Below are 107,512 nucleotides of genomic sequence, written 5' to 3' on the forward strand. Positions count from 1 at the left end.
GCTGTAAATGGCCCCAAGCCTATTACCAAAGCAAGGTGCCCCCATACCAATTGTCCCAGGAATTGTGGGCATCCACTGAGCCAAAGCACATACAGTTCCTTAGTCAGTGACTGGTGCACAGTGAACATCCCAATCATTTTTAGCACCTTTTCTTATTTGAATTGATTCTTACTAGTATTTCTGTGTTAAACTAATATCAAACCCATTAATTGCAATTAAATCAGTTAATGTTGTTGAGAGCTTAGGTCATTTGCTCTTTCCTGGCACACAATAAGTATTCAGTAAATATTCGTTGAATTGAGTAAATAACTTAGAACAACTCAACAATATATTATTTTTTATGGCACACCATGGACAAATAATTATTAAGTGCCTATCTTGTGCCATGCCTTGAGTTTCGAACTGTATAGCCTATAGAGAAGTTTTTTAATGACTCTGATTCTCAAGGAGGTGATCTAGTTAAATAGATGAAATATAAAATATATAAATGAAAAATTAGTTTAATTCAGCAATATAAGAAATATTGCAAAAAACTAGATCACTCATTACTAATTGCATAGTTACTGGAAGAAACTGAACAAAGGCAAGGAGAAAAAGAAGGCATGGAAATATTGGTAGAACTTTTAGATTGGAGACAAGAATTTCTGTAGAAAAACAGATTGTTTATATTTTATAGGTTCAGGAAGATCACATTTGTGATTATACCAAGGCTTTTCTTATTCTTGGTTGAAATTCGCACAATATTTCAGGCCAGTGGACTGTATAAATAGGCTTAGCTCCAGCTCAGTTTACACTGTAGTAAATGTTTGTGTTAAGCTTATCTGTGACATTACCTGTTTATTTATTCCTTTTATTGACACTGTCACCTACATTTTCAGTTAAAGCTTATTGTCTAGGTTGGCAGATGAAAGGAGAGGATATCTGAAATATTAACAGGAGACTGGTTAGAATAGGTTTTAACTAATCCATTCTCAGTTTGAAATAGAGAACAATTGCATGATAAGCAAAATGAATAAAGAGGCAAAACAAAAATGGGTTTCAAAAAAAAATAAGGAAGAAACAATAAAAAAAAAGAGGGGGATAAAAGGGGTTTCCAGGTCTTCCTACATTAAGGTATGCTGCCTTTCTTTGGTAGGAAGTTTGCTAAAGCTAAAAAACACCAAGTGAATAAATTCATAGGCAAATAAAAATGTGAACTTGGTTAAGGATATGAAATACAAATTCATTTGAAATTTCCATGGCTTATATTCTCCAACATGTTCCGCTATACTCTTCTCTCCTTGACAAGTTGCTTTCATTCAACATTTACTAATTTCATGAGAGGTTTCATGTAATAAGATGATAACTTCTCAGAAATGTGTATCAGCACTTACTATTTCAATTTTTATTCATCTTCATGGTGAAAATAGCCCTACACTTAGTCATATGCTATTTTTCTGTTCTCTTGCTGGTTTCTGTTAAATAAACAACAAGTCCCTAAGATCAAATTAATAGCTTTAATAACCCTTTGCTCATCCATACATATGAAAACAATGGCAAGTTTCCTCCTTTGGATAATTTTTTAGTTTTTGAACTAACCTGCATCTTTATTCTTTACGAGAAGGCAGTAGGGGACAATGAAAAGAGAATCTGTTTTAAACTAAAAGGCCTAGGTTTGAATTCACCAGCTCACTGTGCAGCTCACTGGTTGAGTGACTTTGAGAAAGCTAAACTTCTTTAAGCCTCAGTGTCCTCCTTGTCATATGCAGCTAACAATACCTTGCAGAGTTGCTATGAATAGTAAATAAGAGATCACTGAGGAGGCTGCTCCGAGCTTAGAGTATACTCGGAGGAAATGTTAATTCCCATTTCCCTTCCTTCGCTTTATTCATGTTAGTGTGGTTATTTGGGTCATGCTTAAGAACAGTGAACTTTGTTTTCAGCTTTCTGAAATGTCGGTGCTGCCCAAAAATAGAATCTGAGTGGAATCACCCAGAGGCTGGCATACTGGTATTTAAGATATTTAGTGCTAAGGTTATGAAGAGAGAGTATGCCAACTGTTACTTTTCTACCCCTAACTTGCAAAAATTGTACTGACCCCTGTTGATGTGCTGAGTAATAACACCAAAGCATTTACATTTATTTTCGAAACAACACAGCTCCTAAACTGTCTCTGCATAATGACAATCATAGAAAGAAACAAAAACTAGGCCTGTCAAAGCATTCCGACTGCCCTCCAATGCCCTACCCTTCAGCATTCATGCCTAATGCATATCAATTCATGTCCTCAGCTAAAATATTGCAGCTAGAGTGTATCGGAAAGCATTGGTGTTTTCCCTCTCTATTTGCTCTTCTATTTGTTTGTTTAGTTGTACTAAAGAATTTCAAGGTTGGTTTTCAGTCAGAAAAATTATAAACTTGTAATTCTCCATAGCATTCCTTTAAAATACTTACTAAAAGAGAGAGTATGTTTACGTTCATTTTTGCCCTTCCTTTTTCCCCCCACAAAAACCTTAAAAATGTGAACATTTAAATATTTGTAGTGGTTTAAGAGCATAGGTTTAGAGTTAGCCTTGGATTTAATCCTGGCTCAGTTGCTTGGTTGTTGTGTGACCTTGGGCAAATTTTTAACTTCTTTCTAAGCCCCAGATTCTCATTTGTAAAATTAGAATTATAACATTACCTACTTCATAGATTGTGGAAGGAATGCATAAAATAAAGCACAATGTCTCTAAAGAGCTTAATATAGTGCCTGGTACATAGCTAAGGAATGTTACCTCATTTCTACCTACATGATATATTCATGTGTGTTAATAAAATCATTTATTAATGTGGTAAAAAGTGTGAATCAATTGTACACCTTCAGGACTACACACTTAATACTAATTGTTCTGGATTTCTTCAGTGACATAATCGTAATCACAGGGTGCTCTTTTAAAAAAATTCTGGGAACAAATTTTCTTTTTGAAAATAATACTTTTCTACAAATTGTAAACTTTGGTATGTGTTACATATCAAAACCACAAGTAACAGAAACCTTATTGGGTTTTCATAGAAACCACATAGTAAAGTTTTTATCTCATTAATATTATAATAATTGGTTGTTTTCCATAGGTAATTTGATAAATATGTTTACCATAATCTAAGTTTTGTATATAAAAAAAGGTGTATACACATTTGCAACCTATATGTGGATATTTTGTGCACTCTTTATGCTTTTTTTTAAAAAATGTTATTCTTATTACCCTTCTCATCTAGTCTAAAGAGAGATCCAGAAAGTCTGTTTCCTTAGTCATTATCCACCCCCACCATCCCTTCAGGCTAAGAACATCGTGCAGACTCGAGTTATTAAAGTTGATCTGAAAGAGCAATCTGTTCTAAATGACTGTCCCTGGATCTGCCTGTAAATACCCTTCGTTACTCTGTCGGGGCAGTATCACATTTCTCTATGCTACTTTTGTGGCTGACACAAGTTAGGCCGTGAGAGTTAGACTTTGGATGATCCTCGTTGAGTGATGTAGGAATGGTGCTTCTTCTGAGACAGGTAACCCAACATTTATTTTTCAGTATAATGTTTGAAAATAGGTATTCTGTTTATAGTTGTTGTTTTTTTAATCCTCACCCAAGGATATGTTTATGGATCTTTTGGCAGGGGGGTGGGGGGCATTGAAAGAGAGAGAGAGAGAAGAAGAGAGAGAAACATCAATGTGAGAGGGAAACATCGATTGATTGCCTCTGGTACGCACTCCAGCTGGGACCGAAACCACAGCCTAGGTATGTGCCCTGACTGGGAATCAAACCTGAGATCTTTCGGTGTACGGGACAATACTCCCACCAACTGAGCCACACTGGTCAGGGCTGTTTATAGTTTTTAAAAATGTTTTTATTTTTTTAAAGTAAGTAGGTTTTGAACTCATGTTTTAAAAATTTTTTTAGTTTTAGTTTTAGACAAGCATTTTCAATACCATTTAGATAAAAAATAATATTTTTAAGGATTTAATTGTATTTTTCAATTACATTGTACCATGGAGTTTGCATAAGACCCTTTATAACCTACCATACATACATCTTTTCGGATAGTAAAAAACTAGTCTCTGGTATGACTATTTTTATCATTAACAAAAGTTAAAAATATATATATATACATGCTTCTGTTCTTTGAAATAAGACATAGAGGTTTTGTTTTTTATTTATCTGATATTGGAGAGGGGTACCTCAATATAAATCTACAAAGTTTTTTTAATCCTCACCTGAGGATATGTTTTTTATTGATTTTTAACATTTTAAAAAATTGATTTTAGAGGAGAGGAAGGGGAGAGAGAGAAAGAGCAATATTAATGTGAGAAAGAAACATCCATTGGCTGGCTGCCTCCCATTCGAGCTCCAAATAGGATTGAACACAAAACCTAGGTATGTGCCCTGACCTGGAATCAAACCTGCAATCTTTTGGTGTACTGGACGATGCTCCAATCAACTGAGCTATCGGCCAGTTTGTAAACCTACAAACTTTAAACAAAACATATTGAACTTTGGTGTATGTGAGCAATTTCTTTTAAAGAATTATAACCCATTGCAATATGGAAAGAGAGCAAATACAAAATTTTTTTATGAATCCACTAGCACAGAAATTCTCGCATGCTTTATCCTCTAGGTAGACTTCCTCTGTCAGAGGTCTTCCAGATTCCTTGACATTCTGTGGATCATCCCAATGTGAATGAATTGTTTCTGTAGCTGAGTGACTGTATTAAGAAAACAGCTGAAGGCAAGCACAGGATCATGTTCAAACCATAATAAACGCATGTGTTGGATGGGCTACTTAACTTTATGGGGAAGGCTTAAGACATGTAACCTTTTGCTTGTTTGTCACTTATAAAATTTGTTTTTATCTATGTTAGATTGTTCTTAAGTTTTAAAAATTATTCTTTGTGCTAATGAGCTCTGGTAAAACCTGAACTAGTAAGTTTCTGGTATAATGTTTATACGGTTAGTACTGAGGATACACAGGATAGTGACTGCATTATCTGGGAGCAGAAACTAATTTTTAAAATATAGAATCTACAATATGAGTTTGATGTAAGCAAGGTATCCACAGTTTCTGAGTATTATTTGTTAAAAATATTTATATCCACCTTTTTTTCAAAGAGCTCAAAAACTTTGTACACTATCTACATCTGAAATGTTATAACTATGAAAAGAGAAATATTATTCCTATTCAGAAATTCTTTGGCTCTTTCTTCTGTAACTTTTATGCATTTTACGTCTTTTTAAGTTGTTCCTATTGATTCCTAATCCCACTGCCCAACCAACTCTATTGTTTATTTCAGTATGGGTCTCCTCAAAATTCTGTATCTGGTTGAAAGGTAGAGTACCAGGCTTATCATGGCAGAGTTTGCAGGGAAGTAGAAATGTGTCTACGTACGGTTTTTGTAAGCATTTTCCTTTGGAAAATCAACTTGTAGCAGATTTATTTGCTACCTGAAATAGAGGTTCCAGGCCAGCCAGTGTGGCTTAGTGATTGAGCATTGACCTATGAACCAGGAGGTCATGGTTCGATTCCGGTCAGAGCACATGCCCGGGTTTCGGGCTCAATCCCCAATAGGGGGCATGCAGGAGGTAGCCAATCAATGATTATCTCTCATCATTGATGTTTCTCTCTCTCCCTCTCCCTTCCTCTCTGAAATCAATAAAAATATATTTTAAAAAAGAAGGGAGGGAGGGAGGGAGGGAGGGAGGGAGGGAGGGAGGGAGGAAGGAAGGAAGGAAGGAAGGAAGGAAGGAAGGAAGGAAGGAAGGAAGGAAGGAAGGAAGGAAGGGTCCACTTTCCAATGTTCCTACCCAAGACCTGGTAGCGTTTATCTTGATTATGCCTCAAGTTCTGAGTGGGATAGTGGGAGAAGATCCTCTCTTTAAATAAAAAAAGAAATTTGGAACATCTACATAAATTGAAAATACAGAAACACAATTAAGTAGTCTTGAGGTTAGGATTAGCACAGGATTAGTTAAGAGAGCATATGAACATGTACAGTGAAGATCTGGATTACTGTGATAATGAAAATGCCTATCCATATAATTCAGCTCTTCTTGTTTTGTTTTTAACCCAGATTACTTAAGTTTTCCTGAATTTTTTTCATTTTGCTTGTATAAATAAAAAGCTCCATAACAAAAGGTGTAGTGAAAACTCTGATGTGATCACAATAAACAAATAAATTTTGTAGCTATTCAATATCCTATAGGGAGTTTCAGGATGACTGAAAAGAATAAAAATTCTCTTAGTAATTTCTATGAGGTCAGGAATTTTGATATATTTTTTGCACTGCTTTATATCTACTACCTGGTACATGGTAGGCATTAGGTAAATATTTGTTGAATGAATTAATTAATGAAAAGCATGCTACAAGCAGTTGTGTGATTTAAGAAAGCTAGATTTAAACCAATTATTTCATGCTACCCAAATCTAAGAGTGATCCTTTAAAAAACAAAACAAAAAAACAACCAATGGCATTTTTCTGAATTTTCAAAACCCAGGCTTCTACCAAGATTGATGATGATGTTATTACACTCTTAATCTGTACTAATCCATAGGATTAACTTTTTCTTTCCAAATTCATATTTTGAAAATGTACTAAATTAATATCAAAGAACCTGTACTTTGACAAAGTAGGTTTTTGAGCAAATGTTGGTTTGATTAAGGATTCTTTTTTAAGGATTGGGAATGCTTATGAAAGAAGACGTCTGGCATAGAATAATATATGAAAAAGTTATTCCAGATACTACACATGAATAGGAGTTGTAAAATATTATATTAAATAGTAATTTTGACTTTTAAATAGTACATGATTATTTTCTTTCTGAAAAGTAAGTTCAAACTAATTTGTTACGGGGTTTATTCTAAGCCTGTTGTTTTTTTCTTCTCCATCTTTTCTGTGATCTCTGCTTAACAATTGTTAATGTTAGTTAAAACTTGTTAAGGTAAGCTTTTGGACAAACCATTCAAAAACTCGGCAGCTTCATATTGTTTCATTCATTTTCATAGCCAAATTTCCTAAAATGTATCAGTGATTAAATGAGAGTCAATTTCCCATTAATTAAAAAAATAAAAATATTGATATATTTAAAAATAATGCCATTTTCTTTGACAGATGGAATGTGGTATGATAAACTTAGTATTAATTTCAAACAAAAATCAATAAACATTGGGCCTCTAGCTATAAGAGAAATTCTATAGGTAGAAAAATTGATTGACCCCCCCCACCACCCATAGGTGCTGTCCCACTGTGGAATCCCTTTGCTCAGTTTTCTCCTATCCAATCAGGTGGAATGTTTGACAGGCACATGGTTTATACAGCTCAAAATAACTTGGGACCTGTGAGCTGACAAATGCTCTGGCTCCGGTGGTGACAGGTTGTCCAGCTTCTTACAGCCATCTTCACTGAAACTAAGGTTAACTCCTCACTCTCTATGGACGGCTACTTTCTATTTCCAAGAGCGTGAAGAATTTTCTTTTTCTCCTGTGCATTCATCTAAACGTTCTCCTTGGATAACAATCATCACAGTGGAGTGCCTGGGTTGGACATCCTCATCTGGGTCAACTAAAAAAAGAAAGGTAATATTCAGATTTAAGTTCTCAAGTGTGTTTTGATAACAGGGCACTGATAATGGGAAAGGGGATATTTCCGAGGCCTAAATACTGTTATTCAGAGTAAAACCTAGGCTAGCTTTATAATTATGTATGATGGGACACAATATCACGTGCAAAATAAAGTTCTCTACATGTAAAGATTTTGGAGGGGATTGATGAAATTCCCAGGGATCAGAGCCTACTTGGGTACGAAGGAAAAATATCTCAACTGAGGAAGTCACGACATGCTGCATATATCATTGGAATTTTCCACACATTTACTTATTACAGTAATGGTGTTTGTATATAGAGAATATACATGCAATGCCTATTTCCTTTTTATAGGAAATAAAATATAAAATAATATTATCCATAGTGAAAGACTTTTATTTTATATTTTTTTATCATGTAAGAGGATATGCTTGCTATATTTAGAGTCGGGAGATCTGCTGCCTGGATTAATGTACACAACAGCTGCAGAAAGTTTTGCTCAAAGGACATTGCTCTTTCTTTCTCCTTTCTCTCTCTCTCTCTCTCTCTCTCTCTCTCTCTCTCTCTCTCTCTCTCTCTCTCTCTTCAGCTGCATCAGAAAGACACTTGACAGTTAGTGGCAAATGTTTGGCCCGGTACATTGCACTATTAGCAGTAATTAAATGCACATCTTGCATTATATTTTAAAAACTGTATAAGCACAGAAAAGGAGAACATGGGTTAATCTGTATTCGTATTCCCCCAAAGTGAACTTTATAGTAACAATGCTAAGAAATTTTGTTACTGTATCAACGTATTTTTACTCATACTTATTAAAAATGCTAGCATTAGTTTGAAAGAATAAAACAGCTATTCTGTTTTCTTTCTCTAAAAATTACTATGATTCAATTATTTTCTCACAGTGGTAATGATTAAATGAATTCTGCAGGCTCTAACATAAAAAGTTGTCATACGTTTTTAGTCTCTCCTTAATAATAACTCTTAGGTTCACAGAAAAACCATAATCCTTTTCTAGGAAATTGAGAATGTATTTACTTATAACTATAAAAAATTTTAGAACAAAAATTAAAATATGCTGTCTGACACATGATTTAACAACAAGCAAAATATTTAAAATCAAGGGCATCCCAAGAAATCTGAAATATATGGGTACTCTACTTACTTTGTTAAGAGACAAAATTATAATCATTACAGAATCTTATAATAATGGACTATGAAACAAACAGCTGGACATTATCCAAATTCTGGAAGTTTGTCCTAATTCCCACTTATAGAATATGGCTAATGCTATTGAAACTCATAACAATGTGTTAAAACCCCAGTGTTCCACTTATCAATTTTGAATATAGACTCTGTTACATGTTTCTATTACAATGTGTTTCCTGGAATAGACTCAGAACTGCAATTCATAAACAAAAGAAACTGAATGAGTTTTTATGGAAGACAGGGTTTTGGAATTCATAGAGATCTTTCAGATTTACGTTTGAAGGTATCGGACAGCAGGTAAATCAGGTTTAATTGTGAAAGGTCTTTAATGAACTAAGGTTAGTATATGAAAGGTGACAAATTTTTAAATTTAAAATTTTCAACAGTTAATTCCTATACGTAATAGGAGTAATAAACTCAGCTCACTAACCTGAAAGTATAAGACAAATAATACTGCTAATCCCAGAATAATTAGTTTCCTTCATTGACATTGAGATGTGACAAAGGCATTGCTTGTTTCATGGTGTTATTGCCAAGACAAAAAAGTGAAAAGGTTTTAACGAATTCTCTCTCTTAAGAGATAAAGAAGAACCAAGCACCAAGGAGGTACTTTCTTAAATTTTTATGGTGCTTCATAGTTGACAAGGAGCTTTAACAACTACTAGAACATTGCATTTTTGCCTAAGAAAACAATCCCAGTAAAGAGGGAATGGTCTGTTTAGAAATTTGAGAGCATATTTTCAGTAGATACATTTTTGATGGGCACAAAAGTTGGCATGACTATACCTGCAGTCACTAAAGAGTCCTTAGAGCTCATGTATATCAGAGTCACCTTGACAAGCTACACATTCCTCTGCTTGGAATCACAATACACTCCACACTGTGGGAGGAGCCCACAGAGCCTTCCCACCAAGTTCTTGAACTAGAACTAGATCCTGAGATCTGGAGCCTATTTGGGACACTTGCTCCTCTCCCAATCTAGCACATGTATTATGTCAAGGGGGCGGGGGTGGGGGGGACATTTCTTTTTTTTCAAACCCTTAATATCACTCTCACACACACACACACACACACACACACACACACACACACACACAAAATGACAAAAATATTAAGAGACCGAGAGGACAAAAATGTTAATTTTTTTCTTATTTAAAATGAATCTTTGTGTTCATGGGGATTGAATAGTTTCCTCATTTGGGATTTCCTGTATATTAACTTAAGTCCATCATGAATAGTGAGATCCTGAGAGCGGTGTAAAACCTCCCATGCCTATCATTTTTGTGACTACCACCAAACCCTTTTTGGGTCCTAGATTCCTGAAGTCTTCTTGCTTGCCTTCCATTAGCCTTTCTATGGGTCGTAGAATTTACTTTTACTGATTTCTTTGCTATCTTTCAGATTAAATACTAACTTTGGGCTCTAGGCTGCAGTATCCTTTACACTAGTGGTTCTCTATGTGATTATCTTCTTCTGTATATGAAAACATACTGGTATGTTTCATAGTAACCCACCTTCCCTCCTCTCATTCAAACGAAATCTTTACTTTCTTGCCAACTTCCTATATTTACCAATTTGATTAAAACAGTATAAGAGAATGGCCTGCACACCTTTGGCCTATTATCTAAAAACCTTTTCACATTTAAAATGCCTGCCCTTGAGGTATTCCTTTAATTAAACAGATTCCTACTAATTCTATGTGTCACTTCTGCTGTCTCTTTATTTCAGCATTCTCTCCTAAAGGACACATTTCATTTGTATTTGTTTTATCTGCTGAATTAAAAGAACGGGACTTACTTCCATATTGTTACTTGACGTATTTCCATATATCCCAAGTTCTTACTCGGGTAATGTAATATATACTAACTTACTAATGCCACTCACACCAAAATTAGACTAGAAATAAAACTAAGATGGGGATGCTCACTGTCAGAGTGAGGGGATGACTTTGTAACAATGAGGAAAGATTTACCTCCAAGTGCATTCCATCTGCAGTCAAATTTTAAAAAGATGATCTGTACCCAACTCTGCGGGACTCATCTATATTAATGGGATTTGGTTCTTGGCCCAGCAGGAGTTTCTCCAGAACTCATTTAAATACTTCTCTTGTGTGACATATTGGGGTATAGAAGGCAAGACAAACTGGTCAATACCAGCATTAAAGAGAGGGAGCAAAGTCTAATTTTGTCAATCTTTCTTCCTGTAAAGAACATTCTGGCAGTTGCCTGGCCAGCGTAGCTCAGTGGTTGAGTGTCAACCTCATGGTTCAATTCCCAGTCAGGACACAAGCCCAGGTTACGGGCTCGATCCCCGGTGTGCGCAGGAGGCAGCCAATCAATGATTCTCTCTCATCATTGATGTTTCCATCTCTCTCTCTCCCTTCCTCTCTGAAATCAGTAAATATATATTTTTAAAAAAGGAACATCCTGGGCAAAATAATTACACATCAACAGAAAAAAGTTACCTTAAATTTGTATAGTGTTCTACATTTCTAAAGTGCTTTCCCAAAGAAAACTATGAAGAGTAGTGCTGAGTTAACATGTATTAAGAAATACAGCCCTAACTGGTTTGGCTCAGTGGATAGAGCATTGGCCTGTGGACTGAAAGGTCCCAGGTTCGATTCCAGTCAAGGGCATGTACCTTGGTTGCAGGCACATCCCCAGTAGGAGGTGTGCAGGAGGCGGCTGATCAATGTTTCTCTCTCATCGATGTTTCTAACTCTCTATCCCTCTCCCTTCCTCTCTGTAAAAAAATCAATAAAATATATTAAAAAGAAAAAAAAAGAAATACAGTCATTTGCTGCTTAACGAGCATATGCTCTGAGAAAGGTATCATTAGGTGATTTCATCAGGCGACCATCACAAACCTGGATGTTCTAGCCTTTTAGTTAATTGTATGTGCTATACTTTTAAAAGACTGGCAGCATAGTAGGTTTATTTACACAAACATCACCACAAACATGAGTAATGTAGTCTGAGCCCTGACAGTTGACTTGTTATGTGTGTGTAATGCAAATGCCTGATTACCCAAGGCATCTACTTAAACTAAGGCTATCTAGAATAAATGCATTGCCAGTCTCAAGATTAAATAAATAACCAAGCTGCCTCGCCCCACTGGGGTGCCTTTTTTTTAGAAATCTTGGTTGATTTTGATAACTGACCATTTGGGCAACTTGTTTTTTTCCTTTTCCTATGCCTTAAGTTATGGCTCTTATGTATGTTTCCTTAAATTAAATGTTTTAAATTGATTTTTAGAGAGAGAGGAAGAAAGAGAGAGTGTGTGAGAAACATTGATGTGAGAGCAAAACATCAATTGGCTGCCTTCTGCATGTCCCATATCGGGGATGGAGCATGCAGCCCGGGGCCCTGACCAGGAATGGAACTGGCAACCTTTTGGTGCATGAGACGATGCCCAACCAACTAAGTCACACCAGCCAGGGCATGATTCTTTCTTTCTTTCTTTCTTTCTTTCTTTCTTTCTTTCTTTCTTTCTTTCTTTCTTTCTTTCTTTCTTTCTTTCTTTCTTTCTCTCTTTCTTTCTCTCTCTCTCTCTCTCTCTCTCTCTCTCTCTCTCTCTCTCTCTTTCTTTCTTTCTTTCAATATTTTTCAATTCTCATCCAAGGATATTTTTCCATTGATTTTTCAGAGAGAGTGAAAGAGGGGGAGACACACAGAGAGAGAAACATTGATGTGAGAGAGACACATCGATTGGTTGTCTCCCATATTTGCCCCAACAGGGCCAGACATTGAGACTGCAACTGAGGTATGTTCCCTTGGCCAGAATAGAACCTGAGACCTTTCACTCCTTGGATCAGCGCTCTATCCACTAAGCCAAACCAGCCAAGGCTGGTTTTTATGTTTTAAATTCACCAATAAATAGTGAGCCCATGAAAACCTAGGCTACCACCCTCGACTCCAGTAAAAGGAGAACGCCAGGCTCCTGCTCCCTCTCTTTCTCTCTCTACCTGCAACCTCGCTGTTGCCCCAGGCATATTGTGCATGCTCCAGGGCCTGTAAGTAATAAACTCTTTTTTGTTGTTGTTGTTCAGAGTTTCCTAATGGTTATTGCTGAAGGGTATCTTGTATTATACTAAGAACTATAAGGGTCAGTTCAGTTGGCACATTGGTTTAGAAAGGGGAGGTGTGTATGGGAAAGTTTAGTGGCCCAGCTGAGTCCCCAAGCATTTCTAGCCCTTCTGGATAGCCTGAGACAGCACAAACGGTAATGCTTTGCACTAGTACTTTACGACATTTCCACAGCAACACCAGCAGGAGGTAATAAGAATGTTTTAGCTCTACTATTCAGTAATCATATGGAACCACCATTGAATATATGTTCCATCATTGACCCAAACATTGTTATGTGGCACATGACTCTATACCCAAGGGTATCAGCATCAAGTTTTGTTTATATGAACCGGACTCTTACATTTTTAGCAAGTTTTTTAGAGATCTTCTTTTCAGGAAAAATCCTAGGGGGAAAAAACAGAGATATTTAGCAAAGTAAAGAACATTCAATAAGCATTCTATGTGGCCAAGTTAGTTTACATGATTTACTAGTCTGTCATGATTATTTATGCCATATTGTTTCATTTTTAACCTAGGACCATTTCACTACAACCATGATCTGTTTTCAAGGGCAGTTGCTCCTTCTTATTTTGAAAATGGCATAAAATCTAAGTTTCAATTTTGTCAGAAGCAGAAAGAATACCCTAGGTGAAATGTCTAAGAGAACTTTTAATTTCCTTTCCTGAAACCTGCTCTTGGCTCGTTTGAGTAAATCATTCCACCACTCACCTATTTGCTCAAGCCATAATTATTGTGGTCACCTTTTACTCTGCTCTTTCTCTCACATCCCACACTCAATCCATCAGCAAATCACACTGGCTCTACTTTCAAAAGATAGCTCAAATCTGATCACTTCTCACCCTTTCCCACCGATAACCACTCATTGATCCAAGACACCACCATCTCTTGCATAGCATATTGCAATAGTCTCCTAATTGATCTGCTTATTTCCACATTTGCCAAATCCCTTTAACTTGATTCTTTGCATAGTAGCCATGATTGAACTTTTCAAAACCATTTCATCTGCTTCTCAAAACTTTAAAATGGTGTCCCATTCACACATTTAATAAAACTTAAAGCCCTTCCTTGGTCTGCAATTCCTTATATGATCTAGCCTTGTAACTCTGTGACTTCACTCACCTCCTGGCACACTGGGCTTGACTCAGACACAGCAAACATTTACCTGTCCTGGCTTTGACACTTTCTTCTTCCTCAGCCAGGAACATTCTTCCCCCAGGTGGTCACATGGAGAACTTCTCCGCTGCGTCAGAAGTTTAGCCCGACTTTCCCGCTAAAAGAGCACACCACCCTTCCTTCCCCATCATTCTTGATTCCTTTGCCCGACTTCATTTTTCTTCTTAATATTTATATCTTTCCCACTAGATTGTCAACTCCACAAAGGTAGGGGCTTTGTCTTTTGTTCACTGTTGAATCCACAGTGCCCAGAATATCACATAGTAGATGCTCAATAAATATTTATCAGACAAATAAGAAAGCTAGAGTATACATGACAGCACTTGGGCTTGTTAAAAGTACAAATTTTATAACAGGTTTTAAATTAATGCTTGAAAGAGAAAGTGATACATTTTCCTATTTCCTATTTTAGGTAATATTTATCAGTTTAGCAATTTATGTATGCATTTTACATCTGAGGACCCTCTGAGATGGGATTGTTATTATCCTATTTTATAGATGAGAATAACTGAGATTCAGATGCATTAAATGACTTGCTCAAGAATACAAAGTTACTCAGTGTTGGAGCCGAGATACAAACCCAGGTTTCTGATTATAATCAGATGTTCTTTGGTACTTCTGGGATGAAAACAAAGCTTAATTGTACTACTAATTTTATCCACTATGAATAAATTTACATTTGAAAGTCACCTAGAAGTTATGTACATATTTATATTTTATATTTATATGTAAAAACGTACTTATATTTTTTCTGTACCTGTAAGTTTTCTTTGAAAACATGATTTCTGTTTATATTATTTTCTCCTGAAATTAAGAAAAAAGAAAAACAGCAATTGATTTAGAAGGATATTCTAATGAACAAAATAACTCAATAGATATCTATTGATAACCTTCTATGCTATGTGTGTGTACAGAGATGGTGGTGTACAAAACTCAGTGAGGTAGGCAGAAAAGTAAACAGCCAAATTTAATATATTGTAATAAGTGCTGTTGGGGGTAAGAAGTGTGAGCTTTACGAGCATATTGGTACCCAACCCAGAGAAAAGAAGAAATCCCTAAGGGATGTCTCAGCTAAGAACTGAAGGCCATGTAGGACTTGGCCCAGTAAAGTAGTAAAGGGAGGTGGGGACAGGGAGCAGCTCAAACAAAGACAGTATGTACAAAGATCTGAAAGCAGCTCAGTTTGTTAATGAAACTACATGTATTTCAATGGAATATAGACAATGCTCAATTAACTGCAAATCAAAAGTTAAATTTCTCTTTAAAGTTTGTCCTTAGATCAAGTCACTTCACTAGTTCTACTTCCATTTTTTTTTCTTTTTTAAAATATTTTTATTGCTTTCAGAGAGGAAAGGAGAGGGAGACAGATAGATAGGAGCATCATTGGTGAGAGAGAATCATTGATCGGCTGCCTCTTGCATGCCCCCTATTAAGGATTAAACCCACAATCCAAGCATGTTCCCTTGACCAGAATCCAACCCTGGGACCCTTCAGTCCGCAGGCGGATGCTCTATCCACTGAGCCAAACCGGCTAGGGCCTACTTCCATTTCTTATCATGGTATGTGGCTAAAGCTGTTAAATGATAATAATAATAATTATAATAGTAACTACCATTTATTGAACATTTACAAAATGCCAAACACATTTAATCATTACTTCAACCTATGAGATGGCTACTGTTATTATACCTGTTTAATAAATGAGTAAACTGAAGCTTACAGAAGTTAACTTTTCTTGAATTTATACAACTAAGAAGTGTCAGAACTTGGATTTGAACCAGATCTATCTAACTCCAGGTGTTAGGTAATAAATACTACATTAAAATATTAAAGAAATTCTTTATTTTGAATACCTGAAGTTTCATTATCATAATAATTTCTCATGACCATAAGCATCAGAACAGACACACAGTTACACATTAATTAGCCTCTTTAAAAACAAAAAAATAGTTGCAGAGAGCAGTGATTCTTATATGAGTATTTTCTTTTCAATTTCCACCCTAAAATAAGCTTTTTATTTTTTAAAATATATTTTTATTGATTTCAGAGAGGGAGAGAGAGAGAAACATCAATAATGAGAGAGAATCCTTGATTGGCTGTCTCCTGCACACCCTACACTGAGGATTGATCCCACAACCTGGGCAGGGAATCGAACTATGACCTCCTGGTTCACAGGCCAACCACTGAGCCACACTGGCTGAGTCAATATAAGCTTTTTAAAAGTTCTTCAACATTAACATCTCCTTTACCTAAGTATTAATTTTTACTAATATTGTTTGAGTGCCCATTATAATGGGTCCTGTTTTAAGGGCTTTGCATTCATTATGTTATTAATCCTTACTTCCCTGGGAAGTAGATATTATCCATGTTTTACAGATGAGAATTCCAGTTTAGAGAAGTTAAGTAAATTTCTCAAAGTTATATAACTGCTGAGAAATGAAGCCATAATTTGAAAACAGATCTGATTCTAAGGCCAATGCTCATTCCGTATTGCTCAAGATAAAAGCCATATTAAATAGTTAGAGACAAAGGCACATTAAAACACAGTATGAGTAATGTCAAACAAATAGGGAGACGGCCATCCTCATTCATAAAGCACTCAGTTTTCTTCCTCACATCTAAATATATACAGAAACTCAAACTAGGCTAAGGAATTGATTGATTAACAAATGAGAAGGATTTTCAATTAGTACATTAATTGCATTTTCAAATAGCATTTTGTACCTGATTTCATATATCTTTAACTGTTCTTCTGCATAGTTAATGCACAAATGAGACAAATTTTCTTTTTTTAAAAAAATATATATTATTGATTTTTTACAGAGAGGAAGGGAGAGGGATAGAGAGTTAGAAACATCAATGAGAGGGAAACATGGATCCGCTGCCTCCTGCACACCCCCTACTGGGGATGTGCCCACAACCAAGGTACATGCCCTTGACTGGAATCGAACCTGGGACCCTTTAGACCGCAGGCTGACACTCTCTCCACTGAGCTAAACTGGTTAGGACAAATGAGACAAATTTTCAATTGGGACGTCAATTATACTTTCATGTACTATTTTGTATGTCATTCACAATTGTACAAACTTTAACATAGCCATATAGTTCTATCTGATATCATAATTTAATTAACTAATTTGTTATTGGACATGATCCCAATTTTTTAATACCATCTATACTATGATGAACATTTTTGTAGATAAATCTTTGTACCCATCCAATATCTTTGCATTGTCAATTAATCTTTTATTAAGACACAATAGACTTCTCACCCAAATAAATGGATCCAGTAGTAGAAATCTCAGGCTGCAGCAAGCATGTGGAAAAATATTTGCTGTAGGTAATCCTTTTAGCCATCTCTAATTGCCCTCTCAAGGTCATTGCCCACTTTGCCAATTTAGAGGTTAGTTTTGAATAACATTCTAAAAGTTTGAGAACTTTAGGACGTTTTATTTGTGATTCAAGTGAGACTATCATATAAGGAGTGAACTGAAATAAGTTTTGTCATAAAAACCAGAAAAGATTTAGGAGATTAGTTTCCTCTCCATTTTCCCAGCACAAGGCCCAGCAGTTAGTAGCCATGAATGGTAAATAGCTTTAAAAAAAAATTTTTTTTTTTATTAATTTCAGAGAGGAAGGGAGAGGGAGAGAGAGATAGAAACATCAATGATCAGAATCATTGATTGGCTGCCTCCTGCACTCCCCCTATTAGGGATCTAGCCTGCAATCTGGGCATGTGCCCTTGACTGAAATAGAACCCGGGACCCTTCAGTCCGCAGGCCAACACTCTCTATACACTGAGCCAAACCGGGCAAGGGCAGAATGGTAAATAGTTTTCATCTCCATTACCATCTCTGATTGATTGGTGGTAGCAGTTGGAGTGGAGTGTTAAGAAAGTCAAGGTCAATGGAAAAAGTACTGTAATCAGTTAGCTACATCTTTTATAAGGAGGGGAGAGAGAGTAACAGCCTGTGGGTCATAAGTTTGCCATCCCTCTAGTAAGTGTGTGAATGAATAAATAGATATAATATTAATAATATAACATTGGTTTGCATTACCAAACCCTCTAGTCCAGGGGACTTAGAACTAAGGTTACTGTACTATTTTCTTAAGCTTTAAGATATTTATTTTTTGAATCGGTAATGTGTTCATATAATTAAAATTGAAAAGTCAGGAAAGGGTATAAAGTGAAGAGTGTCCTGTCTTGCCCCCCACTTTCCTGTCTCCCATCTTCCTTCTTCACCAATGTTAATTTAAGAGATATTTTAAAACATAGGGTTTAACTCATATCTTTATAGAAATTAAATTAGTTATACCTTATTTGAAAAGGCTAAATCATTATAGTTTTCAAGAGCAGATTAAACCTATAAACAACAGCAAATTTAAACAACTGTTTCTAGTTTTCTTAAAACAAAAGCATTATTTATTTTCATTAACTAGGTCAAGTTTATAATTTCACTAACCAATTGAGATTATGTTGTCAATATCTTTTAATTTTTATTATTTTATTACATTCAAGGTAAAAGGAGAGGATGGAGAGCAAATCTCTGTGTACGAAAGTGCTTTATAAGTAAAAGCCCTTAACAGATATTATCAAAATTATATTTAGAAATTTTATTTACTGTTACTATAGCTATATCATAGCTTTCACAGTTGAACTTACATTTAAAGAATTTAATAAAGTGGTAATGCCTATGTTTTTATTTTCAATTTCAGTAAAATCTCATTCAGTTTCTCTTCATTTTACAATTTGAGAATAATCTTTAAGTCTTCATAGTAAATTTTGTAAAAGTATCAAAATTAGGCAATTGTTTATTTCAAGCTTTAAGTTCTTAGGAATCCATCATGCTTTAGTAAACATTGACTTATTGTTCTCTGGAAATGATCCAAACTTATTATTTTCTCACAGCATGCAAGACGACAGCATAGAAGCTTCTACTTCCATTTCTCAGCTCCTCCGAGAAAGCTATTTAGCAGAAACCAGACATCGGGGAAACAATGAGAGGAGCCGAGCAGAGCCTTCTTCCAACCCTTTCCATTTTGGCAGTCCTTCTGGAGCTGCAGAAGGAGGAGGAGGCCAAGATGACCTTCCAGATCTTTCAGCTTTTCTGAGCCAAGAAGAATTAGATGAAAGTGTCAATCTGGCAAGATTGGCAATCAATCATGACCCTTTGGAGAAAGCAGATGAAGCTCAAGCTAGAAAACGTCTTTCTTCTGATCAGATGAAACACCCATCGAAATCAAGTTTTGACCCTAACTTCCGCCAGGATAACTCTCCAAGTCCTACCAGCTCTATCGAGAGCCCTCAGGAGGCAACGAGGCCACAGTATAGTTCTGAGGCTCAGTCCAAAAAACTATTCTTAAATAAGGCTGCTGATTTTATTGAAGAGCTGTCCTCCCTTTTCAAAGCCCATAGCTCCAAAAGGATTAGACCCCGGGCCTGCAAAAACCACAAGAGCAAATTGGAATCTCAAAACAAAGTTATGCAGGAAAATAGCTCCAGTTTCTCAGCTCTATCAGAAAAAAGAGAAAGATCATCTGTTCCCATTCCCATCCCTACAGATACTAGAGATAACGAAGTGAATCATGCCCTTGAACAGCAGGAAGCCAAGCGGCGTGAGGCTGAGCAGGTTGCCAGTGAGGCAGCTGGTGGAGACACCACCCCAGGGTCTTCACCGTCATCCTTGTACTATGAAGAACCTCTGGGGCAACCTCCCCGATTCACTCAAAAGTTATGGAGCAGAGAAGTTCCAGAAGGAACCAGAGTGCAGTTGGATTGCATAGTGGTAGGAATTCCACCACCTCAAGTAAGGTAAAATGCCCCATGAGTAATGCTTAGTAATTGCTTTCCATCTACCATGATTCTCCTAAGTTTATCTTTTAAGTAAGTGGTTTCAAAAATTATATACTGCCTTTAAGAAAAACAGAGTCTAAAGCAGCACTGTCCAATAGGAATATAATGTTAGCCATATATGTAATTAAAATTTTTCTAGTAGCCACATTTTTAAAAAGTAAAGACTGAGAAAAATTAACTTTTTATTTATATTTATTTATTTATTTATTTTTTTAAATATATTTTTATTGATTTTTTACAGAGAGGAAGGGAGAGAGATGGAGAGTCAGAAACATCGATGAGAGAGAAACATCGATCAGCTGCCTCCTGCACATCTCCTACTGGGGATGTGCCCGCAACCCTGGTACATGCCCTTGACCGGAATCGAACCTGGGACCTTTCAGTCCGCAGGCTGACGCTCTATCCACTGAGCCAAACCGGTTTCGGCGAAAAATTAACTTTTTAAATGTACATTATTTAACCAATAAGTGAAAACATCATCATTTCCACATGTTATCAATATAAACATTATTTATATGATATTCTACATCCTTTTTGTCATACTAGGCCTTGAAAATCCAGTGTGAATTCGACAATTACAGCACATCTCAATTTGGCTACTACATTTTCCCAGGAAATAATTAATTTACATTTAGATTTTATAAAACCTGTAGTTTAAAAAGTAGATTGACATGCACAAGTGATTCTAAACCTACTTAAATTTTTTGTAATATTCAATTTTGTAAAACTGAGTTGATATCAGTTTTTTTAATTAAAATTAAATATAATTTAAAGTTCAGTCCCTCAGTTGTGCTGGTGACATTTCAAGTGCTCAGTATCACATGTGGCTAATGACTGTGGTATCGGACAGCACAGGTCTACAGGCTAAAGCTTTAAAAATAAAGTATTTATGATCTATACTCAATGAATACCTGTGATTTTTTTTTTCAATTTTAAAGAAAGCCAAATAATCGAATAAAAGCTGATAGAATAAAGATAAAATAAGGATGTTGCTAAGGTCAATTTACAGATTCATTTTACAGGTAATGTATTTATTATAAACTTTTTGATATCAGCTTAATGAATACTATTCTTCCGAATGTCCAAGTTTGTCCCTAGTATGACAGGTGAGTCCATTGTTATGTGCCTCCCACTCGGCTTTTCTGTGAAGCAGATGAAGCCTAAGCCTCAAGGCTCCACATTTGCTTAAACTATCCCTAACTTTGGGGTCTAATTTTATTTTATTTTTTTTATGCAGACCTTCCACATTTATGAGCTTCAGGCCCCACAAAATGTGGATACAGCTGTAGCCCCAGGGTGACATTTGCTAGCTGTAACCCTATAATACTATGTGAATAATGTGCTTGAAGTGTATTACTTTTTAGAGAATTACCGGTATTTAGAGTCCTGTAAGAGTTACTTTGCTTCCCTAATAACTAATTACTACTAGAACATGACCTCATTACTATTTAACACTTATTCTAGGTATGTAAGCAGTTCCTCATCTTTTTCTTAGAGAATATTCATATGATAGGACAGAAATAGCATTAATATTAATAATGATTTTTACTTATACATGTCTATTGATCCAAAGAATCCTAGTCCAAAGACAAGACATATTCATATATAGAATTTTGCTTTTCAAAGGCAATGTAAGGTAATATTTGAATATTACTCCTACAATGGAATGTAATTTCTATACAATTATCTAAATGACCTCCTTGAGGGCAGGGATTTAGTTGTTTTACCTATGTATCTTGAGCACCAAGCACAACTTCTGGCCTATAGTATTTACTAAGAAATGTTGAGGAAACTAATGCATAAAGAAAGAGGAAGACAAGAAACTCAACTTAGGTTTGAATCAGGAGTGAGACAGTTGGCTTAAGATGTGGCAAATGGTTGAAACTGAACCACACAGGACAGTGTCTGCCCTTCTACCCTGAATGTGCCTGCTGATACTCCTGGGACTCTGGTGAGGTGTCATCACAGACTCTTGGTGGATACCAATCAGTGACATCTGGTGAATCTAAGTAAGCTAGTGAGCACTCAAGTTTTGGTACACACACAATTTACTTAGATTATCCAACCCAGTAATTTCTGGACATAGATTGGACAAAAAAAAAAAAATTAGACCAGATCATTCCAAATTCATTCTCCCCATTTCTTGACTATGACAATCTCAAAAAAACAACAACAAAAAAGAATTCATGCTCCTATGAGAACAATCAGCCAGGAAGAGCTATAAGATCCTATCCCCCCGCCCCCCCCCCCCCAATCAATATAATCTGGTGTTCACTAAAAAACTACTTAGCCTCGGCCAGGTGGCTCAGTTGGTTGGAGCATCATCCCATTCACCAAAAAGGTTGTGGATTCCATTCCTGGTCAGGGCACATACCCAGGTCATGGGTTTGAAACCTGGTTGGGGAGCATATGGGAGGCAACCAATCAATGTGATATTTCTCTCTCACATCAGTGCCTCTCTCTCTCTCTCTCTCTCCTCTCTCTCTCTCTCTCTCTCTCTCTCTCACACACACACACACACACACATTCTGCTTCCCCCCTACATACACTTTTTTCTCTCTCTCTAAAAATCATTAAAAAAAATATCCTAGGGAGAGAAAAAAAACAATTATAAATTTACAAGTTTAAAAGTGGAAAAAATGTACACAGCTTCAATGAAGCAATACTAACTTTACCTGGGAAGAATTTATTTACTGTTAGAATTCATACCTAAATCTCAACCACTGGTTTGGTGCCAGGAAGTTAGTTGGTATTCACTAAATATTTTCTAAATGAATTAGTATCTAATTTAATGACTGCAATTATATTTAGAAAAAATTTAGAGTTTTCCAAATAGACTATTAGCTGTCATTATTTTCCTGAGAATAGAATTTACATAACTCTAAGTAAATGTTTATTTAGATTTTACTATGCGCTCAGCACTGTGATCCAGTGCAATGACAGAGACAGTATAGATATATGTCCCTTACCCTCAAGGAACTTGCTATCCAATTAAAGAAATCATCCTAAATTTTATAGTCGCAACCATAAAAACTATCAGAGAAGGGGTGGAGGACTAAAGAAGTCAAAGAAGGCTTCAGAGACGTAGTTGGGTTTTAGTTAAGTCTTGAAGAACGAGGAAGATTTAGGTAGAAATTTACTTATTCATTTATTCAGCAAATACGTATAGTCTTACTAAAGTGACTCACCAGGAGCACAAAACAACTGTGTGTTATTGGAGGTCAGGGACCTCATTTTGAAACCAAGCCTAAAACTATTCTGAGAGGGTAGCTCAAATTTAAAAGAGCAATCAGACAAATGTAATCAAAACATTACAATATTGTACAATAAAGGCTATAATAGAAGTAAGTATAGGATGCAATGGCAACTCAAAGTAAGATGTGATTACTTTGCCCGGAGTGCAGGATAAAGAAGAGTTAACACAGGAGGTGCAGCTTTAGTTCGAAGAGACCAAGGGTGGAAGAGGAAAGCAAGTGCAAAGGCCCAGAGACAGTTGTTTTCAGGGAATTACAAGTACTTGGCTATGTGAGGAACTTGGGGTAATAGGTGAGAAAAGATGAGGGGAAAGACTGAAGAAGGAGACAGAGAGATAGTTTGTTTTAGGCCAGGTCCACTCGACATGTTCATATGAAGATACAGACACTGGAATTGCACTATTTTTATGTGACAGGAAAGGGACTGATCTAACTAGAAAGGAGAGTGGAATCAGATGATTTTGAAGAGCCTTGAAAGCAAAGCAGAATAGTTTAGACTTGGTTGCAAAACCAAGTGGAAACCATCTACAGTTGTGTATAGGAAAGTAACAATATGAAAGGGAGCATTTCGGTAGAATTAATCTGGAATAATGAGTAAGATCAGAAATGAATGGAGCCATGAGGCTACTAAGGAAGCTATCCTAGGCATCGAATGCTCTGATAGGACTGGCATGGGGGCACTAGGAAAACCAAAAAAAGATGTGAGTGAGCAATATATACGTATAGGAGTAAAGAAATCAAGCTGAACAGGTGATTGGTTAGCTAGGAAGGAAAAGTAAAAAAAATTTACTCCACAAGTTTGAAGCTGTGCACCTGAGAGAATGATGGGGTCACTGGCAAGGACTGAGAAAATGCAAGAGGTGGATGATTTATGGATGAGTTGATGACTTGAATGTGAGCAGATGAAGGGACCATATCCAATAGGCTGTCGGAAATGCAGGACTGAAGGTCAAGTGAGAAGGCAGTGGAACTGGGAACAGTCCAAGATGACCTGGACACTAGGAAAAGCCTGACACAATATCTTTATAATTACAAAAGGGACTAAAAATACAGGTAATACTTGGAACTAACTTCTAATAGTGCTAGACTGGAATGGTATTTTTCAACCTTCTTCTGGCAGTAACTCCTCTCACTTTTCTTCTCACAATAAGTCTGTTTACATGTTACCCAATACATATTTCACACAAACACACACACACACTTTTTTAAAAGATAAAATTAGTGCTTTGGGAATTGAAGAGGGTTGCGGGGGGGAGACCCTCCAGCCCCTATCTGCTTGCTTACCACGGAAATGAAGGCATCTCCATAGAACCCAGGAGTGTAGATTTTGATCCACAGGATTCATTTTAAAATGCATTAAAATAATAATGAGACATTTGGGGTTGCCATATAGGAACACCACAGGGAAAAAGAAAAATCACCCTTTTGCTATTTTTTTCAAGGAAATGTAATGTCTTTCTGGAAACTGGGGTCTAACCTTGTATCTATGTGCTCCTGTGTATAATCAGTATTTTACTTATGTTCTTGTAACCCTAGTTTAGCACATTGAAAAATCATTTTTGCATATCTTTGTTGATTTCCAAGTGAATTGGGTAGAAAATGCTTTGTTTTATAGGGATGGTATTCTATATCACTCGTGTTTTTAAAAGCTTGTTAATCTTAGACATAGGTTCATTGGAGGATTTGTCTTAGAAAATGAAATACATTCATGCGTTACCCACAGATGAAAGAGTCAACAGGAATTCACAGCAAATGGCCGTGATCCTTTTATATATCATGACTCCAAATTCTTTCCCCAGGAATGTACAGCTGGGTCACACTAAGTATATTTGCTTGTACACAACCTTCTGAAGCAGCACAAATTTACCTTTTATAAATGTTGATGTCTGCTTTGGCTGTTAAATTTTGCTATTGGCCCTTCTGGACCTATGCTTTCTAGTAGTGTGCTGAGGAAATAAATTAGTTATAAAGAAAAATATCTTCATCTTAAATAGTTTAGGAGAATTCTTTAAAATGTTATAAGAAATTATACAGGTGGGCAAAAGGAGGTTTACAGTTGTTCACATGGAAAATAATACAATAATTAATAAATAATAATACAAGAATAAACTGTGTTTCTCGTACTCACAACTGTAAACCTCCTTTTGCCCCACCCCGAATATGTAATTATCATGTGAAATATTATGTAAATATTTTTAAATATTACATTATTTAGGGGCTTTTTCGTCTTCTTTTTGGGAAAATCTAAATACCTTCGTTTATTCATTAATCCAACAAATATTAAGTGCCGATAATGGGACTAAAATTAAAGCAGCAAACAAGAAATCTTCCTGCTCTCATGGGGCTTAGACTCTAGGAAGGAACACAGACAATAAACAAAAAATTCACAAATTATTGTATAATTACAATTGTGATAAATATTATAAAGGAGAGGCATATAGCAAATGGACCAAACCTTGAGAGTATATTAGGGAAGATTTTTCTGAAAAGTGGTACTTAAGCTGAGACATAAATGAGGACTAGGAGTTAGCCCAGCAAAGTGGGGTGTGAGGAAAAGTGTTGCAGGGTGAGGGAACAGCAAATTTGAGCTCTTGAGGCAGCAAGACAATTGTTCACTTAAAGGAATTGAAGAAAATGGCACCAGAAGATAAAGAGGAAATGATTTGAGATAAGTTTAGAGAGGGAACAGAGGCTAGAATTTGAGAGGTTCCTAGAACACGCTACTAAAGTAGGTCCCTGGATCAGCAGTGTCCGCCTCACCTGGGACCTTGGTGGATATGCAAATTCACAGGTTCCACCTTGGTCCTACTGACTCAGGCCCTGGAGGAGTGAGGCCCATACATCTGTATTTTAACAAATTGCTGTTTGTTTCCGTGCTGAGCATTTTTGCAATTTCTTCAAAGATCTCCTGACCTGGAGGGACCTCCTCCCAACCCCCAGAGACCTCCCGCTGCTCAGTTCCTTGACCCAGATGTTGCAATCTACAGTTAACATTCTAGCACCTGCTCCTTAGTCTTTACTCCAACAGAACACCCCTCACAGACTGTGTTGCAGTCACCTCACCGTTGCACATGGTCCTTTGAAGCAGGATCTATTTTGAGATTAAAAACCAGACTAATTTATAATCCTAAACAATATTGGTACAGACATATTTACAGGTGAAATGACAAAAATCCTAGATTTACATTAAAATAATCCAAGGTAGGGAGAAGTGGAGAATATAAAAGAAACACATTTGCCATTTGTGGATAATTTGTTGAAGCTAAGTGTGCGTGGGGTTCATTAAACCAGTGTCTCTACTTTGTATATGTTTGGAAGTTTCCATAATAAGTTTTTTAAAAATGATATTAGTATTTCATGTTTTAAAAATGTGATATAAGTGGAATCAATGTATATATTCTTCTCTACTTGAATTTTTCCCTAACTCTAATTCACTCGTTTTCATTGCTATTTAACTGCAGGGCTAGAGGACATTGATGTACATTTGCATTGCCTCCAGTTTCTTTTTCCTAATATGAACAATGTTATTATAAACATTCTAATATATTCTCCTGTATCTTATATTTCAGTTGAGCTAGCTAAGCCGTCCTGTACAACTCTGACTAGAAGTGGTGATATTAAGTACTATAGTCTTGTTTGTGATATAAAAGGAATAACTTCCATTTTTCACCATTACGTAGGATTTTGTTACAGTTTCCTTTTGATTAGATATTTTATGATTTTTAAAAAATCATGAATGATGTTGAATTTTTTTCTGCTTTTATTGAGATTATTTTATGATTTTTTTTCCCTTTTATTCTGTTACTTTGGTTAAGAACATTGATTTTATTATGATAAACAAAACTTGGAATTCTTGAGACAAAGGCAACACTATAAAAGAGGCTCCAAATTGAACAAATAGAATTTATTCTGAAAGAAAGATTAACATAGCAAATAGATGAAAAGAAGAAACTTACTTTAAACATATAACATTGGAAAAAATCAAGTATATTGCATTAATAACAAAACTAGAAAATGTAATATATTCATTTACTTATTTATTCAATAATAATTTATTCAGTACTCACTATGCATCAGGAACTATTCCAAGCACTTAGGATTCATCAGTAAATAAAGTAAAATTTCCTGACAAATTTTATTCTAGACGAAGTGAAATAGACAATAAACAGTATATTTAATAAAGAAGTGAATTATACAGTAGTTCAGCAGTAAGTGCTATGAGAGAAAGAAAAGAGGAATTCTAGAGGGAGAAGATAAAAGTTTCTAGTCATCCCTGCTCAAAATAATTAGTCCTTTAAAAATTATTTTAGGAATTATTCTCAACTTCACACTTATTCATCCTCCCTCTTGTCTAAAGTTGGCTATGTGGTAAGGGGTAGTCTTGATGAGTTTATATTAGGCAACTATTTTATTTATGCTTTTCTTAATTTACCAAAAAGGTACCACTCAGAAAAATTCAGATTTTAATAAAAGTTAAAGCATAGACAAATCCTCCTCACTGGTACTTCCATACTCCTATCAGTGGGAAATAGCCATTGGATATGACAACTTGTTAACTCAGCTAAACAAGACATTCAAAACGCCAAGTTCCATCATGAAATCCAGCATAACTTTGGGTCCTGTTAGAAAACATTTAATATCATCATACTGTCTAATATACTCCCATTGCACTCGATATATGAAGAGTCGCTCTGAGCAGGGAGAGAGCTGAACATGTCAGTAAGTAAATACACTATCTTTTAGCTGTTTCAGGCATTGTTAGATAAAGATGGTTATAGACAATCAAGGAAAGAACTTTTCCAGACCCCAAGCCTTCTTAAAAAATGAAACAGACTTTAGGCTATAATAATCCTAATTTAAATTCATTCATTTAACATGTATACAAGCACTTTTTGGAGCATCTAGAATGTGCCATCTGGCCAAGAGCCAGATAAACAAGTGGTAAATGGACGTGATCATCTCTGCCCTGTGGTATTTATTGTCCAGTAATGTGTGTGTGTGTGTGTGTGTGTGTGTGTGTATAAATGTATAATTATAAGTGATATACAGGTTCTGTGATGGAAATGAACATGGCATTAGGAGAGGGAACAATAAGAGGTGGAACAGGGACACTGGAAGGGCAAGAGCTGGACTAAAGAAAGGCTCTGAGTAATCATTCTTTTAATGAGCATTACTGGTGAGTCAGAATAACACATTCAAATTACATTTAGAAGTTTTTAATGTGCTAAAGCAATGAGTCATAATATTTATTCAAGCCATAGTTTAGATAAAAGAGTAACCTAACAGCAGAATGGTGGTATGCAACCCAAAAGTCCAGTTACATCTGAAAAATGTGTCTCCTCCATGTCTTCATTCTTAGGCTTGTAGCTAGCCATGTTAGCAGATCTGGTGAGCTATCCTTAGTGCATTAAAAGTGGGCTTTTCTTTATAATCTGGACCTGCCCTATTTCCCCAGATCAATGACTCATTTCTTCTGAGCCATGAATCACTGCTATTCTGTAACTATCATGAGGATTTGGCATTCTAAAACACATAGCTGGGCCAGGGCATTTCTATGAAAGCCTTACCCTCAAAAGTCTTAGGATAGCTGGGTCAATTTTAATACCTTTTCAAAAGGCAGCCTGACTGGTGCATTATTTTTGAGTGGGTCATGGTGTTAAAGTCAGAGTGATGTTACTGACTGTTCTTTGGGTTGGCTGAATTCATTCTGGCTGTCTGAGTAAGGACAAAAGTGCTTCTGACAGAGAGTTTGGGCATTTGAATCATTCCTCTTATCGCTTCCTGGCTGTCCAATTGCTCATGGATGTTTTCACTCTCACTTTCGTAAGGAAGAGAAATGTTATCTAAAGAAATGAGATAATCTTATAATATTTATATAAGGGAAGGTATTTATTTATTGGTTTTGAAATATTTAAATTTGCTTTTCCAAATTAATACAGGTAGATTTCATAAAAAGTTGAATATTAAAGAACAAACCACTATCAACTCTTTTTGGAATTTCCTATTTATTTACCTCTAGATTTCTAAGTGATATGCTACTGGTTCTTAACCTTTTTGTTCTCAGGGCTCCTTTGTAGTCTTAAAAGTTATTGAGACCTAAAAGAGAGAGATTTTATCTATGTGGTTTATATCTGTAATTATCATATTAGAAATTAAAACTGAGAAACATCACCCATTAGTCATTTGGAAAATGAGTAATGCAGACCTTCCAAATGTTGGCACATTTTTTTATATGATAGTTTTTAAAAATCACATTTGTTAATATGATAATTGATTTCATCAAAAAGTCTAAGTATTGGGAAGCCCTAAACTTACTGTGGAGGATCCAAGTTTTCCAAATCTCTTATTTTTCCTTGAAAGCTCAATTTTTTTTATTGGCGACAATTATTACAATTTTTTGTACTTAAAATGTTATCAGTTATTTGTACTGGAAATGACATTTTGAGAAAATGACTGCTGAATACCCAAGTCTGAGAAGCCATAATTTGTCAGTCACTCTTCAGTATCTAGTTCAACTAAAAAAAAAAATCACACAAGTGCTCATATCCAATAGAAATGCTTTATGCTACTTCCCATTTCACCATCCAGAATGTTAAAAAGACATGGACTTACCCTGACCCATGTAGCTTAATTGTTGGGTGTAGTCCCATACACCAAAAGGTGGCGGGTTCTATTCCTGGTCAGGGCACATGCCCAGGTTGTGGACTCGATTCCCAGTAGGTGGCCTGTAGGAGGAAGCCGGTCAATGATTGTCTCTCATCATTGATGTTTCTATCTCTCTCTCCCTCTCCCTTCTTCATTGAAATAAATAAAAATTAAAAAACAAAACAAAACATGGACTCAAGGTTGAGATTTAATAAAAGTAATGATTTTTACTGCTTCATCAAGGATATTTTTAAGTAAAACCGGATTTTCTTTTTTAAGATTCCGAGTGTGATGGTAAAGAACACAATGACCATTAGTCAATGTTGACAGCACCTTAATTTGTGCTGCTAAAGCACCAGCAATTTTACCCATTGTGACTTTTGCACCATCAGTGTAAATGTCAACATGTGAAAAGGAAAATAATATCTTAGTGTTACATGAAATAGTTTTGTCTTCACAGAAAGTGAAATACACTTTGAGAACCACTGTAATACTTAATCTACTGTTGCTTGCTCTGCTGATATTAGCTATTTTCTATTGACTTCCTGTTCCAAAAGATGGTGGTTTAGCGCCCCTTCACTAAACCTGCACCTCTCTTGTTCCTTCCTGCATTGCCTCAATATAATCATAGCATACTGTTGCTTAAAAAGAAAAATGTTTACCTTTCCGTTACTGTGTGAGTATTATTCACTGCTAATCCAAGTAGGGAAAAATGAATGTTTTGTTTTGTTTTTCTTTTGTTTTAATATGTTTTTATTGATTTCAGAAAGGAAGGGAGAGGGAAAGAGAGATAGAAACATCAATGATGAAGAGAATCATTGATCGGCTGCTTCCTGCATGTCCCCAGTGGGGACTGAGCCTGCAACCCAGGCATGTGCTCCGATCGACTGGGAATCAAACTGACCTCCTGGTTCATCGGTCAATGCTCAACTACTGAGCCATGCCAACTGGTCTGTTTTTTCTTTTTTTAAATTATTGATTTTTAGAGAGAGAGGAAAGGAGAGGGATGAAGAGATAGAAACATCTATGAGAGAGAAACTACATCAATCAGCTGCCTTCTGTACACCCCCTGGGGATCAAGCCCCCGATTGGGAATTGAACCAATGACCTCTTGGTTCATGGGTTGACGTTCAACCATTGAGCCACATTGGCCAGGCTGCTGGTACAACTTTTTATTTTGACCTGGAGTTGATTACTATCTTGCTTTTTTATGTACTTAGTTCTGTGGTCCCATCACAGATTTGTCTCAATTCTCCAATACATTTGTAAAACACTTCCTAAATATTCTGTTCCATGCAGTTAAGTCATCGGGCCCGTTTGTTTTTCCCTAGAGAAATCCCTCCCACAGCCTTTCTTCCTCTTGCTCCAATATGGAGCAGCTGCTCACGCAGCCAGCTACTCAGCCTTTATTCGGGGGCAGCCCCTAACTGAAGGGAGAATGTGATGAGCTGTGGGAGTCTAAATGCTCATTTCCCAAACTTGAAATAAATTACTCTCTTTTGAGCCCCATGTCTCCTCCCTCGCTGTCAGTGATTTTTATTTAGCTATATCCATATCCCCAAACGTGGATCTCCAGATGCTGAAACTTGCTGGGGTTCTGATGCACAAATTGGCTTCTTTCATTGACATCCCCAAGGCACTTGGTTTCCTAATTTTCAACTCTCCCACATTGCCTACACAATGCTAACACTCTAGACCAGCGGTTCTCAACCTGTGGGTCGCGACCCTTTCACAGGGGTCGCCTAAGACCACCGGAAAACACATATATAATTATGTATTGTTTTTGTGATTAATCACTATGCTTTAATTATGTTCAATTTGTAACAATGAAATTGGGAGTCACCACAACATGAGGAACTGTATTAAAGGGTCGCGGCATTAGGAAGGTTGAGAACCACTGTTCTATACCCACTGTTTTAACCTTGCTGTTAAAATTTTAACTGTGTATCTTGGGGTTCTTCCCACCTCCGTACATAGTGATCTTTATCATTCTCTTTATAGAGCTGCATAGTGTTCAATTGTGTGGCTGTGCCATAGTTTATTTACCAGTCCTCTAGTGATGGACACTGGGTTGTTTCCAATTGTTTGCGCCTTAAATGAGTAACCTGTACATTTGTCGTTTTGTATGTATCCAGTTGTACCTGAATGATAGATTTCCACAAGTGAGGTTGTTGGGTCGAAGGATAAATGCATCTGTAGTTCTGGCAGTTGTTGCCATAGTCCTTTCATAGGAGTTGTACTATTTTACATTCCTGCTAGCAGTGTGTGAGAGTGATCAAACTTTTACACTTTTGCCAATCTGTTACGTGAGAAATGGCATTTCCCTGTAGTTTTCCTGGCCTTTCCCCTTATTATGCACCTCCACATTTTAAACATTTTTTTTATGTATTATTCTGTGTAAACTTCTGGCCAAAAATCTACGTTATAATAAAAATTTCTAACTTTAAATATATAGAATTAAAATAAAATACCATAATTTATAGAAATATACTTAGGTTATTTGCCAGAGTTGGGCCACTCCTGGGTGACTATGACCCATCTTCCTTACTTTGATCACTCAAGGAACTAACAGAATAATTTTTATTTAGCTAGGTCAGATGAAATTTTGTAGAAAGGAATGAACACACTCAACTCATCTTCAATTAAGCTAAACTCGTACTTAATGCATACTGTAGAGAGCTGTAAGTCTTTTTAGGGGAAGCCGGGTTCACATCAAAGACCCCGCTCTTCATGGTTGGCTGTATTTGTTTTCTCGTCCATCTTCTCACAGTTGTATCATTCTTCATAGAAACCACTTTCCAATTTCCTGAGTAAAGGGGCAATGTGATTTGAATATTGCCAGGTCTTCTCATTGTTACAATTAAATTATACCATAATAGTGGATTGTTTAATGTTCTCACTCTAAGTTTGTCACACTTTTCTTCTTAAGGAACATGTGAAGCCATCTGTTATTAAGTCTCACATTTCAGTCCTGTCCCATATTCCCTTCCTTGCAGGTGGTATTGTGAAGGCAAGGAGCTTGAAAATTCCCCAGACATTCATATTGTCCAGGCGGGAAATCTGCACTCACTGACAATTGCCGAAGCCTTTGAAGAGGACACAGGACGCTATTCCTGCTTTGCTTCTAACATCTATGGAACAGATTCAACTTCTGCTGAGATTTATATAGAAGGTAAAGCAAAATACTCTTGGAGTATGGCATTTACTGGTAAGACATATAGTTATAATAAATAAATATTTATTGAGGGCCTATTCTACCACACACCCTCCTAGGCAGTGGGGATAACAGCAGTGAACCAAATAGACAAAAATTCCTAGGTTCATGGAAAGATGGAATTTACATTGTAATGGAGAGACATAAAGTATATGAGATAAAAAAAAACAACAACAACAAATAAAATATATGAGAGGTGTGTGTGTGTGTGTTGGGGGTAGGAAGCTTCCCACATCAACAAGCAATTCTTCATGACACCAGTTGAATATCCTACAATTCAACTCAATTCTTTTACCAACTACCTGGAGATAGTGTCAGATCCAATACATTAAGGGCTCAGTTCTATAAGATTGCTCCCACTTCACTTCAAGTGCCAATCACAAGTAGTAGGTCCCCAGGTTACCCACCATTTCTGTCTGGCTTGGCTACAAATCAGAGGTTTCCATAACCCCCAACTCAGGTTCAATTAATTTGCTAGTGTGTCACAAAACTCAGGAAAACATTTATTTATTTATTTTTAAATATATTTTTATTGATTTTAGAGAGGAAGGAAGAGGGAGAGAGATGGAAACATCAATGACGAGAGAGAATCATTGATTGGCTGCCTCCTGCATGCCCCCCACTGGGGATCAAGCCTACAACCCAGGCATGTGCCCTTGACTGGAATGGAACCTGAGACCCCTCAGTCCGCGGGCTGACGCTCTATCCATTGAGCCAAACCAGCCAGGGCAGGAAAACATTTATTTTTGATAAGCAGTTTATTAAACAATATGATAAAAAATACAGATGAACAATTAGACGGAGAGATAAAGAGAGTGAGGTCTGAGAGGGTCTTGAGCAGAGGAGCCCTGTCCCAGTGGAGTTGGGGTGTGCCGCCCTCCTGATGTGGATATGTTCGCCAGCCTATGAGCGTTCCAAACCCCATCCACCTATACCTACAATGTCTAAGGAGGCTTCCTCAGGCAGGCATTTTTTGCCCCTCTTCACCTTCTGGGTTGTGGGGGGTGGGGCTGAAAATTCCAAACTTCTAATCAGGGCTTAGAATGATTCTGGTGACCAGCCCCCATCCAAGAACCAGAGAGGAGCCGACCCAGTTATCTCATTAGAACACAAGACCCATTTAGTGCTCTTATCACTTAGGAATTTATAGGAGTTTTAGGCGCCCTGTGTCAGGAATGGAGTCAAAGGCAAAAAACAGAGATACTCCAAAGTGCTCATTACTTAGGAAATTATAAGAGTTTTAGGGGCTCTGTGCCAGGAACCAGGGGTAGTGACCTATATATATTTTTCTGTTATCTCACAGTATATACAATCAAGGATAGGAAGTATGAGTGTGTGTGTGTGTGTGTGTGTGTGTGTGTGTGTGTGTGTGTGTGTGTTGTGTGTAAGCTGCAATTCTAGATAGGGTGATTAAGGAAGACCTCACTAACTAGGTGACATAGAAGTGAAGAACTAGAGGAAGTAAAAGAGTGAGCCACAAGGATATTCAAGAGAAAAGAACTCTGGGCACAGTAATCCACAGTACACTGGCCCTGAAGTGGCTGTGTGCCTGTCTTATTACAAAGAGACGAGCAATGTGGCCAGGGTGAGGCAAACAAGAAAAAAAGGATCAGGTAGGTCAAAAGTTCAAGATGGGCTCAAGATGGGAGGAGGCAGGTGAACACATTATAAAGGTCATTTGCAAGGTCATTTGCAAGGACTTTGACTTTTATTCTGAGGGAGATGAGAAGCTATGGAGTACCCTGAGCAGAGATGTGACTTAATCTGACTTAGCTTTTAACAAGGTCACTCTGGTTCCTGGGTGAGAATATACTGCAGGGATTCAAGGGTAAATGATAGGAGACCATTTGGGAACCTTAGAAAGGCAATTACATCAGCACAAAATTTATATGACTAATTTTAGAGAATAAATCAATTTATGTTCCTTACATATCTATAACGTTTTGTTCCCATTTATCTCATCCCCTGGTTTTTTCTGGGAACCGTTCTTTAACACTTTTATCAGCTATAATACCTTATGTAGGCCTTGGTTTCAGCACTTAAATAATGCATTATTATGATTTAAATGCCCATTTATGAACTAGATTGTAAGGTACTGTCTCATTCTTCTATATCTCCAATATAGTGCCAAGTTCATAGTGGGTGTCTGATAAACATTTATTGAACAGATTGTGAAAAATGATGATAATAGTGAATAATGCATGAATAGAAGTGTGTTGTATGTTTTCAATCTCATAATTTTGGAGTACAATAAATGCCTCCAGATTTAGCTCTGATAAATCTTCCTGGAATTTACTGTATTGAGAATAAATCCAGGATCAAAGTTCTGGAAACAGTGCTGAGATTGGATCGCTGATCTTTTTTCATTTTTATGGCAACAGAGCTTCAAGCACCCCCCCTCCTGAGATGAAATGTGACTTGTTAATATTAGGACTAGACGGAAGAGCATCCACCTACATCTACAATGTTTGGAATCCATTATAATCCCTTCTTTTATTTAGTGTGGGTAGGTCAGTAAGAGGATTTATGGACACCACATTAATGTTTGCAAAGACTTTTTTTAGTCCAAAGACATCAGCAGGTGTTTTATATAAAGAACACTTGGAATTTGGACCAGTTAATTTGAACACTATCACTAATTAGCCATGTGGCTTTGAGCAAGCCCTTCAACTACTTAGAATCTATTTCCTCACCTGTAAAAGTGGGTGTTTGTTAGTGCCGTGGTCGGCAAACTGCGGCTCTCGAGCCACATGCGGCTCTTTGGCCCCTTGAGTGTGGCTCTTCCTAAGCCTTAGGAGTACCCTAATTAAGTTAATAACAGTGTACCGACCTATATAGTTTAAGTTTAAAAAATTTGGCTCTCAAAAGAAATTTCAATCATTGTACTGTTGATATTTGGCTCTGTTGACTAATGAGTTTGCCAACCACTGGTGTAGGGGATCACTGAGTTCATTTCTATGTCTGAAATTCTATAGGTCTTCAAATGCCTAGAAACCAGTTTAAGAAATTATCATCTTAAAAGTTTCATGTGTTGGTTTTATTTTTTCAGGGGCTTCTTCTTCTGACTCAGAAGGGGACCCTAAGAAGGAAGAGATGAATCGGTAATTCTAATTTTGCTTAAGTCTTGCCTAGATTAATTTTAATATTCCCAGTATTTTACTGTTATTTAATTATTGCTTTTAATTAAGTTATTTAAATATAGGCTTTCTTGTTTAAAGCAGTTAAAAGAGGGAAATATACAGGAGGAATGAACATACTCTTTCCACATAGGAGGTTTTCCAATAACCATGCAACCCATCTGCATCAGTAACTTTGCTAGTGGGTTTTTTAAAAGTTCCCTTTAGAGTTAAAAATGGGCTCTCCTAAATTTTCTCAGTAAATGTGCAATTATTTGTGCAAAATAAAAAGGCCATTTCCAGCACATTAGTGAAAAGTAATTGTGAATTCAAGCTTCCCAATCTTTTTTAAAATATATTTTTATTGATTTCAGAGGGAAAGGGAGAGGGAGAGATAGAAATATCAATGATGAGAATCACTGATTGTCTGCCTCTTGCACACCCCCTACTGGGGATGGAGCCCACAACCTGGGCATATGCCCTGACCAGAAATTGAACTGTGACCTCCTGGTTCATAGGTCAGTACTCAACCACTGACCCACACTGGCCAGGCAAGCTTCCCACTATTTTAAAAATGAGATATCACCAATGAAGTATCATCATACCTATATATAAAGAGTGAAAAACACATCCAGTGATTCAAAAAACTTTATGTTTTCTGACTAAATAATAATACTTACAAGAACACAAAACCTGGTGATCCTAAATTATTTATGCGAATGATCTGGGCAAGTGACTTTTTTGCTGAACAATTGTTATGAGTACTGAACAAAGTTACATCTATCTATTCATTACTTTCCACAACCATTGACTAAGCACCTACTCTACACCAGCCCTTCATTAGATGCAATGGGTACTAAGAAAAATCAGATACTTCCTGCTTATAGTCTAGTAGGAATGTAATATATAGCAATGAAATATATAGCAAATATAGCAAAAGGTATAATAGCAAGCATATAGACAGTAAGAGTAATAAAGTGTGATAAACGGTGACATAATTATGTACAAGGTGTAAAAGACTTGGCACAAAGGGCTCTATTGGTTGAGGAGGGAAAGAGAGATCAGGAAGAAAGACACAAAATTGGTGACCTTCAGCTCAGGCCTAAAAGAACAGTAGGTAGACACCCCCAAATAAGAAAAGAAAGGGCGTTTCAAGCGGAGGAGGCTGTGGAGAGAAGCCCTGGGAACTGGCAACAGACAGAGAGCCATTCCTTGAGACTACCTGAAACAAGTGGCAGTATTTGGAAGACTGGTTAAAGAGCTGTTAACTGTGTTTGCGCATTCTGTCCCCGCCCCCCTCCTTACAGGCGGTAATTATTCCTTAAGGGCAGAGATCATGTCTTATTCTTCAAAATCCTTTGTGTGCCTACCTTGAAATGATAACTTGCCTTTAGCTTTTGTGCAGATATGAAAATTCATAGCCAGAGTAAATGATTTCTCCCTTTAACTCTCTTCCTTATTCCCATGGCTTCAGTTAAATTCCTCCTTTGTTCCTGCCTCTTTATGCCAGTCACTGCCTTATAGGTGTTTCAACCTTTTTCTCTTTTATAGTTTTCAAATACCACCAGTTACTCTCTAAAAGATCATTCTGATCCTGTTATTTTTCTGACTTAAAAAATTATCTATGGGAAAATAAAACACAAAACAAACAATAACATTTTAAAAAAATCTTAGCATGGCATACAAAGCCTTATTCAGTAGAGTATCAACCAGCCTTTCCTACCCTCTCCTCCTCCACTCCCCCACCTCAAGTTCTCTAGACTGTTGCCATCTCACTCAAACAATGTATGTTTCATTTCACCTCTTTCTTCAAGCTGTTCACTTTGTTAGGAATGCCCTATCTCCTCTGCCTGGCCTTCAAAACCTAGTCAAGTTCTATAATAAACTTCTCCTCTATCGCACATTTATCACTCCCTCCTCAGGGCTCTCATGACGCGGTTACAAGCCTAATGAGTGTGAATTTTGATATACATACTTAATAAGTAAGAAATAACTCATTTGTTTATTTTCTTTCCATCTACTTGTAATAGTTAGGGTTTTGCTTCAGTTATGTGTAATAAAGACTCAAAATAATAACTTAAATAAGATGTTTATTCCTCATTTATATAAAAATATGGATTTAGCTAGTAAAACAGCTCCACCTTCCCCTGCGTTCCAATCTACTTCTAGCTTTCTGCTTCATCTCATTCCATGGTGTAGCCTCATCTTCTTAGTCTAAAATTGGAAGAAATAGGGTATCTTCTGTCCCCTTCTTAAGGTCATTTCTCTTAAATCACAGACATCACTGTCCCTCCTATCCCATGACCAGAAAGTAGTCATGTGGCCACACCTACCTTCAATGAAGTTTGGGAAATACAGTGTTTATCTGGAGTAGCCATGTAAAGAAATCAGGGGTTCTATTACTATAGAAGAAAAAGATGGATGCTTCAGGGACACTGATAGCCTCTGTATGACCACATAATTCTGCTTCTGAGACCCCAACTTGCCTGGTTAGGAAAATATTTAATCACCTATTATTGGATGTCCCATTCCTCCTCCATGACTGTGGAAAGCTCCTTGGGATATATATGTATTTAATATTTGATGTTAAACACTGCTCTATACATCTTACATGAATTATCTTATTGATAACCCTCACAAAAATTCTATGAGGTAAAAATTATTATTTCCCCATTTTAGAGATGAGGAAGCTGAGACAGACAGAGGTAACATCTAAACAAAAGGGAAGCCCATTCTGTCATCGGTCATCTACCCCCTCCCCCCTCCCCCAGGTTATTAGGGAGAGGTCCATGTCCCAGACCTCAAAGCCCCTTCAAGTCCAGTCCTTTGTTGCTTTCTGATATGCTTGGGTGCTGATATCTTTAGCAAGAGTGGGACTCTTTAATCATAAGGGTTACATCCCCTCTGGACTCTGGTTCTCCCTCTTATCAGGTTCTCTGGCAAGATCCACAAAACTAAAATAATCTCCCCTCTGTAGCCTCTTCGAGAATATTTCTTGGCTCTGTTGCCCTTCAAATAATCCCTTTAATTTGTATAACTTGAAGAGCTCATTGACTCAGGCTGTTTCTGCTTTCTGCCATGCCCAAATCCCAGAAGCAAAGATTTACAAAGCCTGGCCTTTTACTTGAAATGGATAGGGGAGGGAAAATACAGAGGGCAAAACAAATCTCAAAAAATTATCTTCTGCACATGCTCCATCATAGCACTCATCTGGATTCTCAGTTGTGAATATGCACAAGTCCCCAGCTTGGCTGGGAGCAGCTAACACAAGGACAGGAATGATATCTTGTCATCTTCCTGTTTACACGTAATAAAGTGTGTAGCAAAGAAGCCCTCAGTAATGGCTTGTGGAATATTGTTGACCAAAGACTTGTATTATGTCTAACTATAAGCAGGGATAAGTTACTAACTTTGCTGAAATAATTTTCACAAGCAATGATAAGTCTGTTTTTATAAAAGTTTTAATCATTTCTCAGAATCCAGAAGCCAAAAGAGGTGTCACCCCCTCCCACTACTTCTGCAGCCATTCCTTCAGCAGTACCCCAAGCCCAGCATGTGGTGGCCCGGCCGAGTGTATCAACCATCCAACAGGTACAAAAGTCTAAGGGAAACACAAGTGCCATAGTCTGTGACAGGCAGGCACTGTGACCATGACCATCTTGTATGGCATGATCATGTTCTCTGTTGCACCTTCATAATGACCTTGGGCAATTCATTTCCATGATCATGATAATCTGTACTTTTAATGTAGGATATCAGTGGTTCCTGTTGCTTTGGAAACATACTCTCTAGCTCATGGGCAATTTCACAGAAACCCTTTATAAATTAGTCCCTAATATTCCAGCTTTATTGGCATTAGAGCATTGATTACACACAATGGCCCAGAACATTCAGAATTCTACTTTCTATGGGAGCAACCATGAAATTATTTTTTTAATACATTAAAGACTCTCATCCTTCAAGATGGTGGTGATGATGATGATAATGATGATACTTATACATGCTTAATGTGAAAACATTGGAAAAATAGAGAAGTATCCTAAGTAAAAGCTTTAGTTAAGGTTCTACTCCCCTGTCCCCACTCCTCAGAGGTACCTTCCTTTAATAGTTTCTAGCAGATAGTTTCATACATTTTCTAGGCATATATATGAAAATATATGTATGCATATACTTCTAAAATATAAAATCATACTATTCTAAATATATTTGTAACATGTTATTGATCTATTTATTGACTTAAAACCATTTAAAAATTTAAACAATTGCTTATCTAAGCCAGTGAGTAATGCACAGGGGTCACATTTTAGTTCTAATCCAGTAGTTTTTCAAATTATGATCTGTGGAGGCTCAGAAATTCTATGGAAGCTCTTCAGGGACTCAGGGTTAATTACACATGTGAGGCAGTCACCATGATCTAGAAAGAAAAACAATCAGTTCAGTATAAAATTTGAAGTCTGTAATTCATAGATTTAGAAAATGTCAGTCTTTTGGTTTTAGATTAATTTCACACACCAAATTCTGTAAATGTGTTCTATCTATCTATCTGTTTATCTATCTATCTATCTGATAATGCTAGCGACAATAAATCTATTGTTCATTCCCTTCTAACAGTGTCAGAGCCCTACTAACTATTTGCAAGGATTGGATGGAAAACCTATCATTGCAGCTCCGGTGTTTACAAAGGTAATCAAAATATTATTTCTTTCTGTCATGCCTTTAAATATACTATAATACCCAAACAAAGTTGTAGGATCAAATATTTACTGATTTTATCTCAGGACTTTGGTCTGTTATAAGTACAGTATAGGATTTGGGATTTTTAGTATTTGTTACCATGTCATTCAAGTCTCATATTTTTAATAACAGTTTGTGTAATGAAAGATATGTCTTCTCCACTCACCACATTGATCTCTGTGGCATCCTATTGCTGTTAAACACAATAGCTACACCTAGGGGTCAGGTGATAAGTTTCTAGCCACTTATATGCCAAAGGTTTCCTTGGAAGGGCTTTCAAAAGAATTGGATTGCACCAAAAGAGTGTCTTTGGCACTCAAGAGATGGAGTAGATGTTCTTAGGAGACTCAACATAAAACCTCACTCTAAGATAAAGAGTCCTATTTTTCTATTGCTTGGTATCACCTATTGTGGTGGCATTAATTCTGAGTCTCATAATCTTTGTATTAGAACTGGAAACTTTACTTAATCACTTTCATTTACAAATGGAAAAAAAAATAAGGGAGGGCCAGAGAGATTAAGCAATTTATCCAAAGTCACAGAATTAGTTAGTGTCAGATTTAGGACTAGAAACATGTTCTTCCAATTCTCACTCAATTGTTTTTTCCCTTAGATAGCCTTGACTTTGTGTATATGTTTTATAAGGCAATAAGTTCAAAGGTAAAAAATTGAGTGACATTGGATTTTTATTTGGTATTATGAAGACTACATGGATGGAATCTATGCCTGGATTTATAATTTATTGTTTTTATCAATGCTAACTTAGGCCCAAAGAGATTTTGTCCTCTCAGAAGTATGCTTTAGTTTGGAGAAATGGTTCTCAGTGAGGGTTAATTTCACGCCCCCCCCCAACCCCCGCCCCAGTGGACATTTAGCAATGTCTGGAGACATTTTTAGTTGTCGCATTTGGGACATTGTGCTGCTGGCATCCAGAGATGCTGCTGACCATCCTGCAGTGGATAGAAAGACAGCCTCCCACAACAAAGACATACCCAGACCAAACTGCCAGTAGTCCTGGGACTGAGACATCATGATTTAGAGCAAAATGGCAAAAACTGTGTCTTTTCCAGTGAGTACTGACCTTAAAGAAAGAGCTAAATCCACAACTTCCACAGACATCACTTTTAGGGAGATGCCACCATATCAGCTCATTCAAGATGGCTTTCCAAAATCAACCGAAGTCTAGACTGAGACATGCTTATCCACATCCATATCAGTTGAGTCAACATTCATATGGGAAACAAGATGCCTCTTGATTTTTCAGATTCACTTCTTGTAACCTGCTTTTGATGTTTCAGCATTGCTATTTTCAAAGACGTGACGTAGGAAAGCAACATGCTGTGACTTGGCAAATACGAGACTTTGATGACGAGTTATAAATGGACGTGTGTGTGTGTGTGTGTGTGTGTGTGTGTGTGTGTGTGTGTGTATGATATATAGCTAATAGAGCTATCTGTAATCGTCTCTTATTTCACGGCTAAGTCACTTAGCCTTAAAACATAGCTTAAGTGCCCCAGAAATCAGGACACGTTGTCACACCCTCGAGACAGTGCTGACTCTTCAAAAGCAACTAAATCACAGAATAATATGTACCTGGTCCCAACTGATATCTCCTTCTCTTTTCCTTACTACCAAGTGCCCAGCCAGAGAACAGAGAGGTGTCCTTATCTCCTCTTAAATCTCCCTAGGTGCTCTGTCTTCCCTGCATCTGTCATCTGGTGCAGACCCCTGGCACAACATTCAGCACAATAAGAAAACTATTTACTTTTCTGTCCCTCCCAAGCCCTTAGAAGCCTATCTCTAATATCTACATAGGAGTCCATAAAGGTAATAATAGGTCCAAAGTCATTTTTATTATTCCAAAAAGTACAGTAGGACTTCAACACTTATTCTTTACATTTCATTTTCATGGGCCGGTTTGAGTAACAGGTTTAGCTGCCTTTGTGTGGTGACTCTGATGAACTTCTAATTAGATGCTCTGTTTGGCTGACACATATATGCCTTTGATAAATTAAAATGGGAAAATGAGTAATCATTACTATATGTTGTTTGTTAGATAAATCTCCAAAAACATTAGATCCACGGTGGGAAAACAGCCCTTAATACAAAGACCCAAACTCTGATGAGGCTTTCTCAGCCCTCAGATGTATGCTTTTGCCTCCATAAATGGACCAGGATTGTTCAGACGTAGGGCACAGGGATAGGCTGTGACTCAGATTCCAGAGGGGCTTATCAGCGGCAGCATGCTTACGTTAGTTTCCATCAGTACAGGCAGGATTGAGGTCATAGTCCCTGCCAGTGTCATTAGAAAATGTCTGAGTCAGAGCCACTGGCGATGGTAATCACGTGGCATGAGCCCTGATAACTGATCATTTTGCATGTGTTTATTTGGGTTATTCCTGCTCTATGCACTTCATTAGGAACTTCTGGCATTTCAACCCCCATGACTCACTTTCTATACTGCCCAACAAAGCATTTCTTTGCCAATACAGTAATGGCAAGAAGCCAACTTTTTAAAAAGCACCAGAGAACAGAGTTTCATTTAACTCCTTGTGCCTTCTTTGGTGATAGGGAATTACTGGTTTTATCTTCTTTTTAAAGAAGGTTAAAATGAAAAGGAGGGCTGCCCAACAAAACAGTGGCAGAGTTTGAGAGAAGACAGGGGTGCTCCGTGTTAGTTCATTGCTCTGATTATAGGTGATACCTACCTATGTTTTGAAATATTTTATGGCGACAGACTATCCTTCATTCTCTCTGCAGTAACAAAAAACACGTCCACTCTATTTATGGGGAGAAACCGTGCTCACACTTCTTGAGTGTGAAGGGAGGTAGACGATCAGATTAGAATCTTACTCCTATCGCTGCTCCCTCTCCAACAGCAGCTGCTTGGCGGACTTTCAAGGCTGCAGCAGCCCTGGCTCCAGCTGCTTCAGCAGTCATTTGAAAAGTGAAGGGGGCAGGGGAAGTGGGAATTTGAAGAAGAGTGCTTCATTATATAATGTCAGAGGCAGGAAACCCTGAAATAACTGGACTGGTGACAGGATCCAGATTTCTGAAGATTACACAGGCCCCTCTCCCCAACCTGACATTCCAGAGGCTTTTCTGACTCAGCTGTTACAGGGCACCTCTGACAAGCAAGAGGCAAAAGAGTCTTCAGTCAAACAGTTCTTTATCAGTCAAAACCGCTCCGATCCAATTCCAGCCTAAAGCAATGAAAACATTCATTTGCACCATCTTCCAAGGTGCAAAATATCAGCTGGATTAAAAAGGGAAGGAAGTGACAATGTGACCCTTGTAGCTGACATCTTGTAACCCATAAGGAAGACACCCTTTCTCAAGATGTCCCTGCATTATATTTATAGGACGGTGTCCCTTCAACTCACGTTTACAGCACATGGCACAGTGCTCGGCACAAAGCAGGCACATAGTAATGTTTCTTCTGTGGCGAATAACTTCCATTTCAGCTAAGAAGGAACCATTGCTTTCATCGCTTTGTGGCATCTGAGTGTCTTTAGGGGGAATAGAGAAAAAAAATCCAATATCAAATGGCCATGGAAGACATGCTTCTCAAGTCTCTGGGTGTAGTCAAGTTACCCTGTAAAGAATGTCTTCCCAGATGATCAGTATGGTGATGACACTTTGGATATCTTTCACCTCAAGAAGTTAAAGACATCGGTTATAGTGGCTTTAGTCCAATCCATAATTCCTAGTTAAGACTAACTTAACCTTTGCTAGGAGGGGAGTGTTTCATTCGCCTCATTCGTCATCAGTGAAATCTGGATGATTATGATCATGTCTGTACACAGTGAACACACTGTACCGTTAGTAACAGCCCAAGGCCTACTACTTACTGTGTTGAACGTGGCACCATCTGCACTATGTTCAAATGGTGCAACTGTTTCAGACCCTGACGTGCAGTGATGTGTGCCAGTACCTTCCCATGAGACTTTTGTAGAAAACCAGTTTTCAGCAGTAACAGCTATCATTGTCCTTCAAACTATGACTTCCAGTCATTTTCTCTAAGTGGTTTGTAAGATGACCCTTGGCACTTCCTTTACTGAGTATTGATGACATGTCACACTGGAATGAGCTTCCATCTTATATCACAGACATTTAGTGGGCATGTTCCATACACTGTAGTATCTCAGGATCTTGGCAGGACTCTGATATAGAACACAGGTCTTGGTTGTCAATGTCTAGTGAATAATAACAATAATGTTGGTCTCAGTTGTAAACAACATATTCTCTCAAGGAGGTCCTTTTGCTAACAGGGCTTTGGTGTAACCTCTGCAGATTGAGAAGTGGCTTATATATCTGAACTGAACTGCAAGCTCTGTCAAAACATGTAGATTGACCTCATTCTGCTTATATCTATTTTTTAAATGTGCCATATTTTATTTATTTAATCTCTTCTGCCATCACCACCTTTTTTGTTGTTGTTTGTTTTTCTAATTTGTTTGCCTCAAGAAGGAATGAAACTCCATTATATATGAATCCCAGGGAGATGTCTGACTGCCATTAAAGTATTCAATAGGCCCCAAAGCTTCTGTTTAAATACAAAATTTGCTCAAATGTCAGGGTGGAGGGCACATTCACCAGCTTGCCAGGAGCACTCAAGAATCGTTGATGTTCCCTGCTTACTTAGAGCATTCCATTCTTGTCACCAGAGGATGTTGTTTAGGGTAGACAAGGAATAACAAGATTTTTAATCAAATAGTTTTTTATTAATTCAGAAACCACTCTATGCAAATCCCATCCTGAATTATTTTAGCGAACAAATTTGAAAACGCAAAGAACAAAGCACTAACTTTGAACTACATCGCCCCCTGGCTGTCCCAATATTAACTTACACACCCCTATGAGAGAAAAGTTTCCTACTGCAGCTGAAGCCAGGTGGTTATTCTCACCCCTGTATTCCTTAAACAAATGCCATAAATATGATATGGCCATGCACAACATATCATAAATTATTCAGACAAGAGCTGTAAACAATCACAAAATATTTATAAGAGTGAATGACAAAAGCAAAAAAGAAATAAACAAACAAAGACTAGCCATCCTGCTGTAGCTGGTTTGGCTCAGTGGATAGAATGTTGGCCGGCCTGACGACTGAAGGGTCCCAGGTTTGATTCGGGTCAAGGGCACATGCCCAGGTTGAGGGCTCAATCCCAGTAGGAGGCATGCAGGAGGCAGCCGATCAATGATTCTCTCTCATCATTGATATTTCTATCTCTCTCTTCCTCTCCCTTCCTCTCTGAAATCAATAAAAATATATATTTTTTTAAAAATAGCTATCCCCTTCTCTGAAGCAAGAGCCAATATTTCCTAGTTGCAGATGCAAAAATTGTAATAATAGAAAGGCTTGCAGCATTTGTTCCTAAAAAGAGCTTGTGGAGGAAGTTAATCATAACCTTTCTATGTTTATAATCCTCGGGCCAAAATTAAAAAGAAAAATATGCTCACACACATGCCAAAGAAACATTTCATAATTAAATGAAACACCTACTACATAAGTGAATGTGTGACTTTAAATTCACAAATCTTGATGAGTGGAAGACTAGATGTGAAAGGAAAATGTGAGTTCCATTCTCCCATAGAGTCTATTATGGAATATACTGATATTTTACAGTTCAAAGTGGTTTATATAAACCTTTTTTTATGGAAGAGTGGAAAAACATTTAATGACACCTTCACAAAATTACAAGATATTTACCATGACCTAAGACTACACATATGACTGTTATTTCATAGAGATTGCCAGAGTTTATATCCCTGCATAGATACTGAAGCTAGACTGTAAAGAACACATAAAGAAAACAAAATAGCAAAACAAAAGTCAATTTCCAGGACAGCAGAATGTAAATAAAGCAAAGCCAGGAAAACAGTTAGTTAATTTGACTGGACCACAGAGATGTTACACCTTGTGGACAGTGATATTCTTCTGTGGAAAAATACATTACTCTTATGCCGAGTACACCTAGTAAATACTCACTGCAGATTTTTAAAATTGTTATTATTTCTGAAAACTAAACTCCACTTGGGTATTTAAGAACAGAATACCAAAAATTTACCAAAAAATTAGTATTTTTGGAACCCTTCAAAATGTTTTGTCTAATATTTAATAAACTTGTCTGGCCTTGCAACAGAGAGGAAAAGAAAGAAGAGAGTGCACCTTTATTCAAAAATAAGCTAAACCTTTATTCAAAAATAAACTAAATTGGAGCTGCTGGAGATGTAGAAGATTTGGAGAAAATCCAAATATAGCATCTTTTCTAAAAATTCAGCACTGGAACTAGATTTCAAAAAATGTACACTTTTTAGTTCTAATAATGTTCTTCTCATTATAGATGCTACAAAATTTATCAGCCTCGGAGGGTCAGCTGGTCGTCTTTGAATGCAGAGTGAAAGGAGCTCCATCTCCTAAAGTTGAGTGGTACAGAGAAGGGACCTTGATAGAAGATTCCCCAGATTTTAGAATCTTACAGAAAAGTAAGTTGTTGCTTCAAAATTATTTTTCTGATAATTAATTTTTATAAATGTATTGTAGGCATTTATTTTTATAATTTTTCACAACTAATTTAAATATAGTAAAAATATTCTAAAAATCACTTGTAATCATAATCCCTAAATCTAAATCTAATTATTAGTATTTTGGTGTATAATCTCCAACATTTTTCCCACGAATATATTTTTTATAAGTCTTCATTGTTGAAAGTATTACATATGTCCCTCCCTCCCCCCCCCCCGCATTGCCCTCTCCAACCCCCCTCTGCCCCAAGCCTTCACCATCCTATTGTCTGTGTCTACCCATGAATATTTTTTAATAAAACTAAATCATATTCTTTTTTTATGGTGTCAGATAGGTACTAGACTTATTGGGGTGAGTGCTTCGTAGTTATATAAATGTCTAATCACTGGGTTGTTCGCCTGAAGCTAATGTAATCATACTCTTTTTTGTAAATTAATATTTTTCACTCAACATTTCAGGAACATCTTTCCATGTTAATAAATATAGGCCTTTCTTACTTTAAAAATATAGATCAATACCATCAATTTCATATTTATTTAATTTTCTATTGTTGAACATTTAGGTTCTTCACAAATTTTTACTATTATAAACTATGCTCCAATGCATGTTAACAGGAAAATCTTTGTGAATATAAAATAAATTAAAGCACTAGAATTACTACTGTAAATTCACATTTTCTTAGACTTTTAATATCTAGGGGTGGGCAAAGTAGCTTAACAGTTGTGAGTGCATGCAACACAGAATGAATAAAGCTATTGTAATAATCATAACCTGCGTGTCTTTTTCCATATGAACAACTGTAAGCCTACTTTTGCCTACCCCTGTATATTGCCAAAATGTCATCCCCAAAGGTTGAAACTAAGGATGATCACACAATTTACCATTCAACCTGGGACACTTTGGGGTGTGAAAGAGGGTACTATTAATAATTACACAGAGATCCCAGGAATAAACCAGGTTTGTCCCAGCTAAATTGGGACACATGTGGTCCTATAGTTTACTACAACTTTCATGAACAATGAGGATTAAGTAATTTTTTATCTTCACTAATTTTATAGTGAAACACTTCTTTTGATCCTCACTTCACTAATTAGATGTGAGGTGGAACTATTTTTCATATTTATTTGGTCTTTGTATTTCATTGTTTTTAAATTACCTGTTCATATCCTTTGCTCATTTTTTATATTAAGTTTTTATTTTTTATTGTAAGAGTTATTTATATATTCAAGTGGTTAATTATTCTTTTCTTGTCACATAAGTGCTTTCACCTTGACCCATTTCAGCATTAAATACATTGAAATTTATTTGCTTTTTTGTTAATTTGCTTCTGTCGATCACAAAATAGTAGTACTTGGATCAGTATGATATATGAATCAAAGTACTATCAAGTTTAACAGCAGTAGCAGCAACAGTAATATATGTGAAATACCATTGAAACCGAGAAAAATACTTCAATATTCTATCAGTGTAGAAGATTGTAACTAAGGTCAACAGCTACTCACTGAGTGCCTGCAATTTGATAAACACTAATTGAACACCTGTATGCAGTACCCAGCAGGCACTTTCAAGGATGATAAAGAATTTTAAGGTTAAGGACCAGCTCTCAAGGAACCTGTCACCCATCCTGGGCTCTTAATATTTGAAACCTTAGAGGATTCCTGAATCTCAGCTAGTAACTTTTCCTCCTCACCTACCTAGAACCCAGATGTGTCTCAAGATACAGCAACATCATTTAGTTAGCAGCTTTCTTGCTGCCCTCTGTGACAACCTTCTTGTCCCTGTGGAGGTCATTGGTGCTTAGCTCCTTTTACTTAAAATTATAGCTTAACCTTAAAAAAATCGCTCATGCAATTGAGTATGCAAGTGACTATGAAATTCTATAGGAAGCTTCTGATGAAAATATAGCCTCTCAGTGATATAAATGCTAAGTGTCTTTTAATTTATTTTCTTCTAGAACCTCGATCCATGGCAGAGCCAGGTAAAGAACATTTTAACTTTAATTTATTAGTGTGTGATCAGTGGTTTGATATATATAACAAAACATATTGAAATTACACTGGGGTCAAGAAAAAGTGAAAAATAAAGTTTTAGAGAAAAGATCCAAACCAACTCTAGCTATTATTGTAGAAGAATGAATGAAGGGGAGCATGTGCAAATTTGGAATATGTACTCAATCCCTAATATGAATGCAGTTAGTTCGTGGTATTGAGGATTTTTTCTTAGGAATATCTTCCCTCTTCCCTTGGCCCCTCCTCAGGACCTCTCAAAACTGGGCAGAGCAATTGCTATAATGCTAGACTAAGTCAAATTTCACAGCCTATATTTCTGAAAACTTATGCATCAAATGTTGAAATTTGAAAAATCAATAAAATGTCTGTGATGGTATTAGATTTGATTGGAAGGATACTAAGATGACATGAAAGTGACAAGTAGGTGAAGCTCTTACCTCCAAAAAATACAAGTTACTCACAATCCAAGCATAAACATCTGGATGTTCTCCTTGTGATCACCCTGAAATATTCCATTGTCTTTTTACCCCCAGGTAAGAATGATGGCTTGGAATTTATAACTCTCTTCAGAAAACTGAATGGGAAGGCATTCCAGAAGTAGATGTTGAAAATCCATGTTGCATAGCTCTTCACTATGGGGATACATAATAAAGACCAGAGGGTCTTTATTCTTACATTCTTCTAGTAGAAGAATGTATTTTTTCCCCTTGAAAATATTTCAGGCTTTTAATACATTCATCCAAAACAGGCATTTTCACTAGGCAGTCTCATATACAAAACACTTTCAGAGTCTCTCAAAAGATGTCCCTGCCCAAAACAAATCCTGCCTTTCCCAGCTCCATGATCTAAAATCCCACAGCCAGAGGTATTCCTTCCACCTTGTATAATGTAAGTACCCTTTGGAGACAGAATGTTTTATCTTATCAGGTAGGTATAGTGTAGTGTGAATGAATTTATCAGATCATTTTCTGAGAGCAGGTTGCTGAAAAAGGGAAGCACGAATGTTTGGAAAGAGGAACATAAAGAAGGAAGCTTAGGCTAAGGGCTCAAAAAAAGGACAGAGAGGCACCAAAAGCAAACTTTGCCTCTCTATCATTTAGGATTCTTTGGGCAGCAAGTAAAGAAGACCTAACTAAAAGTGGCTTAAGCAATAAGAAAAAATGTATTTTCTCACATAGCAATATGCCCTAAGAAATAGCAGTCTTGAAATTGATTGATTTAGCATCTCAGAGATCATCAGGGGCCAACCTTTTTTTTTTTTTTTTTTTCCATTTTCCATTCTGCCATCTTCAGAGTATCTTCTTAGGCTGGTTCCACTCATATACCCAAGACAGTTGCCATAGCTATGGATATTATATGCAGCTGACAATATTCAGAGACAAAAATATGGAATAACACTTTCTTTTGTCCTGTGTAAAGAACAAGAAAATCTCTCCCAGAAATTCCCTAATATGTCATTGACCAGAATTGTGTGTCATATGGCATCATTTATCAAGAACAGAGTTAGCAGGATTGGCTTAGCACGACCAGTCTCCATTCACCAGCTGAGGCTGGGCAAGGCCAACTTGACTTGAAGCACATGAACACTCCAAGGAGGGCGAACAGTTAGGGTTCAGTTAATAAGGAGAGAAGAGAATGTAGTTACTGAGCAGGTGCTCCATACCTTCTGCCCTGGCTTCCTGTCCAGCCTTCCTAGCGGTAGTCCAGCTAATTGAATTCAGTTATCATGAAACACTGAGATGCCAAGTGTCTCCAAATGCAACTATGCTTTTATTAATTTTGTTTTTAATGTCAGGTCTACTGGGTGATAACTGGAGGTTTAGGCTGCTGTCTTAGTTATCTCTTCATTAGCTGTCACGTAATATCTAACTACAATAATTTTAGGCTTTAAGCATATGGTTCTACCTGGGAATCACTTCTGTAGTTATTCAAAAGAGGGCTCATGCTGTGTATTGGAGTAATCCAACAGATTACCATAGTATTACAAAGGAAAAAATGCATTTACCTTGTTTTTCACCCAGAATTTCAAATATTTAGCTAAGCAAATTATTTATTGTCCAGTTTTAAATTGTGGCCTTCCTTTAAAATTACCTAACTGCAAAAGTTCCCCACATAAATAGTGATAAATCTGGGTTTAAAAAATGTTTTATTAATCCTTTTATTTCATACAAACCTCCTTTTGCCTTAACTCCTAAGTTGTTTTTGTGATTTTTTTAAAGTTTATTGTTTCTCAGTTCTACTTTTGTCATGTGAACTGGTGACATAAATATAGAAGACAATTTGAGAATCCATAATATATAATATATTATCATAATATTCTCTTGCCAATAGTCTGTCTGCGTGGAGTTATTTGTTCTATGTGCTTCCATTTATTTAGCCTCCTAATCAGTCCATTCAATCCAATAATTGTTTGGACTAATTATTTTCAAACAACTAATGCAATCAACTTCTTACATTGACTTTTATAGAAAAACCATCTGATAGTGAATTGCATAATTCCATTTTCATAATTATGTCAGTAACCGTTCTGTTTTGCTGGCATTTAGAGGAGATTTGTACTTTGGTCATTGCTGAGGTATTTGCAGAAGACTCTGGGTGCTTCACATGTACTGCAAGCAACAAATACGGCACAGTGTCAAGCATCGCACAGCTGGATGTAAGAGGTAAGGGCTCTTTACATGTTAGAACAATTTAGACCATGACTTGAAATATAAGTATGGAGAGTTTATATTATCCTTCTACTGCTTTTCTTACAAAGCTAACTTGGCTCTCCTCTTAAAAATTGAATTATTGCCCTAACTGGTTTGGCTCAATGAATAGAGCATTGGCCTGCAGACTGAGGGGTCTCGGGTTCGATTCCGGCCAAGGGCACATGCCTGGGTTGCAGGCTCAATCCCCAGTGGGGGGTATGCAGGAGGCAGCCAATCAATGATTCTCTCTCATCATTGATGTTTCTCTCTCCCCCTCTCCTTTCCTCTCTAAAATCAATAAAGTATATATTTTTTAAAAATTGAATTATTGAGGAAAGTGTTCTTGAATAATATCCAATTTTCAATTTCTTATTGCATTTATAACCACCACTACCACCCACAGTTGTCCTACTGTTATGTATTGCACTCCTAAGAAAACATCTCCTTGGTTTTATATAAACTAATATCCTTTCCAAAACTGTACTTAGATTTCTAGTTCAGCTTTTTTCCTGTATCCTTGCCAATCTTTAATGCCCCAGATTATATCCTCTGTTTTGACAACCTTTTCCCCATTCGCATAATCATCTGGTTTGGACACATGCCCCAACTCGGGGTTACAATCCCATCTCAGTCTCATTGAGTAAGATAACAGCTGAGGTCCTATTACTGTTGTTTCAGGAAATGAAGACCTCAGAAATAATGGGTCTCTTCACTCAGCCAACTCCATCACCAACCTGGCTGTGATTGAGCAGCAGCCATCCCCACCCAACCCACAGCCTCCTTCTGTGGAACAACCCCCTAAACCCAAACTCGAAGGGGTTCTGGTGAACCACAACGAGCCCCGGTCCAGCTCAAGAATCGGGCTCCGCGTACACTTCAACCTTCCTGAAGATGACAAGGGAAGCGAGGCGTCTCCTGAGGGTGGCCCAGTGACTGCCAACCAGACCAGGCCTGATTCTTTCCTGGAGAGATTCAGTGTACAGCCAGCAAAACTCCCGGAGCCTTCCTCACCTGTCAAAGAGCCCCCTCCAGTCCTGGCCAAACCCAAACTGTAAGTAAAATCCAGAATGGACAACCAAGTGCCTGAGAGCATCTCTGAGTCTTCCCTTCTTCAGAATTATGGAGCTGAAAGGGGAATTATAAAATGAGAAAATATGCTTTATTTTATTTTTAATATATTTTTATTAATTTCAGAAGGGAAGGGAGGGGTGGAGAGAAACATCAATGATGAGAGAGAATTGATTGGCTGCCTCCTGCACGCCCCCTACTGGGGATGGAGCCCACAACCCGGTCATGTGCCCTTGACCAGACTCAAACCCAGGACCCTTCAGTCTGCAGGTGAACGCTCTATCCACTGAGCCAAACCAGCTAGGGCAGAAAATACGCTTTAAATGTTTTAAAAATAACACATCCTTACACCAATCTAAGTGTACTATCACTCTCATCCAGCTCTGTCAGAGACATGCTGCAATGTTTGATGTTCATCCATAGTAAAGCAAACACAGAACATGATACTACTGTTATGTTCTGTTTGATCCACACATCAAAATGATAAAAATTATGTTTGTAATTATATAAATCTTTAAATATCAACGTTAAAATCTGCAGTATCAGCACTCCCATCATGTGTTTCTCAGTGATGGCCACATGATATTCATTGCAAGCGGTTCCTTTTGTTTCATTTTATATTCTTCTCACTACCACATAAGGCAGATTGCAGGGCATAAAATGAAATGTTACGTAATATGCCTCTTAGCAAGTCCCATCCAGAACTGTCAAAGTTCTGCTGGTCCCAGGAAATCGGAATCCACTTAAAAGAGTAAGAGAGGAAGAGGATATTGTGGGGATCTATGCAGGAACAGCCAGACCGGTACAGAGAAGGCGAACTGGGAGCTGGGATCACATGGTTAGTTCAGCCTCTGTCTGCTTCTCACCCTCTGACTTCTGGAGTGCCTCCTTGTTTCCTCTTTGGGTATCCACTCCACTATTATCTCTTTGAAGATTTATCGATTATGGCTTGGTCCATCATGGTGTGTCCCATTCTCCATCACGATTTGTGTCAAGTTGCACTGCTAACTAAATCGTTCTCAACAGCTGGATTCCAAATACCAACTGGTCCAGGCTGGTCAAGTGCAGAGGACTTGTGTTTGGAGGGAGGAAGAGTCGAATGGATCACAGAACTGTGGGGCCTGGGTGGGAATTCTCAGGGAAGGGAGTTGTGGGAACAAGTAACCCATACAATCTCCTTGAAGACTGCCTCCTATTACCCCAGGACTGTTTGGGAGCTATTATGTATGTCAGATAGGATTAGATTTAGTTTCATGTTGCAGAAAACACAAACTAACAGGGGGTTAAACACATGAGGGTTTATTGCTCTCTTAAATCAAGGAATCAGATAGGCTGTCTGTGGCTCTGTTAAGAACCCAGCCTCCTATCTTTCTGCTCTGCCATCTTTAGCACTGGCTACTTCTCTAGGTCCCCTCATGGTCCAGGTTGGTGGTGTAGTCATCATGTCTGCATTTCAAGCAGCAGGAAGAGCAAATGGGTGGGTCTTGATATCAAACTCTTTTTAAAAAGTCTTCTTAGGGGAGCAGCCGGGGAGAGGTCAATGGGGTGAAAAGGAGACTTATGTAATACTTTAAAGAATAAAAAATTTAAATTAAAAAAAAATATATATATATATGAAGGCCTTCTCAGGTCTTACTCCAATCTTTTGGCCAGAACTTAATCACATGTTACACTAACCACAAAGGAGGCTGGGAAATGCAGTCTTTAGATGGCACATATTGCCTCCAGGAATAAAACCGAGTACTTTTACAAAGTAGTCAGCCAGCAATATCTGCCACATGAGACTTTAATGAATATAAAAATTCTTTCTACTAAATTATGTAGTGACACCCTATAAAAATCCAGTTCTCAGCACTATATAATTCTTTAATATTTTTTGTCTTTTTAAATTTTTCTCTTAGGTTTTTTTTTTTTTAGTATAGTTTATTGATTTTTCACAGAGAGGAATAGAGAGTTAGAAACATTGATCAGCTGCCTCCTGCACATTCCCCACTGGGGACGTGCCCGCAACCAAGGTACATGCCCTTGACCGGAATCGAACCTGGGACCCTTGAGTCCGCAGGCTGACGCTCTATCCACTGAGCCAAACCGGTCAGGGTCTCTTAGGTTTTTATTAGAATAGGCACATGTACATGCTCACATACACACACGCACATCCTTGAATCCACATGAAGCTGTCATTTTTAAACACTATTATTATCAGAACCTAGATCATTCAGATTTTGAAATTTTCAACTTGAATACCAAGCTGTCTAGATCAGTGATTCTTTATCCTGGCTACTCTCTAGAATGAAATATGGAGCTTTTAAAAAATATCTATTCCTTCCCTCACAATTGAATCAGAATCTCCCTACAGGTTATTTTAATGTATAGCCAGGTTGCAAACTACTGGTCTGGAGTTGGACAACCTGAGTTGCAACCTTTTGTCAACCCACCCTACCCCATCACACACCCCTCCACACCCAGGAAAAAACAATAATTAACAGTTAAAGTGAGTCAAGTGTCAGACAAAAATGGAATGTACTGGGAAAGCCTATACTTTAGGATGAGTGTCTCTTTAGAGCAGAGGTTCTCAGTCCTGGATGCATACAAGAATCACTTAGGCAAGCATGTCAAACTCGCAGCTGGCGGGCTGCCTGCCTCGTTTATTTAAACGAGTTTGACATGCTTGACAGCCTTGCTACTTATAGCATTGGCCTCACCTGGAGGCTTGATAAAATGCAGAGTCTGTGGCCCTGAATCAGTCTCAGAGCTACTGAGTCAGAACTCTGGGGGTAAGGCCCAGAAATGTGTGTTTTAACTAGAGCCCCCGGAGAATTCTAGGGCCCACTAAAGCTTAAGAACCACTGACCTGCATTTTAAAAGATAATAACTATGCCTGGATCCTTTCCCAGGCCAATTGACTCTCTGAGCCATCGTGCCTAAATCAATGAGGTTTGTTTGTCTTTTGAGCTCTCCAGGTGATCCTAATGTGCAGCCTGAGATATAACCATTGCTAAAACCACAGCTAAAAGCTGATTGTGGAGACGGATTTACTCAGAATCAGTTATCCTAATCAGTGATGTGCTGGCCAATGTTTTAGTAATGGGCAGAGGCAGGGAAGCCCTGAGGGTAGCATTTATAAATTTCCTCCCACCATGGCTGATTTCAAGCTACTAAAGAAAGGTCATTGAACTGGGATCGGGGATGAGTTGTGGACAGAGCCCTCCGGAGCTGGCTCCAGCACATGCTGCCCGAAGTTGTTGTTGCCAGAATTGCTTTCAAAAGTCCTGGATACAGTATCCCAAGTTTGTCTTGTTGTGTTTGTCTTTGGCACTGTATTTTGACAGTTCAAAATCCCTGAGAAATTCTTTTGTATTCCAGAAGTATCCTTATAATTCTGAACCTGATTTTCATTCTTACAAATCTTTCAATTGTCATTTGTAGTTCAGAAACTAAAAAATATACCCACCATTTATTGACCACTTGTAAATTTGTATTTGGTCATTTATTTATCAATTCTCACAACAAAATCAATATCTATTACTTTAATTAGGGGGAAGTCAGGGTCAGCAAAGTCTAGAAACTTCCCAAAGCCACACAATAATGAGTGGCAGGGCCAGGACTAGGACCTACATCTCTTTGTCTGCAGAGCCCATATTCTTGAGCATAATGCTTAAGTGGTGGCGAAAGAAGAGATATTTTCAAGTAACCCAAGAAAGTTGATAAATCTACAGGAAGAAAGCTGGGGTATAAACCTGATTTCAGAAATCCTTACAGCAACGATAAATGAGCAGCTGAGCTTATAGCAATTTATGGCAGGCTGTTACTTTGAATTAGGTTACTCAGGATTTTAGAACTGATTTGCTTTATAATTAATCTTCCCTTCCTTTATTTTTTCATTAATGCTATACCTTAATTATTAAATGTAACTGAACTCCATGTATTATCTGCAAATAACCACTGATTATTTGTGTTACATGTACATATAGTAAGATTTTTGAGCCCTGAATAGCTCATACTATCCGAGGCATATTTATATCTCCTACAGTACCTAGCAAACTAGACACATAGAAGATTCAATAAAAGCCCATCGAATAATGGAATTGACAACTTGTCTTGATGCAATGAATGAGCAAATCCAAACAGCTCTTTTAAATCCCCCCTGGACAAGATGGAGTTTAATAAAATGGGGGGGAGGGGAATTGTTCAAACAAAAAGAGACATTATTCTCAAATGAATTTTTCTAGACTCTTAGATAATCAAAACAATTTGACACTATATCTCATATATCATTAAGGTTTAAACCCACCTATATAATCTAATATACTGCATTGAATGATAAGCACTAACATGCCATTTGAATATTAAAGTAAAAACAACTGGTATTTAGTTTTCATTCAGTGGGAGCTAAGGAAAAAGAAGAATCAATAAATACCAAATAACTTCCTGGCCTCTTTTTATCACCCTTATCTTTCATGATTACTTCCTTTTCATATACTATTTTTTCTGTTTCCATAACCATAATAAAATATGGTCATCAGATTAAATTTTACTCAGCCTGCAACACAAACATGTCCTGAAAACTACGTAGCATTGTGTTTATGCTACAGCAATCACAGAATGTGACCTGCTGAATATGTGGTCCACTGAAAATGTAAAGATTCTGTATTTTTATGCCATTGATAAAGTCAACACCAGCAGAATCAATGTTAATTGTACATATTTTTTCTAAGGATAACTTCACAAAGATATTTCTGCTTCTCTTAATTTCGGAATCTTTCATCTATTGTGAAATAAAAAGGGTTAATTAATATTTAATTGTATTAATTTATTCTCTAGTTTAAAAGCTCACTTCTAAAAAGGAGAAGAAAGTTACCATGGCAAGTGGCTAATACTCCTGAATTCTTAGTTTAACTCAAGACAAAGTTTTCATAGATGAACAAAGGATTGTACAGTATGTAACATTTGACAGCAGTAATGAAAAGTGGAGATGGGTCTGCATTTTGTAAAGTTACTTTTCCAAATATTGTGTAACATAAATATTAATGAAGGAAAGGAAAAAGTTAAACTCCAAGAATTAAGGAAAATCAAGGTTTGCCCTGGCTAGTGTGGCTCAGTTGGTTAGGCATTGACCTGTGCACCAAAAGGCTGCAGGTTGGATTCCCAATTGGGGCACATGCTCAAGTTGCAGGCTCAGTGCCTGTGGGGGAGAGAAGGGTGGGGAGGCATGCAGGAGGCAGCCCGTCGATGTTTTGCTTTCACATCAATGTTTCTCTCTTTCTCTCCCTCTCCTTTCCACTCTCTCTAAAAATCAATTTTAAAATCCTTGAAAAATCAAGGTTTGGAGAACCTTCTGGTTCAACATAACTGCTGTTGATGTTGACTTTCTTGATGGTAAGCAAATACAAAACCTTTCATTTTTAATAGGCCTCATATTTGACAGATCACCATCTGTGTTTCAGAAGCAACTTATATGTCCAAAGAGCATAAAACCACGTGGCCTTGGGACCCTGCACTCTCGTTTGTGGCTCTTCCTATGGCCGTGCATTTAGGAATAGAGTCTCTAAACAGCAAAGTTGGACAGCCCTGACAACGTTCTGCATGTGTGACTTTTAGACATTTTTATTCTTTAAAAATAACTGGCTTACTCAGAGGAGTTAAATAGGCTGTGGGACTTAAGGCAAGTCATGTCATGCTTCTGTGACTCCAGCTCCTATAAATGAAGAAACTGCTCCTACTCTGAGTTACTTTTGCTTAGGAGCAAAAATAATCTAAGTCAGTGTTTATAATTAGACTTTTATAAACCATAGACTTTTATAGGGGAATCATATAATTTATCACGTAAACCATGACATTTTTTAGACTGGAAGAAACGATTAATAATTAAACTGGGAAAACAGGCATAAACCAGAACAGTCTAGGCCAGGAGTGGGCAAACTTTTTGACTCGAGGGCCACAATGGGTTCTTAAACTGGCCTGGAGGGCTGGAACAAAAGCATGGATGGAGTGTTTGTGTGAACTAATATAAATTCAAAGTAAACATCATTACATAAAAGGGTACGGTCTTTTTTTTCAATAGTTTTATTCATTTCAAATGGGCCGGATCCGGCCCGCGGGCCGTAGTTTGCCCACGGCTGGTCTAGGCTGAATGGGGACACACGGTCACCTTCCCTGTACAGCACTGTTGTCAGGAGAGGATGAGAAACATTGAGACACGTGCAGCTGCTTTGTTCAGGTTTGCTCTAAAACGAGGCAGAGTGAAGGACACAGCATGTTGGCTTGGAGAATGCAGCCCCTTCGGCGACTCACCTCAGCGTGTGGCCCAGTGCTTTCTGCCCCAAAGCTGAAATACTGTCTGTTCACCTCAGGGCCTTGAGCCCTCCCAACAAGGGGACCATTGCTTCTATGTCTCTTTTCTAATTTATAAACATTACAATTGGGCTGCTCTGTTGCACCACCCCAGGGCCACCCCACAGAGAATACAATGTGCATGGTGCCTCGTTGTTATGTATCCCACTGGCCTTTTTCCTGCTTAGGGACAATAAAACAGATTTAGAAAGAAGGAGGAACAACTCACAAGAAATTGATTCGCTGATTTCTGGCGGCTCTGGTTGTGTGCTCTTCCTCAGCATAAAGTTGTGAACAGCCCGTGCACATTTCCGCAGGGGATGCCCAAGTGATGATCTCCCTTCTCTCCCCCTCTCTGTGCAGCGACTCCAGCCAGCTCCAGCAGCTTCACAACCAGGTCCTGCTGGAACAGCAGCAGCTGCAAAACCCATCTCCTTCGTCTCCTAAGGAGTTTCCTTTCAACATGAGTGTATTGAACTCCGTTGCTTCCCCAGCAGGGACAATGCCCAGCAAGCCTGTGAAGACCCCCTCATCGCAGACGTTCAGCCTGGCCCGGCCCAAGCTTTTCTTCCCCTCCACGAATTCCAACACCGCCATGGCAGCCGCGGCCCGTGCCAGCTCCCCAGTGTTCACCCTGAGCAGCACTCCTCAGACCATGCAGAGGACAGTGAGCAAAGAAAGCCTCTTACTTTCTCACCCCTTCGTGCAAACCAAATCTCTAGGAGGCGTTTCCGTCCAGAACGAGCCACCCCCTCCAGGTCCAACGGAGCCAGCACAACCGCCACTCTCTTTTCCCATCGCGGGCGGACACCAGTTTCAGCCCCGCTGTGTGTCTCCAAGTCCTGTCTCTCCCACCAGCCGGATTCAGAACCCCGTGGCTTTCCTCAGCTCTGTCCTGCCTTCTCTCCCTGCCGTCCCACCCACCAATGCCATGGGGCTGCCCAGAAGTGCACCATCCACGTAAGTGTCGTCGAGGTTTCTCCACGGAAAAGGTGTCAGTTAAGAAGGGACACATACAAAACAGCTTGGTCTGGGACAGGAGTCTCACTGAGTGGATTCCTGCATAATCCTGTTTATTAGACACAACATGGATATTGAACACCTAAGGGCTTGATCAATTTAAATAATTTTTGTAATCAAAATGTTGAAAACACCTCTACTAACACAGATTCTCTGTGCAGTGCTCAGCCTTTGCACACAACATGCCCTCCATAAGTGCTGATGACTCCTCGTGCCTCGTTGCCATCTTAACCGCTCTGATTTCTGGGCCTTTCCACACTGACTAGTGCTTTTCACGGGTGTGTTGGGTGTGAATTTATTTTACAGGCCAACCCAGGGGCTAATGAAGAAAAATACAAAGTCTCCCCAGCCAGTGAATGATGATTACATTCGTGAAGCTAAGAATGCAGTGATTCTAGACTTGGGGAAAAAAATGAATTTCAGTGATGTCAGATCCAACCAGCAGGTAAGATTGGTGGGCTCAGGTGGTTTATTTCAATGCGAGGGAAGTAATTTTGCCTCATTCAGTCCTTCTTCCGATGCTCAGGTCATCTTCATTTGCTTAGGAATCAAGCAGGGCAAGAGTCCAGCTTTCTGGATCTAAAAGTTTTCAAAGCAAAAAAATCCCCAAACAAATGCATACTCTTCAAAAGAAATCACATGCTCAGTGAGGTTGTCACTGCAGTCTTGGAAGGTAGAGCACAGATTAACCAAAGGTCAGGTAGTAAACTCCATCCCCGTGGATCTCAAGTTCTTGATTACCATGTAGCTAACTCAGTTTACCTGTTTGCAAGTGTTTACCTAAAACAGAATATGTTAAAGCAGGAGAGAGACTAGATCAGTGGTTCTCAACCTTGGCTGCACATTAGAATCACCTAGGAACCTGTTTAAAATCCTGATTTCTAGGCCTCATCCTCCGGAAATTCTGTTTCTTTGTTACTAATGTTGTGGCCCCACCCCATAACAAAGAAAGAATTTCTGGAGGATGAGGCCCAGAAGTCAGGATTTTAAAAAGATTCCCAGGTGATTCTAATGTGCAGCCAATGTTGAGAACCACTGGACTAGATAGTCTGTGGACCATTCAAGCAATCCTCAGCTCAGTTTTGGCAGACACCATCACACCTTTGAGATAGTTTGATATCTGAGCTGGAGATGATCTAGACCAGCGGTTCTCAACCTGTGGGTCGCGACCCCTTTGGTGGTCAAACAACCCTTTCACAGGGGTCGCCTAAGACCATCCTGCATATCAGATATTTACATTATGATTCATAACAGTAGCAACATTACAGTTATGAAGTAGCAACGAAAATAATTTTATGGTTGGGTCACAACATGAGGAACTGTATTTAAAGGGCCAGAAGATTGAGAACCACTGATCTAGACTTTAAGGAATTGGGTTCATGCTTCTTTTTTTCTGACTCCTTCAATCCAATGTGCCTAAAGGTCTGCTCACCATTTCCTCTCAATCTTTGCATTCGTTGAAACTTGTGAAGCAGCCATTAGGCAATATCCTGCGGTTCAATCTGTACAGATCCTTGCTTACTAGTAAGTGTTTACACTAAAGGAGAAAGAGGAAGGCCATATGTGACCATCAAGTAAAAGAGAGACTGTTTTCTTATTTGAGTCATTTATTTTTGCATTTATAAGGTAATGTGTTCTTTTAAATGCAGGTTTACATTTGAATAACCTAACTCTTGACTTATTTGCCAAGGTGGGAACTGATAGAATCTACTTTGAAATATAACATACAATTTCCATCAAAACCATATGGCAAATATTGTGGAATTTGTGACGTAAGTGCTGGAAATAAGACTGCAAGTGAGGCTCCAGTTCCCCCTGACCATATGCTGTTTTCCTTAGTGTTTCTGTCTCTTATTTCCAGTGGATCCGTGGATGTACAATATTTTACAATTATGTTATATGTTGGGCAATTTTTACTGAGTGGATGCTTTTGAAAATGTGCTGCTTAAAACCTTTATAAAATTGACTTTAAATTACTGAATTGAAGCAGAATATTTAAGCTTCCCATGATTGAGTACACTTCCCATGTATTATTTAACCAAACTACATATATTTCTGGGAGGCAAATACCAAGGCAATTATTCTTCTCTCCTGTCTTCTAGATAGAGAAACTGAGGCACAGGTGTCAAACTGTCAGTGGTGGAACTACAGCTAGCGCCTGGTCTCCAGGACACATTTCCCCTGAAACTCTGCTACCTTTTTCAGTTTTATGACAACAATTACCTTTAAGCCCCATAAATGTGGCTCTGTCTAGTGCAGATTTGTTTTCCTATAATACTGGCATCTATCTATGGTTGTTAATCCTTCTAAGTGACATTGAAATCAGAGCTGTGTTCAGCCTGTGTCTTTTACAATTCACAAAGGAAGAAGCAATTAAAACCCATGTAAAAATGATACCAGATCAGCACACGAGCTGTTTGGTTAGTCTATAGGTAGATCCATGCTAATCCATGGCCCAAATCAGGAGAAAGTAGGGTTTTTCTCTTAATTACCTGAAATGGGAGCATATAGCAACATGAAGTTCCATGAAGTTGAGTGCCAAAAACCCAGTAGAACTCCTTATTAAATCTCCATTGTGAATTAACTTCAGGGCAAATAGCAGGGACTCAGAGCAGTCTCAAAAATACCTCAGTACTCTCTTCTTTAGGGAATTATTATTTAGATTAGTTTTAGTTTGCTTTCTATGTTTAGATAATGAAAGCCAAGCTGCATAAATACAACTCAGGAAACTACGGAGCTGTCTGAGCTGCAACACTTGCATTAGGTTGATAGGTGTTGATTCTGAGGAAGTTTTGAGGAATAAAATGATGACCATGTTATAATATTGTTTTATAGTGAAAATGTCATGAAGAACTGCCTAAAATGTGGCCCATTAGTAAACTTAAGAAGAAGAAAATTTGCTTAGAAAAGTGGAGAATAATCATAAAGAAACACTTATGTATTGATAGCTATCCATACCTGCAGTCTTTTTTCAACAGGATACAATTATCTGTTTTCTCACTTCCATGTTGGCCTACACATATGAGGGGGAGCAAGTGATTTCTTTGAAGAGTACGTATTTGTTTGGGGTTTTTTTGCCTTGAAAAAGTTTAGCTCCAGAAAGCTGGACTCTTGCCCTACTTGATTCCTAAGCAAATGAAGAATAGTACCTGTTCTAGAACATGTGTGTGGTCTAGCATTACTACATGAAAATAAACCAGAAGTCCCTAAACAGTGAATATTATTGATTACAGATAATTTCCTCCTCAGAACTCAAGCTTCTAAATTATTTTTTTAGAAAATGGGTTTTCTTTGATATACCTATCACTTTTATTTCTCTGTTGTAATATTCCAGCATTCAACTTGTTTTATATGACAATTCTAATTATCAGTTAACATTTGCTTGTTGGTTCTTGGAACTTTGTGCAATACAAAGGTGTCATCAGATGTTCATATTTACTCAGATGTTCATATTTACTAAAATGTTTAGCTTTCTAAACTGACAACAGAGTTCCTTTGGGTTGGGGATAAGCCAAGAGAAAAGTGCCCCATTTCAAGATTTTAGGCTGCATCACTTCTTATTTTGAAGGGTATCTTTTATTCAATAGCAGTGGATCCTCAGTGAACATCAATAAAACTTAAATGGTTTAGGTTAGCAAGGTGAATCTGGGAGTCAAAGGAACCTAGGACCACAAAATGTGACGGAGCCTTCATGACCAATGATTCTAATTCTCACATGACTTAGCATGATGTTCTGAACCTAGTTACTAGTAATATTTATTGACTACTAATTTCTAAATCTACATAAACATATGCATGAGCACACACACATTTAGTTCCTTATTTCAACTTTCCTCCTTGACCTCATTTCTCTCTAAACCTTCCTATCTCTTTATTCTGCTCCTCCATCCCTTTTTTAAAATGAATAAAAATGAATACTTCTCCAAAACTGTCTGCAGTTCCCAGATACTGCATTGTAGGGGGGAGGGGGGGAGGGAAAGGGGGGAGTGCCTAAATCTTGCTCTACCTTTTGTTCCTTTAATCTCCTTCTCTAAACTGCCTAGTCATTTCCTCTATTTTAATCTTACCTCTTTCATCTCTTACTATGAATTCTTTATAAAAATCCTCTTTTATGAGCAGTGTTGCCATCCATCCCTTTTGTAAAAAAATATTCCACATAGTCATTGGCCTTACATTGCCCAACTTGGGCACGTAGGACACTCTAGTGAAGTGTCCTGATGTCCTCTGCCATGGGCCCACCCACAACACACCAATCACAAGCTTCCTGGGAGCTGAAATTGGGAGGTGTCTTATTCATTGTTGTACCCCTGATATGTCTGGCACAGAGTAGGTGTTCAGTAAATATTTGCTGAATTAACACAAAACAATAGGATTTACATTAGTTTCAGGTAGGCTAGTGAAACTCTTGACCAAGTAGAACATTTTGGAGTTGTTGCATATCTATAGAAAATATCTCACTTAACTACCCAGACTCTGATTATATCTAATTGTGGATACTACTCGCTGTGATAGCAGTCTATTTTAATCAACTGATTAAAACGAAGAAACCTTTAAAAACTACACTGAAATTACACACAGGGGGCTGGGGGGGGGGGAGAATCTGAAATTAAGCAAAATTGTTGTTAAGTGAACATTTAAGTATAAAATAAATCTGTGTATCTTTTAGTAATTATTCTTACAGAAAAATTTTGGATTTAAAGTATTTTTACGAGACATCTTTGAATGTAGAGTCGATGTTTTTTTTTTTTTTTAATCAAATCTTTATTGTTCAGATTATTACATTTGTTCCTCTTTTTTCCCCCCATAACTCCCCTCCTCCCAGTTCCCGCCCCACCCTCCCCCCTCACTCCCCACCCACTGTCCTCATCCATAGGTGCACAATATTTGTCCAGTCTCTTCCCGCATCTTCCACACCCCTTTCCCCCCCCCCCAAGAATAGTCAGTCCATTCCCTTTCTATGTCCCTGATTCTATTATGATCACCAGATTATTTATTCACTTGATTCTTAGATTCACTTGTTGATAGATGCATGTTTGTTGTTCATAATTTGTATCTTTACCTTTTTCTTCCTCTTCCTCTTCTTAAAGGATACCTTTCAGCATTTCATATAATACTGGTTTGGTGGTGATGAACTCCTTTAGCTTTTCCTTATCTGTGAAGCTCTTTATCTGACCTTCAATTCTGAATGATAGCTTTGCTGGATAAAGTAATCTTGGTTGTAGGTTCTTGGTATTCATCACTTTGAATATTTCTTGCCACTCCCTTCTGGCCTGCAAAGTTTCTGTTGAGAAATCAGCTGACAGTCATATGGGTATTCCCTTGTAGGTAACTGACTTTCTTTCTCTTGCTGCTTTTAAGATTCTCTCTTTGTCTTTTGCTCTTGGCATTTTAATGATGATGTGTCTTGGTGTGGTCCTCTTTGGATTCCTTTTGTTTGGGGTTCTCTGTGCTTCCTGGACCTGTAAGTCTATTTCTTTCACTAGGTGGGGGAAGTTTTCTGTCATTATTTCTTCAAATAGGTTTTCAATATCTTGCTCTCTCTCATCTTCTGGCACCCCTATAATTCTGATGTTGGTACGCTTGAAGCTGTCCCAGAGGCTCCTTACACTATCTTCGTATTTTCGGATTCTTTTTTCATTTTGCTTTTCTGGTTGGGTGTTTTTTGCTTCTTCGCATTTCAAATCTTTGACTTGATTCTTGCACTCCTCTGGTCTGCTGTTGGGAGTCTGTATAGTATTCGTTATTTCAGTCCATGTATGCTTAATTTCTAGTTGGTTCTTTATCATAACATCGAGGGTCTCATTAGATTTCTTGAGGATCTCACTACATTTATCAACGGCTTCTAGACAGTTCTTAAGAGATCTTAAAAGTGTGGTTCTGAACTCAATATCCTCCATTGACAGTTTTGTCCTGTTTCTTTGTCTCCGCATTTTTTATGCTTTCTTGGTGCACCCCCTAGTGGTCTTTGTGCGCAGTCTTGTTGTAGTTAAGCCTTGATTGTTGTCGGCAATACCGGGGGTGATTTGACCTCCAGGCTAACTCGAGTCTATGTTTTATAGAATATTGAATCTCCAGTGCTTATCATAGTATTTAGCACATAGTAGGTGCTTACCATGAACTTGGCAGCAGGGACAGGAAGTAGGCTATGAAGCCTGGTTGTCTCTATTGAAAGTAGCATGTAATTATTAGATAAATAGTAAAAGAAGGCATCCCCTATGTATGTTACTCTCCAAGTTTATATAGGAATCTTTTATCCTCTGTCCATTCTGTGGATCTCCCTGGGACAAAAGAGAATACATTCTCTAACATATAAGACTTTCTTTAGTGAACATTATACCTCGAATAGGTTGGGAACCCTTGAGCAAGGCTCCTCCAGCTGTTTTTATCCGATTTGATTATTTGCCCCTGAAGCCCAGAGCAGAGGAAGCCAGCATGAGCTCAAGGCAGTGAGTTTCTGACGATGGCCCCCATTTTGGAAATCCGGAGCCTGGGCAATGACATACGTGATTGGGATGTGTCATCACACTGTGGTTCTCCACAGAAGGAAGGCACGCCCCACTGCTCTGCCAATTGGAAGGAAATTTCTGCAGATGTGTCCCAAAAATCACGTGTTTCAACTTGTCAAATTATCAGCCTTAAGAGGGTTATCTTTAAAGGGAAGAAAGGAATTATATTTTCAAATGGCATATTCTTCTGAGAATTTTTTTTAGCTTTTTGTTTTCTTTCATAGAGCAACTGAACTTCTGTGAAATTCATTTTTACTTAAGGTTATACATATCATCTGGAAAGGATAGGTCATATATCACTGATTTGATTGCCATACAGGCCAGATTTACAGAAAGAAAAATTCCTTCCTTTGAGCATAGATATTACCTACGAGCAGGTGATACAGAAACTCCTGCCGTTACTCACAAAGGGGACAAGGCAAGGGAAAATGAGAATGCAACGTAAGTCCAGTCCTGGAAACTCAATGTGCTGTCCACCAACAGTGGATCAGTAGTGCAACCTTTGTGCAGAACAGTGCAAAAAGCACCTTTAAATTTAACTTGAACATATTGCTTGTGTTTGCAAATTTTCTTACAAAATCTGAGTCCCATTAGTCATAACTTGGAATGACAACCTTGATTTATGTGTAACCATCCCTTAGTTGCTAAGCACCACGGAAAATGTCACTTCCTGCTCTGGAGATAGTGTGCATCTCTGTTAACACCTCAGCTATAAAGATTCAGTGCTTCAGTAACAAGCCACACCATTGCATGGCTTCCCTTATTCCTGAGAACCAACTTCCCAAATACTTTATGAAATCTTTCATGGAAACTCTTTGACCTACAATATTCTGATTTTGTTTGTTACTCCTCTGCAATTTATACATATCGTGTAAGTGGTACATTAAGCAGGTATGTCTAAAAAGAATTTTTTCTCTCTCCATATCCTTATAAATTCATCTAATGGGCTAATTCTTCTGCTCCTGGCAATCTCAAATGTGAAGTTATCTCAAAATCATTGTGACCACTTTTCATTCATATAAGGTTCTCTGGTCACTGTGTTGCAAAAATACAATCTTGATCCAGTCATACAAAATGTCCAGTCCTGGTAGTAACCAACACTCCAATCCTTAATGAAAACTAACACCCACACACAAACCCCCTCCTTCACCAGGGACTTCTGCAAGATATGGACCTAAATAGCCAGGAAGGGAACCATGGCCAGCTTCGCTCTTTTTTTGCCCCCTCTTGCCCCACTTCTCCAACTGCTATTTCTGACTCCTTCCTTTCCCAACCATGGAGGGACAAAAGCTGACCTCACACTGGCTTTGTGTCGTGTGTGAGTCACATGTGCATGACGAGAGCCATCACAGTCCTCTGCCCTGGAACAATGCAGGAGTGCAGGCCACTCAAAGCTGCCTTGAGCTTGGCCACCAACAAAAGTCCACCTCACTCTTCACTCCAGATTTCTTAGGCAGGAACGAGACCTGGCTAGACTTCAGGTGAAAGGGAGGTCCCCAGGGGCTGGAGGTAGAGGTAGGACACTCACAGACATTAATAACTCTCTCCAAAGTCCTCTCACTGGATCTTCTCCCTCCTGATTCTTGTATCTCTGATGGAAGTGAAGGCTTTAAATCATCCAACCTATCCTTAACCACCAGCTTTGAAATTTCTGGAAAATAGTTTGTCTCCCAACTCACTTGTTTTCTGATATGTAGCCCATCTTGGTGCCCCAGTAGAAACTTCCAGCTAAAATCTGCTTACAACTATATGCTCCATAGTTACAAATAGTATTTTAATTAAAGTTATTGGGGTGGCATTGGTTAACAAAATTATATAGTTTCAAATGTGCAATTCTATAATACAACATGTGTATACTGTATTATGTGTTCACCACCCAAAGTCAAGTCTTCTTCCGTCACCATATATTTGACCCCCGTTACCCTTTCCTACCTCACCCCCAACTGCCCTTCCCTCTGGTTACCACTGTTGTCTGCATCTAGGAGTTTTTGTTTGTTTGTTTACCTTTTTGTTCATTTGTTGCTTTCAGTATTAATTCCCAAATATAAGTAAAATCCTATGGTTATTGACGTTTTCCTTCTGACTTATTTCGCTTAACACGATATTCTCAAGATCCACCCATGTTGTCACAAATGGGTCCCATCTTTTCATATGGCTGAGTAGAATTCCATTGTATATATGTATGTACCACATCTTTGTCCAATCCTCTATTGAAAGACACTTCAGTTGTTTCCATGTCTTGGCCACTGTGAATAATGTTATAATGAACATGTGAACAAATGTTTTCAAATTTTTCAGATAGATACCCAGAAGAGGGATTGCTGGGTCATATGATAACTCTATCCGTAATTTTTTGAGGAATGTCTATACTGTTTTCCATAGTGGCTGTACCAGTTTACATACCCACCAACAGTGAATGAGGGTTCCTTTTTCTCCACAACCTCTCAAACAGTTATTATTACTTATCTTGTTGATCATAGCCATTCTAACAGGTGAGGGATGGCATCTTATTGTAGTTGGATTTGCATTTCCCTAATAGCTAGTGAAGAGCATCTTCTCATATCTGTGGGCCATTTGTATGTCTTCTTGGGAGAAGTGTCCATACAGGTCCTCTGCCCAATTTTTAATTGGATTGTTTGTTTTTTGTTATTGAGTTGTATGAGTTATTTATATATTTTGGATATTAACCCTTTATCAGAGGTGTTGTTTACACATATCTTCTGCCATTTTGTTGGTTGCCTTTTTGTTTGTTGTTGGTTTCTTTTGCTGTGTGGAAGCTTTTTAGTCTAATATAGTCTCACTTACTTATTTTTGCTTTTACTTCCTTTGCCTTTGAGGTCAAATTAATAAGATACTCTCTAAAACCAAGGTTCATTAGTTTAGTACCTATGTTTTCTTCTATGTAATTTATTATTTCAGGTCTAATATTTAGGTTATTGGTTCATTTTGAGTTAATTTTTATGTATGGTGACAAATAGCAGTCTAATTTTATTCTTTTGCATATGGCTTTCCAATTTTCCCAGCGTCATTTATTGAAGAGGCTTCTTTTCTCCACTGTATATTTTTGGCTCCTTTAGCACAAATTATTTGCCCATATACATGTGGGTTTATTTCTGGGCTCTCAATTCTTTTAATATTTTTTTAAAATATATTTTATTGATTTTTTACAGAGAGGAAGGGAGAGAGAGAGAGAGTTAGAAACATCGATGAGAGAGAAACATCGATCAGCTGCCTCCTGCACATCTCCTACTGGGGATGTGCCCGCAACCCAGGTACATGCCCTTGACCGGAATCGAACCTGGGATCTTTCAGTCCGCAGGCCAACGCTCTATCCACTGAGCCAAACCGGTTCCGGCACAATTCTTTTAATATTTTAAAAATAATTCACTGAGTGTTCTATTCTCATCATCCTCCCGATTTGTAGTATTGGTAAAACAATAAATATTTAACCAGTATGTATACATTTACAGTATAACAAAATATGCATATGTTCATCATATTGCTTCTGTAGTCCCTTGTGTTAAATCAATTCAAACATCTTAAATTCTGTAAAATCAGGCCCCATCTTGATAAAAATCATCAAAACAAATTCCGGATTCCTCAAAGATGTGGTAGAGTTGGAACATGTGCTTGTCCCCATGTCATTCATGTATTCACTCATTCTTAAGATACTCACTGAGTACTTGCCATAAGGCAGGCATTCACTATTTAGGTGCTGTTGATTTAGTGGGAAGCAAGATAAACAAGATCTCTGCTCTTATGAAAGTAACATTCCAGTGCTTAGAGATATTTAATCTTTCAATCAAGAAACAAGCAAACAAGAAAAATACTAGATAGCAACTGGTATTAGGAAATTGGAGTGCAGAGTTATTTTATTTTTTAAAATATGCTTTCCCTGACTTTTAGATAGAGAGGAAGGGAGAGGAAAAAAGAGATAGAAACATCCATCAGCTGTCTCCTGCACACCCGCACTGGGCATCACCGGGAATTGAACTGGTTACCTCCTGGTTCATGGGTCAATGCTCAACCACTGAGCCACACTGGCCAGGCTGGCGAATTACTTTAGATCAGTGGTTCTCAACCTTCCTAATGCCGCGACCTTTTAATACAGTTCCTCATGTTGTGGTGACCCTCAACCATAAAATTATTTTCGTTGCTACTTTATCACTGTAATTTTGCTACTGTTATGAATCGTAATGCAAATATCTGATATGCAGGATGTATTTTCATTGTTACAAATTGAACATAATTAAAGCATAGTGATTAATCACAAAAACAATATGTAATTATATATGCGTTTTCCGATGGTCTTAGGCGACCCCTGTGAAAGGGCCATTCGACCCCCAAAGGGGTCGCGACCCACAGGTTGAGAACCGCTGCTTTAGATGACGTGGCCTGGGAAGACTGCTTTAGGGAGTTGACATTTAAGCTTGATAGAATATGACAGGGAGAGTGAGTGAAAGGAATTCAGGATAAGTACTAGATTTACGGTTTAAGTGGGTACTCAAAGGGTGGTCTGAAAACCTGCGGCAATCTGCAAGCTGTCCCCTCTCCACCTTGGGATAAGTACAGAAATGGAGAGTAACCATTAAGAAATTTTGATAGTAACTTGACAGAGAAATTTTATGTCTATTAAACATAATAATTTTGAATGCTTTTAAATTTTCATTTTTCTAGTAACTCATTTTTACAGAAGTACTGGTTGGACATTTTTAGAAATGTGGGGAAAAGACAATGTGGGGAAACTCTGGCTTTTAACCACTTAACCAAGTGGATGACTCAAGATGATATTTCCTGAGATGAGAAAAAGCAGGGCAGGAGTGTCTCTTGGGGGATGGAAAGCAAGTGGGCCCGTTTTGGACCATGCTCAGTTAGAGATGCCCATTGGGCACCCAAGCCATGATGCAGAGTAAATTGTTGGGTATAATACTCTCATGATACAGAGTAGATCATTAGGTATATGAGTTCTGGGGAAAGACCAGGCTTGGAGATAAGACTTGGAGCTATCAGCATACAGAAGGTATCTGAAGCTGTGCGATTGGATGAGATAACCTATCTAGGATTCGGAGCTAGAAAAGAAGACTGATAAGGAGCAGCCAGAGAAAGAGAAGGAAAACCAGTATGGTGTCATTAAAACCAACAGAAGAAAATGTTTCATAAAGGAGTAAGTAGCCATCTGTATCTAATGCTGCTAAGAGGTCTGGTAAGGTAAGAATAGATAAGTGACAACTGGATATGGCAAATTTGGAGACCCTAACAATAGTAATTTCAGTGGAACAGTGAGAACACAATCCTTACTGGAGTAGGTTAACAAGAGACTAAGTGGTATGGAAATTATCCTGTAACAACATAAAATTGTTTCAAGTAGTTTTGTTGTGAAGGGAGCAGAGAGATGCAATGAAGACCTATGTGAAATCAAGGAAGATTTATTCGATACAGATTTTCCTCAACTATGCAGATGGGAATGTCCAGTAGAATCAGGACATTGGTAATGCAGACATGCATCAGAATGCAATTCAGAAAAGCTTAGCCAAAATACTGGATAGGCAGTTCTACATATTGAAATGGACATTAATAGTAGTTGTGGAAATTACATTCCATCTTCATTCCATTCCCTACAGGATTCTACTGGGGCTCCATGCTCAAGGTGAGGAATCGGGATTCACTAAGGCAGTTTGGGATTATAGTAGAGATATTGAAATCTCCTTTAGTGCTCATGGTGAGGAACTGGGAATGGTACATGCCTGGTTTATTGGGGTTCCATGATATAAATCTAACATCTGAACCTTGAAATGTTGCTCCTTCAAATTATAATGACACCTTCTACCTCACCCATAGAAATTGAAATTGAAGCATGTTTGCCATTTTGACAGGAGTACAAAATTTCAAGCTTTGAGCAGAGACTGATGAATGAAATAGAATTTCGCTTGGAACGTACCCCTGTGGATGAGTCCGATGATGAAATCCAACATGATGAGATCCCCACGGGCAAGTGTATTGCTCCCATCTTTGACAAAAGACTCAAGCACTTTCGAGTCACAGAAGGCTCTCCAGTCACATTCACCTGCAAAATTGTTGGAATACCTATCCCAAAGGTAAGGGAAGATGACTACCAGTTGGCAAAGCAACAACACAGAAATGCAGACATTACCTTAAGAAAGTTTTAGCAGACTCCAGTGAAATATCTACTAGGGGAATAAAAATCAATATCAGAGCCCTGACTGCATAGCTCAGTTGGTTAGCGTGTCGTCGCAATAGCCAAGGTTGCAGATTGATTCCTGGTCAGGGTACATATAGGAAGTAACCAATGAATGCATAAATAAGTGGAGCCATAAATTCAATGTCTCTCTCTCTCTCTCTCTCTCTCTCTCTCTCTCTCTCTCTCTCTCTCTTTCTCTTTCTCTCTCTCTCCTTTTTCTCCTCCTCCTTCCCCCTTCCTCCCTCTCTTTAAAATCAATAAAAATAAAAATGAGGGGGAAAAAAAGCCCAAACCTGGCCAGCGTGGCTCAGTGGTTGAGCATCGACCTATAAACCTAGGAGGTCAGGGTTTGGTTCTCCATCAGGGCATATGTCTGGGTCGTGGGGTGTGCAGGAGGCAGCCAATCAATGATTCTCTCTCTCATTGATGTTTCTATTTTTCTCTCTCCCTCTCCCTTCCTCTCTGAAATCAATTAAAAAACACATATTTTTTTAAAGAAACAATACCAGAAAGTTAACAAAATCCAGTAATTTGACTAAAAGAGGCAGTCAGGAATAGGATTGTTAAGTAGGCCAAAAATAAATCAGACTTATGGGTAAATTAGAATTTTATTAAAATTTTAAAGTAATCTTCTTAGTCATGATCCTCTGTTTTGGGCTATTGAGTCTCTCAACCATCACTCTCGCCAAATTGATATATTTGTTTTAATACTTATTGAATATCCACAGTGTGCCTGTTGTTGTACAAAGTGAGCTATATTTGTATCATTACTGTTAGGTTGGTAAATGCTAAAAATGTCATATCATTATCACTGGCTGCTGAAAAATTTTATGAGTCATCAGATTTTTTGGCAGTCAGCTGAGAGAAGGATTTACACCCAGTATGGCTGCGGCAAGGGATCTCTCCACTCTTCTTTCACAAAGGTTAATTAGCATGGCATTGGCATGTATGGTTAGGTTACCAGGAAATGTAGAGGAGGGCAGCTGCAACCTGTAATTAATCCCACTCCTACCCCTCTTTGAGAGAGCTCCTTGATACATACAGAATTTAACCTGAGAAATATATATGTATATATTCAAATTTTAGCCAGATGAGAAATTTAGTGAGTGAATCCTGGCCTCATTCTACTTGGCATAAGAAACTGCACTATCCTTTCAAGCAAGGTGAGCTATTCCAGGCCCTGAGATCTGCAACTGCAGAAGACTTGAGCCTGTAATGGGATAGGATAATGGGAATAGGATAATGGGAAAAGATTCAGGCTCCTGGTTTTCTTTATTTTGCCTCTGAAAACACGTCTGGTTCTTAAGGTAACTTTTAAAGTAATTATGAAGTACAATAAAAATAGTCAAAAGCTTTATCTCTATCCTAAATTATATAGAATTTTTAACTTAAGTATTGTATAAGTGCAGGAGCATATCACACTGTTTTTAATATGTTTTATAATTTTTCTAAGTGTTTTGTAAGAGATGTCACTTATAAAGATGGGAATCAGCCCTTGCCTCACCCTACTCCCTACTTCATTACTCCTTAAAGATGTACAGAACAATGTATTTCCTCCTTGATTATCTTTCATTTCAGGTCTACTGGTTCAAAGATGGGAAGCAGATTTCCAAGAGAAACGAGCACTGCAAAATGAAGCGAGAAGGAGACGGGACATGTTCTCTGCACATCGAGTCCACCACCAGTGATGACGATGGCAACTACACCATCATGGCTGCCAACCCCCAGGTGGAGATGCAGAGCTGTGCTGCAGGCCGAGGAAGGCGCAGTTGAAGTCATAAATGATAACTTGAGAAGTGCGAGTTACTAAGGATTGCTGAGGAAAATGAATGAGAAGCATTGTGATTGTGTGTAACTACAGCACAGTATCACAACTTAGAAGACCAGTTAGCCACTGATGGGTCCCTCAACCCCTCAGCCTTTGTCAAAGGGCATTAGTGATATCTATTCACTATGAACACATCCCAGACCTATTGGGCTTACTTTTGTGTATATCAACTCATTGAATCTCTTGAAGAGTCAAATAATCTATCAAAGAATTTTTTGTTTTTGTTATTTAGAGAAAAAGCAAATTACTTCACAAAGTCTTGTGAATATCTCTCAAACTCATAATCTCCTTTTTTGGGGGGTAAAAATTAGAAGGCCGTAATATTTTGCTTTCCTTTTCTGAATAAGATTGACTTAAACTTTTCCTAAAAGATATGGCTGAATAAATATGTTCAACTACCATTAGGATAGGAATTTCTATTCTCACCCACTCTTTATATTAAAATATTAGTTTTGAAGGTAATCTTTAATGAGGGAAGTATAAGAACAGTTGGCCATGATCTCTGTGTGTGGCTGCAGATAATGTTAAATGCACAAGAATTCATTTTTTTAATTTGTGCTCTGTTTATTTCGCAACTTAAAAATGGAAGTCATCAAAATGTTCTTAAAAATCCCTCCCCCTGGAATATGAACAATGATTTAAGGAGTCATATTATATTTTATCCCCCCAAAGAAAACTTATAATAGTTAGTTTCATAATGTTCATGTCCAGAAAAGTTTATATAATTTGAAAAAAAATGTAGAATTCTTATTTTAATCTTATTCATTTTCTTAGGGGAGAATCAGCTGCTCTGGCCACTTAATGGTACAAAGTTTGCCTATTCGCAGTCGACTAACATCTACTGGCCAGTCTCACAGGTAAAGACATTATGAATCTTCCTTCTCTAGCCCCTCCCAAGCAGCCACCGGTACTTAATGTGTAATCCTCCACCTGTAGCATCAGTGTCACCTGGGAGCTTGTTGCAAATGCAGAATCCCACACCCCACTCCAGGATTACATTTTAATACTATCCCCAGGTGACTCATAAGCACACTAAATTTGAGAAGTACTGGTCTACAGCACACTTTTGATACTTTGAAATTTGTAACCATCAGTGGCACCTGTGTGCATATAAATCAGACTCTTTAGATTAAATTACCATTTTTTCTTTAATAAAGTAAAAACTGTTAATGATTATATACATATAGATTGAATATCGTTGTTGTTGTCTCCAGTATACCAGTTTTCTCCAATAAACCACTTGGCTTTCTTCTTCTCTGATTTTACTAACCTCTAAGAGAAGAAGCATGGCTTTTCCTCGAGTCTTACAGAGACCATAAAATATTAGCAAAGCATTCCATAGTTGCTGACATGGATGAATTAAATGTGACTTACCAAAGAAACAAAAATAGTGACTCATGTTTCAAATACAGTATTTCACCATCATTGCCCTATCCCTCCCCCTCCTCCTCCTCCTCCTCCTCCTCCTCCTCCTCCTTCTTCTTCTTCTTCTTCTTAAAGAACAGCTGTTACTGTTGGTCAGTCTGAACCAGTAAGTTCATGATAATCTTTAATGGTCTGCCATAATTTATAGGCAGGTCAAATTTTATTACTCAGAGACACAGGGATTGCAGCTGCCTTGTTCTGGGCAATAAACAGGACTTCTCTTTTGGATCTCATCCAAATCTCATCTCTTGAATACTGATATATTTGTTTATTTTGAGACTTTTGAACAACTGGCCAAACCCAAGAAGAGCTGAGCGACTTAACCCAGAATGACTTCAGAGAGAAAGAAGCTAAAGCCTGTTTATTTGATTACAGATCTTACAAGATAATCCTACAGTGTATGAGATACTTACCACGTTGTTTTTTTACGTGAGCGTCACACCACTATTTATATTTATTATTTGTTTATGGTCCAGCAACACCCTTTTCCTCCCTCACCGCCCTGCAAAAAAAAAAAAAAAAGTGTTCTCCAGGTCCTATAGTCATGCCTGCATGCCCACTGTCATCAATTTGTAAACTGGTTTCTGTATTTAATGCCTGAATACCTTTGTTGTTATAGAGGAAGGTCCCGAGTGCAAGAAAGAGACAAGGAGCCCCTACAGGAACGCTTTTTCCGGCCACATTTCCTGCAGGCTCCTGGGGATATGGTAGCTCATGAGGGGCGCCTCTGTCGGCTCGACTGTAAGGTAGACCCTAGTACCCGTCCCTGGTTCCGGATCGGTTCACATTTTGCAATTGTTTGCTTGTTTGTACTTATTTTTGTTTGTGTTTATTTTGTGTGGTGTTTTTTGTTTGTTGGTTGGTTTTTTTCAAGGAAGAGGGGACTAGGGAAGGGAGAGAGATCACTTCCCCCCACCCACCCACAATGCTCAGTGTTTAATACCAGACAAAAGTATTTCATGAAATTTTTAAATTGTTATATCTTTTTTTTAAAGCTTCACTTGAGGATATTTTTCCATTGATTTTTAAAGAGTGGAAGAAAGAGGGAAAGACAGAGAGAAATATCAATGTGAGAGAAACACATCAGTTGGTTGCTTCCTACATGAGCCCCAAACAGGGTCTGGGCTGAGAAACCTGCAACCCAGGTAATGTCATTGACTGGAATCGAACTGGGACCCTTCAGTTCGCAGGCTGACACTCTATCCACTGAACCAAACTGACTAGGGCTTAAATTGTTATATCTTCATAATGGTATCGTATCGAGTTAATGCTGTGTTTGTAAAAGACAACCAAAGAGGTGTTATAATTCCATTTTCCTTGTGGTGCCTGGAAAGTCTTTATTACTATGAAGCCAAAAGTGTGACTTTTCCATCCTTGGAGCAAATTGCTGTGAGATAGAGCCTTTTAAAAATTATAAGCATGGCCTGACCAGCATGGCTCAGTGGTTGAATGTCGACCTATAAACCAAGAGGTCACAGTTTGATTCTCGGTCAGGTCACATGCCCCGGTTGCAGGCTCAATCCCCAGTGTGGGGCATACAGGAGGCAGCCAATCAATGATTCTCTCTCCTCATTGATGTTTATCTCCTCCTCCTCCTCCTCCTCCTCCTCCTCCTCCTCCTCCTCCTCCTTTCCTCTCTGAAATCAATAAAAATATATTTAAAAAATAAAAATTATAATCATGAAAAGATGGCTCCAAGGCAATTATGAAAATAGACGCTAGTTTCTCTTGCTAGTCAACATTCATCACCTGTAGCTATTCCACATTCTAATTCTGTGATCAGAGACAAGGTTCACTTAGGCAGCCTGGATATCTCTCAGTATGAAGAGAAACTTAATCACCCGTCTGCCTCTACAAAGATGCTGAGTACGATGGAAAATTAATATGCAAATTAGTAAAGGCTTGTGGGTAAGCATTCATAAAGTCCATTTCTCTTGGTGATTCTTGCTCTCCCAATGAAGGCCTAAAGAATATTTGGGATTGGCTATTACTTCTTTCACCCTAAACCTGAACAGATACCCATGCCTGGGTCCTATCCCCAGAGAGTCTGATTTAACATTACTGTGTTAAATAGTGGGCATCAGCATTTTCAAATGCTCCCCATGTGATTATAATACACAGTAAGGTTTGGGAACACTGGTTTAATGTCTGCCTTTCACTTGGCTCCTCTCACTTAGTAGGTATCTGAGCAAGGTGTCCTCTCTGAAACTGACACTGCAGGCCTGCTTTATCTATTTAGCTTCTTCATTCTTATTTATGCTATAACTAGAGGCCCGGTGCACGGATTCATGCACTGGTGGGGTCCCTTGGCCTGGCCTGCAGGGATCAGGCTGAAACTGGCAGTCGGACATCCCCCAAGGGATCCCAGAGTGCGAAAGGACACTCTGCAAAGTTGCTGTCATTTGGTAGCTCCTATGTTGAGCATCTGCCCCCTGGTGGTCATTGCGCATCATAGCAATCAGTGGGTCTGCTGGTTGGCCAGTCACTTAGGCTTTTATATATAGAGATAGAGATTATGACCTGAAATACTATACAATTTAAATTCATGTGGCCATCCATCCAGATCCCAATGTCTCTTCACTACTCCATGTTTTCTCTCACTATTTGATGCCAGATAAGGATGAAGAATTCAGCCAAATCAATCTGCCTGTCCCCAGTCTCTCATTTGCCTCAGCTGTCCTGTTTTTTTCAGGTGAGTGGCTTACCACCCCCAGAGCTGACGTGGCTGCTCAATGGCCAACCTGTGCTACCAGACGCCTCCCACAAGATGCTGGTCAGGGAGACTGGAGTCCACTCTCTGCTCATTGACCCTCTCACTCAACGTGATGCGGGGACCTACACATGTGTTGCTACCAACAAAACCGGACAGAATTCCTTCAGTCTGGAGCTCACTGTAGTAGGTAAGGTTTGCTGCTGGGACCCTTAAACGTGACTCCTTCCAACGTCATTGCCCAAATATACAGAGCCTCTGACAGAGTTCTTCAGTCCTTTTCCCCACCAAGTCTAATCTCAGTTTCTTCTTCACTGTAATAGGGGCCATATTTTGTACATTGCTTTCAAAGAAATGTCAGTAAGCTAAAAATATAATAGGGTTCCGTGTGCCTATTATGCATGCAATAAACAAGAGTCATTTTAATAGTTAATTAATTAATTAATTAATTATCCAATTAATTAACTGAGCATTACTAAATTCAAGTCACTTATCCTACAGTTCATCACTCCCGGAACACACAAGGCTCCTCCTCACCCCACTCTCTAAGCTTTCATACCTTTACCTGCCCTTCTCTGCCTAGCAACCTCTTACTCATTCCCTAAGGCAGCGGTTCCCTAAGGTCGAGACCCCTTAGGCAGTCGAACGACCCTTTCACAGGGGTCACCTAAGACCATCCTGCATATCAGATATTTACATTATGATTCATAAAGTAGCAACATTACAGTTATGAAGTTGCAACGAAAATAATTTTATGGTTGAATCACAACATGAGGAATTGTATTTAAAGGGCCAGAAGGTTGAGAACCACTGCCCTCAGGCTTAATTAAAATGTCACTACCAAGGCACAGAGGACCCACTAGGGACAGTCTCCTCTGTTTCCATAGTACTTAGGCAAGGAGACACTCTCAGAGCACTTACTCTGTAGCAGTGTACTCCTATGCCCCGAAAGCGACTAGGAGCTCCTAAGGTCAGAGATTCTGATCTGTTCTGTGGATCTCGGGTGTCTGACTCTGCCTGCAGCACGGAAGGTGCCCAACAAATGTCGAGTCCATAACTAGGCAATGAACTTCTGCCTTATAAGATGATGTGAACAAAATGAATGCCTGCCAAAAAGGACAAGTCATTGTCACCTATGTGGCACCAGCCCTTCGGGGTAGTAGTCCAGCCAGAATTCAATTTCAGAACATATAAGTTTGAGTGCTGGGCTTTCCCCCAGGTGTGGCCCCTATAGGAAATCGGGGTGTCTTCAGCATGCTAATCCTCTCTCCAAGCCAGTGGCTGGTTCCCCCACATATCTTTTCCTTTCTCTCACTCATGATTTCTTCTTACCGACAGAGTAGAACAAGTTTATTCTGCAATGATATATTGATTGCCAACTTTTTCTTTTCCCCACTCTTTTGCTTAAATAGTGACTCTGGAACCCCAAGATCTGTGGTATATTTGTCTTAGTTGATTCTGCCCGCCCCCCCAAAACCTCCTTGGGAAGTATAATTTGTGTATTTTTTAAAAATAGTATATACTTCTTTCAACTTTTTTATAGCTGTAAACTTCTTCCAAATAAAAAGTTCAGGAAAATTAACGTATCTTTTACAAAACAAACTCCTATAAATAAGAAAAAGGATAAAAAAATAATTAAAGAGCAATACAAAGCCTCAAAAATAAAAAGGATATGTGCAGTACATAAAATATATTGTTTCTCAAATTTTACTGCTGAGCAAAAAATTGCACACCTACCAGTTGCATCCTCTGTGTGCGATCCAGACCCTTGAGTGTTGCCTCTTATAGAATGTGCAGAGACAGTTTCCTCATTTCTTTTTTAATCCTTTCTGGAGCTTTTGTCAAGGCAGTGACTCCCACTTGGAGGAGTGAGAAGTGCTCTGAAGAGGAGCTAAGGGGGTGGGGGATCCACTCTGCTAAATTCCAGAACTGTAATGAGTTTGAGAAATGAACCCCCAGGCACTTACTATTTAACCAAGAATGGTCCTTCTCTTGTTCAGCCAAAGAGGTGAAGAAAGCACCTGTGATCCTGGAGAAACTGCAGAACAGCGGGGTTCCCGAGGGCCACCTGGTGCGGCTGGAGTGCCGGGTGATAGGCATGCCGCCGCCCGTGTTCTACTGGAAGAAGGACAATGAGACCATTCCTTGCACCAGAGAGAGAATTAGGTATGGACCCCACATGCAAAGGGACACCCAAATCCATCTGTAGCCTTTTGAATCTGGCTTCTTTTGCTGAGATTAATGCATTTGAGTTTAGTCCATGTTATTGTGCATATCAAGAATTTATTCCGCGTTGTTGCTGGGGGGTAGTCTATTGTATGAACGTCCCACCATTTTAAACTGTGAAAACATGGGAGGGGGGAGGAAGTGGGAGGACGGGTGTAAAGGGGGGTAAACAGGAGACATCTGCAATACTATCAACAATAAAATATATACAGAAAAAAAATGTATAAGGAGGAGCACTTGAGATCTTGCTTCCCATATGTCGTCAGTTTGGCTCAAATAAACTCCTATAAAAATTAAAAGCAGCCCTGGCTGGGTGGCTCAGTTGGTTAGAGTATCTTCCTGTGCACCGAAAGGTTGCAGGTTCAATTCCCGGGCATGGTACATACCTAGGTTGCAGGTTTGGTGCACACATGGGAGGAAATGAATCGATGTTTCTCTCTCACATCAATATTTCTCTCTCGCCGAAACCGGTTTGGCTCAGTGGATAGAGCGTCGGCCTGCGGACTGAGAGGTCCCAGGTTCGATTCCGGTCAAGGGCATGTACCTGGGTTGCGGGCACATCCCCGGTGGGGGATGTGCAGGAGGCGGCTGGTCGATGTTTCTCTCTCATCGATGTTTCTAGCTCTCTATCTCTCTCCCTTCCTCTCTGTAAAAAATCAATAAAATATATTTAAAAAAAAAAAAAAAAAAAAAATATTTCTCTCTCCCTCTCCCCTCCCTTCTTCTCTCTCTGAAATCAATAAAACATATTCTTAGGTGAAGATTTTAAAAATTACAAATGGCCCTAGCCAGTTTGGCTCAGTGGATAGGGCATCGGCCCAGGGTCTGCAGGGTCTTGGTTTGGTTCTGGTCAAGGGCAGGTACCTTGGTTGCAGGGTTGATCCTCAGCCCTGGTTGGGGCGCATGTGGAAGGCAACCAGTTTATGTGTCTCTCTCACATCGATATTTCTCTCTCTGTCTCCCCCTCTCCCTTCCACTCTCAATTAACAACAAACACAAAAATTTTAAAAATTACAAACAAAAATGAATAAGGAATTTATGAAGACTAAGCATAGTTTCTGTCATGTGTCTTTAGTCATATTAGTACCCAGAAAACCTCTGTGATGATAATAAGCTAAAATAAAATAAAGCAAAACAAAACATTAAGGCAGTTAAACAACTTCTCTATCCATCACCACATGCTTGTTTTTAAAGTAACTTTAAGGATCAAGTTCCTTACAGTGGGTGCCTTGCTTGATTTCCCCTAACCAACTTTATTTCTTTGCCATTTTGGTTTTATGCCACAAGGGGGCAAGCAAACAAAGGCAGCTAGTGTACAGAAATTCCTACTGAGAATTATTTCTTCACAGTAAAGGGAATTTGTGCCAGAGACTGTTGTAGCTGTCAGGTTTTAAAGAATTTGGGCATCCGAGAAGTCTATGATTTTATATAGGTCAGGATTTTTCTCTGGTAAAACTTAAGCAAGAACTGAGAATAATCTCAAGTTCACACTTCAGCCTAAATCAGTGGTTCCCAACCTTTTTTTTGGCCATGCCTCACCTAAGCATCTCTAAAATCCTGATGTCCCCCTCCTCTGTGACATATAATTCTTATTATTCAAAAAGTGAACAGCTATTCATGTGGAGGAAGCCTAAAAGGCCATTACCTTGGTCTGACAAGCTTCCAAAGAACATGGCAGCCATGAAAGAGAAAAATAGAAGAACGAAAGAACAGTTGAAGTTCTGAGGAAGAAATCACTAAGAATTTGTTAAAAAAAAAAAATAAGAATATGAAGTGATATGAAAAATAGCAAATAAAGTTTCAAAACATATAATAGAGAACTGAAATGCACAAATATGTCACAATATATATTTATATACTCTGTACGAGGCCCCTAGAACCATAAGAAATGCAAAAATTTCACTGTTAATAACTCATTCTCGAATTGCCCCCCTTAGAAATCAAATTGCCCCCCTGTGGGGCGTGTGCCCCACGTTGGGAGCCACTGGTCTAAATGAAGGCAACAGGTTCAAGCCAGCCTGAAATCCTGGTGGAAGTATCCGGGATTGCAGTCTTGAGGCAAGTGGGAGGAAACAGAAGGAAGAACATGCTGTTTGCTCCTGAACTGTATTGAGCTAAATGCTGCACATGCCCAGTTGGTTGCATTAAGAAATACTCCCTCCACGCTAACAGTTCCTCTGGGCTCGGGACCAAGCTTTCCCATCACTTCCTAACAAAGTTAGTGTTAGAAATGTCCAACCTGGTTTGGAAAAGAGGTTTTTCTGGACTTTGGCTGTGACAAGTGGGGCTGCGCCGGTGGGGAGTCAGAGCAACGGGAGAGCAAGACCGGTCTCAGCCTTCATCCCAGCCTCACTAGGTCAACTGTGGCTCTTTTGTGACTTCTTTCTACCTCACGTTCGCCTTTGATGTTTGCTTGAAGCCGAGTTCCCCTTTCCTCCACCTAGGAACACCGCACCACTGCATTTGTCCCCAGAGTTTCCCTGAGCCCAAGCCTTGACAAGCCGTTTCTGCCCCCAGATACAATATGGATATATTCTTTCTTTTCTCCAGTATGCACCAGGACACGACGGGGTATGTCTGCCTCCTCATTCAGCCAGCCAAGAAATCAGACGCCGGATGGTACACACTATCAGCAAAGAACGAAGCCGGAATCGTGTCCTGCACTGCTAGGCTGGATATATATGGTAGGTGTACTGGCATCGGTTGAACATCTGTATGTAATAGGCAACTTTTAAAATCTCCCCCCCCGGCCGGTGGTGCTCAGTGGTTAGAGTGGGGGGGTCAAGGCTTCGATTCCTGGTCAAGGGCATGTACTTGGGTTGCAGGTTCAACCCTGGCCTTGGTCAGGGTGTGTGTGGGAGGCAACCAATTGATGTGTCTCACATTGATGTGTCTCTCTCTCAGTCTTTCTCTTTATTTCCTGCCCTTCCTTCCTTCCACTCTCTCTGTATGTCAATGGAAAAAATATCCTTGGGTGAGGATTAACAACAACAACAAAAAGTAATTGTCTAGACCCTGAGGTCCCTGCTATTTATTCATAGGTGTACACCAGGTACCCCCCCCCCTTTTTTTAGTGCCATACAGGAGGAGACTTGGCCTGCCATTTCCCTAGGTCTAATATTTAGAGGAATATATAGATTTCTGATTATTTTCCCTTATTCTTAGGCTCGAAAAGAAACTCAACTCTGAAAGAAGCTGACTCTACTGTACTTTCCCCAGGGAAAGTCAGTGGAGAGAGGACAGCGACATGTTTGCTTATCTAGGCTAAGTTCCTTAACCATTTCACAAGTTTCACCTGTCTGAAGGAACTAGGTCTCCAACTCAATACCAATAAACCCTGAAACTGATGACTCACCCCGACCCTGCCCTCAGTGGCGGAGTTCCCAGTTCAGTTTGTCCTGGCTCACCTCTTCCTTGTTCCTGTGCTGATTCTACAGCACCAATAGGAGGCGCTATGTCCTTAGTTGGGACTTGTGGGTGGAGGAGGGGATGACGGACTTGAGCTGAAATCAATCTCCTATGTCCCTCACCCCACTTCCTGCCTGTCTGAGGAATGGGGGGGTAGGCTCTTCTCTCTCTCTCTCTCTCTCTCTCTCTCTCTCTCTCTCTCTCTCTCTCTCTCTTCTCTCTCTCTCTCGCTTCTAGTAGCAATTATAGGAGTCCGGTACAATGTCAGAGACAGCAGGGGGGGCTAAGGGATGGCGGGCTGGGGGAGAGGCTTGACTAGCTCTTCACTATGGCCTCCCAAGCGCTGGCGCTTCAGTGGAATCGCTGTAAGTTTTGTCCTGGGCTTTGTAGCTTCCGAAGTTTGATCTTATTCATTCACTCAGAAGTATTTAAACTCTGAAAGACTGATTTAAAACAATGAAATGAACAAAGGACCAATTTATAAATGGGGATGCTGGGTACCTTTCTAGAACCCAGAGCCTCATGATTCCTCACCTGATACTCCCCCTTCTCCTCATCAAAGCCTCTGGAAACCTAATCAGAAGACTGCGTGGCAGTTTCTGGATCAGAGACGACGGTAGAGACTGGGCAGTTTGGATGGATAGTTCGTTCAAGCCATGGGCCAGCCTTCCTGCTATAACTCATGGCTGATTAGGGTGATGAGAGCGTGGGGTGGGTCCTTCTCAGAGGTCGGGACCCATCTTTTGGCTTCCATTTCCACAGGTTTCTTGTCTCCACCTTCTGAGAGCCTACAGCCCTCTCTACACTGCCCCTCGCAGGCCCCACGCTTCGGTGAGAGGGGGTAATTTTGATAAATCACCTAGGCGCCCACTCTTCCTTCTTATAGTCCTCAATCTTACTGGATTAGAATCACCGGCTTTGCAATTAGGGGTTTAAGAGATCACTAGCCCAGTTTCCCTACTCCTGGCAGGGAAGGAGAGATTTCATTGTTTTCTTTTACAAATGAGTTATTGCAGACCCAGATATATGTTAAAGCTTTACCCAGACCCCACAGAAAGTGTTGGAGTGGCAACAGAATGCACACCTGCAGTGTACTCCTCTGATTGCAGCATGTTATTCTGTTCATTTTCCAGCTCAGTGGCACCAGCAGATCCCACCGCCCATGTCCATCCGGCCCAGTGGCAGCCGCTATGGATCTCTCACCAGTAAAGGACTTGACATTTTCTCTGCCTTCTCCTCCATGGAAAGCACAATGGTGTATTCGTGCTCTTCTCGGAGTGTGGTGGAGAGCGATGAACTTTAAGGAGGTCTGGGTGCCTGCTGTGTACGGGGGCAGACTGTGGAGAGGGAAGGAGGGTAAGCCAGAACCAGTGTTTCCCAAACAACTGGATCTGAGTAAGTCCCCACACTGCTGGGCCTGTGGCAAGGAGCGCTTTGTGTAAATCCACTGCGGACTCTTGCAGTCTCCGCTGGGGCTGTGCCTTTTAAAGATTCCAACAAAAATGTGAGAAGACAAGAACAGATGAACCAAAGATGTCATGCCGCTGCCACCCACTGCTTTGGGGGAAAGCTAGCATGCTCCCCTGCCCCATGCTGGGTTAGGGATGTTTAGACCCTACTAGGAGCAATTAGGGGCCATATTATATGCTTGGGCTGAGAAGAGTTCAACAGTAGTGACCTTAGGTATCACTGACTCACCAAATAATAAAAAGGAAAAAGATGGGAGGCCTCCATCACCTTTCATTGATTACATCCATAGCTAGCTTTAGTCTCGGTGGCTTCATCAAGGCAGCTTCTACTTAGCATTAGGAGACCATGCCATGCGACTCACACATGTGGAGAAGCATTTTTGCTTATCCTGGGTGTACTGAGCCACAAAATAAGGTGCCAAAATGTGCTTGAGATACAAAATCACTGAGACACTCGATATTGCACAAGTGCACTTATTCTATAGCCAAAACAGGGCTCCACCCACCTGTCCGCACCATTTTCTTTTGGATACAATGGTGAGTGGAATTTATATATCCCTAGACTCTAGAACAGTGGTTCTCAACCTTCTGGCCCTTTAAATACAGTTCCTCATGTTGTGACCCAACCATAAAATTATTTTTGTTGCTACTTCATAACTGTAATGTTGCTACTGTTATGAATCGTCATGTAAATATCTGATATGCAGGACGGTCTTAGGCGACCCCTGTGAAAGGGTCGTTCGACTGCCAAAGGGGTCGTGACCCACAGGTTGAGAACCGCTGCTCTAGAACTATGGGGTTGCTAATAAACCAGCCAGTAAGAAATATTCTATGGGGACACTTTTTAAACTACTAGCTTCCATGGCCACTTGCAAACTATCCAAGAGTCACCTTTGTCTGCCCATAAATATACTGACACTCCCAACTCCTTCCCTCTCCCCAAAAGTCTGGAAGTGTATGAGGGAGTGAGGAAGAAAGAGATGCAAACAAGGGAAGGAAGTGATGGGAGAGTGTTTTTCACTTGCCCCTGCAGAGCAGTGGGTGTGAAAGGAGAGGTCATTAACCAAATTGCATTTTCTATATATAAAATAGTACGCTAACTGGGAAAGTAGAAGGGAAGGGGAATTTGCCTCTGTATTCTAACCCAATTCAAACCCCGCCTTTCAACTTAAGGGAGTTTTAGACAAGTTCACTGCAATATCCCCAGTGCCTAGATGAGTGCTTAGCACAAGTAGACAGTCAACAGATATTTTTTGGGTGAATGAATCTTACATTAGATAGAGAAATCTACCATTCACACACCAGCCCAAAAATTGCCCTGGGACTGCTCATCACAGCACAGTTTGTTCCCCAGCTATATGAACCGGAAGCATCTGTTACCAATCCCCTGTGCCCAAGTCTCTGGTGTTCCCTGAGCTGGGCACCCTCAGCAGGCAAATTACTCAAGTGAACAAATAGTAATTGCTTAGAAAGACTTGACATTTTCTTCACTTCAAGGCAAGGATTTTCAGTATAAAAATAAATTCATTCACTCAAAAAGTCATTTGTGTATATATAAGATGCTGTGCTGGAGACTGTGAGAGATACAGAGATATGAATAGGACACAGTTCCTGGCCTCAAGGAGCTTACAGTCTAGTAGAGTAGGTAAGATATAAGGCATGTAGAGTGCTGCTTCTTGGGGCTATATATATATATTCTTTATTGAATAGAAGTTTCTTGTTCTCTTCATCCTATATTTTTCATGACTCTAAAATCAAGGTTTCGGTCAATTATTTAGCAGAATTATTAGATTTTGTTTCCTTTTTCATGTATTCAGGAACAATGCTAACAATGTGGGCAACTGTAATAAAATAGCATGTATTTCATGTAGAATGCATCCTGCAGGATGTTCTATTTCCCTACTGGCTTCTATTATGAAATCTCCTATAACCAAAGAGAACTTTCTAACTCCAGGATTGCTCCTTCACAGTTGTGCACCCAGCACCCCCCGACCATCACATTTGTGTAAACCCTAGACAATTCTCCCATGGAAGGAGATTTTTCATCTCTATTTGTCCTAGCTTTCTGAATACTTTTTTAAATCTGTTGCCTTTTGGTGTTTGAGAACTGGGACAAATATTATATTTGGCCATTAGATGGCACTATCTAACCTAAAATATAAAAGCCCCCCCAAATTTGAAATTGAGCTATTGGATGATGGTAAAGCAGGGTTTCTCAAGGTCAGCATTATTGACATTTTGGACTGGATAATTCTTTGTTTGGGGGCATCAGTATTTTTAAAACATCCCAGGTGATTCCAATAAAAAGCAAAGGTTCAGAAAAGTCACTTCAGAACTTATCCAGAAAGGTCCAAAGGGATGCAGATGGTATAAAGCCGTCTGGTTGGCATCGGTGAAGAACGTACTCCCCCTTGTTGCCCATGCAGTGCCTGCCTGGAAAGTAGAAATAAACATGCACTTTGGCCTCATTAGACCCTACTGTTTTGTCCAATGTTCATTAGACATGTGTCATTCATGAAACCTCAGAAGAACCTCAAAAACATGCAAAAATGGACCAGCGAAAGTTGGTGCAATTCATCTAGCCCTTTGTTTCAAAAAGCTGTGCTGAGCCCATAAGCACCTTTCTCTCCAAAGAACCAAAGGGCTTTTTATAATGCAGTCATAGAAATGGAGATTGGTGAGAAAGTGGAGAAAGAAAATGGGCCATTAAAACCACACCGTCTTTTTGAAACATAGTGCCCTTCACCAAAGTAAGGTTTTAATTAGAATTGCCAAATAGTGGAACTGGTTTCAGTGCATTCTTCTCTTTTTATTCCTTTCTTAACTTTTGTTGGCAGCCAATGAGAAATTAAATGGTCAAGAGACTAAACGTGGTAGCGCTATGGCTCTGAATCACACATGCCATGGAGAGTAACTCCCAGAGGAATCAAAAGCTGACTTTTGTAAGGATGGGTTAACTTGGAAAATCCTCAAATGATACATGGGCTGCCTTCTAAATGTTCACTTGTGAATTGGTTGTTTAAAACTCAGAACAAATTTTCTTACACACATATCACCCAGTACTATATTCCCAAGTGAACCCAGTAACTCCCATTTAACTCATGATTGAGTTACAAAATCTACTACGCCTGATTGGGTGATGATCCAACAATAGGGATCCAGGTAACACAGCCAATAAGAGGAGAAGAAAGACGTCCTCCTCCCTTTTTTGTGTCTATGATGTGTCAAAGCTAAAGAATGTCTATGGTCCTTCTGTATTTATCCCCATCCTCAGATGCCCCGTATCCCATGTTCTATAACCCCCTGCTCTAACCCTTCCCATCTCACCCCGTCCCTGTCAGCATGTCAGCGTGCTTCATGATCCAAAATGACCTATTCCAGTTCCACACATCTTGGCTTGATGTTCAGAGAGAGCAGTCCAATTGAACAAATTCTGAATGCCTGAGAGTCCTTTAACTTCTCAAAGGTGCTGCATTTCTAAAAGCAGTTGCTTTCTTACTCCCATCAGCAACTAATTGATAGAATTACTGACAAAGTACAAAAAAACAAAACTAAACTAAACAGGCTGTGAGGGGAGGTTCTAGGAAACTGACTGGGTCAGGCACCCATATTGTCCTTGTTGATCACAGCCTCCTCCGGACCTCCCCCTACCCACACTCTCAAAGTACCTTCCAAGCTGAGATCCTGGCCTGACTCGGTTTGTATGTGGACTCTAAGTTGGTCGTTAACTTAAAGACAAAGTTACTTATAATGACTTTTATTCACGGTCCCTTATAGGGTCCTTGGTTAACCTGGCCTCAAAGTATTTCTGATGATGGTTGAGTTGAAAATCATTGTGCCTTACCAGTAAGATGTACAGTTACTTAGATCGCAGTAGAGTTTGTTGAAGTCCTTTACACCACTAATTGTTTTTTCTTCAGTGGATCAATATTTCAGAAAGTTCATTACTAAAGCTTTGCTTGAAGAATGCCAAGCAGCTTCTAAACTTTGACAATGCAGTGGTCATCAACATGCTAAAAGAAAGTTGCTAATACTATGTTTTCAAAAATCTGTGCGGTGCAAAAATGTGCATATTTGTTTAAAAATATGTTTGCTTCTTATTCTGTCTAATTATATATTAGTTAGCCTACTTGGTATAATAGAACCATCACCACACTGCCTTTTGTTAATATGTACACAATGGCCACATCAAACTCCAAAGAGCAATAATAGCCTTGGAAATTGCAAGAAGTAGAGAAAGAATACACTTTTCAATCCTCTGAGAATTGTGCCATAAAGGTAAGCACAAAGGAAATGTCATCTGTACTATAGAGGCGCATAAACACTAATTTGCCAGAAGATTTAACATATAAATGAATAGAAAATGTTTCCCTAATAATAATAATTAAAATATTTTAACATTACTTGAAAATATTTTAAGGCTGAATTGAAATAAATGTACATTTTCCTTTAAAATGCAGGAAACAGTTCTATGGTTCAAGTTTAAAAATTACTTTTTGATTATAATAGATTTTTTACTGTACAAAAATATTTGAGACTTTAAAAAGGATTTTTAAAAATTATATTTAAAATTGTATAAATTACTACATAAATTATAAACTACTTAAATATCTCTAGAGCAACAGAAAGATAACTGGGTTTTGGTCTTCCTAAAATATCCAGTAGATTCAATAGACTTCTCAGTGAATGTCCTTTAGCAATCTAAGATTAAAATTTATTCTGCTTCCTAACTGAAAACAGAGACACTTTAAAAAGTGAGACTTTTGAGACCAGTTTACATTGGAAATTAATGGAGACACAAATACAGTTTTGTCACAATATGAGGTGCTCTAATACCCACAAGAAACATGAATTATTTTTATATGGTAAAAGGGAATTGCTCGATGATCCAAAATTCCAAGGAATCTGATATTTCTTCACAGATTCAGTGAGTTATCTGCAAACTAGAGGCAGGTTCTTGTCATTGTCCCACAGTTAGTGGTTTAAGAATCCAGAGATCTATATACTAGTATTGACTATAGAAGTCATTACCATAGTCAGTTACACACAAGATTACTAAATTTGTATGAGTGCACAGTATAAATGGTTTTACTCTGATTTTAAGGAGAGTTAAAACCCTGCAATTCAAATGACATAATTTGAATGCAACTATATTTTTAATGCACATTGATAAATTAAATATTATTTTTCAGTATTTTGATTTCAGAGATACCTTATCTTCTTTTCTGATTTTCACTTTCTTTTTTCAATCCTTAGCACTAAGTTTCTTGGTAGACCCTTCTCTCTTCATTACCTCCCTGTCAAGATAAAAATCTGTAAAATATTTAATAGCATTAGGGTTTTAGTAATTCCTATGAATTTCAGACATGTTTTCCAATTTCCTATAACTCTGGGGTCTCTGTTTCTTTATCTATAAAATAAGCATAATACTTGAATCTTTCCCAGGATGGAGGATAGGATAAACGAATATTTATGAAGAGCTTATTTTAAAGACCCTTAAAAAAAGTAGTAGCAGGGTTTTTTTTATTCCAAGGGAAATGCTAAAAATATTTTTCCAAGTAAGTAGTTAATTTGTTTTTTAAAAGTTCACATTTCCTTCCTGCCTCACTATTTTTTCTTAAAAGGATAATACACAATGGCAAAATCTTCCTCCAGATGGTATACAGTTAAAAAAAATACCTGGAAAAAAATTAATTCAAGAAATAACCTAACTGCTTACTGCAGGCAGATTCCAGGGAAATTTATTTTGGCACAGGCAAGAGTAGCCAAAGGGAACTCTGGTTCTTGTGTCTATGATTGAAGCTAGTGGGGAAAAAAATGACTTGGCAGTGCACAGAGAAATAGCAAAGGCGTTCCTGTATTCCTTTGTGGCTTAAGCAGTTCAGACAATGCCATCGTGCAGTTCCAGACCCCAGTGAAGAAATGTTCCATGCTAGCATGTCAGTGGCCTTACAGTGAAATGAATCAACGTTAGAATAACAGGTTGATATGGACCCTCAAAATGAGCATATATTTTGGTCTCTGTTTTCCCATTCACAGTTACATCAGGTCTGAATTTAACCCCGATGATTCATTTCAGCCATGAGGACTGACAAAGGATGTATTCCTGCCATAGGAATGTACACACACACACACACACACACACACCCGGAGTCGTGGAGCATCCATAGCTAACCTAATCCAATCAGAACCAAGTGACTCCTCTTACACTTCTCCTTTCTCTTCCTACATGAGTTCTTTCCACTTGAAAACACCCAAGGCCCCAGAAAGCTCACAAACACAGTGTGCTTCCACCTTAGGAAGCTTGAGTCAACTTATTTTCTAAGGTACTTTTTTGGCTATTGAAATCCTGATGGAAAAACCATTAGAGTAGTCACTTTGAAATGTAGTAGTCACAGTGAATTACGTAAACTGCATATTTTGCCTTTACTACTAGAAAACCATTAATGGATCTTGGCTTTTATTCCTGTTCCTCTGCATCATGCATGTCAGACAGTCTGTGGAACTGATCCCTTAAGCCAAAATGTTTGTGAGCATCACCTGCGTCTGTGTTCCGAAGATACATGGTACTGTATTCCAGTAGACCACGTCGTCTCCATGACTCCCGTTGCTGTTTTCTAGTCATGCTTTCTCAAAGATTTGTGGAGGGTTGTATTTTGTTTGGGAACTTTGTAACTAGAAAAGGAAAATTAAGAATTTAAAAAGTTATTTAATGGATGTTTTCAAAAGCAGTTTAGAGGATGTGATGGACTGTTTCTTTATTCCTTAAATAAAATGTTATTTATTCTCAATTAATTGTTGGATTTGTTTTGTTTTTGTCCCCTGACTTAGAATGTAAGATGGGTAAGTTCTTGTTGTCAGTGGTTTTCTTTCAGCTCAGGTATTTTTTGGACACACTACCAGTATGAAATAGCAAACCAAACGTCCTGTGTTAAATCAATAAAATGGTTGTTGAAGCTTGTATCCACTAGTGCAGTAGTCGGCAAACTCATTAGTCAACAGAGCCAAATATCAACAGTACAACGATTGAAATTTCTTTTGAGAGCCAAATTTTTTTAAACTTAAACTATATAGGTAGGTACATTGTTATTAACTTAATTAGGGTACTCCTAAGGCTTAGGAAGAGCCACACTCAAGGGGCCAAAGAGCCGCATGTGGCTCGAAAGCCGCAGTTTGCCGACCACGGCCCTAGTGTATTCATGACCAGAGAGAATCGGGTATATACATTCTGAGGAGATAGGTCATATATTTATGGTCTTATATGCACTTTGAAATTTCTTTCACCTCCTAAGTAGTAAAAAGAGATATCTTTAGTGACACCCAAAGAAAACATACAGCAGAGTCTAGCCAAATTCAGTCCAAAAATAGCACTTCACTTTCTTTTTAATATGTTTTTACTGATTTTAGGGGGGGGGGGATAGAAACATCAATGAGAGAGATGCATCTATTGGCTGCCTCCTACACATTCCCTACTGGAGATTGAGCCTGCAACCCCGGGCATGTTCCCTGACTGGGAATCAAACCGTGGCCTCTTAGTTCAGACGCTCAGCCACTGAGCCACACAGGCTAGGCAGCACTTCACTTTTACTGTAAGATGGTATAATTTAAGTGAACGGAGTCTTAATTGTTGAATCCTGCAGCTCTATTAACCACAACCCAAACAAAGGCTATCTGGCTCATATCTAGCAGAAATTTTATTTTATTTTATTTTTTAAAAATATATTTATTGATTTCAGAGAGGAAGGGAGAAGGAGAGGGAGATGGAAATATCAATGATGAGAGAGAATCATCAATCGGCTGCCTCCGCCATGCCCCCCACTGGGGATCAAGCCCCCAACCAAGGCATGTGCCTTGGCCGGAATTGAACCCGGGACCCCTCAGTCCACCAGCTGATGCTCTATCCACTGAGCCAAGTCGGCTAGGTCTCTAGCAGAAATTTTAGATCTTCATTAATATCAAGGGCGCCTCATTGACTTAGGAACTGGCTGCATTGGCTGTTAAGAAAGCCGGATCCTTTTTAACATTTACAAATATAAAGAATGGTAATGAGGTTAATGGTGTCGCAGTAGATACTGTTTAATTAAGCGGTTCTCAACCCTGAGCCCATTAAAATCACCTGGGAGCATTTAAAAACTATCTATGCCCAGACCTTACCTCAGAACAATTAAATCAGTTCTTCAGCTGGGGGCCCCAGGCTTGGTATTTTTTCAAGACTCCCGAGATGTGATTCTAATGAGCTGTCAGAGTGGAGAACCACAGACCTTCATGGCTTTTCCCATTTTGATAGCCCCCTTCATTTGTATATGATTCTTCAAGACTTCTGGCCCTAGGGTTCAGGGCTTCAACCTCCAGCTGGCACCCAGGGCAAGCCCACTTACAGTAACTAGTCCAACTGACAAACCCTGTCCAGAAAGGTGAGGGGGGGAATGTTCTCTTATTATTTAACTAGGGGCCCAGAGCACGAATTCGTGCAACGTGAAAGGAACTATGGGCCGCAAAGCTGCAGTGGGCACGGGGGGGGGGGGGGGTCTCAGCCCATCCTGAGAGCCCCAGCCCAGCCCCTCCCACCACGGCCCCCAGTCCCCTGTCTGCTGGCAGCCCCATTTCCACTGGCGCTCCCATGCACTGACGGCACCAGCAGCGGGTGCGAGCACCAGGCGGGATCCCGGTGTGCAGGAGCAAAGAATTTTCAGTAACCACCAGAGCTCACTCCAATGACAGCAACCAGCACCCCTCCTTGGTCTGATGTCCCCGCTCACCTGCTCCACCATCCCACCACCGCGGCCAACAACTGCCATGTTCTACACTCTGCCGCCTGCTGCCAATGCCCGCCATGTTCTGCACGTGCCCCCTGGTGGTCAGCACATGTTATAGCGACCGGTTGTCCAGTTGTTCCTCTGTTCGGTCTATTTGCATATTAGCCTTTTATTATATAGGGTGTCCCCTCTTATGAGCTCATCTGGCACCGATGGTAATACGAACACTGTTGAAGCATTCAGCTATATTCTGTTTAGGACTGCTTATTGATTAATCCATGTGTGTCCTTCTTGGCTGCCTACCCAAGGACAAGGATGGTTTTGAGTAAGCCTGGGTATGGGTGCTTGATACTATTTGTTGATTTGCTGAAAAAAGGAAGACCAGGTAAAATATATATTTTTTAAATTTCAATATCCTGAAATTAGAACATGGATTTTCAACTTTTAGGTTGCTTGGTAACCTAAAATCTACGATGTATATCTCAACTTCAAAAAAAATTTTACACTTTCTTTATCCAAGCTCCTAATCCATAAACCATGATGGATTTGCCAACATAGTTTGAGGAGTTTTTATCAAAGATTGGAGTTGATCACTGACTTCCATTTACATTTCCCTAAAATATCTTCCAGGAAAAAAATAGTACATCAAGTTGGGTGGAAAGCTTAGGGGTTTGGTAAGAGCTAAATTACTTCCAAAGATTTCCAAAACATAGAAACAGGCAGCTGAAGGCATAATATTGAACAGACACATTCCCATTCCTTTGGGATAGTGGGAATGGGGGAAGGAGAGGCATTGGATTAGAATCCCATCATTTTAATTTAAATTGTTCAATTTCATTAAGAAACAGCTGTTTAATATCCATAAAATAATTATTTATTGTTTATAGTTGTAGAGAGAAAATGAAAAGAATGGTCTCTTTTACAAGGTATTTATTCACTCCTGGCAGAGGGATGTGAACACAATATTTTTGTTTGTTTTTTTACACTGCTTTTATTCATTCTCAAACTCTACAAATTTACTGGGGTTATTGATGAAGGATCTTAAGTCTAAATAATTAAGCTACTGTACCCACATAGTGAGGCAGCAGATGCCCGGAGCCTTGTCATTCGTCCACTGAGAGTGGAGTGTGACCAGAAAAGGGTGCTGGCATTCTCACTTCCAGAACTGTGCTGCCTGTTGGGCAGTAGTGTCTTCTAAGAGCCGTTGAGGTTAAACATTTTACTCTCTAATTTGCAGTTCTGAAGCAAAGTCCTCAACCCTCTTCAGTTCCTTCCTACCAGATATCAGAAGGGAAATTTATCGTTAGTCTCACAATGGATTTCTAGGGATACACTTATAATTCTGTAAGTTTAAATTTATGTGCTAGGAAGACACATTCCTTACAGACCAAATGGGTTTTGATAATTAGCATAACTAAGACAGTAAACATTTCAATGGAGACTCTCTGTAGATACTTTGCAAATAGATGTTGTATCTGACATTAGGCGTTGGAATCCATAACAAGGGTTTGGGGGATCTCGTTTTGTTGTTGACTTGTGACAAGATCCAAAGGTAACTTAAGAATCCTACTTATTCTAATTATTAGCAAGACATTCTCCCAAATGCATTCTGTGCTGTTGACCACAAAGTCACTGTTTACATTAAGGTTTGGTTTATTCATCTAATGGGGTAAACAAATTTATAAAAGTAACTCAAACAAATGCCATGTGTATTCTTTTGCTCCCATTTTGATTAGCCTTCATGGTAGTGAAGCTCTTATTGCTCAACTTGTGCTGATTAAAAGGAAATTACCTCCAAAAAGAACATTTTTTAAATTTCTCTCAGTGATTATATATATATATATATATATATGAACAAACATAGGAACAATGTATATATATTGGGGTATTTGTAAGGAATTCATAGTAATTTGCTTAATAAGGAAAATAAAATATTGAGGAACTGAATAGTTACTTAAAGCTAAATATTTCAATTAATTTAATCATTTAAAAAACATGAAAAATACATTCTATTTTCAAGATTACAGAGAAAGCTTTCACATTAATTATGTGTACTCGCCTCGGCTTTGTTGTTGTTGTTGTTTTAGGAAGTATTACAAAACAGCACATTTAACATTGGTGTGATTAGATTTAAATATTCCACATCTTTGCTCAGGGAAAGCACTCAATATCATTAACCCCCAATTCGGCCTTTAGTGCCATCAGGAAATCAGCAGGGCACGAAAAACAGACCTACGTTTTTATCCATATTTTACAAAATCTATATTTTAATAATGTATACACAGTTTTTAAAAATACAGAACATTCACGGCCATGTACTCTGGGGTGGGGGGAAGGAGTCTACTTCATGCATGCGCACACAATGCACTAAGCAAAATGCATTCACGCGATAGGAAGGTAGCTGTGTTTTAAGCATACACGAGGAATGGATACCGTAACTTCACCCGAACAGGACAAACTGACAAAGTTTAAGGAAGTGATTATTTCTCTGAGGACTAAAGCTGCAGTATACCGTTACTTCTACGTTTTCCTTAAGATTGTTTTCCCTCGACGTAGACCAAAAAAGGGAGAGGGGGAATTATTTTCACAGCCATCAAAACCATTCACAAGATCCATCTATGAAATCTGCAAAACACTGATAAGAAGGGTAGGAAGAAAGACAATAAAACCCTCGTGTCCATAGCCTAGTGATGCAAACTAAAGTAACCTGAAAGTCTGCTAACTTTATGCTAAGAATGCATCCTCGGTCACCGAAAGGCCCTGCAGACACCGGGAAAGGGGAGGCGGGCTCCGGGGCTAGATGCCCGGACCGCACCGGCGGGGCCGCGCGCCCTAACTCGCCATCTGGAAGGGCTCGGGCGGGAAGCCGAAGAGCCTCTGGCCGTAGGGCTCGCTCTCGCCCGGCAGCTTCGCGCCCGCAAACGGGAGGTAGGGGTCGCGGCCGAAGTGCTCGCAGTGGAGATTCACCCAGTCCCGCTCCGAGCCGAAGCGCTCGGCCTCCGCCAGGATGCGGGTCAGGGCCATGATGTAGCTCAGCGCCATCTGCAGCGTCTCGTACTTGGACAGCTTCTTGTCCTGGCCCCACTGCGGCACCACCCTGCGCAGCCGGTCGAAGGCCGTGTTGAGCCCCTGCATGCGGCGCCGCTCGCGCGCGTTGGCCGCCAGCCGCCGGCGCGCCGCGCTCTCCAGCCGCCCGGCCCCGGCGCACGCGCCCGCGCACTCGGCGCCGCCCGCGCACGGCGCCCCGGCGCGCGCCCCGGCCGCGGGGAGGCCGGGCTTGCAGGACTTCATCCCCCGCGGGAAGGAGGGGGCGCCGCGCTCGCCCGCCCGCCGGCTCCGCACCTGCGCGCGGGCTGGTCTGCGGAGCGGCTCCCCGAGGTGGCTCTTCTTAGCGAGTGAGTTACACGCGCGCGCGGCACCTCGCGTGGAGTCGGAGTTTCCCGCGGGCGTCCGGGCGCCGCCCTCTGCCCGCCTGGGTAACCAGAGGCAGGTCTCTTCACTCGCCCAGCGTTAGGGGGAAGGCGGAGGCTGGAGAGAAAGTCATTTTCCCAGCGAGAAGGTGGAAAGGAGAAGGGAGGCTTCCTGGGGCAGCATGGAGCGTGGGAAGGCCGTTCCAGTCCCCGGGGAAGCCCGAGCCCTCTTTTCTGGAAGGTGAAATCTTTGTCGGAGCTCAGGTCGGGAAGGAGCGCCTTTTCCGCAGGAGCTGTGGGGCCGTGCTGGGTGGATGTTGGAGGGCAGAGAATTTATAGTAGAGGGCTGAGGAGGGAACAGGTGGTGGCAGGTGGGCGGGCGTCCCTCGGCTTCCATCTCAGCACCTTCCTACCCTGGGAACTGCGGGGGGGGGGGGGGGGGGGGCCGGGGAGGGAGGGGGGCGACGCACAGCAAAATCCTGACATTACAGCCCTCGTCTGTTGAAGTTTCTCCAAAGCTATGTCCGACCGTAGCGCACCATCTGGAGTGGCCTGGCTGTCCCCAAAAGAATAACAAGGTGGGGGTGAGGGGAGAGCTTGGTCCATCTTTTCCCACATCCGCGGGCAGCTCACGTATCAAAAACTTAACCGAGGTTTTAAATTTATTAGAAGTCATTTGCATGAACATGTTGGCCTTGGACTTATGAGCTGTATCCGTTTAGTATAAGAGGATTTAGCTTTGACAAGATGTGTGACAATTTTGGGTAATGCTGATCTCATGTGTTGACATTTTAATTTTAGCTATTATGTTGGGACAAGTTAGCAGGTCCTAATATTGTAGTCCTGGAATTTTACTGTGCAAGTAATTTGACTATTTTCTGCAGAATAATTTATTATAACATATCAAAAGATATTAATGATATGTCAAAAATTTATATTATTCTCATTATATAATTGGATTGCATGAGTTGGAATACTTAGGCAAATTAATTCAGAATTTATACTCTGTTTCTCCTGACACAGGGAAATAAATGCTTTGGCGACATACATTAGGATGATAGTCCCTTCATTATTTAATTTGACATTTAAATCTAATAAAACTAACCATAATGCACATATATGTGCACCATGGAAACATCTAAGTAATTTGTGAGATTTTTTAAAAGTAGCTCCTGCCCTAACCGATTTGGCTCAGTGGATAGAGCGTCAGTCTGTGGACTGAAGGGTCCCAGGTTCGATTACAATTGAAGGCATGTACCTTGGTTGTGGGCACATTCCCAGGAGGGGGTTGTGCAGGAGGCAGCTGATCGATGTTTCTCTCTCATCAATGTTTCTAACTCTCTATCCCTCTCCCTTCCTCTCTGTAAAAAATCAATAAAATATATTTTTTAAAAAAGTAGGTCCTAATGAAAGGGTTTTTTCCCTCCACCTCATAAATATCTCATACTACTTGGTGTTACAGTTGTGTCAGCTGTCCTCAGGAACAATAATGAAGCATGATTTCCACTATTGATAATGATGAACTGATTTATACAGAGAATCCATTAGCTTGATTCTCTCATCACAGCTTCTTTCTAGCTCTTAAGGAAAAGTAAAGTAACAAAGAAACCCACCCCAAATAGATTCAAGCCAGAGAATTTCTGGATTCTAAAGGAAGACCAAATATGTTCTTTTTCCTTTTGAAATATGGGTCTGTCAGCATTATTCCCAGCCATTTTTATTTAATTACATTACCAGCAAACTCTCCCAATCAGGAGTCTTTTAACTGTGACTTGCTTCCCCCTCATTGCCGCAGAATGAAACGCCGTTGTGACTGCCCTGACTCCAATCCAGTCTTCCCATAAATAGTTGATTAATCCCCAGCTGAAGCAATGACAGTGAAATGGAGTTGAGTAACATGAAGACAATAGAATGCAATCGAACATTAATAATCTCCAGCATGACAGCTGTTGAACACAGACTTTCGCACGGACCCACTCAGCTCTGCTACTCCAGCTCTTAACAGTCTGGCTCTTACGTAGTCCTGTGACAGGAAAGACTTACGTTATTTAGTCACCAAGAGGTCAAATATATTTTTTGAGTTTTTATGGAAATCTGCCCTATGAATGCTATTATTTCTCATGTTCATTTATCTCATCCCTTTCCCCCAAGGAGCCTCCTCTGTGTTCATCTTTAGGATATTTCCCTACATACTATGCACTTACTCTGGACACTGATGACCAAAGTGCTAATGAGAGGCATGATTTTGCAGGCAGGCCATGTATTCAGGGTTGGTGAGATTATAGTCTGTGCACCAAAAGAAGCAAAAGCGTAACTTGAAGAGAAAGGGAAACATAGCAAGCAGGATGCACAGAGCACAGCTGTATTAGAACATAAACTGGCAGATATCTGTGACAGGAACTTGATCCAAGGAGAGAGAGTACTGCTGCAGTAAAGGGCCCTAGAAGGCATGTAGTAAGGCATTTCCCAAATGTATGCTGCAGGACAATTTGTTAGTACTGTAAAGATTCTGGAGAAAAGGATTCCATCGTCAAGTAAGTTTGGGAAACCTACTTGCTGTCTCTTGCTTGGAGAGCCATGAGCAGAATTGGTACAGTAAAGTTTCTAAGACGTCCAGAAATAAAGAAGCCCATTGACTCATGTTTCCTTTACTTTCTTGAACACAGGACCTTTTTTTTTCCCCCTAGGAAGGCCTATTAACAAAATTCTTTGGAACACACCTTTTCCAAACTTGATCTAGAGGACCTCCTATTTATTTTATGGAGGAGGAGACTGCGGTCAGAGACTAAACACGGTGTTCAAAGGCACTGAGCAAAGTAATGGATAAATTAAGACAAGTCAATCTTCTGTGTCCTTTGATTTTAGAGGTTTTAAATTATGAGATCACTTAATACAAGCCCCTCAGTTTACAGTGGGGCCACTGAGATCCACCAGTGGCTTCCCAAAGTCAGAAAAGTCACTAGTAACAGTGCCAGGAATAGAATTAGAAATTTTGTGCTTAAAGGACAGTATCATTTATTTTATAACCCTACTGTCTAGCACAGTGCCTAGAAAATAATAGGTAATAAATGACCCAGACTGAATGGCTGGAAAATAAATTAGATAAATGATAGATAGATGCTGATCAGAATGAGTACATTCCTAGTGAAATAACCCATATGAATGATTTTTATTCCCTCATCTTGTAAAGAACACACACCAGTTCCAGATTAAGAATGCAAAATGGATTTTTTCTTATCAAAAATACATTCATAGCCATTTGAGCCAGAAGAACATGCATGTCAGACTAATTTCTTCAGTGTTTCTATACTGAAGGCATGACTCTGGCAGCTGAATTGGCAGTTGCTGTATGGCTGGGGGTTGGCCAGAAATCAAAACTGGCAGATGGAGATGGGAGAGAGGGAAAGGTAGAGGGAGCTTACACCTGTAGGAGTAGAAAGACAGGAGAAATATTATTTGAGAGGTAAAAGATCAATAGCTGGAAATTATTGCATAAAAGGTATAGAATAAGTTCAAGGGTAAACATTCCTTTATTATCCAAAAACCATATTTAATTTTTAAAATGGAAACTCTCCAAATAAACACACAATTAAAATAAAGAGAAGAAAACACTTGGCAAAAAAAAAAATGTTCACTCTGAAATTTTCAGAGAAATATATGGAAAATAAGGAACAGGGCTCCCTTCTGGAGGGGGTGGCAACTGGGGGACTCGGTCCCTGAAAGACTTAGAGGTAAACCAGCAAAAGACAAAGGAATGATGAAGTTGGGTTGCACTTGTATTTCATTAAATACCAGAAGAGCAAGGTGTTAAAAGTTCTTGTAATTTTACTAGAGGCCCGATGCATGAAATCGTGCATGGGTGGGGTCCAGCCAGCCCACCCCAATTGGGTCCAGGCCGCCGGTGGGGGAAGGGGACACAGGAGGTTGGCCACCCCCGTCCCCAGTCAGGCTGGTTGTCTGGCTGCAGTGGGCATCATAGCGACCGGTCGTTCCAGTCATTGTGGTGGTCCAGTCGCTGGCTTTTTATATGTATAGATAATGTGCTGTGTAGTTCCTAAGGGGGAGAAAGGAAAGGAGAGGAAAGTCTCATACCTCTGTTCCCTGCCCCTCAAAGGTGCAGAGAAGAGAAATCTGTGGAGGGCAAAAGCTAAGAAGGGTTAGAGACTAATAATGAGCCAAGAGAAAGATGACAAAAGTGGGGACCCTGCACCAGGCCCGCGACTCAAAGTACAGGCTCACCAGAGGGCCCCGGGTGATTCTCCAGCCCCCAGTCCTTCACACACTGCATGAGAATTCTGGCTTGGCAGTCAAACTTGCATGGTTTGGACTCTGCATTCATTTTTCTTGATAGTGGAACTTTGTGTCCTTTGAGCATCTGGGCTGAGCTGTATCTTTGAAGTCAGCTCTCAGTCCTGGATCTCCTGTCAACGAGCAGTATGCTCTTGCAGAAATCACTTCTGCTTCTCCATCTGCAAAATGGAGTGATAATACCTACCTCACAGGGCAGTGGTGAGCATTAAAATGAGATTGTACCTGTAAAGGACTCTGCCTGGTCCCTAAGAAAGTCACTCTAAATGACAGCTAACAGGACGTATTATAAATAGTTTTTACAGATGAAAATGAACTCATCAGTTTCTGCAGATTTCGAACTCAAGGGATAATTTTGGACCTTTTACACATAAAGCTACAGTTGGTCATGATGTGAATTCCAACGGTGTGATCTTAACTTACTTACCTCCCTATGCCTCTTATCCTATCTGTACAAGAGGCTAATAATACTGTCAATCAAGTCTCATAAAACTGATATGAGGATTGAATTAGTTATCTTTGTAAAGCACTTAGCTCTATGCCTGGCATACAATTAAATGCAATATAGGTGCTTGTTTAGATAAACAAAATGACCTGTTGCCTTTATCCAGGTTACAAACTAGCCATCCCTCCTTAAGCTCATTTTTGCTGTATTTCCCTGCTCTGCCGTGTCTGTCCATCAGCTGAGAGGGGAAAGAAGAAGAGGGCAAATTCAGAGGAGTTCCGTTTGCCTTTGATATTGGAGCAATCTACATTTGAAATATCAAAGACAGAAGCCAAAGAAAGGCTGCTTGGGGCCTCACTGGGTAGTAAATGGGATGGGTTCATTATAGTGTGAGGTTTGGTTTTACAGTAATAGACACATACAGTAGGTCTTCTAATATCCTTTCACTCAGTGTCATTTCATTATAATGTTGACGAGAAAAAATAAATCGACTTCCGGCCCCTGGTGACAGTAGGTGTAGAGTTTGCACATTCCCTCCATGTCGGCGTGGGCTTTCTCCAGGTACCCCAGTTTCCTCCCACAAGCCACAGCTGTGCACACCGGGTGGATTGCCGTGTCTACACTGCCCCAGTCTGAGTGAGTGTGGGTGTGGGTGTGCTGCACCCTGCGATGGAAGGACGTCCTGTCCACGGTGAGTTCCCATCTGATGCCCCTGAGCTGCTGGGACAACCTCTGGACACCTGCCACCCTGAGCTGGAATAAGCAGGTTGGAAAAGAGTTTTCTTACTTGTTTTTATTAATCTTTCTTAAATGTATATATAGCTCACATTTATTTCCATGTTTAATATTGCAAGTGTTTAGTATCTATATAGAAGTTTTGTGGTGTTTTTGTGACCAGAAATATGCCTTAGGAACTTAACTCTTGTTTATATCAATTAAGCCTCTGGTGAAATTGGTTTTGTTATATGACGTTTTGCTTAAAGTCACAGTTCCCAAAAGCCTATCGATGATGTTAAGTGAACTCTTGTATTTTAAAGAGTTAATTTTCAGGGGGTGCTTCACTTTTCCAGTGGCTGAAATATTTGCATTCACCATCCAGGGACCCTCCAATTGCTAGTACTGAGGTTTTCGAGAAGGCAAGTCAGTGATCATGTTTCTTTTCATGGGCTTAGAAGCAGAACAAAAGGGATCAGTCTTGGGGATATGCGGGACTCTTCTATAGGGTGGGAGCTGTGGTTTTCAGAATGCTCTCCTGTGTGGTTCCAGGTTTGAGTTTGGCAAAAGCGAGGTTGCAGGCGCTTTGGGAGGCGGGCTTTGAGCATTGAGCATCGTTGTAGGTCGGAGGGTGTGAGAGAGAGAGATGCAGAGGTGCTGGTGGATTCCAGCTCTCCTTGCTCCTCCTCATTGTGTGTCCAGTGCTACCTCCCTGCCCCTTTACTCACCGCCCCACTCAATAGCCCTGCTGACCAGCAGCAACCCCAGGCCCACTATCAGATGCTCCCTGCGAACTCACAGAGGTGGTAGCCACAAAAAAAGCCAACTTCTGCCCCCAGAAGCTGGACCTGTGTGGCTTCCAGACTGGGATGTGGGCTGCTTAGTGGCTGATCCTTAAACAACCCTTTTTGGACCTTTATGTCCCTAGTTCCTTCCCCAATTGTGTAAATCCTCGTCCTTATATTAAATTCCTCCTTCCATAATACTCACAGTGGCTCTGCTTCCCTGGTTGGACTCTGACTGATACGAGGAATCTTTCATCCAGGCCACAGTGAGGCCTCAGGACTCTCCTTGCCTTCCAGTGGAGACCTCCACAGTCTGTGTGTCCACCAGAGGTAGAGCCTTTGTCCCTTAGGCTGTAATTACTTTTTCCAACTGTTCAGCCCTGTGCTAGGCAGCATCAGGGATAAGACAGCCCTTAGCCTAATGGGATTCACAATCCAGTTGTAGAGATAAGACCCAACACACACCAAAAAACTACCTCGAGTGGGAAACAAAGGTATGGGAAAAGAGTAGACATTTTGCTGATACTTATTTTATCTCTTTCTTTTCATTTCTGTCTTGGGGTATGTTTTATACTATACAAATTTTAAATACCTATGTACATATATGTGAGTATAGGCCAGTGCTTTTTCCCTTCTGATAGGAGTGTGTGATGAGAAAAACTGGGACCACTGTCCTTGGCATGCAGCAAAACATGATTAGCAGTAGGAACTCAGAGTACGGAGATTTTACTGTGCTCTGGAGGTAGAAGGATTTGGGCTGGTGGCCCCAACTCTCTGACATCACCTCTTACTGCTGCCCCCTCAAAAGACTGCTCTTCCACTGCCCATACTCACCCCGACCTTGGGGTTTCTTCACTGGTTGCTCCCTCAGCCCTAAATGCAATTTCCCCACATTCCTCCTAGCTGGCTCCGCTGTGTTTTTCAGCTCCTGTTCTGTTAGATCAGTGGTTCTCAATCTTGGCTGCACATTGGAATCACCTGGGAATCTTTTTAAAATCCTGATTTCTGGGCCTCATCCTCCGGAAATTCTGTTTCTTTGTTATGGGGTGGGGCCACAACATTAGTAACAAAGAAACAGAATTTCTGGAGGATGAGGCCCAGAAATCAGGATTTTCAAAAGATTCCCAGGTGATTCTAATGTGCAGCCAAGGTTGAGAACCACTGTGTTAGATGCTTTATGTCCTTAGTTGTTTGTTTGGGAACTCCGGGAATTCAGGATCTTCCTCTGCACTATCCTTGGCTGTGTCTCCAGTACCTAGAATTGTGTCTAGCACATAATACAGCGGTTCTCAACCTGTGGGTCGCGACCCCTTGGGCGGTTGAACGACCCTTTCACGGGGGTCACCTAAGACCATCCTGCATATCAGATATTTACATGACGATTCATAACAGTAGCAACATTACAGTTATGAAGTAGCAACAAAAATAATTTTATGGTTGGGTCACAACATGAGGAACTGTATTTAAAGGGCCAGAAGGTTGAGAACCACTGACATAATAGATGCTCAAGAAATATCGGGTGAAGGAAGGGAGAAGGAGAAGGTGGATGGAGGAACCCCCACACACAAAGAGAGAGCAGATACTGTTCCCCTATCAACACAGCTCTTTTTTCTCCTGCTAATATGGACTCTTTGGGGGTAAATTATGCCCTCCAAAAGTGGTGGCAGCGGGCCTGCTGCTCTTGTTTCTGCTCTGAAAGTGTGGTATTCGCTGTTTCACAGTGAGCAGGTGGCTTACTTCCCCAAAGGGTGACTCTCATCACGATCCAGGTTTCAGGCAGTCCCTGAGTCAGCTCCGAGTAAAAGCTCAGAGGCCTCACAGGCCCAGGCCAGCCGCTGGTGCGGGCTCCCTGCCCCAGGGGAACGCGGTTTTCTGTTGATTTTAGTTGGTGTTGCTTTTTTGTTTCCTTGTGCAATTTCAGCAGCTTGGCTGAACAAGTTACTCTAATTGTTCAAACACCCAGGTCTTTTAATTCTGAGGTTGTGTTTCCATCCCTACTCACCATCATGTTTTTGTTTTTGTTTTAATATATTTTATTGATTTTTTTTTTTACAGAGAGGAAGGGAGAGGGATAGAGAGTTAGCAACATCGATGAGGAGAAACGTCGATCAGCCGCCTCCTGCACACCCCCCACTGGGGAATGTGCCTGCAGCCAGAGTACAAGCCCTTGACCGGAATCAAACCTGGGACCCTTCAGTCCGCAGGCTGACGCTCCATCCACTGAGCCAAACCGGTCAGGGCTCACCATCATGTTTGATTCTTCCCTGCCTGTGCCCCAGCCTCCTACTGCCCTCCACTGAAGGGGCTGGTGGCAAAAAGATACTATGACCAGACAATTATACCAAACATATTCCCAGGCTACTAGTATCTCTAAGTGGAATCCAACATTGGTAGCCAGATGTACTCTTTTCTATTCATTTGGCAACCTTATACCAATTTATCTCATTGTTTCAAACTGATTTCCATTCATTCCTTTGTTCAACAAATATGTATTGTACTTACCATGTACCAGGTACTGTTGTAGACACTAGAAATAGAGTTGACCACACTGCAAATATCTCCACCCTGGTAAATATTTAAAACTGCTATTCTTGGTATCTTACAAATTTTATTTTGTTTCTCTAAATAGTTTGTAAGTTCTTTGAAGGAAGGGGCAAATTGTAGATACCTGGGTCTTTTTAGAGTGTTCAGTAAATATGTTTATGCTGCTTGGTTGACTGAAGTTCTTACTCAGGTTGACCTTAACCTAAGCAGTGGTTCTCAATTTTCCTAATGCCACGACCCTTTAATACAGTTCCCCATGTT

The 107,512-nt window shown here is 39.4% G+C and overlaps 2 protein-coding genes across 3 annotated transcripts; one reads left to right on the forward strand and one right to left on the reverse strand.

Moving 5' to 3' along the window:
- The first annotated feature begins 3,456 nt into the window (after window positions 1-3,456).
- On the forward strand, window positions 3,457-93,084 carry MYPN (myopalladin). Of its 2 annotated transcripts, none has more exons than XM_036336891.1 (20): window positions 3,457-3,523; window positions 18,965-19,867; window positions 32,805-32,980; window positions 36,072-36,123; window positions 39,615-39,729; window positions 40,750-40,821; window positions 47,220-47,361; window positions 49,356-49,379; window positions 51,957-52,073; window positions 52,779-53,151; window positions 59,862-60,458; window positions 60,825-60,963; window positions 72,898-73,119; window positions 74,802-74,951; window positions 75,826-75,908; window positions 77,096-77,222; window positions 79,169-79,376; window positions 81,187-81,352; window positions 83,963-84,096; window positions 85,954-93,084. In XM_036336891.1, exons 2-20 carry the CDS (start codon window positions 18,966-18,968, stop codon window positions 86,121-86,123), a joined length of 3,969 nt encoding a protein of 1,322 aa, XP_036192784.1. In that variant the 5' UTR covers window positions 3,457-3,523; window position 18,965; the 3' UTR covers window positions 86,124-93,084. The 2 variants fall into 2 exon arrangements, with proteins under 2 accessions (XP_036192784.1, XP_036192783.1); XM_036336890.1 differs by lacking the exon at window positions 3,457-3,523 and adding an exon at window positions 7,304-7,582.
- Window positions 93,085-97,017: 3,933 nt separating this feature from the next.
- ATOH7 (atonal bHLH transcription factor 7) lies at window positions 97,018-98,336 on the reverse strand. The gene has a single exon (XM_036337347.1). The coding sequence runs from the start codon at window positions 98,334-98,336 to the stop codon at window positions 97,878-97,880; it is 459 nt and encodes a 152-aa protein (XP_036193240.1). The 3' UTR covers window positions 97,018-97,877.
- Between the last annotated feature and the right edge of the window lie 9,176 nt (window positions 98,337-107,512).

Source organism: Myotis myotis, unplaced genomic scaffold, assembly GCF_014108235.1.
Source record: "Myotis myotis isolate mMyoMyo1 unplaced genomic scaffold, mMyoMyo1.p scaffold_m19_p_15, whole genome shotgun sequence".
Classification (NCBI taxonomy): Eukaryota; Metazoa; Chordata; class Mammalia; order Chiroptera; family Vespertilionidae; genus Myotis; species Myotis myotis.

Excerpts from the sequence above, each read along its gene's own strand:
- ATOH7 (XM_036337347.1), bottom strand. The coding sequence starts at position 98,336 with ATGAAGTCCTGCAAGCCCGGCCTCCCCGCGGCCGGGGCGCGCGCCGGG.
- MYPN (XM_036336891.1), top strand. The coding sequence starts at position 18,966 with ATGCAAGACGACAGCATAGAAGCTTCTACTTCCATTTCTCAGCTCCTC. Across the intron at positions 53,152-59,861 it reads GTCCTGGCCAAACCCAAACT|CGACTCCAGCCAGCTCCAGC; the intron begins GTAAGTAAAATC and ends CTCTCTGTGCAG. Across the intron at positions 81,353-83,962 it reads TGCACCAGAGAGAGAATTAG|TATGCACCAGGACACGACGG; the intron begins GTATGGACCCCA and ends TCTTTTCTCCAG.